The 122614-nt window shown below is 41.9% G+C and overlaps 2 protein-coding genes and 1 pseudogene across 11 annotated transcripts; 1 reads left to right on the top strand and 2 right to left on the bottom strand.

Moving 5' to 3' along the window:
• Positions 1-3668: 3668 nt before the first annotated feature.
• On the bottom strand, positions 3669-11729 carry LOC308255676 (b(0,+)-type amino acid transporter 1-like; the record flags this gene model as incomplete). The annotated part of the gene is made up of 6 exons (XM_080683452.1): positions 3669-3902; positions 4415-4502; positions 6212-6336; positions 7321-7450; positions 7825-7958; positions 10971-11729. The coding sequence occupies 6 exons, from the start codon at positions 11727-11729 to the stop codon at positions 3669-3671; spliced, it is 1470 nt and encodes a 489-aa protein (XP_080539578.1).
• Positions 11730-36445: 24716 nt separating this feature from the next.
• PUM2 (pumilio RNA binding family member 2) lies at positions 36446-116266 on the top strand. Of its 9 annotated transcripts, none has more exons than XM_080684373.1 (21): positions 36446-36701; positions 55172-55240; positions 61712-61820; positions 65251-65438; positions 66009-66178; positions 70974-71244; positions 71488-71581; positions 72863-72988; positions 75623-75765; positions 77351-77480; positions 84033-84176; positions 84294-84584; positions 88605-88841; positions 101454-101721; positions 104693-104822; positions 106686-106814; positions 108613-108750; positions 109416-109541; positions 109788-109909; positions 110467-110659; positions 113296-116266. In XM_080684373.1, exons 2-21 carry the CDS (start codon positions 55190-55192, stop codon positions 113425-113427), a joined length of 3192 nt encoding a protein of 1063 aa, XP_080540499.1. In that variant the 5' UTR covers positions 36446-36701; positions 55172-55189; the 3' UTR covers positions 113428-116266. The 9 variants fall into 9 exon arrangements, with proteins under 9 accessions (XP_080540499.1, XP_080540505.1, XP_080540503.1 ...); XM_080684379.1 differs by lacking the exon at positions 88605-88841 and adding an exon at positions 57142-57215 and having other exon boundaries at positions 36450-36701; XM_080684374.1 differs by having other exon boundaries at positions 36459-36490.
• Positions 78203-78820, bottom strand: LOC308256352 (charged multivesicular body protein 2b-like; annotated as a pseudogene). The gene has a single exon. The product of its transcript is annotated as a charged multivesicular body protein 2b-like (transcript).
• Positions 116267-122614: the final 6348 nt, after the last annotated feature.

Consider the following 122614-nt stretch of genomic DNA (forward strand, 5'->3'; position numbering starts at 1 on the left):
TCCCATAAGGAGCCTTAACAAGCAATCAGCAGGGACCTGAGGCTATGCCCTCCCCGGCCCCCCTGGGGCTTGACAGGGGACCTCAGGCCACGTCCCCCATCTGGCAGGGCTTGACAGGGGACCTCAGGCCGCACCCCCCACCCCAGTGTCAGGCCAGGGGACCTGAGGCTGTGCCCCCCTTCCTGGCTGGGCTTGACAGGGGACCTCTGGCCGTGCCCCCCACCCAGTGGGGCTTGATGGGGGACTTCAAGGTGCACCCCCAGTGCTGGGTCGGGGGAACTCAGGTCATACCCCCACCCAGCGGGGCTTGATGGGGACCTGAGGCTGCACCCCCCTCCCAGTGCTGAGCCAGGGGACCTGAGGCTGCACTCCCCCGCCTGGTGGGGCGTGATGGAGGACCTCAAGGCACGCCCCCCGCCCCATTCTGGGCTGGGGGACCTCAGGCCACACCCCCCGTCCTGGTGCCGGACCAGGGGACCTAAGGCTATGCCCCCTGACTGGCAGGGCTTGACAAGGGTGGGACTGGCTGGGTCTGGATCTAGCCCAATGGGGGAGGGGCGGCCGGGTCTGGGTCTCACGTGATTTTGAGGTGCATGTGGGTGGGCAGGGACTTGACTCTGGGTCCCGTGGTGTGCCCCAGACTCTGACAGGAGGAAGGTTTTCATATACATTTTACTAATTTTCTTTCATCTCTGACACTTCTATGATAGAGAAAGGGCAAATAGCAATATTAAATTATTTCCTCTAATTAATCCCCTTTTAATGTGCACGGATTTCGTGCACCGGGTCACTAGTATATTTGTAACGGTTGAAAGAGTTGATACACGTGGAATGTGAAGAATCCCACCTGGTACCAGCCTGGTGTTCAATAAATGCTAACGATGTTATCGTCAGAGAAAAACTGGCAGTGCTTGGCAACCCCTGTGGGAGAGAGAGCAGGGGCCAGAGCATCCTCCTCACTCACTCCCCAGCTTTCTTCCAGAGAGTGCGTTTCAGCAAAGACTTAGTGAGCTGTGTTGTGTGGTTAGCCCCGAGAATGTCACAAGTTGCTCTCACAGTTTCTCTCCTCCAGAAGCTCACAGCCACATGAGGGGGGGCAGACGTATAAAGAGAGGCTTCCCTGCAAGGTGGCTTGTGCTGGTTCGAAGCGGACACAGGGTTCTGTGGGAAAGGAAGGCAGGCCCTGGGCCCAGAGGCAGCTGCCTGGAGGAAATCACACCTGAGCTAAGCCCCAGAGGATGGCTAAGCATTGGCCAAGCCAGGAAAGGGCACTGTGCTAGCTAATCCTCAAGCTACTGTGTCTCCGCCCCAGACCCACACTTGGCTTCGCGCCGCTGGAGCTCAGCAAGTTCCACATCTCCCTCGTCAGCGGGTTCCTGGTAGGTCCTGTCAGCTTCTCCCCAGCAAGAGCCCATCAGCCTGAAAGCATCAGGTGACGATGCCAGCTCTCTCCAGCCTCAGAGGAGGGCAGCCACAAGAAGGCAACTGACCAAAAGCAGGGGCTGAACGGCTGGGGTGGGGACAGGGAGGGGAGGGAGAGAGAGGCAGGGAACCCAGTAAACCAGTGGGCAGGTAAGTAGCCTCAGAAAGGTTCCCAGGGGTCAACAGGCAAGGTCAAGTGTTTAGATGGCCTTCATGCCCATCACTTAGTACCAGAAATGGGCAGCTGGGGACAGGAGCCAGCCCCAGAGCCGTTCAAAAATAAGACCCCAGGCCCTGGGAAATGGGTCCCAGCAGGCAGGGCCTGGGCCCAGGGGAACTACGGTGCAAGACAGGGAAACAAAGCCCCCTACTAGCCCCCTCGGCCTACCAAGCACTGATGGTTTGTTGAGACACCACCCAGGCCAGACCCAAGGCCAAGACTCTGAGTGTGGTGGGTCAGGAGAGGAGGTGGCTCTGGGGACAGGAGGTGGTGAATGTGCCCCACACAGCAAAGGAGCTGGCTATCCTCTGACCAGGCCCCACCCCACGTTAAGAGGCCAGTTCTTTAAGAGCTCCTCTGTGTGGCTCTCTCTTGATGCTGCAGCCTGGGGCGTGAGTGTTGTGACCGGATGCAGCAGGAGGTGGGTGGGGATAGTGTGAAAGCAGGCCTGGTGGATCTCCATAAAGTTGGTCACTCCCTTGAACAGCTTAGTTCCAGCATGGAAAACTGTCTTCAACACTCGTATTCACTTCCAAGGCTCCTGTTACTCCTATGTATGCATCTCAGCCTTGATGGTGTTTAAGCTCCAGATAGGCAAACCCCCCTGATTATCGCCACAGGAAAGTCCCACACCATTTCCAACTGAACACAGTAAAATGCCTCCTTTCCTCTAGCGCCCCTCCTCCCCACTTCCCTATTTCCATGAACCACAGTATGAACACTAGATCAGCTGGCCTCGGACTCTGAGTCATGGCTGACTTCGCCTGCTCACCCGCAACCAGGAAGCAGGCCAGCCCTCCCTTGCTGTGACCTCAGACCCATCCACGCCCCTCAGACCTGCTGCTGCCCACCCCCCGGTTCCCTGGAGAGCCGCTCTCACCCTCGGCTCCCTCAGCACAAGGAGCCAGATTCACCTTCCGGAGCACCATCTCCTCTCCAAGGCTGCAGTGCACTCAACCCCCAGTGCTCAGGGCCCCCCATTCTCTGAGCCAAATGGCCTTCACTTGACCCTACCCCTCCTCCCTGAGCCTCCCAGTCAGCCCCATCATACTCCCAGAACAGGCCAGCCAGGGGGACGGCCCAGTGTTGGAGCATGAAGCTGGGTGATGCTGCCTTTAGAACGAACTGGTTGCCCATAGAGACGGGCTGGAATCTCCCCCAGTTTGAGGCTCACACTCAAGAGGCCACGCCCTGGGCTGTGATGATTAACAGTGGGGAGTGCACCAGGATCAATGAATCTCACCCAGAGATGGGCTCCTGCAGCAGGGTCCCCACACAAAGGCAGTAACTCGGGCTGGTCCCGCCTCCTCTGCCCCTCACTCAACCCCCAGGGCCTGTGGGACAGGCCTGTGCCAGTGAGAAGGGAGAGCGAGGCTGAGGCCGGGTGCCCTTCTCTGCCAAGTGGCTGTTTCCACCCCACTGGTGTCTCACCAGATGTTTCTCTGCCTTTTCATCTTTGACCAGATCAGCTGGCACAGGTGAAATGCTGATCTGATCGCCGCTAATGGGAAACTAGCTCTAAAGATGCTGTTTACTCTTATATTCAGTGCAGCTGTGAGGTCCTGGGCTGAAGGAGCAGTTCTCGGAGAAGGCGAAGGAGAGGGGAGGAGAGGGAGAGGGGGACGCTGTGCTGGGTGCTTAACCCAAAACTCCACAACACCGTGACCTGGCACTTGAGGAGCTTGTTAGAATTATGCGCACGCAATCCACCTACAGAGAGGCTGGCCAGGCCACTCGTGTGAGGACAGAGTCATCTGCAGTAAAGAGGGCAGAGCAGACCTGCCCAGCCCATCAGTCAATTATTGTTTAATTTAAATGCTTTATTGTTGAAAGTATTACATGTCTTCTTTTTCCACCATTGACCTCTCCCCAGCCACTCCCCCCGGCCCCCACCCCTGCACATGTGCTGCCCCCGACCCCCCCACCCCCTCCACCCGCACCCCCGCACATGTGCCGCCCCCCCCCCCCCCCACCGTCTGTATCCTTTGGTTATGCTTATATGCTTGCATACAAGTCCTTTGGTTGATTAGTCAACATTTTTAGCGGCTGGAGCAACTTCCAGGAGCAGTTGGAGATGCAGGGTGGCCGTCTGCAAACACTTGGGCTGGTGCTGGAAGTAGACAAACAGGAAGTAGACCAGGAAGCCGCTGAGCAGGAAGAGGAAGATGTAGAGGAACTCGATCTGCGGATGGTCGATGATGGGTGCCAGCACCAGGTAGAGAGAAGCAAGGAGCACGACGACGGGGACGACGGTGGGGACCTGCAATGGGCAGAGCGCTGGGTGATGAAGAGGAGCGTGGGAGGCGGTATGTGGTCCCTGGGCTCTGTGCCTCCTGCCTGCCTGCCAGTTGCTTCCGCCCGCCACCAGCTCCCCCGCTCCAGTCCCTGCCTGGATATGATACCTTGCCTGGCCAGGGAAGCCACCTGCTGGGCTACAGAGGGCCCTCCAGGGAGCAGAAGCTTTGGGACCAGCCCGGTCCTCTCTGTGCTCTGTGAGTCCAGCTGTGTGCGTGCCTCCTCCTGCACTTGTCTCCTACTGTTCTCCCGTGGGGTCCTCCACAGGAGAAGTGAATCCCCAGCGAGCAGAATCAATGCCGTGTGAGTCAGATGTCCCTCACCCCCCACCCAGGAACTAGAGAAAGTCTCTACCAGAGATGACAGTGGCCACCCCTTACCCTCTTCCTCTGGGTCCTGAAAGAGGCTGTGGTCCAACGACCAGCCTCACGCAACAGCCTAGGATTGAAAAAGCCCAATGTGTACCCCAACGTCTACCTTGTAAGGGCGGGGTAGGTTCTTCTTCTTCATCCGCAAGTACAGGAGACAGCTGATGGTAGTTCCGTAGGTGACCCAGGCAAGGAAGCTGAAAGGCAGACTTGAGTCACTCACTACCAGGCCCTGCCACAGGCTGGCCTACCAGGTACAAACCTGGGGCAGAAGTACAAGCTCATCCAGGGCCTTGCAGCCACCTCCAGCTCCCCTGATCCATGAAGACAAGGACAGAAGGCAAGACGGGGGCACTGAGGACAAGGATGCCCTGGAGGGTCAACATTAGCCCATTCCGCCTCCTTCACCTTCTGGCACAAAGGAGCACCACCTCACCACGTGATTCCTGATCAAGCCTCCGACTGCCCCTGCCTGAACAGAGGAGGACAACTTTCACAGGGAGGGAGGAGTGTCTGTGTTTTCCAAAAAAGAGAGTCTGATGGCATCTCAAGGGAAGGCTGTGCGCTTCTCAGGGACCCGCACCCTCGTAGCCAATCCCCCCACCCAGACAAATCCTAGCTTCTGCTTTCCCAGTGTCGGTCATTGAGTGGCTGGAGTAGGTCTGATGAAAACTCCATCTAGCCTTGGAGGCAGGGTCCAGACCAGGCCATCTCTAGAGGCGGTCAAGACCGGAGATGTTGGGTCCTAGCTGAGATGCAGTGAGTTCCTAGAGTTCTCACTCTGGGCTGGGACATTCTCAGTCACACTCCCCAATCTCAGTCTGAAGACCCGCTATGGTCACCATAGATTTGATTTTATTCTCACCATAGAATGATTTTATTTTCTTCTCGCAGGGAAAAAAAAAATAAGAAAAGCCATGTCTGTTACTTAATGTTCTGAAGAAAGTCACATCAGGCACTGCATATCCTGTTCCTAAAGATGCATTATACTTATGACAACAAAAGGAGGGACATGCGGTGCTTGAAAAATGACCCTGAGAACTCCTTCTGCATGCAGACCTGCCCATAAACCAGCTTCAAATGAAGCTACCAAATTACACCTGGACAGCACAACAGCCCGTCATTTCTGCCCCAGGGAAGGTGATAAAGGGGAGATCATCTCCCCACTTTGCTGCAATCATTGTGCTTGCCTGCGGGTCTGCCCTGAGTTCAATAGAGACATGTTGGGTCAGCGTCCAGGATGCAGACCAGACTCCAAAGGAAAAATCACAGCAGAACCAAGGGCTGCAATCATGTGAATAAAGCCTGAATAGTGACAGACTAGAGCAGGGGTCGGCAAACTCATTAGTCCACAGAGCCAAATATCAACAGTACAACGACTGAAACGTCTCTTGAGAGCCAAATTTTTTAAACTTAAACTTCTTCTAACGCCGCTTCTTCAAAATAGACTCGCCCAGGCCATGGTATTTTGTGGAAGAGCCACACTCAAGGGGCCAAAGAGCCGCTTGTGGCTCGCGAGCCGCAGTTTGCTGACCACGGGACTAGAGGAACAGCAATAAAAATAAAAGTGAGAAAGACAACACAAGCCTTTAACTTGCCTCTCTCTCGACCTCCTGGTTCATCTGTCTCCTTGAATTTTTGTAAAGAGAGCAAGAGAAGAGAGAGCCACATTTAATTTTGGAAACATAACTGGAGGAGAATGGCTGAAATGTGTGTGCCTGGGCTCCCAGAAGTGTGTAAGTGTGTGTGGATATATATAGTGGAGATCACACACACACACACACACACACACACACACACACACACACACACACACTCAGGACTTCCCACGGTGCATAGGTAAAAGTATGAGTGTGTATACATAGGGCCCACGAGACACTCAGCCTGGGAGGACCGTCTCACTTGCCTGAAGAAGTTCACGATGTTGCTGAAGTTCCCTGGGATGACCAGGACCAAAGTCACTGCCATGGTGAACACCAGAGCCGGAGTCGGTGTGAGGCGACGGGTGTGAACCATGGACAGAAGTCGGGGCTGGCGAGCAAAATCAGGTGTCAGGCACTCCCCAGGGGAGCCACAGTGGACGTCTGCCTGGGGAAGCTGCCAGTCCTCCTCCCTGCCAAACTCACTCTGGACACCAGTGTGCCCAACCTAACAGTCCCCAGTTCCCACGGCTTCCAGATGTGGGTCTGTGGCTCGCCTGGGGTGACCAGGCTCAGGGTGCAGGTTGGAGGGGCCTGTCCCCACAGACCAGCCAAGACCCAAATAGCTTAGTAGGTGGGGCTAGAGTGTGGAGGCTGAAGCAGATGCCTGGCCAGGTCTTTTGACTTTCTACTGCTCACCCCAGGACAGGAAGAGGGACAGACGTGGGTTTGGGGAGAGATGGAGGAGAGGGCAGGACAAGTGTGCCTGAAGCATGGAGAGGGAGGGTGGGTTATTGTTGGTAGACTGTTTTATTGTTCAGCAAACACTCGGGCTCCATCTCCCCACTTCTGGGGGAGAAATACAGTTTCCCACCCACTGATGTTGTGTTTGGCCAATGAAATGTGAGCAGGAATAGAGACTCTACATGTGCTCGTGTGATTGGGTTGGTGTCTGGAGCCCCTGCCAGCTGCTATGGCAAGACATGGCCCAGGACTCACATTTGGAATGAGAAGGCCCAAGCAAAAGTCCAGCCTGGATCCACCAACTCGAGGCAACCTGGACCGTTGGTGGCTGTAAGCCTTTGAGATGCGGGGGTTGTCTGTCATTCAGCATGATTGCAGCAAAGCTAACAGAGTGTCAGAGAGGGCCCCGGAGGAGTGGCCGGAGGGTACACAGTAGCTCCACTCCTGTGACCCAGCACGGTGACCCTCCAAAGCCGGAAGTAAAGGGACTGGAATTCCGATGCAGATGCATTGAGCCCCATTCTCAGAGGAAGGGGGCTGTGTCTAGAGGGCAGGTCCCGCTTCGGACTACCTGCTAGGCTCCTGGCAGGAGAAAGCTAGCTTGCTGTCCTTCCCAGGCCTCCTCTCTCACCATGTGGCCTTCTCTTGCAGCCACGTAGCACACACGGCTTCCGCTGAAGAACGTCCCATGGGCAGAGCCAAATGTCGAGAGTGCCACAGCCAAAGGCACCAGCCAGGCCCAGGCCCCCAGAACCTGGTTCCTAGGAGACAGAGGTGTCAGGGGAAGAACTCCAGCAGCAGCCTGGGAGACTGTCACAGGCCCCATCTGGAAACCGAGCAAGCGAGACATCAGAGTATATATATATATATATATTATTGATTATCAGAGAGAAAGGGAGAGGGAGAGAGAGATAGAAACATCAATGATGAGAGAGAATCATTGATCAGCTGCCTCCTGCATGCCCCCCACTGGGGATTGAGTCCTGACCGGAAATCAAACCATGACCTCCTGGTTCATAGGTTGACGCTCAACCACTGAGCCACGCCAGCCGGGCGGAAGAAGTTCTAACACCCATGGGGCACTATCCACCCTCATCCTGGTGTCTGCCCGGCGGCCTAGGAACACGTCACTCACCCCCAGCTCACGGCCATAGCGTCAGTGGAGAGGATTTCGTTGGGTGACAACACTAGCAGGTAACTGATGTTGACCAGGAGGTACAGGCCCGTGACCAGGGGGATGGCGATCATCAGCGCCCACACCAGGTTCTGCTGTGCAGTCGGAGAGAGGAGGCCGTATGTTAGCCCGTGAGGTCCTTCCCAGGCCCCTGAGCACAGCACTGAGCTCATCCCGGCTGCAGAGCAGGTGCCAGGGCCTGGGGCCACGCAGGCCATGTGCCCCTCCCCCATGAGCTCAGAGACCCACCACATGGACACACACATGGGCAGATGCACAGGGAGGTGGTGAGGGGCCCTAACCAGTCAGAGCAGTGGAGGCACAGAGCGTCCAGCAGGGGTGGGGAGGGGAGAGGAGCCATCACCAAAAGGTCTGGAATGGGCTCTCCTTGAAGAATGGGAGAGGTTCAGGCAGGTGGAGGGGGAGGGACTCCTACCAGGGCAACCACAGAGCAGAGGCACAGGGAAGAGACCACACAGGTAAAGGTCGCATAGTCAGCTGTTCACTGAGCACTTCCGCTAGAATATTCCAGGACCCCCAGGCCAACCCTGCCGAGGGCGGGGACCCCAGGACTCAGACCCAGGCTAAGGGCCATTACACTCAAGGGTTCTCCTCTGACCCTCAGTCTCCTCAACTGGAAATTGGGGATCATTGGGTATCTGTCAAATGGGACTTCCCGCTGTCTGCCTCTCTGCCAGGCGTGCGGGGCAGCAAAGAGGAGAGGAGAGGAGGGCCCTGGGCACGGGGGCTGTGGGCACTTGGACCAGTTTGCACTGCTGAAGCCTCGGTGCCCAGCGGACCCACGGTCACCCAATAGGTACTGAGCTTACCTTGGGTTATCTTGGCAGGCAAGCCCTGATGAGCCCAGACCTTCCCCTCGGTACCCAACAGCACCTAGGACATGTTACTGACACTTACAATGTAACATGAAACAAAACCAGAGGAGGTCATTCTTTGCCAAGATGCAGGGAGCTCTCATTCAGATTGGCACAGAGCTGTCACTATGGGGACAGGCAGACCTCCTCCCCCTCCCCTAGGTGGGACCCTCCCGCAATTCAGCATCTCCCCCTGCGTAGTGTATCTTCCATTCTTCAATATAATGTGAAGAGCAATTTCCAGAGCTTTCTGCCAGGGGTGAGATCTGCTCACAGAAAACTTTGGATCTGGGCGGGGGAGGAAGGACACAGGGCACTGAGGATGAAGTAGCATCTCAGAGCCGGTTCTCACCCCCGCCCCGGCCCCCCATTTTTCCCTCAGACACAAACGCCCTGTTCTTTCTGGTCTCTGGGTTCAGATTGCTACTGCTTCCATATGGCTGCTTAGCCACAAAATGCATCAGTCCTCCTCTTCCAGGAAGCCCGCTAGATTGCTCTGCCTCATAGCGGTCTCCTTTCCTGAACTCCAGCAGCAAGTGGTGGCAGAGCCCCAAGAAGCACACCTGCTTTATTGTATCCAAGCCTCTGCCCTGCCCTGTCCTGTCCTAAGGTCAGGGGCCAGATAGGGTGACCAACTCATCCCAGTTTGCCTGGGATGTTCCAGCTTTCAGCACTGAAAGACCAGCATCCCTGGGGATCCCTCAGTCCTGAGCAACCAGGATGGTAGGTCACCCAGCCTAGCAGGTCACATGGAAAACTTGTGACGGTGACACAAATAACAATAAATTCTCCTGTGAGATGGGTCCTCCCATCTCCTTTCTAGTTCTAAAACCTGAGAATCTGAGGGCAAAGAACTTGCCCCAGCCACAGAGTGCACAGAGCAACTCATTCTCATGATCCCAGTCCTGGAAATATGGCTCTGCCTGGGCCCTGTGAGGCAGAGTCCTGGGTGCCCCCTCTTATGGGCCTCATAGTAGGGTTGCCCTCAGCCGGTGAGCATCCACCATGCCTGACCCAGCCCCATGCTGAGTCAGAGGTTGTGCTTCTGAACTTGACTCATCTCGGACAGCCCACCCACCAGCTAACGAGCTGTGACAGCTACAGAGCCCTACAGTTGGGCCACGGACAGGTTTCTGGCGAAGACACAAGAACAGAGACATTTTCTGGTTTCATTCTCAAGAACCTTAATCTTCCACTCAAACCCCATGGACCAAAGCCACCCTGCTGCTTGCTTTTATAAATAAACTTGTCTTGGGATGCAGCCATTTATTTACTTACTAGAGGCCCGGTGCACGAAATTCGTGCACGGGGCGGGGGTGTCCCTCAGCCCAGCCTGCACCCTCTCCCCCACCCATTGCAGACCCACCCCCACCAGGCAATGACTAACCAGCCCAAGGTTCTCAGGTGGGTGAGCCAGGCAGGACTGGCCCGCTCTCCTGTCCCAAACCATGCCGCTGTGTCCTATCGTGGCTCCCATGGCAAGTATGGATTAAGTGTGTACTACTATGTTACAGAGAGAACAGCCCAAGAGATATCAAGCTGAGTCATCCAGCATGGCCTCCTGCTAGCGCTATGACCTCAACATCACGCCTCCGTTCTAAGCTTCCGTTTTCCCACATGAAAAATGGGATGCTAATGCCTATCTCGCAGGGCAGCAATATGAGACCATGGGGATGATACTGTGAAGTCCTCTGCTTACTTGAGAAGTGATTATTACCCTATATAATAAAACTCTAATATGGAAATCAGCCCAATGGCACAATAACCATTCGCTATGACACGCACTGACCACCAGGGGGCAGACACTCAATGCAGGAGCTGTCCTCTGGTGGTCAGTGCCCTTCCACAAGAGGAGCGCTGCTCAGCCAGAAGCTGGGCTCATGGCTGGCAAGTGCAGCGAGGGTGGTGGGAGCCTTTCCCGCCTCCGCGGCAGTGCTAAGGACCCCTCAGGGGTTCCAGACTACAAGAGGGTGCAGGTCAGGCTGAGGGACCCCCCCCCCGCCCCGCCCCACACCCCAGTGCATGAATGTCATGCACCAAGCCTCTAGTTTCTATATAATTCCATAAACTAATCAGAGTGGACAGTGGCTGGCATTCCATTCCTATGAGTCAAGGAAGGGCGCCCCTGTTTTCAACCAATTTTTCATGGTTTTAGCTCAAAGGACAATCACTAAAACTGCTGATACTCAGAGACTTCGCCCCTCTCCCCCCAAAGCAGTATCATAGACTCACTTGTGGGTTCTTAAGCTCCTCCAACACATAGTTGAGGGTATTCCAGCCATCAAAGCACCACAGGCCCTGGTAGAAGGCCATGCTGATGCGCCCGGTCTGCTGCGTCGTGTTGTGGAAGGCGAAGGCGGACAGGAGGGCTTCGGTGCGGCTTCGACCCTGGCCCAGCACCACCACGCCGCCCACCACGATGACCAGCAAGGAGAACACTTTGGCAACCGTGCACACGTCGTTCAGCTGGGTGGCCAGCTTCGAGCTCCAGCAGTTCACCAGCAGCAGCAGCAGGATGCAAGCGACAGCCATGCTCTTGAGCACCGCCTGGGGCAGGGAGGAGCAGCCAGGGTAAAAGGGGGCCACGGCATACTCGGCGAAGCTCAGAGAGATGGCAGCGATGGAGGCGGGGCGGCCCACCAGCACAAACGTGTAGATGACCAGGAAGGCTGGCAAGGAGCCAAAGGTGTGTAGGATGTAAGCATACTCCCCGCCAGATTCGGGAACCAGGGCCCCCAGCTCAGCGAAGCACAGGGCACTCAGAGTGGCCAGGAGGCCACAGACCGCCCAGACCACGAGACTAGCCCCGGGGCTGCCCATGTAGACCAAGATCCCCTGTGGTGACATGAAGATGCCAGAGCCGACCATGCTGCCGATGATCAGGGACACGCCACTCCACAGGCCAATCTCCCTCCTCAGCCTCAGCCCCCCAGCACCCCGCTCCTGCCCTGCCACCTGCTCGCCGCCATCTCTCTCCCGACTCCTCTCCATCTCAGGACCTCAGGAGTCGCTGTGTGCACTTGAGCAGAAGCAGATGCTCTGATACCTGTGTGCCTGTCCTATGGGATCCCTGCAGCAGTTAATGATTATAGCGCCTGAGGAGTCTTGGCCAGAGGCCAGACAGCCAGAGCATGGCGTTTAGAAGGTTCCGAGCCTTCAATGATCTACCAGCCCCCATCCAGCTCAGAGCCCAGGACAGGCATCTGCAGAAGCTGTTTGTCAATGAGGCCCAGGAAAGGTTAAGGAAAGGGGGGTTCTAGCAGAAATCCCTATTGGCCAATTCCTTAGCAACAACAGTTAGATGAGTGCTCTGTGCCAAAAACCCGATTGCTGAGCAATGGCACATACAAGCCTAGGAATCTCTACACCTCTTTCATCAGACAAGCACTAAAGTCCCCGTTTCCCCAAGTTTCCAATTAAAGCTGCACAAGCCCTACCCCGAAGAACTGAGATGGGGGGGAAAAGAGGGTCCGAATGGTGCAGGGCAAAGCTCGTTCCGCCAGCAGAAAGGGGCAGGTGCACGAGAGTACAGGGTCTGGAGTGGATGCCTGCATTCAAATCCCAGCTCTAGTCCTTCATAGTTGTGTGGCCTGGGACAAGGTCTCTGAAGGTCCCTCCACACGTGTGTCAATTACAATACCCACCAAGTAGGGTTGCTCTAAGGATTAAATAGCGGCCCACTCAAGAACGCTAAAATAGCTATGACATAATAAGCTTTCCTTAAATGTTAGCCATTATTATCTGGCTAAGAGTTCCATTAGTTCCCCAGATTCAGATATATGAATATACATATGTATCTGATGATTATATTTATATATTATATGTTTAACATAACAATTGCATTAACCTGTGGATAATGTTCATTTCAGAATATAGTGTATAAGTTTTTTATTGATCCTCCCTTAGACTTTAAAATGTTTGCATTATAAAACCTTTACTAGTTCCGTTTTATAGGAAAGGCAGTGGAACTCACCGGCATTTACGGTAAAAATGCTGGCACCCAAAGTGGGCAAAAAGGTACTTGCAGTCTCCCAAACAGACGGACCTAGCTCAAGCCAGCCATATGGGCCACTTGAGTCAAGAAAGCTCTTGACAGAGGCAGGGGCTTCACTGTCACTGGCTCCTGGGATGTCCATCCTGCCTCCTCCCCTTGCTGCACAAAAGCCTACTGGGCACAGGCTGGGAAAATGTAGAGCCGTCTTCTTCTGAACACTCCTGAGAGCGAGTCCTCCAAGATTCAGAAGGAGGTGCTTCCAGATTCGTACCCAATGGGGGGAGAGAAAAGAGGGCAGAGAAGTAGGTAGGACAAATAAGTAGACAGGAACATTAAAGGGGAAGAAGATAAGAAAGGAGAGTACCCTAGAGGTTCAGGAGGAAAAAGCAGCTGCCCCTTCCTGGCAGTAGCGAAGACCCTCAGCTGTCAAACCTCTTCTTCTCCAGGCACTGTGGCTGGTGGATGCTATGAAGGCTAGCCAGATACACGCTCTGAGAGTAGGTCACAAGCTCTTGCTGGGTAGCTCAGTTGGTTAGAATGTTGTCCCCATAAGCCAGGGTTGCAGGTTTGATTCCCCGGTAAGGGCACATACAAGAAGCAACTAATGAATGCATGAATAGGTGGAACAACAAATCAATGCCTCTCTCTCTCTCTCTCTCTCTCTCTCTCTCTCTCTCAAATCAATCAATTAAATAAATAAATAAATAAAACAGTTCACACGACCACCCTCATCTCTAAGACCAATGGCAAGTTTGGGGGTTCCCAAGACCATTATCCTATCTAATAAAAGAGTAATATGCAAATTAACCATCACTCTGCTACATCCACAAGCCACGCCCACAAGCCACGCCCACAAGCCAATCAGGAGCGGATATGCAAATAAACCCAACCAAGATGGCTACGGCCACAGAGAGCAGGAGGGAAGCTTGGGTTTCCCCAGCAATGGAGGAAGCCAAGCTTTCTGCCTGCCCTTGCTGGCCTAGGCCTCCACTCAAGGCTACAAAGTTTCAATGATAGAAGATACATAAATCCAAACAGAAATGGCGGCAGCCACAGAGCTGGAAAGAGCAGGAGGCTAGGGTTGCCCGTGGCGATGGAGGAAGCCAAGCTTCTGCAGCCCTGGCTGGCCCAGGCCTCCACTTAAGGCTACAACAGGGGTGGGCAAACTTTTTGACTCGAGGGCCACAATGGGTTCTTAAACTGGACCGGAGGGCCGGAACAAAAGCATGGATGGAGTGTTTGTGTGAACTAATATAAATTCAAAGTAAAGGAGCAGAGGGGAGAGCAAGAGAACCCTCCACTCTTTCGGCTCCTCAGGCCGGATAGAACAGCCGAACGGGCCGGATCCGGCCCGCGGGCCATAGTTTGCCCACAGCTGGGCTACAAAGTTTCAATTATAGAAGATACATAAATCCCAACAGAAATGACTGCTGCCACAGAGCAAGCAGAAGGCTTGTCTCCACTCCAGGCTACAAAGTTTCAATTGTAGAAGATAAATAAACCCCAGATACCAGGGCCTCCGCTTGGGTCGCCGGGGGGCGTGGCCGGCCTGCAAATCACCACAGGCCCCTCGCCCAGGCCGCCCCACACCCCAAGGGAACCCCCACCCTGATCCAGGACACCCTTCAGGGCAAACCAGCTGGCCCCCACCCGTGCACCAGGCCTCTATCCTATCTAATAAAAGAGTAATATGCAGATTGACCATCACTCCAACACACAAGATGCCTGCCCCCATGTGGACACAACATGGCCACCACAAGATGGCCAGCAAGGGAGGGCACTTGGGAGGGACCAGGCCTGCAAGGGAGGGCAGTTGGGGGTGATCAAGCCTGCAGGGGAGGGCAGTTAGGGGTGACAAAGCCGGCAGAGGAGGGAAGTTGGGGGGACCCAGGCCTGCAGGGAAGAGCTGTTGGGGGTGACCAGGCCTGCAGGGGAGGGCAGTTAGGGGTGACCAGGCCTGCAGGGGAGGGCAGTTAGGGGAAAACAAGCTGGCAGGGGAGCAGTTAGGCATCAATCAGGCTGGCAGGGGAGTGGTTAGGGGGTGATCAGGCTGGCAGGCAGAAGCGGTTAGGGGCAATCAGGAAGGCAGGCAGGCGAGCAGTTGGGAGCCAGCAGTCCTGGATTGGAGAGGGTGCAGGCTGGGCTGAGGGATACCTCCCACCCACCCCGTGCACGAATTTCGTGCACCGGGCCTCTAGTGTTCAATAATTTGCTAAAAGGATGCACAGAACTCACCAAAAACTGCTATTTCCTATCAAGGATACAGATTAAAATCAGCCAAGAAAGGAAGGACATAGGGCAGAATCCAAGAGAGTTCCAAACCCAAGGCTTCCAGTTCTCTCCCCAGGGAGTCAGGAGCCTTGAAGTCCCATCACATAGACATGGTTGACTGCTCATGTGGCTAACCTCAGTTTCCATCGGGAGGTCGAGCTGGTATTCCATGATCTACAGTTGCCATCCAAAATTACATTATTATTCTCAGGCAGGTCCAAGGCTCCCAGGCAAACACAGATGCTGTGATCAAGCATGACATTCCACGGGCGTAGAGATTCCTTCTCAGAAGCTGAGGGCAAGGGCCAGACCTCTCTGTGGGCAAGGTTTAATTCTTCACCACACAGATGTGGAGATACCTGTGACCCGAGGAACATTATGAGAACGTAAGGATTGTGGGGTTTTATAAATACTTTTTTAAAAATCTATTTGTTGATTTTAGAGAGAAAAGAAGGGGGAGAGAGAAGGAAACACTGATTTGTGGTTCCACTTATTTCTGCATTCATTGGCTGATTCTTATGTGCCCTGGCTGGGGATCGAATCAGCAACCTTGGCATATCTGGCCAGGGCATAAAGATTTTTTTTTAATGATTCATCTTGCCAAGCAGTGTGTCTAACGAGGAGGACCGTAAATGCCAGGTTGAGGAGCTGGGAGCAGCAGGAATTGGAAGGAAGAAGGGGACAAGTGAAAGTGGAGTGGGGAAGGGCTCACCGCAGGGTTTTCCTGGATGGGGAGACCTGGAGACTCTGAGGTTCAGTTAGCAACTCCGGAAGCCCTTCCAGAATCCGACACAGTGTAGCCTTCAGCTCTAGGATTCCACCTGCCTGTGAGGAAGGGGCCTTCCGAGGCAGAGCCACCTCATATGACATCCCTGTGCTGCCCCCACAGGCACAGGGGTAGCTGACGTGACCTGTCTGAGGGTTCTGAAATCCCAGCACTCCTAGGCCTGGCTCATCAGACCTCCCCTTGACCAGGGCTGCTCTCTGAGCACAAAGGAGCCGAGGCCGCCCCTTCAGTGATCGAAGCTCTGAAGCTGGTCTATGGCCTATGTTTGGGGAGAGGTGGGGAGAGAAGGCAGGGCTTTCAGCTGGGACCTGACTCCAGGCAAGCACTCCGGTCCCCAACCTGCTGTTGTAGGGGTTTCAACCCAGCATGCCCTCTCCCCAACCAGGTTATTTCGTTTTTTCCCCCTTCACTTGGGAAAACTTAGTCTTTCTTGGCCTGACCATGTGACTGACTTGTGGTCAGTTCCAAGGAGCCTTTCAGGAGTGCTTGGGGACTCACACCCAGGTGGCCAGGCCTAGCTGGGGCTTCCAGGCGAGGTACACTGGAACAACCTGGGGACCAGCACTGGGCCTTGGACACTCTGGCAACATGGAAACCTGTTATTTCCAGAAAAAAATCCTTTGAAGAAAACCCTGGGACACCAATGGTGGGAATAAGATCCAGCCCCAATTGCTTGTGGCTCTGTGGACCTACCACCCCATGAACAAGCAGAGGAAAGGAACTGTCCATTCAGAGATCTTGAGTAGGTCCTGGCCCATCTGTCCCCGTATTCAAGGCAGATACAGCTGGCCACTCTGTCTCTGTGCTTCACAGCAGGCAAAGAAGAAGCCGTCTCTGCCCTCTCTACTGAACATGCCTTTCCCACCACACAACAGCCCTGCAAGTCCTGGCCTGACTCTTGGGTGAGGAGCCCCAAGAGCCCGAGGTATTCTTGGTGTTTGTCCCCCTCAAACACCCCCCCCCCCCCGTCAGCACCACCATCACACACACACACACACACACACACACACACACACACACACACACACACACACACTAGAGGGCAGAGCACAGGCAAAGGCTCAGAGTGGATGCCGGAGCCTGGAGTGTGAGCTACTGCCCTCTAATGGGCAGAGGAAGGGAAGGAGAGAGAACTGGATGGAGAAGGGAAAGACGGAGAGAAGGGGAGGGGGGCTGAAAGACCTCAGAGCAAAGGACTGGGAGAGGAGGTGGGAGATGGAGGGAGACACCTCCCCTATGAGCATCCCCATCCCCTGGGCCAGTGGTTGGCAAACTCATTAGTCAACAGAGCCAAATACCAACAGTACAACGATTGAAATTTCTTTTGAAAGCCAAATTTTTTAAACTTAAATTTCTAAAGCCACTTCTTCAAAATAGACTCGCCCAGGCCCTGGTATTTTGTGGAAGAGCCACACTCAAGGGGCCAAAGAGCTGCATGTGGCTCGCGAGCCGCGGTTTGCCGACCACTGCCCTGGGCCGTGCTGATCCTCAGCATGCAGTCCATTTTCCACTGGATTTGCACATCAGCCACTCAGCGTTCCATCAGGTTGTGTGCGATCAGGGCTCTCTCTCACTCATCTCCGAGAGCTGCAATCGAGTTGGGAATTCCCCTGCTTTTTGCTGACCTTATCCAGATGCCTCCTCTTTCGAGGACCCTCTGAGGACCAGCTGCCAGTGAATCAGCTCAGATTCCATCTCTCTGACGCCAACTGCCCCATCGACTCCTCTGACTTCCACTCCACTTTAACGTTTTTGCTAATTCTGTATTTCTGACCTTGACCTTCCTCCAGAGCTGCAGACCTATACACCCACTGTCCAGTGGATACCCAGCTGCCTATCCCTTAGACACCTCAAACTCAGAGTGTCCAAACAGAACGCATCGCCTTCCCCGAACCCACTCCTCCTATGAGCCCTGCCGTGTTTCCTTGCTGTGGGTGGACACTGTGGCGGGCCTCCAAGGTCCCCTCAGAAATGATGGGTCTGTCCCCTCAGCTGCGGGGAGTGCTGCTGGCAGGAAGGCCCGGCTGTCAGCATGCCTCTGGGATTTCCTCAGCTACAGAGCCACCTCCTTTCCCAGGGAGGTTCCATGCAGAGACCGGTCGGTGTGGGAACGCAAAGGCCAGCCCGTTACCCAAGCTGGCACAGCTCTGCCGGGCCATCCCTGTGGGGTCGCTGAGCTTTCCCATGGGGCTGCCTTGTGGCTCAACGTCTCCGTATTCCCAATCCTGCCTCCTTCCCTTCCATCCCCCAGGGGTCCCAAGAGAACTGCCTAACTAACCTTTGGAATGTGACTGTCTCCGAGATCCCTTTCCAGGAAAGGCCATCTGCAAGCCCTGGTCACCTGGCCTCGGACTGTGAGTCATGGCTGACTTCGCCTGCTCACCCGCAACCAGGAAGCAGGTCAGCCCTCCCTTGCTGTGACCTCAGACCCATCCACGCCCCTCAGACCTGCTGCTGCCCACCCCCCAGGCCTCCTGGTGAGCCGCTCTCACCCTCGGCTCCCTCAGCACAAGGAGCCAGATTCACCTTCCGGAGCACCATCTCCTCTCCAAGGCACTCAACCCCCAGTGCTCAGGGCCCCCCATTCTCTGAGCCAAATGGCCTTCACTTGACCCTACCCCTCCTCCCTGAGCCTCCCCGTCAGCCCCCATCATACTCCCAGAACAGGCCAGCCAGGGGGACGGCCCAGTGTTGGAGCATGAAGCTGGGTGATGCTGCCTTTAGAACGAACTGGTTGCCCATAGAGACGGGCTGGAATCTCCCCCAGTTTGAGGCTCACACTCAAGAGGCCATGCCCTGGGCTGTGATGATTAACAGTGGGGAGTGCACCAGGATCAGTGAATCTCACCCAGAGATGGGCTCCTGCAGCAGGGTCCCCACACAAAGGCAGTAACTTGGGCTGGTCCCGCCTCCTCTGTCCCTCACTCAACCCCCAGGGCCTATGGGTCAGGCCTGTGCCAGTGAGAAGGGAGTGTGAGGCCGAGGCCGGGTGCCCTTCTCTGCCAAGTGGCTTCCACCGTTCTTTTCCCTCATCTTTGTCTCCCATCGCTGAACTCTACGGAGTCTGATTCAGTGGCACTGACTAGGGGATGCATTGATCTGATTACCCCTTATGTGCAATCAAGCCCATAAATGCTATTTACTCTGAGACTGAGAATTTTTTCTTTCTTTTTATACTTTTTATTTTTGTGGGTTTTTTTTTTTTAGTTTTGGGGATTTTTGTTGTCATTATTGTTTTGTGTGTGCTTGTTTTTCAGTCTTTAGCATTTAGAGGTGTTTTTTAAATTTGTTTTTATTTTTCCCTTTCGGCCATGTTTTTAAAAGGACAATGTATTTGCTCTTTGCTCTGTACATTTTGAGATAGAATTCAGACAAAACTATAAAATTCTGCCCTTTTAAAAATGAATGAATAGAGAGAAAGAAAAATTAATAAGTATGCATTTTCACCCTCACAAAGTATAAAGACTTTGGCTTTTAAGAGGAAAAGATGTATATATACAAATCTAAACTTTCCTCTCAAAAGAATACTTTATTTTAAAGTGATTTTCAAAGAGTTATGTGCCTCTTATTTAATTCTTAATGTTGTTCCTAAGTATTTTAGATTCATTCCCAAGGACTCGGATCCCATGTTAAAATTAGGGATCAAAGTGATATGTTTAAGAAACCCAGTCATTAATAAGAAAAGAAAAGAAAGAAAGAAAGAAAGGAACCTAGTCATATTCTTTCATTCTCATTTAGAAAAGGCATCCCCCATCCCCCTCCAAACAACAGAAAGAAAGAAAGGCCATCTAAATAGAGGTCCTTTAAATCAATGAGCAATCAGACCAACATTCCGTGTGCTTCTATTTGTTTTATACAAATACGTATGCCTACACACACAAGCATGTATGTTTGTGTATGCGCGGAAATTTTACAGATGAAGATGTTAACTGTTGTTGCCTGTAAGGAGGGAGACTGGGAAGTGAGACGTGCTTCTGGGGCGGCTGGTGTTTCTGCTAGCGAGCACGGTCAAGGGGGTATTTGTTTTTTGTTTTGTTTTTTTTCCTGTGGTTGCAGAAGCAGAAATCTCAATGGTGGGCCCTAGCTTTGTGGTTACAAAGAGACGGAGCACAATGGGAGAATGATTTCAGGGCAGGGGCGTCATTCCTGGAAGCTCAGCCTCCTGCCCTCCCAACAGCAGTGTCATCACCTAATTCCCTGCAGTCCGCCTCTTTCTGCTTCAGTTGTCTGGAGTCATTTCTATTATCTGTAGCCATACCTTGAACTGACATGGGGCGGGAGGAAGGGGGAGAATTACAAATCTCAGAGGAGCTCTACATATGATATTACCCAGGCCTTTGTTTAATGGGCCCCCCAGGGATGAACTCGATGCCCTGACCCAGATCCTGTCTTTGCACAGCAATGCTGATCTGTCCTTGTCCTAGTTTCTCCACCCCTGCAACAAGATATGTGTGTTTGTGTATTTGCCCAAACGCTTTGGGTGTACGTGGCAGGCATTAATTCACTCTACTTCAGACTGTGTATATGGCGTCAGACACGACCAAATAGCAAGAAGGGATGGAGCGGATTTGTCTTTTCCTCTCCGTCTCCTTCAACTCTCTCTGTTCCTGCCTCTCGTTCGTGCAAATCTGTTAGCTGTTCTCTCTTAGGCTGACTGTCCCCCACAAACGTGTAATTATTACCACTGGCAGCTCTTGGGTCATATGATCACAATTTGTAAGAGGGACTTTCTTCCCCCAACTTCAGTTGGGAAAAAACCCTGGGGAATAATTCTGACTGAATTAGCTTGGTTTGTGGGTTTGTCCTTCGGATAAATCACTGTGTCACTGAGAGTGGCTTCTCTGGGTTCAAGCAGGGTCTTACCGCAAGAGACGAAAGGATGCTTAACAAGACATAAATGACGGCTGCAGTGTGAACCCTTGACTGCTCCACACATACACAGCTATCTTTGTATACACACCACACCACTCCAGTAATGGTTATGCTTGAAAACTGTGACTCCCCAGTGTACAAAAAGACCACTTTCTCTAGGATAGTTTCAAAAACAGCGGCAATGATTCCTCTCTGTGTACCCATGTCCTCAGATAGTCCTAGGGACATCGTAGTAGTAAACTGGTTCTCTGGGAAAAAATAAGAGGGGGGAAAAAGCCTTTGTTTGTATTGTTTGCCATTTCTATGTGTAAATGTTTCACCGTGACTGATATCAAGCAAAATTCCTGGAAATTTATCATCTCTCAAGCTCTCAGGCCATTGACCTCTTTCGAACTAACCCAGAGTTAGGTTTCACGTCACTTTATGTGGTAATAGCAAACTTGAAGCAAGCAGAGAGACTTAAAAAGTAATTGCACACTGAAGCTTGCCCTCGCTTGCTCCACTTGGAACCCTGACATCAACATGGGAACGAGCCGGATAGTGAGAGACATATAACCAATGGCCCTGTTTGCCCCTGCCAACAGCCAGAAATCCGGAAATGTGAGTGTGTGTTGGGGCGGGGTGGCAGGGGGGGCGGAGGGGGTGAGGGGAGAAGAAAGCCTCCAAAACTAGAGAAGGCCACAGAAGCTTGACTGAGCCCAGCCAAGACCAGAGGAACGGACCCAGCCCCAAATGTTGACCCACAGAATCATTAACTAATACATGGTTACCATGTTAAGCCATGCATGTTAAGGTAATTTGTTACACAGTAAAAGCTACTTGATACGTTAGCATAGTCACCAAAGGGAAGCAACCAAGGATTCTATTTAGTCACTACATTCGGCTGAGTCCAGGATTTCTTCCTTTTTCTTTTTTAGAAAGAGAGAGAGAGAGAGAGAGAGAGAGAGAAAGGAGAAACATCCATTCATTGTTCCACTTGTTTATGCATTCATTGATTGATTCTTGTACGTGCTCTGACCGGGAATCGAACCTGCAACCTTGACGTATTGGGACGGCTCTGTAATGAACTGAGCTACCCCGCCAGGGCCCCAGGATTGAATATTACATGAGTTTCATATATGAAAAGAATTTCAAATGATGCTCCACAGTGATGCTTAACTGTTGTTACTACATTTTGTTTGTTTGCTTGCTTTGCTTTGCTTTTGTAAGGAACATTTCCAACTTCTATTCATAAATTTAATCAAAATAGCCACAGTAGGTTTACAGAATCAATAACAGAACAGGAACAAAACAAAATATTCCAGAGACATCTTGAAAAGTTTCAAAGGAATACACACCAGGCTAAAAATCTACAGCTAAACCGGAGTTGCATAACAGTTTATATTTATTTCTGCGTTTTCGCAGTAAGTTCTTCCTTATATTTGCCTGCCTCTTTTCCAACTTGTGGAGATGGGGCTTTGCGTTCAAGAATTTTTTTTTTCTGATCTTTGTCCAGCTTTAGCCTGGTGATAGCCACCTTGCTGGGGTGAATGCCCACATGCACAGGTGTGTCCTTAGCCTTCTCACACTGCACCGGTCCGTGTAGATGACACATGTCTTTCTGTACACCTGCTTTACCTGCCGCTTTGCTGACCTTTGGAGTGTCCTTGATCCGTCTGGACCTCATTGTCCTTGCGGAGGGGCACGGAGTGGACCTTGTACTTCTAATGCAGCTCCTTGCAATCCAAGGTCACGGATGGGGTTGAACCTCATGGTGACTTCCTACCTGGCACCAGAAATTGATGTTGTTATTAACACATATTAGTAAATTTCTTTTCTGCATAAATCAGTTCATTATTGTGCTTACTAAGAATGCTGCCAGATACAATTAGTGTCCTGCTAAACAGGAATTATAAGGTACATTAATTTTAAATGAATTATCGGTTCTTTGTTAAGACAAAAAGCATAGGAAAATATTTTTCTGACCTTAAGGTAGGAAAGTATTCCTTTTTAAAACAGGACCCAAAGAGCATTAACCATAAAAGAAAAGATTGATAGATATTATTATATTTTAAAATTAAACTTTTAAAAATCAAATGAGCCCTAACCGGTTTGGCTCAGTGGATAGAGCGTCGGCCTGCGGACTGAAGGGTCCCAGGTTCGATTCCGGTCAAGGGCATGTACCTTGGTTGCGGGCACATCCCCAGTGGGGAGTGTGCAAGAGGCAGCTGAATCGATGTTTCTCTCTCATCGATGTTTCTCACTCTCTATCCCTCTCCTTTCCTCTCTGTAAAAAATCAATAAAATACTTTAAAAAAAAAGATTATAAAAAATAAGTAAATAAAAATAAAAATAAAATGATCCTGACTGGTTTGGCTCAGTGGATAGAGCATCGGCCTGTGGACTGAAGGGTCCCAGGTTTGATTCCGGTCAAGGGCATGTACCTTGGTTGCGGGCACATCTCCAGTAGGGGGTGTGCAGGCAGCAGCTGATCGATGTTTCTCTCTCATCGATGTTTCTAACTCTTCCCTCTCCCTTCCTTTCAATAAAATATTTTTTTTAAAAAAATGAAAAATATTAAAAAAAAAATCAAACAATGCTAATGAAGAACAAGCCACAGACTGGAAGAAGATATTTCCAATTCATGTAACTGACAACAGTATCCGGATTATATACTATGTATAAATCAACATTTATAAATGAATTAAAAAATAGCCCAAGTAAAACATTGGCAATAAGTTATAAACAGGCTATTACCAAAGTAAGTGGAGGTGGAGGGGAATGAATGGCCAATTAAAACATAAAAAGATGCTCTACCTTAATAATAATTATAGGAATGCAAATTAAACTGTAATGAACAAGATTCGTTTTAAACGTTTTTAAACTTCTTGATGGAGACAGGAAAAGAACCCTAGAACAAATGGAAACTCAAACCATGATCTAGGTTAGAAGATTAATTAAATTTTAATTAATTTTTCATTAATTAGTTAGAGACACTGATTCTAAAGTTCTTATGGAAACAATCAAACAAATAAGAATGGCCAGCAAGCATGCTCTCCTTCTCACGCCTGCGCATTTCCCTCCCAGATTTCCCCCCTTTGCTTCACCGCCGCCCCCACAGATGCATTACCTTCGCCTTTCTCTCTCCTAAGCTCCAAAGGCCCTACTAATGAATGGCCAAGAAAATTCTAAAATAAAAGAATGTGAGGGAAGATTAGCCTTATGAAATATGAAAATATATTATAAAGCTAAAATAATTAGAAGTTCCCTGGCCAGGTGGGTAGCTCAGTTGTTTAGAGCATCCTGATGCACTACGATTGTACCGAGGTTGTGGGTTCAATCCTCAGTACCTACAAGAAGCAACCGATGAATACATAAGTAAGTTGCAACAACAAATAGATGTTTCTCTCTCTCTCCCTTCTTCTCTCTAAAATAAATAAATTAATATGTTTTAATAATTAAAAGTATAATACTGACACATGAATAGGCAATGGAACAAAATTAAAAATCTAGAAACAGACACACATGTAGATGGAAATATAGTTAAAAATAAAGGTGCCCTTTCAAATCAATGGAGGGAAGATGGAGTCTTCAATAAATGGTATTGAGACATCTAGGTAGCTATCTTGGAAAAAATATTAAGATATATCCATATTTCTTGCCTTTTACCAAGATGATTAACAAATGAATCAAGAATTTAAATGTAGCCGAAGCCGGTTTGGCTCAGTGGATAGAGCGTCGGCCTGCGGACTGGGGGGTCCCGGGTTCGATTCCGGTCAAGGGCATGTACCTTGGTTGCGGGCACATCTCCAGTAGGGGGTGTGCAGGCAGCAGCTGATCGATGTTTCTCTCTCATTGATGTTTTTAGCTCTCTATCCCTCTCCCTTCCTCTCTGTAAAATATCAATAAAATATATTTTTTTAAAAAAAGAATTTAAATGTAAAAAACAACATCCTACAAGAAAATATGCGGGGAAATGTGTTATATCACAAAACCCAGAAGCCATATGTATCCGTCAGACAAAAAATTGTCAACTACATAAGACTACTGAAAGTGTGAAAGAAGAATGGTAGATGTAAAATAATAAGAAACATGTATATTTGTCTCTGCCCGCAGTTTCTGCTACTATTTGATCTTTGACCCCAGCTCCTGACACAGAGCTCCTAAAACCCTTATAATCCCCTGAGTGATAGAGGTGCTAGGAGCACCTTTTATCCTGATATTTGGTCTTGGACACATTCGTGACACAGAGCTCCTGAAATGCTTGGAATTTCTTGAGGGATGGGGGTGATAAGAGCCTCTTATGCAGAACTAATTCCCTTGGAACTTCCTGGGGGATAAGAGTATCGCTTGTTTTAATGCTTGGAGGGCTCCTGGATGGGGCGGCGGTGGGGGGGGGGGGGGGCAATCACCAGAAAGACTAACATGATTAGAAGCTTAGAACTTTTAGCCCCAACCCTTCTCCTCAGGGAGGGAATAGGGAATAAAGACTGAATTAATAATCCATTATGCCTCTGTGATCAAGCCTCCATAAAAGTTCCTCAAGGACGGGCTTCAGGGAGCTTCTGGATTATCAGTGCAGGGTGTACATCTTCATCTGGCTGTTCATCTGTATCCTTTCCTGTATCCTTTATCCTAAACCGGTGACGATAAGTGTTTCCCTGCATTCTGTGAGCTCTTCTGGCAAATTATCAAACCTGAGAGTGGGGTCATGGAAACCCCCAATTGATAGCTGGTTGGTCAGAAGTACAGGTAACAGCCTGGGATGGTGATTAGCATCTGAAAAGTGGGCAGTTTTGTGGGACTACACTCTTAGCCTGTGGGGTCTGCACTAACTCCACACAGTTCGTTAAATGGCCGGACACCCCATTGGCGCCCACCAAAACCTGGAGGTTTGCTGTGTGGAAGCCCCTCACATTTGGTGTGCATAGTAGTAGAATGAACAGGCATTGAAAAGAGCTTGAGAGTAGAAATGAAACCAGTGTAGAGAATAAAACAGAATACAGCTTTTGGATGTCTCATAAAGACAGCAGTGTATGGAGAGGACAGACAGCAGAGAGGCAACAAGCACTTAAGTGGAATCTCCAAAGAAGAAAAACAAGACAAGGGAAACGAACAAACAGTGCAAGAAAGGTTCCCCAAATAAAAGGCAACTTGAAAAACTGTGCACAGGGAGAAAATGCCACCAAGTGGGGCACCGCCAAGACCGATGAGATGTTCAAGATAACCTCCCTTCCTCTATTTCCGCCCCCCCCCCTTTCCCTTCTAATCAATTCATTCCAAAAGCCAGTTGATGGCACCAAGCAAAATAGGCATGCATGTAGGGAATGAGGGACAGGGCCTGCCCTAGCCCCCCACATAGTTGTGTTGGAGCCTGAACAGAGTAAGGCGGACATCTGGGTAGAAGAGTGTAATGGATCGAATGTTTGTGCCCCCAACCCCCAAATTCTTATGTTGAAATCCTACCCGCCCCCCATGTGATGGATATAGGATATGGTGCTTTCAGGAAAGGTTATGTAATGAAAGTGAAGGCTTCAAGAATAGGATTCGTGTCCTTATAAAAGGGATCTCAGAGAGCTCCCTGGCTCTCTTTCCACCACGTGAGGACACGGCAAGGAGTCCACTGTCTAGGCCTGGGAGAGGGTTTTCACCAGAACCCATCATGCTTGCACCCCAATCTCAGCCTTTCCGGTCTTCTCAGCCCAAGTGGGTGAGGGGAGTGTCCGTGCTGGGGGGCAGCCTGGCATGGGTTAAAGCCTGATGGGTGAGGAGGGCTTCTGCCTGGTGGGGCAGCTCCAACAGGCAAATTCACCAAGTCAGACTTCCTGCTCTTGCTCCCACCTGCCTTCTCTAGGCTCCAGGGCCCTGCAAACGTCCCTCAGGTAGTAGGGGGCCTTCTCAGGAAGCGCCCTGGGTGTGCTCACAAACCAGATGGTTAGTGCCAGCCATCGTCACCCTGCCGGGTCCCCTGCTCACGGTCCTGCAGGAAGGCGCCTGACCGCCTCATCCCGTGCGCCCCTCGTGAGCCAACAGCACCCTCCCAAGGCTGGGACTGAGGTGCCGAGGTGCTGGCCTCCAGCAGACATGTCCCTCGTTTTGTGAAATACTTGGCCACCTGGAGCAACCCTGCTTGTCTCGCCACAATTCCCAGGCCTCATTTAAAAATGTTTAATCTAATATTTAATAAGAAGAAGATCCTCCTCTATGTCCCACCTCCCTCTTTCTGAGGTGGGAGCCCCATGGACACCACCTCCCTCCAGCTTTTTTGAGGCCCCCAGGAATGCTCATACCGTCTGACTCACTCTTCCTGTCACCCACCAGCTTCCCCTGCCTGAGGAACTGCTGTTCGGGGACATCCCTGGGGCCCGGACTCTGCAAGCGCTGACCTCTGGCCAGCCCTGTAACAGGCCTGGGTCCTCTCACAAGTTCCAGGTACAAATATGCTCTGATGGCCACGTGCTGCACTCAGAGCTCAGAGTTTTCTTAGAGAGAAACAGAGCCTGGCCAGTGTGGCTCAGTGGGTGAGCGTAGACACATGAACCAGGAGGTCCCAGTTCCATTCCTGGTCAGGGCACGTACCTGGGTTGCAGGCTCCATCCCCAGTAGGGGGCATGCAGGAGGCAGCTGATCCATGATCCTCTCTCATCATTGATGTCTCTCCCTTCCTCTCTGAAATCAATAAAAACATTTTTTTTTAGAAAAGAGGAAAAGAAACTGCAAAGTCTACAAACCCATAAGATATATCTCTCCTCCCTTGAGTCAGAGAACAGCAGCACTGGAAACTCCCCCGGAGAGGACCCAAAGTAACGCCACAGTTCCACCTGTGAGGCCAGCCCCAGCCCCCCTGGCTGGTCAGAACCAAAACTCAGGATATGTGGCATGGGCCAGGCCGGCAGCGCCAAATTATGGAAACCAGATCACATCAGCCTTTGGGTGTTCTTAGCCTCACCGAGCTGCTTCGGATATGCACCCAAGAGTTTACAGGCGATTTCACCCCCTCCAGCTGCCAGAGACAAGACAGTCCGCACAGAAGTCCTGCTAACTCCCACTGTCCTTTGGGAAGTCTGAGCTGAGCCTGTGGCCCCTGTGTCTCCGGGTGAATGAGTGAGGCGGACCTGTAAGACCTCCCGGTTGTCATGCCCCGCTGAAGATGCTGAAGATCTCCCCTTGCCAGTGTCAGCCTGGCCCTGGGCTCAGTGCCTGAGCTCCATTCTAAACTCTGGAGCCAGCCCTAACCGGTTTGGCTCAGTGGATAGAGCGTCGGCCTGCGGACTGAGGGGTCCCAGGTTCGATTCCGGTCAAGGGCATGTACCTGGGTTGCGGGCACATCCCCAGTAGGGGGCGTGCAGGAGGCAGCTGATCGATGTCTCTCTCTCATCGATGTTTCTAACTCTCTATCCCTCTACCTTCCTCTCTGTAAAAAATCAATAAAATATATATTTTTTAAAAAAATAAAAAATAATAATAATAATAAATAAATAAACTCCGGACCCAATTGGCTCATCATTTGTCCCCCTCCCGACTCTACGGGAGGTCGCCTGGCCCAAATACCCTGCCCTGAAGAAACATCTTCCATCTTCTGCTTCCCGGCTAGACACAGCCGTCTTCCTTGCCCCCAGCAATCCCCAGAGGCAGTGCCTGCCGCTGCTCCAGGTGGCAAAGGGAGCGAGTCCATCAGCAGGTGGAGCTCTGGTTGCAGAGCACTGGGCAGCGGTGGTGGAGACATCCCCTCCTCCCCTGGGGAGTTGGCAGCAGTTAGGAGGAGGGCCTGAGGGGTCCCCTGGTGAGGAGCGGTGATGGGAACCTCCAGAGGCTGCCCAGTGCCTCCCTGTAGCCTCGGGGATGCAGGTCGTGCTGATCTCTGCTGCAGGTGGAGGGGCAGGCTGGCCATCCTCAGCGGCCTCCCCCGTGGAGAAAAAAAGGAGGAGCTGAACTGGAGGGAGTCTGGGTACTCTCCTGAGCCAACCTGGGCCCCGCCCTGTGGCCCCATGGTCCATATCGCAGGAACCTCCAGCTCCGGGAACAATCCTCGAAGGCCTAAAACCATGCCTGGCTCATATCCGAAGTAAGAAAATACTTTCTGAGTCAATGGGTGACCCTGAAAGTAAGGCCTGCTTCCCCGTTGCAGGTTTCATGGCAAAGCAGGGTCCGGTACAGCTTCTATGTCCTTGGTGTACTGGGACAATTGCCCATTGCCCTCACTATCTCCGTCCCTGTCCTTCAGCCACACACCTGGCAGGTGTGGCTCGGTTGGTTAGAACTGCATCCTGTGCACCAAGATATTGATGGTTCGATTCCCAGTTAGGGCACATACCCTGGTTGTGGATTCGATCCTCAGTCAGGGTGCATGCAGGAGGCAACTGATCAATGCTTCTCTCTCTCTCTCTCTCTCTCTTCCTCTCTCTAAAACCAATAAAAACAGGATTTTAAAATAAATAAATCAGCATTATGTTTAAAAAAGAAGAAGAAGAAGAAGACTACCGCTCTCTGGGCTGCACCGTGGCCATTTTGCTAGTCTCACTTGGACAGCAAGGCTTGGGAGGCCCCCGTGATCCTCTCGTTTTTACGAGTCTGGGCAGAATCCGGCCCTCACTCTCGCTGGACTGGTTTGGATGACTCCTTTTCATGAGGCCTGCACTTCTAGAAACATAAACATCTCCCCCACAGCTCATCTTACTTCCCTGGGGGCAGCTGCCCACTCTGGTGAGGACAGAGCAGAGCCAGGTCCCCGTGTCTCCTCAGGGGGTCTGGAGGAAACCGAGCCTCATAAAGCTTTTCCCAGAAACACTTAGGCAAGTATGAGCAGCCACCCTCCCATGAGGAGCTCATTCACTCGTTCCACACGTATTTCTTACGTGCTTTCCCCCAGGTGTAGGGGCTGGGCTATAGCAGCAAACACAGCAAAATCCCTGCCCCCACGGAGCTTACGTTCTAGGCGGAAGACAAGACAATAAACCAGCAAAGAGCTCTCTGGGAGCGTGCCCCTGAGTATTGCTCTCCCTTTCTCCGCCCCCCACCCAAACCTCCTGGCTGTTATCTTTGCCTTTCTCTCTCCTAAGCTCCAAGGACTCTTTTGCCTCTGAGCCCATGCAGCCCAGCGGGCTCACTTCTACTACCCCTTAATTTTTTATTTTTTATTGATTCGTAAGAGAGGGAGGAATCCAGCCAGTGTGGTTCAGTGGTTGAGCGTCGACCTACGAACCAGGAGATCAAGGTTCGATTCCTAGTCAGGGCACATGCCCAGGTTGCAGGCTCCATCCCCAGCAGGGAATGGACAAGAGGCAGTGGATCAATGATTCTCTCTCATCATTGATGCTTTAACCTCTCTCTCCCTCTCCCTTCCTCTCTGAAATCAATAAAAATAAAAAATATATATTAAAAAGAGAGAATTATAGAATTTTAAAAGCGAACTAACCCACAGAATGAGATCCAACTTCCTTATTCATTGGGAAAGGCTATTGACATAATCTCAAATTTGGTTAACCCAACAGAGAGAGAGAGAGAGAGAGAGAGAGAGAGAGAGAGAGAGGAAAGCAAAGAGAGAAACATCGATTTGTTGTTCCACTTATTTTTGTATTCATTGGTTGATTCCTTTATGTGCCTTGATGGGGAATGGAGCCCACAACCTTGGTGTATCAGAACAATGCTCTAACCACCTGAGCTACTCAGCCAGGGCTCACCTATAATTTGAAAAAATTAAAATAAAATGAAAGGACACAACTCAGAATAGCCAGATGGAGGTGATGCTTAGGGCAAGGAATGGGGGGAGGGGTGTGGAGGAGTTTCCCTGATCTCTCCAGATGTGTCACTCTCCCAGCAGCCCCACCTTCACCAATCTAGAAGCTCTCAGAACTCTATTGTTTAGAGTTTTTATGGAGGCCTCATTATGTAGGCATGGTTGATTGAATCATTGGCAATTAGTGATTAATTCAACCTCCAACTCCTCTCCAGAGGTGGGAGATGGGGCTGAAAGTTCCAACTCTCTCAGTACCTGGTTGGCTCCTCAGGCAACCAGCCCCTATCCTTAGGGGCTTCCCCAAAGTCACCATATTAACATAAACTCAGTGTGATTAAAAAAAGGATTTGTTATGAACAAAAGATACCTTCACTTCTCTTCCACTAAGGAAATTCCAAGGGTTTGGGGATCTCTCTTCCAGAAATGGCAATAAACACCAAACATATATTTCTTATTATTGTCAACGTAAGAAACCTCCAGACCTGTAGAGAATTTTTATAAGAATTTATCTGAGCCGAATTGATGACAATACTGGGACGCAAAATCTTAAATGCTGGAAGATGACAATTCTGCAGTTCATGTTATACCTTTGGAATTAAGGAGTGAGCAACTGTATGAAAGATTACATGGAGGTGGGCATTTCAAAGGTGTGTTAACCAAGATGCACAAGAACAATGGACATATGCCTGGGGCATGACTACCTACCATGACCTGCCCAGGTAGGCATTTATGACCAGATCACCCTGTGAGGTTACTTTTGGTTAGATTTATTAAAGCACCCCTTTTTCATCCACATTATAAATCACCATAACACAGTGAGCCTGCTGCACTACTGGGAAATTTTCTCCAATATTTTGTATTCCTGTGGGAATGTATCTCTAGTTTAATGACAAAATTAGAAAGCATAATATACTTTCCTGGCAGTCTATAAAGTACAGGATTCCAGTCGATTTTCCTTGACACCATGGACTAATGGTGATTTATTTTTGAATTTATGAGCATAATTTGACTCTGTGACTCACCTTCTCACAGCCTCAGAGTCACCCCAATGGTATGCAAGTCATCCTCTGGGAATTATTGAAGTGTGGCATGTCTGAGATAGATCAGCCTCCTGGTCCAGAGTTGCCCTTGCCTTAGAGACATTGGACAGTCATAGATCTCCCTGTGCCTAGGACCTAAACTTTCTTATGGTAAGCCTAGAGAAGCCCTACTCTCCAGCAGGCCCAAATTGGAGGAATACCCAGGATCTTCCCCCTGAGAAACCATAACAAGCCGGGAGAACCCCACCTAATCTAGGTATGTTCATATACAGGGAAATGCCTCTGGCTCGCCCTCTAATATTCATTTAGCCTCTCCTTCAGGGGTCAATGAAACGTTTAAGATGACCACAGCACTGGCCTCACACACAAGCATTCAGAGAATACAAGCAAACAAACCCCCAGCCACCATAGCCTATCCAAGCTAGAACAACTCTTCCCAGAACCCAAAACATGCCACAGTCCAGGTCCCCACTGCTTTATTGTCACAGGAGAACAATAGCTAGGCAAGGTGTTTATTTTGCAAAGGCTGGAGGGAGTGGAATTCAAGCCTGCACATGCCATGCTGCTCTTCAGAACACTCCCATCAGAACGACAGAAGGAAATCGTGGACAGGAGTTTTGAGATTGGTAGGAAGAGCTTTGGAGAAATTCTCTCCGTGAGACTGGACATTTCACTCGGAGAGCAGGGGATTATTCTGTGTTACGCAAAGTCACCAGAGTAAGAACATATACGAAAAATTTCCTCATAATTTCGACAATGGGAAACGGATAGAAACCAAGCCTCCCACACACACATACACTTCCTGAAGAAACTGGGCTCAGTCCTGGAGGGGGCAGGGGGCTTCTGCACAAGTAGGTCGGGGCTCTTGCTTTGCTTTAGCACTGAGACAGGGTTCTGACAGACCAGGCTGCCACGTCAGGACAAGCCAGGAAGCGGTACAGATGTCACCAAGAATTTGCCATCTTTCAGGACACTCAGTTGACAGAATAAGATAAAGTCCATGGGAACAGAATAGCCAGTATAGCTATTGACTGCACGGCTTGGGTGTTGGCAAAGAATGTTCAAGAGAATGTCTACTGAGTGAAGAGAATCTAGGCCCTCCGGTAAGAATTGAACTTAATGCTAAAGTCTTTGCCTCCCCTACCATGTTTTTCTCAGGCTACAGAAAAGTGGCTTAAAAGTATATGCAAGCCCTAGCTGGTTTGGCTCACTGGGTAGAGCATTAGACTGAAGACTGGAAGGTCCTGGGTTCGATTCCAGTCAAGGGCACATGCTCGGGTTGCAGCTCAATCCCCAGTAGGAGACGTGCAGGAGGCAGCCAATCAATGATTCTCTCTCATCATTGATTTTTCTCTCTCTCTCTCTCTCTCTCTCTCTCTCTCTCTCTCCTTTCCTCGCTGAAATCAATAAAAAAAATATATTTTAAAAAGACAACTATATGCAATACTCAAACTATAGCACTGAAGGAAAGACACACTGGTCCCCGATGAGTGAGAAAGCTGTCAAAAAGATTTAAAATATATATATTTTTTTATTTCAGAGAAGGGAGTGAGAGAAATTGAAACATCAATGATGAGAGAGAATCATTGGTTGGCTCCCTTCTGCACGCCCCCTACTGGGGATCAAGCCCACAACTCAGCATGTGTCCTGACAGGGAATCAACCCGTGACCTCCTGGTTCATAGGTTGATGCTCAACCACTGAGCCACACTGGCCGGGCAGAAAGCTTTGACTCATATTAGCTCAAAGCAAAAAGAAGTGTGCCAGGTTTGTTGGTGTTCACCTTGAGTAGCCGGAAGAAAAAGTGGCCTTCCCGTTAAACAAACAGACTGGGGGGAGCGGGGAGGGGACAGGGAAAAGGGGCACATCACACAAAAGACAGAATACTGAAATTATGAAAAAAATCAGTAGGTAAGTGATGGCTCAAAACAGAATGTAAATGTTATAAAACCTGACAAAGTATAAAGTAATATAAGCAAAAGTAGGAAGTACGGGGAAGAGGCAGAAGAAAGTAAAAGTGTGCTAATCTCTCATACTTTTTAGGCTGTTCCATAAGAAAAAAGAAACTCAAAACCTAACTATATTGAAGCATATCGTCTGATAAAATTACTCTGTCCTATTAATGATTTCTATGGTTTTGTTTAACCTTGAGGAATCTTTTATTAATCAATCTCTCTTGCAATGAAGACACATGCATCTGAGCATTTGCTTCAGTTATTTTATTAAAGGCCAAACTCAACACTGTATTTTTAAAACAGCACAGACAGATTGAGCCTATTCCTGTTCCCATCACTCTTGTCTATGTAGCTCTCTATCTATCTTCTACCTGTATTTGTGCAGGAAATAATGGTGTTCACCAAATGTGGACATTAGTATTTCAGTGCTATCAAAATTGGAATGATTTGAACTTACAAAACTTATAAAAAGTTTGCCCAGCCAGTGTGAGACTCAGTGGCTGAGCATCAACCCATGAACCAGGAGGTTATGGTTCGATTCCCGGTCATGCCTGGGTTTCGGGCTCAATCCCCAGTACAGAGTGTGTAGGAGATAGCCCATCAATGATTCTTTCTCATCATTGATGTTTCTCTCTCTCTCTCTCTCTCTCTCTCTCTCTCTCTCTCTCCCCACTTCCTTTCTGAAATCAATAAAAACAGATTTTTTTAAAAAAGAAAGTAAGTTTATAAGAAGTCTCATAAGCAGTCCCAGTGGAAAAGGGGCAATTGCACAGGGAATATTAAAATGACATTCTGCTCTAAGATGCAATCTGCCTAAACTGGTGTTCTCAAGGGCTACATATTACAAACAACTGAGGAGCTTCCTGAAAATATCAATATCCAGGCCTCAGCTTACACCCATCTCTGGGGTGGGCCCTGGGAGTTGATCTAGTTTAAGTGTACAACAGGTGATTCTGATATGCAACTCTGGTTGAAAACCACTTGTCTCAACAGGCCATGTAGACACATTCCTAACACATTGTGGACGGATCATGAGAACTCTCGTGTTTTCTGTTCTAAGACTTGTGGCCAATCATGAGAATTCTTTAAATAGATATTAGCTTGTAAGAACATGTAATAAACAACTTCAAAAATGCGATGGGTATTTCATTTTAAAGCATGCCTTTAACATTTATGTAAAACGTTTTTTGTACTCGTTCAATAAAAACTTATCTGGCCACTGGGTAAAGCTAGCAATAAAACTCCTGGTCCGCAATGTGCTGAGATGCAATGCATGACGCGGGAAAGTCAGGACACTCATTCCAACCTATGCCTCTTCCAGCCCACAGGACCTGTTTCTAAAGAAGAAGGAGAGAATGGTCACAAGAGGCCTATCAGCAGGAATTGGGGCAACATGCTTTCTTGTTTACATCCAGGAGAGACTGGCTTTTTATCCCAGACTAGAGGCCCAGTGCATGAAATTCGTGCACGGGTAGGGTCCCTAGGCCTGGCTGGCAATAAGGGCTGATTGGGGCCTTCTGGCTGCCAGCCTCGGTCTTCCTTCCCCAGCTGCCGACCGGGGCCTTCCTTCATTCCACGCCGCCCCCTGGTGGTCAGTGCATGCCATAGTGAGTGATTGAACTCCTGGTCGAACTCCTGAGGGGACACTTTGCATATTAGCCTTTTATATATATATATATAGATGCTCTGAGTTGGCACCTCTTTGTGTCTCAAAGCAGATGATACACCCATTACAAAGCCACTTCCTATCAAGCCAAATAAAACGACTGTGGTTGGTTTACCCATGCTCCTTAAACTTTTTATCATGTAGAGGAATGACCCAGGAATCTTGTTAAAATGCAAATTCTGAATCAGTAAGTCTGTAGTTGGGCCAAGATTCTCCATGTCTCACAAGCTCCCAAGTGATTAGGATGGCTGTGAGGCATCAATTACAATGTTCACCTTAAGGATCTAATATTTATGGTAGCAGAGGAGTGCATCCTTAACTTGTAGGTAAATCTACAAGAGAAGCCAATTATAATGAGAAGGTGCTTAATGAGACAGGCCAGATTGCAAAGCATATGTGAAGGCTCAGAGGCAAGAACGTGCTCACCGTGCTTAGGGAATCAGGAGCTACAGATAGGTGGAGTCAGATCACTAAAGGGTTGGGCTTTCGTCTGTGTTCTGCAGAGCACAAAACCTCTGAGAGATTTTCCACGAAGAAATGTTTCCAGAGTCAAATTTGTTTGGGAAATGTTGCATACCCTGTCCCTCATTTGGATATTTATAATGCATGTTTTGATTTTAAAGGTGCTAAGAATGACGGTAGTAAAAAGTCTTTTCTCAAATAGAGATAATACTTCATAAATAAAACGAGCTGTATGATTTGTAAAATAAAAATGAGGGCCCTCTTTCCCAAGAAGCATTAAGACTTCCTAGATGCCTAGCCAGTGTGGCTTGGTGGTTGAGCATGGACTTATGCACCAGCAGGTCAGGGCACATGCCTGGGTTGCAAGCTCAATCCCCAACAGGGGTTGTGCAGGAGGCAGCCGATCAATGATTCTCTCTCATCATTTGTATTTCTCTCTCCCTCTCCTTTCTCTCTGAAAAAAAAAAAAAAAAAAATGCGCCTCCATAATCTTGACGCGGGGAAAGGAGATACGGGTGAAAACCTAAAGGCCTGGATGACTGTCCGGCTCCTGTGGGTGCCAGCACCCCGGAAGAGGCGTGCGAGCAGTAAGTACATCGCAGTTGGGGGAGAACGAGCTACCGGGGAGGAAGCGGAGGGTAAGCGAATTCGGAAGTCGAGGCCCCACGCGGGAAGACAGCCGAACGCAGCGTTCGGAAACACCGCGTCCGCGCCGCCCACTCCCGGCACACAATACAGCCTGGCGCCGCCGCTGAGCCCAGATCCAGCTGCGAGCCCGCAAGGTGAGGGCGGGGAGCGCACGCCGGAGGGACGGCCGAAGTGTGCGAGCGCAGAGAGCGTGCGCACGCGCAGAGCTCCCGGCGGGAGCGCGGGAGAAGCGTCGGACGCCGCTGAGAGGCGAGCGCCCTCCTCCTCTTTCTCCCGGAGTGCCTTGCGCGCGCCCGGTGGGCGGGGGGAGGGGAGGGGAGGCGGCGGCGGCAGCCATGTTGTTGTGAGTCTCTGTGTCTCACCCTCGGTACCTCGGTGGTTCGGAGGAGGAGGGGGAGGAGAAGGAGGAGGTGGGGTGGGGGGGAGGGAGGTAGGTGGAGAAAGAAGATATTGCCGCCACCGAAGGCGGAGGAGGGGAGGACGTCTAAGAGCGACGCCGCCGTGTGCCCAACGGTCGGTGTCCCCGGCTGAGGCAGCGCGGCCGCAGCAGCCCCGTAAGTCAGTCGCGCTTGCTCCCTCTCTCCGTGCTCTGGCGCCGCTGGGGCTGCGCCTCGGGCTTTGTGTGGCGGCCTCGACGGGAGCAGCCCGCCGGGGGGCGGATGGACGGGGCCTGCGGGTGCCCGGGACGGCTGCGGCCTGGGCCCGCTCGCACAATGCAGTGGCGGAGGAGGGGGGGGGGTTCCGGAAGGGGGTGTGCGCTGGGGGCCTCTCCACTTTCCCGCTCGCTTCCCTCCCCCACGCCGAAGCCTCGCGGCGCTGGGGGCCCACCCTGCTCTCAGGTTAGAGACGGAGCTGTCTGTCGGTCCTCCCGCCCGCCCAGCCGTTGGGTTCGGGAAGGGGGAAGAGGCCGGGTGGATCCAGAGAAGCGTGTGTGTTGGGAGTGGGCGAAGAGGAAGGAGTGGGTCTACGAACAAGTGTGGGCATTCGCGAGGCCCCGAGTGTGTCCCCGAAAAAAGCTTAGGGCAGACAGGTGTGGGTATGAAAGAGACAGCGCTTTGGGTTCGACTTGTTAGGGGCCATTGAGTAAGAATGTTGGGTTTTTGTTATTGGAACAGATTTTTGATACTCACGGATGTGCAAATTAAAGCCCAAGAAAAGATTAGAGGCTTCATACATTGTAGCGGTAGTTTCCCATCTGCATAGGGTTACATTTAGGGAAAACAAATGGTTTAAGGTTTTTATGCCCAAACACGTTGGTAAAAGTTAGTGCTACTTCTGAGAACCTAGATAGGGGAAAACGCACTTTTCTTAACTTCCATAACACATATTTAAACATTTTTTGGTATGGGGGGGCAGTATTGCGGACATAATGGGTGTAATAAGACAATCATGCCAATTAAAATCCGGACTTAGTATTTTGTGAGATTTTTTTTTTTAACTTAAAACTGGTAAAGGTTTTTAGGGAAAGCTTTATTAGAAAAATGCTTTTAAACGCTTAAGAGAAATGTAATACCTGCAAAGGTATTGTATATCAGGAGTTTTAATGAAGGGAGTTACCTAAGGATTTTAAAAGCTTGTTTACTGTTTAAAAAGCCTGTTTACTGCTGAGGTTCATGTTTAATAGATGACCACACCATGTGACCCCGGCGTATTTGAGGACGATTTAGGGAATTCTGCGTAGGGATCCTGTTAAGATAAAAGATACATGTTTTTAATTGGCTAAGCTTCTGTTTTTGGTCGTTTAATATCCTGCTTTTAAAAAAATTACTTGTTTCATCTGTTCAGTCATAAATAGTTGTTGGCATTTTCCTTATTGCAAGAATGTCTTTAAAATTCCAATTTTTGGTAAGATTAAGTTATTTACAATCTTTTGGTGTCCTTGAGGGCAGTTTTTGTACCAGAATAGGTTTTCTCTAATTTAAAAAATTAAAGTTATATATCAGAATCCTGGTTCTTAAGCTGTTTAGTTTTTGCTTTTAAAGGTCCATTTTCTTTCACAAGTCTAGCTATTTCGAGTTAGATTTGCTGTTAGCATACTTCAACATCTTCAAACAAAGTAAACTTTAATTTTAATACATAGTTTTTTAAACTTAATTTGTCTGAGTCCAAAGTTCTCTTAGATGTCCCAATATTTAGTAAGATTCAACTTTTTAAAAAGTCTAAATTACTGCCATATTTAAATTGGACTTTCAAGGTTGTCACTTTAATAGGTCAATTATTCTTAGGCATTAAAAGTACATAAACCAAATAATGCAGTCTTAACACATTAGTGTTTAAACCCTTCGAACTTGTTTATAAATCTTTCAGTTGGTGAGAGATAATTTGTCTTCCTGTGTAGGTACTTATCGTAGCTGGCAGACGTAATTATAATTATGAACAGAGACTTGGGCCAAGTATGAATCCAAAGCCAATCTTCTCAGTGACCAGACTGTCTCCTTTTTATAGACACTGACAGGATCTTCATAATTTTAAGTGGAGGTTGCTTCCTGTCTCCTGAACTCAAGTTCTACATGCTTCCTTGTTCAGTGACCTTTAAACTTGCTGGGTTTCTAAGATAGGAAAGTTGTCTGTGTTTTTTTCATTTTCTTAAGACTTACGGATATTTTAAGTGTCTCAATGTTTGTATCTCATGGCTTTGGCATTCATTCACAGTTTGAGGCCATTATATTGACAGATGTGATGGAAATAAAAATTGTATTTATAACTGGGTAAATTTGTTTCTGACATTAGATTTTTATGTTTAGCAATATAGATAGACATTTTTTCATTTAAAAAGATATTGCTTTTGTAATGGAAAAGGTGAATTTATGAAAATATAAGCTTTTCCAATGAAACACTGTATAGCATTATTACATAGGTTGATGCAAGATAAATGTTTTTTCTTCTCAGAGTTTCAGGTAGCAGTATGTTTAGAGAATAAGGTTAATATTGTATTTTTCCTTGGTGATTTTTTCTGTAACTAAAAATGAAAAATTGGGACACTTGCCTAAAACATGTGTCACCTTTCTTAATATCATCTAATACCCATTCTGTGTTCAGATTTCCCTGATTTTCTCCAAAAAAAAGTATTTTATAGTTGATTTGTTAGAATCAGGATTCAAACTAGGTTTACACAGTATATTTGATATTTAAGCCTCTTTGTATTTATAATATAAATTTAAAATTTCTTTCATGTCATAGATATGTTAGTGAAACCAGGTGATCCTCTCCCCTCCCCCCCCCCACGCCCCTCTTTTTTATTCTGGACTGGGAAATTTCTTGTATCATATATTGATTTTGTTCTATCTCTGTCCTATTTCTGATAAACCAGTATTATTTAGATCTGGCAGCTTCATTATATGGTTGAAGTTTAGTGTGGTTTTTTAAAATACGTTTTTATTGATTTTTAGAGAGAGTGGAAGGGAGAGAGCTAGAAACATCAGCTGCCTCCTGCATACCCCCTACTGGGGATCAATCCCACAACTGGGCATGTGCCCTGACCAGGAATCAAACCAGTGACCTCTTGGTTCTTTGGTCGATGCTCAACTGCTGAGCCACACTGACTGGGCTAGTGGGGTGTTTGTTTTTTTGTTTATTTGTTTTTGAGACAATAATTCTTTATAGGTGGTGGTTCTGTTTCACATTAAATTACATCATTAAACATATAATGTCTGCTTCCACTTTTAGGATAATGGATTAGTAAATAACAAAATAATGCTAATTTAGAAATACTGTTTTGGGGAGGCTCATTTTAAAATATATCTTTGTCATTCCACGTGTATCTTTGACTCATTAGAGCCACTTTGTAATATCTAACAATTTTATAAAGCGTGTCATCTTTATTACCATCTAACTATTTGACCTGCTTCTTTCAGATATCTAAAAATCATCAAAAACTGGCATTGATTGAGGTTGTTTAGTGTGTAGATCTTCTCAAAGCAGTATTTTGTTTTTTAAAATAAAGGAACTTCCCTAAACAATATTTTCTTAAATTGAGACAATGACTTGTAATCCAAGATACATTATAAGGACTCAAATATATGGTGATTCTCCTTTGAAAGAGATTTAAGGAAAAAAATCTCTTGGCCTTATATTTTGCATATATGTAAGTATATGTATACTTATCCTATTTTGCTTCCTTGAGACTATAAGATTATCCTCAAATAGCTAAAGCATTCTTGCACAGAAGTGTTTGGTAAATTTTTATTTGATGTCTCAATGCTGGTGCTGGAATAATATAATTTCTAATCTTAGAAGATTTGAACTAGAGTCTGAAGATTTCTGGTTTCTGGGAGTATGTATATTGATAATACTTTTTGTTGTTGTTGTTGAGGACATTCAAGGCCTGGGCAAAGTAGAGAGTGCCCAGGAATTGGGAGGAGGCAAGGTGGCTGGGTTGCAGGCCCATACCTGACCCCCAGAGGGAAGTTGGATGGGGATGGGGTTGGGGTTGGCCCAGACATACAGAGGGGAGTACCTGAAGAGTGGATCAAGTAGGCAGAGCCACCAGGGGACCTGTAGGCCAACCCTTGAAAGGGTATCTTAAGTCAGATGGTGAGTGCCCAGGCTAGAGTCTGGCCCAGGGAATCAGGGTTGGGGCCTGGTTGGGGGCTCCTGGAGTATAGGGGTTGGCATCGCTGATGGCCTCCCCTAGCTGGGGCTGGAGCTCCTGGAGGCGGGTGTGGAGGTGGTCGTCTTCTACCAAGTGGTCCAGACAGGCATTGAGTTGATGGCAGCATATTCTGCTTGATGGCAATCTGAGTTGATGGCAGCATATTCTGCTTCCCCAAAGCCGTCATCTTTGCCTTCTTCACCCGCCTTCCCCGGCATTCCAAGGTCCCCATTGAGGCCCAGTATTGCAGGCCTGGGTGCCGTAGAGGACACGAGATGCTTGATAACACATTCTTGCCAAATTTGTCATAAAACTTAGCTTGTCTTCAATATAGTTGAGTCAGTAATACTGTTCTTTATGCAAGTAAAACAAGCATACATAATTCCTCCATGAAGTACATGGACAAACAAGTAGCAGATATCAAAACGTGTTGGTATGGATCTTGACTCACCACTAGCTGAGTGACTTGTCCAATATCACTAGAAAAGTGTTTGATTCAACTCAATTACTTGGTAATGGTGATTAGTAGAAATTGCTAATGTTAAATCTTTGAAGGCTAATGATCTATAAATACTTAAATCTGGATTTAAGTTTACATTTCTCATGGATAAGAAAAAAGGACTGCTAAACATTAATTTTCTTGGCAAATTTGTAAAAGTGATTTAATACACTGAAGAGACAAGGTACTTCTTAAGGATGTCAGCACCTGTTTGTTTGCTCGATGATCTGATGTTCATTAAAAACACTCCTTGTAGTGGTGTGTTGTTGTTTTTTGAATATATTTTTATTGATTTAAGAGAGGAAGGGAGAGAGATGGAAACATCAATGATGCGAGAGAATAATTGATTGGCTGCCTCCTGCACGCCCCCCACTGGGGATCGAGCCTGCAACCCAGGCATGTGCCCTTGACTGGAATCAAACCCGGGACCCTTCAGTCCGTAGGCCAACGTTCTATCCACTGAGCCAAACCAGCTAGGGCCTCCTTGTAGTGTTTTTAATAAATATCCAAGAATAGTAACATTTTATAAGTAGTATAAGTTACTCAGTGCATACTGACTTACATTTATTTGAATTAATTTTTTTGTGTTATTTAGTAATTTATGGACAAGGTAGCAACAACCTTTAGGTATTAGAGGACTCATTTGGAGAACTAGTGCCAATGGGAAGTTGCTTTCAGTCATTTTATGTTGGTGTCTTCAGCATTACAAAAAGTCTGAGGAATAACCTTATTCATTGTCTCTTTATTAAAATGAGCATTGTTTATTTAATATATATGAAGACATTTATGGTCACTCCCCAGATATTAGTTGATTTCATGATCTGAATTTTCATTTTATAAAATACCTTAAAATTTTTCATTCAGCATTGAGCATTTAGGTGGCTGTGACGCAGTTCCTACCCTACCTCCTCTGACCAAAGTTTAATTTCTACTATGGCTTTAAAATAAAACTATAATTTGAAAATGTGATTAGTGTTAATATGATGGTAGAAAGTGTTTTAATACCATTTATTGTAGCTCCAAATGGTTTTTTCTCCTAACTTATTTATTATAGGTATATGATGAGGAATTGGATCAGATGCTGACTGAGAAAAATTAGTACTCTTAATGATATAAATGTACAGTACTTATGCATATTCTTGGTTCTTCACACTATTTGTAAACCCTTTGGAACATACATTAGTACATCTAAAAACTGACAGAACTTAACCAAGTTATTTGATGTGCTTTATCTATTTTTTTCTCACATAATTAGTAATAATGCTGCTTACAGAAAAATTAGCTTCAGGCATACCTTGGAGATATTTTGGGTTTGGTTCCAGACCACCACAATAAAGCATGGATCATAATTAAGCAAGTAGTAATCTTTTTGTTGATAAAGGGTCTTGCCTTTAAATTGTAAAAACACATCTGAGAAGTGCAATAAAGGGAATTGTAATAAAATGATATATGCCCGTAATGTTGGATTTTAGAATTTAGTAGAACACTATTCTTTTGCTAGGAAGGAGAATCATAACCTCAAAAACCTTGGTTCAAATTTATCTCAAGATTACACAGGTTCTTAGCCCTAGAAAAGTTTCTATTACGTATCTTCTATATTAGCGATGCTAATTGTTTAGTTATTAAAGGAAGTAATATTGGGAAGTTTCTTTTACACCCTAAGCAGTACTGTGTACTATATATAAATACTCCTGGATACATTTTCTGTAAGTAAACATAGTCAGTTCAATATTATGTAACTGATTGTTAGATATTCTGTTGCTCATTAGAAGAAAAGATTGTTCTTTTTCCTCCCTAAGATCTAAAGTTGTCAAATTTATGTCCAAATTCTTATTCTCCACCCCCACCTCCGTCAAGATGATACCGACATTTGTAGCCATATGGGACATAGCTGATTGGCATTTTGAGTACCATTTGATGGTATATGTGTTACCATGCCCCTTCAACTTTATTACGGGAATATGGAGGTTATTGCAGGAGAGTTGAAAGTGTTTATTTTCTTTTTGTCCCATTGTTTTGCCCTCTTTGTTCTCCCATTCTCTTTCTTTTGCTTGAAATAAATGGTAGCACTCTAAACCTGTTATTTTCAACCCTTTTCATCTCATGGCACACATAAGCTAATTACTAAACTTCTGTGGCACATCAGAAAATATATTTGTTGCCAATCTGACAAAAAATCAGTGTAATTTTGATTCATTCACACTAGATGGCTATTGATTGTTGTGTTGGCTGTTGTCTTTTTTTTTTTCTTTCTTTCTTTTTATTGACAGTCTTAGAAAAAAGAAAAGGGGTCAGTGCCAGTAACTAATAGTCAGGGGGCATGTTTTAAAATTTTTTGCAGCACACTGATAGAAAGTCACGGCCCTAAAGTGTTTTAAAGTTTTTCCCCTGTAACCTACTTGATCACTTAAAGAAAATAATAAAATCACCTTTGGTTAAATGTGAATCTGAAATCTTCATTATTTTTTAAAATGCATATAGATAGAATAATTGAAAAAGTTGAAAACAAAGCCCTGATGCTTAACTTTTGGTTTCTTCATATTTGAGAGTGGATTGTCTACTTTTTTGTGTGAAGCAGTCAAGAGAGTAAATGCATTTAAGGAGAGGTCAGCAAACTATGACCTACAGGCCAGATCTGGCCTGCTACCCATTTTTGTTTGGCCCGCTACCTGTGACTGGTTTTTAAATGTTGGCGGGGGGGAGGGAGGGGGGAGGTGATCAAAAGAAGAATAATTTTGTGACACATTCAATATATATGAAATTCAGATTTCACTGTTGCCAAATAATATTTCATTAGGACACAGACATGCTCTTTTACTTCTATATTGTTTATGGCTGTTTTTGTGCTAAAAATGCAAAGTTCAGAAGCTGCAGTAGAGACCCACAAAGCCTAAAATGTTTGCTATCTAGCTCTTTAGAGAAAATGTTTGTTGATCCCTGCATTGGGCAAACGAAAGAATTGATCCCTAGTGGTAAGAGACCTATCACATTTATCCAGAGGCTCTTTACCTTATGACCTCATGTATTTGAACCACAGATGAAAACCTGAAAGTAAACAGAAAAGAGCTTCAGTAAAGTTTCAGTGCTTTTACTCTTGGGGAAAAATTTTTTGTTATGCTTCTTTATTTATTGATTAATTTGAGAAGGAGGGAGACAGAGAGGCAGAGACATTGATTTTTGTTGCTCCATTTATTTATGTATTTGTTGGTTGATTTTTGTATGTGCCCTCACCGGGGATTGAACCTGCTATCTTGGTGTATTGGGATGACACTCTAACCAGGTGAGCTACCTAGCCAGTGCGAGAAAATTTCTTAAGTCTACTACTAAGTGTTTTGTTTTTTATTCTTAATAAAAATCTTCCTTCTCTCATCAGTTACACAGATTTATTGTAGAAAGGCAATAAAATTCAGATAAATAGATGAAAGACTTGGTGTACTCTGATCACATAAGAACTATGGATTTTATTTCCTTTCAGTATTTTTTAACATTACTATACGAGCATTTTCTAAATTATAAACTCAAATTCTATCTAATAAAAGAATAATATGCAGCCCTAAGTGGTTTGGCTCAGTGGATAGAGCGTCGGCCTGCGGACTGAAGGGTCCCAGGTTCAATTCCGGTCAAGGGCATGTACCTTGGTTGTGGGCACAACCCCAGTAGGGGGTATGCAAGAGGCAGCTGATCTATGTTTCTCTCTCATCGATGTTTCTAACTCTCTATCCCTCTCCCTTCCTCTCTGTAAAAAATCAATAAAATATATTTAAAAAAAAGAAATACTATTGAGTTTTTAAAAAAAGAGAGAGAGAATAATATGCAAATTGACCGTCACTCCAACACACAAGATGGCTGCCCCCATGTGGACACAAGATGGCCGTCACAAGATGGCCAGCAGGGGAGAGCAGTTGGGAGGGACCAGGCCTGCAAGGGAGGGCAGTTGGGGGCGATCAAGCCTGCAGGGGAGGGCAGTTAGGGGTGACCAGGCCGGCAGAGGAGTGAAGTTGGGGGCGACTGGGCCTGCAGGGAAAGGCAGTTGGGAGGGACCCAGGCCTGCAGGGGAGAGCAGTTGCGGGGGACAAGGCCTGCAGGGGAGGGCAGTAAGGGAAAAATAGGCTGGCAGGGGAGCAGTTAGGCATCAATCAGGCTGTCAGGGGAGTGGTTAGGGGGTGATCAGGCTGGCAGGCAGAAGTGGTTAGGGGCAATCAGGAAGGCAGGCAGGCGAGCAGTTGGGAGCCAGCAGTCCTGGATTGGAGAGGGTGCAGGCTGGGCTGAGGGACACCCCTCCCCTGTGCACAAATTTCGTGCACCAGGCCTCTAGTATTTTTATAAGCTGCATGATACTCCATTTTATAGTAGTGCTGTATTACCTATTGTGGGACAGTTATGCAGTTAATAATTTCAGGATTGCAAGCAACACAACTACAAATATCTTTGTACATAAAGGTTTTTTTTATTTAGGTTTTATTCTTAGGATTGATCCCCAAAGTTGGGGAGATTGGTTCAAGAGATAGATGCACTGATACAGATATGATGCCATCTTGCTTTCCTAAAGAATTGTAATTTTAGAATGTGTTTTTGTGTTTGTTAGAGGCAGTTTCCTTCTTAGAGCCTGTTTACTCTTAAAAATCTACCATACTTGGATATCTGAGGTTACTGCAAATTAAAAGTAACGTAATTAGAAATGTTAGAAGTGGTACTGTTACTTTCAAGTCAAGTGGTACTTAACCTGACAGCGAGGCAGGAAGCTGGAATACTAACAAGACAAACACTGAGCACCCGAAGAGCCTCAGAAAGTTATCAATTCTTTCTTTTGTTTTTAAGATTTTAAAAATTGATTTTGAGAGAGAGAGGAAAACATCCATGTGAAAGCGAAACATCAATTGGTTCCCTCCCGCATAGCCCTAATGGGGATCCAGCCCATAACCCAGACTTGTGCCCTGACCCAAAATCGATCCAGCAACCTTCCAGTGCATGGGTTGACTCCTAACCAAGCAAGCCACACTGGCCAAGGGAGTGTCAGTTCTTCCTAGAGTAGTCTGTAATGATGCTCTTGATGATTATTCGTATTTTTTTCAAATACAATATTAGAGAAAGAGAAGGGAGAGAGGGAGAGAGAGATAGAAATATCAATGAGAGAGATTGGCTCCTGCACGGCCCTTAGTGGGGATTGGGCCCCTAACTCAGGCATGTGCCCTGACTGGGGAATCGAGCCAGTGACCTCTTGGTTCATTGGTCGCGATGCTCAACCACTGAGCCACACCAGTGGGGCAACACAAAGAACTTTTGAATACATTGCCTCTTTGATTTTCACAACAGATAAGTAAGTTAAGATTTAGGGATTAGACACTTGCAAAAGTCAAACTGTGAACTCTTATATTCTGAATCTAAATCAAATACTATTTCTGCTCTACCACATTGGGGGTTAATATCATCTATATATATAAAAGGCTAAAATGCTAAGTGTCCGTCTGACCGGTCACTATGACCTGCACTGACCACCAGGGGCCAGATGCTCAACACAGGAGCTGTCATGATGCGCACTGGCCATCTATATATATAAAAGCCTAAGCGACTGTTAGACCAGTTGCTAGAACGCGCACTGATCACCAGGAGGCAGACCCTCGACCAGTAGGTTAGCTTGCTGCTGGGGTCCGGCCGATCGGGACTGGGCGAGATGGGCTGGACACTCTCTGGAGCCCTCCCGCAGTCCCTCCCTGGCCCCAGTTGTGCACCAATGAGGTCCCTTGGCCTGGCCTGCGCCCTCTCGCAATCCGAGACCCCTCAAATCCATGGACCAGGCCTCTAGTTTACAAATAAATGGCACCACGGACCTGGCGCCGACAAAGGAACACTCAGCTTCCCCCAAGTGAGACACAGGCCCCGCCACCACCCTGGAGTGACAGCCCACCAAATCGCAGCCAATGCTGCCAAGACCCCATAAGCGCAAAATGCAGCCCACAGCCCAGCCCAGCCCGAAACAGTCGCTGTGGGCCCCAGGTAATGGCGTCACATAGCAATGCCCAGCTTCCTCTCCCTGGCAACTAGCCTCCTTGGAGTTTGTTCAGCCCAGGAACTCGACTTGCTTTATAGCCAGGTGGAAACATTTTACACTTTAACCAAATGTCTATGAAACGTTTTCCCGTGCCTCATCTCATTTGATCCTCACAGAAGTCCCAGAGTAGGTAGATAGGAAACTTGGTAGAATCCTATTTTCTTTTCATTAGCCGGAAAACAGAGATTTAGAAAGTTTAAAAACTTGACCCGACTGAAAAGAAGTAAGAAATGGTGGAACTTGAAAATGACTTCAGGTTTTCTCACTGCACAGAATATAGTCAAACACTACTGCAGTTAAATATTTTACCCTTTGTTCTCCCTGTGTGCTCTACAATAATAACGTGTTTCATGTTGATATTTATTGCTGTGTGGCTGACAATTACCTGAAAGAGAAGTTGGGGTGCTTCACTGGGCTGGAAAAAGTTTAGCTAAACCAGAAAGCAGGTCTAATTATGCAAGTTTATTCTATATATATATATAAAAGGCTAAGTTGACTTGCGCATGTGTGATACATAATAAAGCTCTCGCTGGCGCCAATCGCACACGTGTGTTTTGATCTGTCATTGTCGATCGTGAATTTGGTTGACACTTCTATTATAGAGAAAGGGCGGATAGCAATATTAAAATATTCCTTCCAATTAATTTCCTTTCAATGTGCATGAATCCGTGCACCAGGCCTCTAGTTTAATATATTTTATAAATTGAATGATGAAGTCAGAATTGTGTGGATGCATTATCAAGCTGATAGGATTTAAATTTGCAGCATTTTTAAAAAATACGTTTTTATTGATTTTAGAGAGGAAGGGAGAGGGAGAGACAGAGAGAAGCATTGATCGGCTGAAACCCTGACATTTTGGTGCATGGGATGACATTCAACCAGCTGAGCCACACTGGTTTGGCCAGGACTAAATTTGTAGCATTCTGAAATTAGAAAGTTGCCCTGACCGGTTTGGCTCAGTGGATAGAGCGTCACCCTGCGGACTCAAGGGTCCCAGGTTCAATTCCGGTCAAGGGCATGTACCTTGGTTGCAGGCACATCCCCAGTAGGGGGTGTGCAGGAGGCAGCTGATCAATGTTTCTCTCTCATCTATGTTTCTCTCTCTCCCTCTCCCTTCCTCTCTGTAAAAAATCAATAAAATGTATTTTAAAAAAAGAAATTAGAAAGTTGTGTAAATATTAGGTGATTCCTGATAACATGTTAGTATTATCATGAAGCTTTCATATGATTCGCCATTAGGCGATCTAGAAAATATAAGGGCTAAAGATAGAAGAATTAAGAGAAAATGAGATCATAATTGTAAATCTTAGAAAAAGAATATAAAGAGCATAGAATCAAGAGCAATATGAAATCCTATGAAGAACTTACAGAATGAGTGTACTTTGTCCAAATTTAGGGAAATTTAAAGAAACTTAGAAATCAAAGATGTTTAAAGTAGACTATACTAAGTCATTAGTGTGTCATTAAGATAAAGAATTTAGATTGTATGTTACAAAATGATAGGACACATTCAGACTAAGATTTCTTACCTTGATAATTGGGGTTATATATAAATATCCAAAGTATATATGTATATAAAATTTTATATGTGCATGTATGTGTGTGATAAAAAATATTTTGATCTCAAACTGGGTTTTGCTTTAAAACTCAGTGTCATGACGGTATGGCTAGAAATATTTATTATAATGGATATGGAATGTACATGTAAAGTAGTAGTTCTACAAATGTTATAAAATTCATAATACAGTATTGAAATTTTTGCTTTAAATGGGCTTATGTTTTTTAAAGAAATTAAGAGGAAAAAATAGTCTTCTGTACTTAGGCACATTCTTCCATTTTTGGTGCTCTTTATTCCTTCCTGATCATCTGAATTTCCATCTGGTATGTTTCCCTTCAGCCTGAAGAATTTCTTTTAAAGCATTTCTTGAGGTAGAAGTCTGTTGTAATGAATTTTCTTTTTATTTAAAGGTCTTTGTTTTGGCCTTTATTCTTGAAAGTTCTTTCCAACAGATAAAATTGTAGTTTGGCATTTTTTTTTTTTCTTTCAGCACTTCAAAGTCTGGTCCTTTATATTCTGGTCCCGATTGTTCCTAGTGCATAGTCAGTGGTCATTTATATCATTTTCCCCTTTCTGTAATGTTGTTTTTTCCTCTAGCTGTTTTCAGGATTTTATTTTTATCTTTGGTTTTCAGCATTTTTATTACGATGTACATGGGTATGGGTTTTTCCTATTTATCTTGCCTAGGGTTCACTGTTGTCTTGAATCTGTAAATTTTGCTTTCATGAAATGGGGGGAATTTGTGGCTATTGTTTCTTCAAATAATTTTTCCACCTCATTCTCTCCTCTTTTTCTCTTTCTTCAGATTGGAAATCTCTATTGATCTGACTTCAAATTCATCAGCTCTTTATTTCCAATCTGCTGTTAAGTGCATCCAGTGACATTTAAAAATTTATTTATTTATTTTCAGTTTTAGGGTTTCCTTTTGGTTCTATAGTTTTGCTTTGCTGAAATTTTGTATTTTTTCTTTCATTAGTAGCATGTGTTTTTCTTTTATCTCTGAACAAAGTTATAGTAGTTGCTTTAAGATCTTTGCTAATTCTAACCCCTGGGTCATCTTGGGGTTAGTATTTATTAATGGAGTTTTTCGGTATCTACAAATGTCTAATAATTTTGGGGTTTTTTGTTCTTTTTTTCATGTCTAATTTTGGTTTGTGTTCTAGACATGTTTACATTGAAAATGCTCTAAATTCTATGGAGAATATTGGTTTCTGATTGTTTTTGTTTTCATGGGATTCAAACTCTGTGACTTCTGTGGTGGTCAGCAGCAGGTATTTTGTTTAGTTATTTTCACCTTAATGGGGCTGCTTGGAATGTATTCCACACATGGAGTACAGAGATGGTCTAAAAATCTGAGCAGAATTTGGTTGCCTCCTTTTTAAGACTTCCCTTCTTAGTTGCCAGCTGCTCTCTTTGTTCCAAACTCCGTTCCTTGGATCTTCAAGTCTTTAAGACTGGGTTGTTAATAGGAATTTCAGTTGTTTTATTTATTTATTTTAAATTATAGCTTTATTTTTGTTTTGTCCAGAGTTTATTGTTATCTTTAGGAGGGTTTGGTTTGATAGGAGCTACTCCTCCAATTACCAGAAAACATATCAGACTACTTTAAACTCTTTGAGAACAGAAGTCATATTTTAACTCAGTGTTTTCTTTACAAAATCTTACACATTGCCCTGGCTGGTTGGGTGTAGTCCTGTGCACTGAAGAGTTGCTGGTTCAATTTTCCCAGTAGAGGGCATACAGGAGGCAGCCAATGGATGTTTCCCTCTCACATCTATGTTTCTCCCTTCTCCCTTCCTCTCTCTCTCTCTCTAAAAAAAGAAAAATCTTTACACATTGAAAATGCCCAGTAAAAGCTTACTGAACTGCCGAAACCGGTTTGGCTCAGTGGATAATTGCGTCAGCCTGCGGACTGAAAGGTCCCGGGTTCGATTCCGGTCAAGGGCATGTACCTTGGTTGCAGGCACATCCTCAGTGGGGGGTGTGCAGGAGGCAGCTGATCGATGTTTCTCTCTCATCGATGTTTCTGGCTCTCTGTCCCTCTCCCTTCCTCTCTGTAAAATATCAATAAAATATATTAAAAAAAAAAAAAAAAGCTTACTGAACTAATGGATGAATGAAATGTTGGTGTGTGAGAACTGTTAGTGAACCAGCTTTCCTAACAAGTTAAGAGAAAAGAATAGTTATTTGCTGCCACATATCTTTTTCTTTTTTTCCAGAAGACACCAAAAACATTTTTTTAAATTTAATAAATCTTTATTGTTCAGATTATTAACAATTGTTCCACTTTTTTCCCCCATAGGTCCCCTCCACCCAGTTCCCACCCCACCCTCTGCCCTTCCCCCCAACCCCCACTGTCCTCATCCATAGGTGTACGATTTTTGTCCAGTCTCTTCCTGCACCCCCTACACCCCTTTCCCCTCGAGAATTGTCAGTCCACTCCCTTTCTATGCCTCTGATTCTGTTATATTCACCAGTTTATTCTGTTCAGATTTTTTTATTCACTTGATTTTTAGATTCACTTGTTGATAGATATGTATTTGTTGTTCATAATTTTTATCTTTACCTTTTTCTTCTTCTTCCTCTTCTTAAAGAATACCTTTCAGCATTTCATATAATACTGGTTTGGTGGTGATGAACTCCTTTAGCTTTTTCTTATCTGTGAAGCTCTTTATCTGAACTTCAACTCTGAATGATAGCTTTGCTAGGTAGAGTAATCTTGGTTGTAGGTTCTTGCTATTCATCACTTTGAATATTTCTTGCCACTCCCTTCTGGCCTGCATAGTTTCTGTTGAGAAATCAGCTGACAGTCGTATGGGTGCTCCCTAGTAGGTAACTAACTGTTTTTCTCTTGCTGCTTTTAATATTCTCTCTTTGTCTTTTGCTCTTGGCATTTTAATTATGATGTGTCTTGGTGTGGTCCTCTTTGGATTCCTTTTGTTTGGGGTTCTGTGAGCTTCCTGGACTTGTAAGTCTATTTCTTTCACCAGGTGGGGGAAGTTTTCGGTCATTATTTCTTCAAATAGGTTTTCAGTATCTTGCTCTCTCTCTTCTTCTGGCACCCCCATAATTCGGATGTTGGTACGCTTGAAGTTGTCCCAGAGGCTCCTTACACTATCTTCATATTTTTGGATTCTTTTTTCTTTTTGCTTTTCTGGTTGGGTGTTTTTTGCTTCTTTGTATTTCAACTCTTTGACTTGATTCTTGCAGTCCTCTAGTCTGCTGTTAGGTCTCTGTATAATATTTTTTATTTCAGTCAGTGTATGCTTAATTTCTAGTTGGTCCTTCTTCATATCCTCGACGGTCTCACTAAATTTATTGGCCTTTTCTAGGAAATTCTTGAAAAACCTTATAACCGTGGTTTTGAACTCTATATCCAGTCGTTTGCTTTCCTCCATTTCTTTCATTTGTGATCTGTTTCTTTGTCTCAGCATTTTGGCTGCTTCCCTGAGTTGATAGAGTGGCTTTGTGTACTAGGTGTCCTATAGGACCCAGTGGCTCAGCCTGCCCAGTTACCTGAGGTGGACCCTCTTGGTGCATCCCTTTGTGAGCTGTGTACACAGTCTTGTTGTAGTTAAGCCTTGATTATTGTTGGTATCACTGGGAGGAATTGACCTCCAGGCCAATTGGCTGTGAGGATCAGCTGTGTCTATGCTGGGAGAATTTCTGTGCTGGAGACACCCTTATGAGACAGGACTTGCAAAAGCCTCTGTGCTCAGCTTGGTTGGGGCGGAGTCTCAGGGCGGAGCAGACAGCATTGGTTTCCTGTCAGCCTTGCCCTAATAGGCCCCTGTGTCTCAGTGTCCCATGGTAATCGCTGCAAGCACCTCTGAGAGAAAGCTGCCCTCGAGTTTCACCCACTGCCAGACAGTCCAGTTTCTCCCCGAATGAGTCTGGGTCCCCAGAGTCTCGCCCGGAACAGGAGTTCATTGCAGCTGGGAGCTTTTGTCTCCCTCCTGCTTGAGAAAGCCAGCCACGTACTCAGTTGCCCACCCTCTCTGCATGCGCGCCTCGGTACCTCTGCCTTCTGCAGTTCCTCTGAGTCTCAGTGTGCCATTCTCTTTCCTGACAGTCCAGTTTCACCCCGTATGAGTCTGGGTCCCCAGAGTCTCGCCCGGAACTGGAGTTCAGCACAGTCTGGAGCTTTTGTCTCCCTCCCGCTTGAGAAAACTAGCTGCACACTCAGTTGCCAGTTTTCTCCGCGCACACTTCTCAGTACCTCTGCCTCCTACAGCTCCTCTGAGTCTCAGTGTGCTTTTCTCTTTCTTTCTAGTTGTAAAATTTCCACTCAGCCAGCCTTCCTGTGGTTCCGGATATTGTCCATTTTGTCTTTTAGTTGTAGTTTTGAAATTGTTGTGCTAGGCAGCAGTTTAGGTGTTGACCTATGCCGCCATCTTGGTTTCTTTCATCAAAAACATTTTTAATGCCCTTCGGGTACCACGAAGATCCTGAGGATCTTTATTTCAGTGATATCAAGTAGTACAGTATAGAGATTAACAAACATTACAGTCAGTGCATTTCATGGTCCTTTGTGTGCCATCATTTTAACCCTGAACCTTTTTTTAATCTTTATTTTATTTTTCATTTAATAATTCTTTATTGTTGAAAGTATTACATATGTCCCCTTTTCCCCCCATTGACCTCTTCTAGGCCCCCCCCCCCCCCCAGACCTTCACTGCCCTATTGTCTGTGTCCATAGGTTATGCATACAAGTTCTTTGGTTGACCTCTTGCCACCCACCCACCCTTCCCTACATTCTCTTTGAGGTTTGACAGTCTTTTCCATGCTTCTATGTCTCTAGGTCTGTTTTGTTCATCAGTTTATTTTGTTCATTAGATTCCACATATGAGTGAGATCATGCAATACCACATATCTTTGGATACAGTATCTGTTCAGATCTTTTGCCCATTTTTAAATTGGGTTATTCTTATTTTTAAAAAAGTTTTTCATATATTCTGGATACAGATCCTGTATTGGATATGTGATTTTTGGATATCTTTCTTGTCTATGATTTTTTTCTCTTTTGTGTAGAGTGTGTTTTTACTGAAGTCAAAGATAGTTGGAAATTTTGAAGAGGAGAGAGATTTGGTTTAGAAATATGAATATGGAGGTGAGGGTCCTAAGAATATACATATATTTCTCAAAGCAATTAGAGTGGAAGAGATTGCTCAGAACATGCTCAGAACAAAGGACAGAAAAGAGAGTACTTTGGATAGAATACTAAGGGAACACTAGCATTTATGAGTTGAGGTGACAATTAGTCTGTGAAGAAGCAACTGGATACTTATAAGAAAGTGAAAATGAAGAATTATAAGGGACAAAGTAGCAACAGAGAGCAGGATTACAGGAAAGAAGGAGTGCTTTGTAACGTAAAAATGCTATGGAATCTTAGAGAGATATAACTGACAGGAAAAAATAACAGGATTATGTTGCAAGGCCCAAAATTTTGAGGGCTATGAATTTGTTTTAGGCTTAAGTGCTTTTCTCCAGCAATATTTAACACTATGAGGCAAGGGCCTTTGACTCAAGAACATATTCATTGTCATATGAAAGATAAAAAGCAATTTCAGCTATTTGTTGGAAGTGGAAAAGATAGAAATACATGTTTTAGTTTTGCATTTGAGGGGAATGGAAAGGAATTATTAAGAAAACGTGAGCATTATAATTACAGCTGATTAATTTTTGTGTTGCTTTGAATTATATCATCACTAAAGTAATTTTAGTGAAATTTTTTTATTGCAATGAGATCTACAAATAATGAAATGCTGAGGAATTTTGGAAAATCCTTAACTGAAAGATGTAATGCAAAATAATTTTATAATAGGAACTGCAATACAAAAAAAAGATAACTACACTTTAGTACTTGAGCTCGCTTCTTCTCTACTCTTTATTTTCCTTCTATTCTTTTGCTCAAGAAACTAGTAGGTTTTCTTTTCCCACACAATTTTTTAAAATATGTTTTTATTGATTTTCGGGGGAGAGAGAAACATCAACATTGATCGGCTGCCTCCTGCACCCCCCACACTGGGGACCAAGCCTACAACCCGGGCATTGAAACAGCCACCAGGAATTGAAACAGCCACCTCTTGGTGCATGGGTTGACACTCAACCACTGAACCACACTGGCCTGCCTGGCACACAGTTTTTAATGTAGATTGTTGTTATGTGCTCTGTTTAGGAAAACCTGTCTCTTCATAGAGAAATCTGTTCTTGCCCATCTCAACTCACGCTAACATCAGTAGTAACTTTAATATAATATAAAAAGAGTTGATGCAGTCCATTATTTAAATTTTTCTTTCTACTAATTCTGTTTTTGTTATTCAACAGGTTTGATTTGTGGATGAAATGAATCATGATTTTCAAGCTCTTGCGTTAGACTCTCGGGGAATGGGAGAGGTAAATATTTATGAATGCTAAGAATGTATATTTCACTTTGATTATTTGAGCCACTGAGCCTTTTTTAACTGTAAATCTTGAAATTAGTGGTTAATGGTGCAGGTTTTTAAAATATACAGTTATGTAGTTGTGATTTTTCAGCTTTTCTTTAGTGAGATTTGTGTCCAGTTGATTGGTTAAATAATGTATTATATTTTGTAATGAATCATAAATACTTTGCTTAGAAAAGAGCCTTCTTGATTCTTGTCCTTCTGTTTTATATATGTATGCTGTTTGCTTTAGCCATACTAAATTGTTCACTATTCTCTCTTCCAAAAATCTCTCCTTGTTCACTGTTTGCTTAAAAAAACTTCTAATCCTCTACAAGACTCTGTTGGAAAAGATGCTTATCTATTATTGTCCTGTTGCTGTCTGCAGTGGAATTATACTTCCTCATCTGACTTCTTATAGATCTTTATATATACTTTATTATATTACTGGTTAGTTTATTGTTTTATATTAGTGTCCTTAGTAGATTGATAGCTTCGAATGATTAGCACACAGTGGGTATTCTAAATTTTTTAATGCTTTTTATCAGTCCTGTTAATCTATGACTTGGGGGATCCCATTTAATCTCATCATTATATTATATAAGGCATCAAAAATACTTAGTTTTCCATATACCTAATGAGTATTTAGAAAAATCTTAATTGTTGATGAAAACCCTGTGGTCACATCTTTATTTTGTCATGTTCTATAGTACTAACATAGCATGAACTTTGATAAGACAAAATAATCGTGAACAGACCTAAGATGTGTAATTAATTGCTTGCTCCTGGAGATTATTTTACTTTGGTAGATTAGAGACCTTCCTGAGACTCACTCCATCCAATGCTGTGCTCTTCAGATGCAGAAAAAGAGTCCAGTCACTCCTCTGGACCACAAGAGGGCACTCTGCAGCTAGCTAACCCTCCCCTTCTCCAGAACAGCGTTTTCCAAAGAGTTTTGTCATTTTCAGAGGACTGATTTAAGGGTGAGTTAAGGTGCTTAAGCATGAGTATTGCCAAAGTAAACTTGTTAGTTCAGTGTATAACGTAAAATTCTGGACCCTAAAAAAAATTTGAAAAAGGGAATAATTTTTTAGTTAGAACTACAGTTTCACTACAGTGCAGTGGAGTCTGCTTAGGCATTATTTACCCTGTGGGTGAATTAAAAGAAGCAGTTGAAAGGGGCTTTTGTTTTTTTCCCTGCTGCTTGTTTTCTTTGGTCTTTAGAAAGAAACATATCTTAAAAGCAGGGTTGAATAATATTTCAGTCTAGTCTGTGACAAACTTGAACTTAAATGATTTTTAAGAGCAAGTAAAGTCACACCTTACCTTAATTCTATTTAGACATACCACCCTCCCAGCACTTTACTCCCCAAGTCTACATTGTGTATATATTTACAGATTGGCTCTTTTTTTCCCCTTCATTTCTAAATAATATTTGTAAATCCAAAGATATCATTGCAGTCTGTAAAAAAAAGTCATAACCAGAACTAGTAGTTGAAAGAGTTTAGTTATTTGGGGATGGAGGAGGGATATTTGAGGTTTTTGGAAAGAGAGAAGCTGGGATGGATAGTATGTTAAATGATCTAACCTTAAATCTAGGTTTTCTTAACGGAAATGTCAGAAATGCAGAGTAAAAGTGGCTAGGTTTAGACTTCCTGCTTTTTTTGGTGGATAGCAGCAGGTCAGTGCTTCTATGACCTTCATCTAGTAAAAATGTATTTTTAAATAAGCTGTTACTCACTAATTAAGTGTTTTTCTTAACAGTTTACCAACTAATTCTGTTACCTCCAAGAGATAGCTAAGAAACCTACCCAGGTTTCTGTCTCTGGGTTCTCTCTCCCACAAGTCTTTCTATCTTTCCTCATCTCACAGGCAGCAGGGAACCTTCTGGGATTTCCTTCTTTGCCTGTCTCTCTCTCACCAGTCTTCTCCTCCTTTCCTGACAGGTGAGGTTTTTTGTTTTTGTTTTATCCCAGAATTCATTCATTTTAATAAATAAAAGCAGCCTTAAATTTCTGGTTCTTGAGTTTTCTAAAATTGCTTGTTATTTTTTTAACGTGACATCCTTTTTTAATGGATTGGCCTATTCTTGACTTTTTCTTTAAAAAATAAAGTTGTCCTTATTATGTCTTAAGTTGTAAACCTCTAATGTACAAAGCACTGTATTACATATAGACCTATTTGCATATGTATTGGTTTTTGTAGATCATGCCCATCATCAGAAGGGCAGTCTCTTCTAGTTGTTCATTCACAAATAGAAACAGGTTTGTATTCATTCATTCATAAACTCATTCCATTTTTTTTCATAGCACATTTTCATCAAAAGACCTACCTATTTGTGTTATGTCATATGACTTAAAAAGAGCAAAGTAGTCTTTTCAAACTATGTTGCAGAGGCATATACCTATTTTATATATGTATATATAATGGAAACCAGCTATTTCAAATAGTTTTTAAATACCTGAGCATAATTTTGTCTGCATAAATTCCTATCTTAATTCTATCTTAAACTTTATCCACTATAATAAATACCCACATATGGCCAAATATCATGATAATATCTTAAACTGTTTTATTCATTATATCTAGTGGTGGCCTATTGGAAATTTTCAGAAACATTGATGGATTACACTATGCTTAAAAAGAACCATCTTCTGTGGTAGTTGAATGTAAAAACAGTACCTTAGAATTAAACAGATGGGTTTAAATTTTAATGCTGCTATCTACTGTGTATATACAGGGTAGGGCAAAAGTAGGTTTACAGTTACTCATATGGAAAATAATATAATAATAATACACGAATATACTGTTTCTCTTACTAGCAACTGTAAACCTCCTTTTGCCTCACCCTGTATTAAAAGATTCATATTTTCAGTAATGTGTCTACTGTGTGCTAGATGCTGTTGTAAGCAGCTATGTTATTTCATTCTAGCCTCATAAAAACTCTTTGACAGTAGCTTTATTATTATTCTTACTTTATCAATGAGGAAACTGAAGCTCAAAATGGTTAATTCTATGGCCCAAGACTATTAATAGTGCTTAAATGGCAATTTGAACTTATGAGAGCCTTGACTATTTACAATACTGCTTCATATTGGAAGTAACAACATATAATAATGTTTACTGGTGACATTAAGGGATATTAGAAATGGAGAAAATTTGGGGAAATAGTATGATTTGAAAAAATTAAAAAGCATTGATATCTTTTACTAACAGAAAAGTCCTAGAAGGGAATTACTTTGTGTCTTTCTTGTTCTCTGCACACTTAGTTATTAACATCCTAGTTATGCCTACCTTGTATGAACTTCTCTTATAGTCACCTTACATTCTGATTTGCCAAGACAGTCCAGATACATATCTGTTTTCATGGCATAATTATTAATAACACAATCACCTCCTTTCTCAAAACTGTTCCAAATTGGATGTTATGTGAACACCTTAATTTAAAACACCATAATGTAGACACATGGCCTTTAAATCCTTAGGATTATGTTAATTTTGTTAGTTTGGTGACCTTTAAGTGCCCCTCATACTATAGACTAGCAGGAGTGTATTTATTCTGAGACAGTACGTAGGGTGTTGACTGATTTCTTTGGGGATGGAGAGGGCAAGCTATAAATGCTTCTTGAAGAAAATAACTGATAAAATGGAGGACCATGGAGGGATGAATTTGTATGTCCACTCAATCATTTCTGAGTTGGAAGGACAGATGAGCAGGTTGACAAGAAATACTGAGTTGTCTGACCTTGGTTTAGAGTTTTTGTGAATTATGGAAATACAAAGTGGTATGGGATAATCTATCTTACAGATCTTCAAGATCTCTTAGCCCTTGTTTTCTGTAACGTATTACTACAGTAAAAGAGTCTCCAGGGGCAAATCTCTATTTTTATTGCAGTTTCAACCAATGTACCAATGTAATCCTTTCTTTTTTAACTGTTCTATCCTGAATTGTTGCCTTTCTGTATAGTTAGTCCTTTTAACTGACCTTTGGTCACAAGCTAGTAGTTTCTCTAAAAGTATGACAATGTCTAAACTGTCACAGAAAGCTGTTTCTGGAATGTTGGTAACAGCCTTTGCTAGAAATATTAATATTATTAACTACTAAATTCTTTACTTGTGCATGATAACTTAGAAATGTTTGCAAAATGAAAAGATACGTAGCACAGTGCTTGACAAAAAGTAGGCACACTAGATTAGTGCTTGACATAGATGCTCCCCCCATTTGTGCCGTTTGCGTTTTAAAGCAGTGATCTGTGACTAAAGCACTATACTGAACCTTACCCAGAAATAGTCTTCTAAAGAGATTCTGTTATTTTTTAATATCTCAGGAGATTAGTTTGTTTTAACCACTTCTATGTCTGGGATAAATGTTTCTATTAAGGTGTTATAACTTTATTTTCAATTTTTCATTTGGTTTCTGCTTTTGATATTGAAACATTTTTCTTCATGAAGTATGGGATAAGAGCATTTCTTTATTCTCTGACCATTTGCCATTTTTCTTTGTGAAGTGGCCTATTTATACAGTATTTTTAAGGGATTAACTTGGGTTTTTACTATGAGTAAGTGTTCAATTTAAATATATTAAGTACACTGTTTTAGTATTATATTACTAGCTTTGTTTTTTGTTTTCCATATTTACATGAAACTTATATAATGAGATTTTTAAAAATTGAAGGAACAGAGATTGTATTTTATTGGGATCCTTTTTAGAGCAGATTATTGTCTAAATTTTAAATACATATTATTTGCAATCCAGGAATATGCGAACATGCAAAAACTTAATTTTTTAATAGCAGAAGTTAGTTTCCTTTAAAATTAAAAATTAAAAAATATGTATCTGTAGATTAGGAACATGCCCAAGTTGAATTTTTCCCATTCTCTTCAAAGCAGCGTCTGTGGCTTTTTTTTGTTGTTGTTTTTCTGTTTTGGTCAATAGTACAACCATTTTCCTTGTTAACCAAATTTTAAAGTTTTATCTTTTTTATCAACCCATCCTCATTTGCATTTATATTTTATTGATTCTCCTAAATACTTCTCATATCTATTCTATTTTCTCACTTTCTGACATACTATTTCAGTTCTTGTCATCTTCACCCTGTTGTGATTCTCCTAAACTGATTTCCTTGCCTATAATCCTAGAATATCCCTATTCTTACAATGTGCAACTTGAGTTGTTTTCTAAACACAGTGTCACTCTTGCCAACCTCTCTTGATTCTCTTTGGCTTTAATGTAATACTATGCAGTTTCTTTAGTATGTCTTTAAGGTTTCTCATAATCTGACCTAGATATCTTTATCAGCATCAACTTTGACCTTCCTGCATCTGTTCCTCTATCTCACACCCTATTCCACACTCTATGCATCTTCTCAAGTTGTTCCTTTGTTTATTATTTACTTTGTCTTCCTCACCTTCCACGTACACTTTGAACCCCCAACACACATAATTTTATCTCTCAGACCCAATTCAAGTTTTACTACTTACTTTATTATAGTTAATTTTATGTTTCTGAACTCTCTGAAGATAATGTCTCCATGCCTTTAACGAGGCAAACATGAAGAAATATGTACAAGTTTAATTCTGAGCATTGAAAGATTGGGCTGAGACAGATGATAGTCTTTCACATGCTTTAAAATGCTAAATGCATGTCTCAGAAAACCAGTCTGTTCTTTTAAAATAAACATATTTCCAGTCCACCTCCTGACTGTCAGGGAAGGTGAAGAGGAAAGACCTGAGATGAATATTGAAGTATGGTTAGGAATTGGCCAAATGTACATTTTGAGTAATCAGTTAATGATTGTACAATATAACTTCTATGTGCTGTGTATGTTGCAATATAGGATAGATAGAGCACAGGACTCTGAAATTGTTATCTCCGAAGTATTTGATGATATTTTCTGTTTATCTCTTCCATTATCTATAGCTTCCTCATTTGGAATGGATAGGTTACTAGTATTAAGGACCTAGGAAGAGTTGTGAAGTTCGCTTCCATTGATTAAGTTGAAGTAGGAATGAAAATAATGTTTTCCATCAAGGAAGCTGTAGGATAGGAGGTGAACCAAGGGCAGTATTCGGAAGTAAAGCAAATTTTTTATCACTGTGCAAATATTTTATTGTATTACCTATATCTTAGAAATTTAGTAAGTTTTTTGATAAATTTATAAAGAAAATCACATGACATTTAACTAATATGTGTTTTGAAAAACGTTGAAAAATCAGGAGAAATCAGATGTTGACTTTGATTTAATGTTTAGGTCTAGAATTATTAGAGCTCAAATATAAGTTGGAAGTTATTTTTTTATTGAGACAAATTAGGTAATAGGTCACTCTGAATTTTCATTGAAACTAACTTGTACATATTAGTGGTAAGTTTGCTTTCCTCTACATATTAGTTATTGGTAATTAGAATAAAATTTAAATGTAATATTTTTCTCCCCCCAAATAGCTTTTGCCTACCAAAAAGTTTTGGGAACCTGATGATTCAACAAAAGATGGACAAAAAGGAATTTTTCTTGGGGATGATGAATGGAGAGAGACTGCATGGGGAACTTCTCGTAAGTTTTTGGTATATGTGTGAGAATTATTAATTTATTTGAATTTTTTTAAAACCCTGCCTACTCCCATGCAATAGTTGGAGAAAATTTGTGATGTGTTGGTTGAAGATTTCATTAATCATTGTAATGCACATTATCAGGTGTAAATTGATCCTTATCTAATGATCCACTTCATTGACTAGAAGTGCTTGTCACAATAAGATTTTACTAAGTTTTTCTTTGAAGTGAAAACTGATTATTAAAATTCTGAATTTTCATTAAAATAGAGGATGCATTAACCATAGAAATTTTAAATTGTATTAGAGGACAGTGACAGATTTACCTAATTGCACCTTAATCTAGCTTTATAAGACAGTAGCCACACCCAAAAAGAAAGTAAACTTCTTAGTAAGATAGAATTCCCAGAAAGGGAGCAGAATGAATTTTTTAAAATATATTTTTATTGATTTTAGAGAGGAAGGGAGAGGGAGAGAGCGATAGAAACATCAATGATGAGAGAGAATCATTGATCGGCTGCCTCCTGCATGCCCCCTATTTGGGATTGAGCCCGCAACGTGGGCATGTGCCCTGATCAGAAATTAAACTGTGACCTCTTGGTTCATAGGTTGACACTCAAAACCACAGCCACGCTGGCTGTGCCTTTTTTGTTGTTGTTAATTTTAGTTTTATGTGTACACCATAGTGGCTAGACAGTCATACTTTACAAGTACCCAACTGATATTTCAGGTACCCAGCTGACACCGTACATAATTATTACCTTAATGACTATATTCTCTCTGCTGTACTATACATTCTCAGGACCAGTTTGTGGTTCCCCATCCCTTAACCATTTTCACCCAGCTCCCCAATTTCTCACTCTATTCTCTGGCAGTTAATACTTTACATTAAAAATGGAAAGAGGAATGAAAACCTTGGCCAGTTTGGCTCAATTGGTTGAGCGTCTTTCCAATCACTAAAAGATTGCCAGTTCTATTTCTGGTCACACGCATGCCCTGGTTCAGTGGGCTTGATCCCTAGTAGGGGTCGTGCAGGAGGTAGCCAATGAATATTTCTCTCCCTTCATCTCTCTGAAATCAATTAAAAAACATATTTAAGAAAAAGATTGAAAGCTTTGGTAACTACTAATTTAGACTAAATTTTCCTTAAAATAATGAGAATTTTCTTTGAGTTTAACCAGTAAGCATTACCAGTTTATGGTAGTGCTTGATCTGTACCTTTTCCACCCATTTCCCCAGCCAGTGGTAATGTATTCTCAAACCAATAAATGAGATATGATCTTTTGCCTCAAGAAATCCACCCCCCCCCCCCCCCGTGGATTTTAACATATATTAGATTGGACTCTTAATTTAAATTATTCATTTATTTGGACTGGGATACATTTTTTCCCCAAAAGGCACTTACTTTGCTAGAAATCACATGTACTTGAAAACTTGGTAGATGGACATGCTTTGATTTTTGTTTTGGGAGTTGAATGGTTAATAACTTTATTTACCAGAACCAGATGTTTTTTAAAGCATTCCAAAGCAAAGCATGTTGAGCACAACATTTGTTCCTGATATTTCTAATTTATAATTTTAGGTAATTCCTTATACCACTCTCCAGATTATTTTAGTTGTATGGATAAAATTTTGAAGAGGAATATTAATTTTTAGTAGGAGACATGAGAAATGGAGTTATTGTATTTACTGAACAAACTTTATTGAATTCCAAGCATGTACAAATATAAATAACACATTCCTGTTCTAAAGGAATTGTTGTGCTAAGAAAGATTATTTCCATGACTGCAGGAGACTGTCATATTTCCTTCTCATCTGAACTGAACTACTTGTGATTGTTAATTTCATTTTGTTCTGGCACGTCCAGATCTTTGAACATGCTGGTTTCTCTTAACTGAAATGCTCTTTCCACCCCCAACTTCACTTTTTTTTTTTTTTTTGCCCACTTTAATTCTTGTCCTTCCTATTGGGGTTTACTCTAAGACTAGAAAAGATTGATACCCTTTTGTTCCCTTCTTATAATATTCTGGATTGTTTTTATTGAAGCACTTTTACTCTGTTATGGTTGCCTTCTATTAAGCCTATAATATCTTTGAGGGTAGGGACTATCTTGTTTGTTCTTTCATACAACAGACAGTAAATCAGTATTCGAATGGGTAAATGAATGGGTGAATGATCAAATAAAAAATATGGCTAAATCTCTCATGGATAAAGGTATTAAAATAGAAATGTTTTCATATGGTTTAACAAAAGTAGCAATCATTTAAACATTATTACAGCTAATGAAATGAAGACTACCTCTGTGATAGTTCAGCCCTTTAAGGACTAGACCTCATATTGAGTATTGAACATGTTCACAAAAAAGCCAGAGGTAGCTGACAGCCTATTGGTTCCTTTAAAAATCCTTTTTTTTTTTTTTTTGCAAATCTGTATGAATATTGCCTCAAATGTTTTATTATATTTGTATTCATTTGCTCTCAGAGCTTAAATACTGCCTTTTCTTTTGTCACAGAAATATTTAGAAAGGGTATTTGTACCTGATGGATAATTTTTTGTTAAACAAAAACAAATGGAAAACTTTTAAACTAGAAGGGACTTTTAAAAATACCCTTTAAGCGATACTTAGGTTTCTTGTGGGTTTTTTTATTTTTTTTTTTCTTCGATACATAGTTTTTACACCAAGAATAGAAAATTCTGTGTTACTACTAGTTTGTGTTTATAGCAGTGTTGCCATGTGTTCTGCATCTGTCCAGTACATAACAGTGAGCTTGAGAAGTGCCTCTGCCAATTTAGGATTTATCCCTAAAGGTTTTTGTTTTTGAATTGTTATGAATCACCAAAGTAACTTCTTTTTCCATTACAGTTGGCATACAGTATTAGTTTTAGGGGTACAACATAGTTAGACATTTATATAACTTATGATCTTTCCAATAAGCCTAGTACCCATCTGATACCATATGTACTTACTATATTATTATTCACTATATTCCCTATGCTGTACTTTATATTCTCTATGACTTTTTATAACTGGTAATTTGTACATCTTAATCTCTGTACCTTTTCCACCCATTTCCCCAGCCCCCCTCCCATCTGGCAACCATCAATTTGAAGAAGCTTCATTTTTTAAGTTTATAGGCAACTGAGCCTATAGATTGTTTCTCCATTGACCTTTTTTGGTTGACGTATTTAAAAAAAACAAAACATAAAACTTCACATAGGCTTTTACCTGTTTTTTAACAAATGGCTCTTTTTATCTGGATTAAGACATGTGCCCAGTAAGTCTCAGCAGAATGAAGAGCTTTTCATAAAGATTGTAATAACATTAAAAATAAAACAGTATACCGATTTTTCTTATTTTAGTATATTAATGTGTGTAAGTTTATTCAGTTAATTTAAAAGTACAAATATGAAATTTTGTTCTTTCTTCCGAACAGACCATTCACTGTCCCAGCCTATTATGGTACAGAGAAGATCTGGACAGGGTTTTCATGGAAACAGTGAAGTAAATGCAATACTGTCTCCGCGATCAGAAAGTGGAGGCCTTGGTGTGAGCATGGTAGAATATGTGCTAAGTTCTTCTCCTGCTGATAAATTGGATTCTCGATTTAGGAAGGGAACTTTTGTAAGTATTTTGAATAAAGAAATATTTAATAATTGCTCAGTGGTTATTTGGTTATCTTTAAATCAGTTTATTTTTCTGGCCCTTCCTAGAGCTAACGGAAATTGTGTAGCTAGCTCTTAGTGCTCATCTTCTTCTCTTGGCCACTTCTTGAAACACATGAAACAGTAGAACCCCTGGGAATATTTATGTTCTTAACCATGTAATAAAAATCAAACCATATTAATTACAATACATAATTTGCAAGATTAAAGTTGCTTATTTGTGGTAGTACTTGATCTGAAAGTAAGTAAACAAAATCATCTCTGCATTAAGTAGAATTTTAATCTCATTTGTGGTGTTACCGCTTATCCAGCACCGCTATAGTTAAGGCTGCCTTAGCTCTTCTGTTATAAATCACTGGTTTGTACTCAATTTTCTGGCCTTTGATAAATTAGTTGACTACAAAATTAAAGTAAGATTTAATGTTTTTATTGTTGACATTCACCATAGTGTAGTTTTAGGTCACCTTATGGTGCCCTTTTTTGTGTGTTCTATTAAATATTCAGAATCAAACAGATTCTTTTTCCTCAGGGCACTAGAGATGCTGAAACAGATGGACCTGAGAAAGGAGATCAAAAAGGCAAGGCTTCTCCATTTGAGGAGGACCAAAACAGAGATCTTAAACAAGGAGATGATGATGATTCTAAAATAAATGGCAGAGGTTTGCCAAATGGAATGGATGCCGATTGCAAAGATTTTCAGTAAGATTTTAACTTTCTCAAGAAGAAAAGCGTATCTCTTTAGGGATTATTACTACTAGTTGATATAACTGATGTAGACATTTTTCCAGTTTTGGTTTATTTTATTTCCCTTTGTACCTTGTGTTACTCTGGAGGAAGATTTAATTTTTTAAATAAGAAATATTAGTTAATGATTATGAGCCATTTTTTAAAAACATTTCTTAAAAATATTCTCTCAACTAGTGCATTCCATTGAAGGCGTTAATGTTAGAAGCTACTGTTACCTTTCTAAATTGTAACTTTTTCCTCCCTGCTAAAGTTTAGTGGATTTCAAATTTAATCTGTGATTTTTCCTGGCAGACTTCTTGAAGTTGCTCTTTTTTTTCCCCCAATATATGTCATTGATTTTTTTACAGAGAGAAAGGGAGAGGGATAGAGAGTTAAAAACATCGATGAGAGAGAAACATCGATCAGCTGCCTCCTGCACAGCCCCTACTGGGGATGTGCCCGCAACCAAGGTACATGCCCTTGACCAGAATCAAACCTGGGACCCTTCAGTCCGCAGGCCGACACTCTATCCACTGAGCCAAACCAGTTATGGCTTGGGGTGGCTCTTAAACACTTTTCTGTGGAGTTTCCTATTTTTATCCCTGTTTTGTGTTTCCTACCTCCAATTTAATTCTTAATCTTGAAAATAAGGAAACATAATTAGTTCTTAGGATTTGTGACCTTTATATATGTTTGTGCTAATACTTAATATTCCTGAAATTGGGAAGTGGGGAGCATATTAGAGGCTTCAAAAAGTTAGCTTTCAGCTCAGAATTCTATAAGTTGTAGCTTTTTAGTTATCTCTTCATGGCAATTAAACAAATATTTCTTCTAACCTTTGGTCTTCGATTAGGCAGTGCACCTTTGTCTAAATATTAGGAAGTTGTTTCTTCGTAATGATTTCCTATACTTTATACTTCAATAATCAGATGCTTTGGGGCCTGTCCCTGAAAATGAGCCATTTCTTTGAGATTTTCTGAACCGTGGAATCTCAGTTAACTGAGTGTAGGTACATGTGGGTAGTATACTTTTACATTCATTGCCTTAGTTATCAAAAGCAGAGAAACAAGGGCTCTTTAAAAGTGTTATTTTATTTGTCCTAAGTGCAAAAAAGCATCCAAAACCAGGAAACCTCTTTTGATAAGAAATAAATTTAATGCTAGTCAGTTTGTTTTAGAACCTTATCCTGATTTTGCTCTTCTGTTGTTACCTAATCTAAATTTTGGTCAAGGGCATGCATTTAAAACTGAATTGATTATAAACCCCTCAGAGTATACATTTATAATTGAAGTGTTAATACACCATTAACTATAGCAAGAAAAGAGCACCACTGATAGCACATAACTTTTTTTTCTATTGTATCCTGCACTTTTTGCTAAATTAGAGTTGTTTTGTATAAGAGGTTATACTTTTCCATATTAACGTTTGGAGTATGTATTTAAATTGTTTAGAAATTATTTTTTGACACAGTATTGTACTTGACAGTGTAAAAGCATTTTAAACTAATAGCTGTGGCCATATGGTCACTGTGCTGCATATCCTATCTAATAAAAGAGTAATATGCAAATTGACTGTACCTCTGCTACACCCACCAGCCACGCCCACCAGCCAATCAGGAGGGAATATGCAAATAAACGCAACCAAGATGGCTGCAGCCACAGAGCAGGAGGGAGGCTTGGGTTTCCCTGGCAGTGGAGGAAGCCAAGCTTTCTGCCTGCCCTTGCTGGCCCAGGCCTCCACTTAATGCTACAAAGTTTCAATTATAGAAGATAAATAAAGCCCAACAGAAATGGCGGCAGCCACAGAGCTGGAGAGAGCAGGAGGCTAGGGTTGCCCGCGGCGATGGAGGAAGCCAAGCTTCTGCAGCCCTGGCCTGCTTTGGCCTCCGCTTAAGGCTACAAAGTTTCAATTATAGAAGATAAATAAATCCCAACAGAAATGGCTGCAGCCACGGAGCGAGCAGAAGGGTTGGCTCCACTCTAGGCTACAAAGTTTCAATTGTAGAAGATAAATCCCAGACCCCAGGGCCTCTACTTGGGTTGCCAGGGAGCATGGCCGGCCCCTCGCCCAGGCCGCCCCATTCCCCAAGGGAACCTCCACCCTAATCCAGGACACCCTTCAGGGCAAACCAGCTGGCCCCCACCCGTGCACCAGGCCTCTATCTTATCTAATAAAAGAGTAATATGCAGATTGACCATCACTCCAACACACAAGATGGCTGCCCCGTGTGGTCAAAGATCCTGCCCCCATGTGGACACAAGATGGCCACCACAAGATGGCCAGCAAGGGAGTGTAGTTGGGAGGGACCAGGCCTGCAAGGGAGGACAGTTGTGGGCGATCAGGCCAGCAGGGGAGGGCAGTTGGGAGGGACCAGGCCTGCAAGGGAGGGCAGTTGAGGGCGATCAAGCCTGCTGGGGAGGGCAGTTAGGGGTCACCCGGCCGGCAGAGGAGGGAAGTTGGGGGTGACTGGGTCTGTAGGGAAGGGCAGTTGGGGAGGACCCAGGCCTGCAAGGGAGAGCAGTTGGGGGGTACCAGGCCTGCAGGGGAGGGCAGTTAGGGGTGACCAGGCCTGCAGGGGAAGGCAGTTAGTGGCAAACAGGCTGGCAGGGGAGCAGTTAGGCATCCATCAGGCTGGCAGGGGAGTGGTTGGGGGGGTGATCAGGCTGGCAGGCAGAAGCGGTTAGGGGCAATCATGAAGGCAAGCAGGCGAGCAGTTGGGAGCCAGCAGTCCTGGATTGTGAGAGGGATGTCCAGCTGCCTGTTTAGGCTCGATCCCCTCGAGGGGTCCCAGATTGGAGAGGGTACAGGCTGGGCTGAGGGACACCCCCCTCCCTCGTGCACAAATTTCGTGCACCGGGCTTCTAGTCATTAATATGTACATTAACTGATAAATCATCAATATATACATTATCGGAATAGAACTGAAACGAGTGAAAAAACTATAGCTGACTGTCTTTTTATTTTTTTAATTGGCTGATTTTAAAGAACATCCTTTCAGTCTCACTCCCCTCCATATATTCTGAATGATAAATAAATCTTTGGAATAGTCACATGAAAAGTTAGGTATGCTTAAAGGGAAAAGGAGTTTGAAATTTCTTCTAATATTATATGGACAATGGTTGATCTTTAAATAAAATGTAAGTTCACCTAAATATCTGGGAAATCATTCTTATAATTCAGTAATTGCTTTGTAAAATGTTCTGTATGTGTTAGCAAATTTATCCCAATGTAAAGTACCTGATAGTTGGGGGCAGTTACATAGGTGTAACAACTGGCATTGAAAGCTAGGTAAAATAATTATTGCCATTTAAGCACTTAATATATGAACATACTATGAACTCATTGTTCCTCAAAACAAACTTATTTCTTGTACGGGGAAAGGTTCTTATTTAAAGTATTTCAGAGGGAAGGTGGGGGTTAGGGATTAACCGAAGAACTTATATGCATAACCCATGGACACATACAATAGTGTGGTGAGGGGCCAGGAAGGAACTGCTGGCGGGTAGAGGGGGTCAGTGGGGAAAGAAAGGGGAAATCTGTAATACTTTCAACAATAAAGATAAATTAAAAAATATATATATTACTGTAGAAAAAAACAGATGAGGATTCATTATGTCTAGAAGTAAAAAGGAAGTTTAGACGATGAGAGATGTTGATTTTATAAAAAGAGTCATTGTGCCCTAACTGGTTTGGCTCAGTGGATAGAGCGTCGGCCTGCGGACTGAATGGTCCCAGGTTCAATTCCAGTCAAGGGCATGTACCTTGATTGTGGGCACATCCTCAGTAGGAGGTGTGCAGGAGGCAGCTGATCGATGTTTCTAACTCTCTATCCCTCTCACTACATCCCTGTAAAAAAAATCAATAAAATATCTATTTTAAAAAAGGGAATCTTAAAATTCAGTCCAATGTTAATTTCTTGGGGAAAGTTAAGGAGGCTCGTCAGTAGAAAAACAGTTTTGATTAGTGTTATACATTTTCATTTCTTTCTGATGACTTAATTAAACTGGAGCAATTTGGTGTTATAAAGATTATGCCAAATTGGGGAGTTGTCATGGGGTGGAGGGGGAGAGGTTTACAAATAGTTTTTGGTTTGTTTCTCTTACTTGGAACCGCAGGTCATCTTTAGTTTCTTCAGTAATGAAACTGAGGCCTGGAAGATTAAATGATTTGCTTAAAATCATATTCAGAGTCAGGAGTCCGCCGTTGGTCTTAGTTCAGCTGCCTTTTTCTGCTGTATTCTACATTTACACCCTTAAGTCTTGAAGGCGATAGTGATCCCTTTAGCCAGTTTTTTTCTGAAATATTTAGCAGAATATTACAACAAAATTCTGTGCTGCTGGTAGACAGACAGGAGTATAGTAGGTGTTTTGGTTTTGAGCTTTCCCATATTTGCCATTTACAGTTGGCTCTTTATACCTACTATTCATTTTGTCTATGATTTGAGAAAAATATTTTAGGTAATCTAAGCCTAAGTTGTGGTATTGGCCAGGTTTTCTTATCTATAGAATTGAGTTATATCTTTATGCTATTTAAATTGGAAAGAACATTCATTAATAATTTTTAAAGATAAAACCATGTCAGTTCTAAAGAAGAATTTAGTTAGACAGACAAATAATATTTTAAAGTGAAATGGTTAGTGACCTGGGATGCCTAATTTGCCCTCTCTACTTTATAACCGTGTGTTTTTTATGATTTTCCTGCTTTCCCATTTCAATTTTTGAGTTACTTGTTACTTTTACTCATAATGCCTTTCCGTTTTCTTGAATAGTCGTACTCCTGGAAGTCGTCAAGCCTCTCCAACTGAAGTAGTTGAGCGCCTGGGCCCCAATACTAATTCCCCAGAAGGATTGGGCCCTCTTCCTAATTCTACAACTAATAAACCACTTGTTGAAGAATTTTCAAATCCTGAAACTCAGAATCTGGATGCCATGGAACAAGTTGGTCTGGATTCTTTACAGTTTGACTATCCTGGTAATCAGGTACCAATGGACTCTTCAGGAGCTACTGTAGGCCTTTTTGACTACAATTCCCAGCAGCAGGTAAGCATGCCCCTCCTTTAAAGAGGCTCCTCTTAACTATGTACTGGTGTGTAGCCTGAAGTGCTATGAGGCATTAACATGAATAATAGGGGTGCTATTGAACACTTCATGTTTTATTGAATAAATGTTTTTGTAGTTGAGAAAGTTTTTTAACTAAGTGTGCAGAATATTCTATTCACAGTTTTCTAAATAGAAATGTAATGCTTTGAGACTAATTTTTGTATTAACTATTTCCCCTAATAGCTCTTTCAAAGGACTAATGCATTAACAGTTCAGCAGTTAACTGCAGCTCAACAGCAGCAATATGCATTAGCCGCAGCTCAGCAGCCACATATAGGTGAGTTTTTATAAGTTACCATTTTGATTAGACTCAATCCTGTGTTAAAGCATTTGAATGTTTTTCCTTTTACTGAGTGTTATTTCATTACTCTTTTAAACATCTCATTGAGATCATCAAAGATTAATAGATTACATGGCGGGAGTAAAAATTTACTAGGGAAGAACTGTTTCTAATTATTGTGTGTATCCTTGGTTATATAAAAATCTAATTCAGTGAAAGATGTCAGCAAATAATTTTATTTCACAATGTGCAGTTGAGAGAGTCAAACACTTGGAAATTCCAGTGAAATTATTTGTATCCATTATCAAGTCAGAATTTTTATTTTTTGTAAAAATATTTTTATTGATTTCAGAGAGGAAAGAAGAAGGTGAGAGAGAAACATCAATGATGAGAGAGAATCATTGATTGGCTGCTTCCTGCACACCCCACACTGGGGATCGAGTCTACAACCTGGGGATATGCCCTTGACTGGAGTCGAACCCTGGACCCTTCAGTTCGCAGGCCAACGCTCTATCCACTGAACCAAACTGGCTAGGACAGAATGTTTCTTTTTAAAGCAGTCTAAAAATAGAAATCCTAAGAAAAAGTTTAAAAATATTTTATTCCTTCATTAAGGTTTTGGACCATTAGTCTTTTTTTTTCCCAGAGAGGAAAGGAGAGGGGCGGGGGGGGGAGAGAGAAACAGAGAAACATCAGTGATGAGAGAATTATTGATTGGCTACCTCCTGCACGCCCCACACTGGGGACTGAGCTCACAACCTGGGCAGATGCCCTGACCTTCATGTTAGGAACTATGACCTCCTGGTTCATAGGTCAACACTCAACCACTGAGCCACGCCAACCTTTAGTGTTTAATGTGAATTATTAAAATGACACATTTGTTACTACTAGAGTTCAAGTATGTGTTGTCTGTGTTGGGTTTTTTAAAGGTTCCCCAGCTACACTTTACATAATTATAGTATAGTACCAAAACCAGGAATATGACCTAATAAATGTGCATGTATAGTTTTATGTCATTTTATCAGATGTAACCATTTTTATGCCTATATGATTTTGGCTAACTTTGATTTATTTCCTGGTTGGAAAAATGAAAACTCTGACCATCAGAATCTCTATTTCAGAAATGAAGAACCTTTTAATATATTGTTAAATGCCCAAGAATTTAAACTGTTAAGTACATTCTCCTCCATCCAAAATTCAGAGTAGAAATGTTTTTACCTAATGACGAAAATCATACTTTACAATTTCATTCATTATTTCTCCCTCTTTTAAATGCAGCTGGTGTATTCTCAGCAGGCCTTGCTCCAGCTGCATTTGTGCCAAATCCATATATTATTAGTGCTGCTCCTGCAGGGACTGATCCATATACCGCAGCAGGATTGGCTGCAGCAGCAACATTAGCAGGTAACTTATTGTTCATCCTTGTTGCTTATTATGGATTTAGTTTTAATCTTGGTATAAGCTTTATTTTGGTCTATTTGGGCAATTTGAAGTTCCTAGGAACAACTGAAACATTTATACAGAATGAGCTGAAGTTTCCAGAATTTTTTATTTTATTTTATTTTTTAATATATTTCTATTGATTTCAGAGAGGAAGGAAGAGGGAGATAGAAATATCAATGATGAGTTTGATCGGCTGCCTCCTGCACACACCCCACTGGGGATTGAGCCCACAACCCAAGCATGTGCCTTTGACCGGAATTGAACCCACAACCCTTCAGTCCGCAGGTCAACGCTCTATCCATTGAACCAAGCCGGCTAGGGCCAGAATTTATTTTTTAACTGTAATGCTACAGAAGAAACATAAGCCTCATAACTTTCCTCCTCTGCATAATTGGTTTACCTTTTAGTTTTTTAGTTTCAGAAATCTTACATTGCCAAACAAATCTTCATTCTTGCGACCAATCCCATTCATCACCCATAGAGACAGTGTAAAATAAAGTTACTTTTCGAAAAATAAAATGGGTTAGTGTTGTAAATACCCAGGTCAGGGAAAGTATATGTTAAAGTGCTTCTGCATTCTTGAGTTATGACTATGTGAAAGTAAAGTTTATTTAGTAATATTGAAATTTGCAAGTAAGCTGAGGGACAAAAGATGGGCTGGAGTTAGAAAGAACTTCTTAAAAACTGTCAAACCTTGAAACCACCACTCAACTGAAATAGACACCAAAACTATATAGTGTTACATGTCAATTATATCACAGTGAAGCTGGGGAGGATTTCTTTAGAAACTGAAGCTGTATTTGTTGCCCATTTAAGTAAGGAAGAGTTGAGAGCTTGTCAGGCACTCTCTCAGCAAAGTAATTTGCCAATACATAGGAATTTTTGGCATGGGGGAGAGGGGGCGTGTTTTAGGTTGACTTGATTGCAAAGACAGAAATGAGTTTGTCTTGGGCATGGTTTATGTTGGTGACCAAGGAAGGCACAGGGTGATGTCAGCCACAGAAGTGTGTTCACTGGAATGAGAACAGTCGTTGCTGAGGAGTTTGGGGATTTTTTTTATTTTTTATTCAGGAGTTTAAGAAGTGAAAAACATGTTAATTTCATATTGTTTAATATCTTAGTTTGCTGACTGGAACTAATCTATCACATTCAGTAGTTTTTGGTCTGTAGCTGCATGTGATTCCATAAGCATGTGAGTTTTTTTGGTGCCATTTAACTGGATGTTAGTAAAGTGCTGGTATATCATTCACACAGCAATCAATCTATGGAACTGAAAGAAGCAACTTTAAGAGGTCATTAGTTTTGAGATGTGCATGCTAGGCATTCTGGACTTCGGCTTTCTAAGACCAGTGCTATCCAGCAGAAATATAATGTGAGCCAGATAATGTAATTAAAATTTTTCTTGTAGCCACTTTATAGAAGTAAAAACAAAGATGAAATTAATTTCAATGATATGTTTGATTTAGTCCAACATATCTAAAATAATTTCAATATATAATCAATATTTTTTTAATTATTAATAGATATTTTTCCCTTTTTTTCATGCTAGCTCTTCAGAATCCGTGTATATTTATACTTAACACATTTCAATTTAGGCTATCCAACTTTTAATTATTAAATAGCTACAAGCTATTAATAGCTGTTAATGGTTTCTGAGCACTGTTTTGAACAGAGGTTCTTGGTAGTTGTCTGACTCTTAAAAATCTGCAAATTAGATATACTAAATTCCATTTCAGTGGAATATTAGGACATGTTTCTTAGGAATCATGACACCTTATTTATTGGTTTAATGATGGGCTTATTGTACATGATGCTGTTTACTTTCTAGGGATCAAACATTGTCTTGACTTAAGTAAAAGAGTAAGAATTCTATTTTTCTTAGTTTGCTTTCTTATGTTTGTGTTCCTCTGTGCTCATATTAACTAGTTTTTTCTTGCCTTGACTCACTAGTCCCATTTTCCTAACCACATAAACACTGATGTTTTTGTGTGATTTTCAGTTGCCTTGTGAGAATTGTGACTAAGTCTGCTTTAAATATGAAAAATATTTTAAAATTCAAGGTTTGCTATTCAAGTATAGTTGTGGCAAGCTTGGTACCAGAATGTTCCTTAGTTTTGTATTATAGATTGCAAATCAGAAGATGAGTGTCTAGTTTCTTTTCAATAGTCAGAAAATATTTTTAAGAGAAGTAATGAATTGATGATAGAGGACCTTATAATTCTTTGGTGAATAATGTTTTCTAATTAACTTGTCGGTATCAAACCCATAAACTGGCATTCAGTAAATGTTGGATAGTTAACTGTCCTGTTAATTCATTGGTCCTCTTAAGTTTAGCTTCACATTTTTCTCCATTAAGGCCACTGCTGTTGCTCTTGAATATTCACTCTCTTAATAATTAATGTTTCAATGAGACTTTCTCCCTAATAGAATAAGCAAAAGTAAAAGGGTATAGTAGGTGTAAGTGGATACAGGATTATATACTGTCCCCTTTTATGATCTAGTGGTGACTGACCTCATTTATCTATAAAATGTAGTGACTTTCCCCCCCCCCCCCTGTTTTTCTTTTTGTGTGTGTGTTGGGGATGTGGGGTTTAGGTCCGGCAGTGGTTCCACCTCAGTATTATGGTGTTCCATGGGGGGTGTATCCAGCCAATTTATTTCAGCAACAAGCTGCAGCTGCGGCAAACAACACAGCAAATCAGCAAGCCGCATCTCAAGCTCAGCCTGGACAGCAACAGGTATAGGCCTGCCTTCATTCTGTTAATATCTGAAACGGCTCTGAAATTGTATGAGCTCTTTGTGTTCAAGATGTGTGTCTTTTCTCTTTATTTTCTTCAATATGTGAGATGCATATATCTGGTTGCCAGAAGTAGATTTACTGCGCCACTGTGACATTCTTTTTAGTTAATAAAGCTATTTTAATAATCATAACCTGCATGTCTTTTTCCATACAAACAACTGTAAACCTACTTTTGTCCATACCTGTGTAGTTAGTGCACAAGTCTTGATTACATGATTTTTTTCTAATTCGTAGTCTATGAATTTAAAGATTTGCTTGTATTTCAGTTTTACATTTCTGTTGAAACCTTTAGCAATATTAAATTTTCTTTTCAGTTCCTAAAGTGTGCTAATAATGTTCCTATCAAAGTAATTGTCACTTCAATTTTTTTCAGTTTTCTTCTGGATATTTAAATTACTATTTTAAGTATTAACTTAATATAGTTCTGACCAGAAAAAGAAGATTACTGGGTACTTCATATTTTTAAGCACGAAAAGATGAAATATTTTCACTAAAGGTTAGATTTACCTTCTTCAAACAAAATGTTTATCACAAAGATTTTTTTTTTTTTTTAATTTCAAGCACTTTCCTAGAACTATTTTGGTAAATGTAAAACTGTTGATAAATTCCAGATATCTGGTTGTCAAATTCAACATATAGCAGCGAAACAGTTTAATGACAAGTATAGTGTTGTTTACTTGCCAGTTAAATTTTATTCTAAATTTTCTTTAATATAGTTTAATACTATATATTGATGTTCTATCGAAGCTGTCTTTTGACTCAGTCCTTATAGATACAAAAACTTCATATAAAAATTATTTTTTAATCTAAATTTTTTTCTTCTTTAGGCAAACTACCTGAATAATGCACCCAGGTGTGATGCTTACTTATAGGATGGTCTTACAATGAATGAATCCCCCTTATCCTGAATTACTTAAATATTTATCTTTATGAAATTAATGTGTATTGTGCTTGTGTTTAATCACTAAAACAACTACATATTGCAAAGTAGTAAAATTTGACCAGCCCTAAGAGGTTTCGCTTTGTTTCGATGTAATCTTGTATTCTTTTGTTCACCCCAAGGTTTTACCCTAAAAAGCAGCTTCTGAATTCTAAAAACTTGGTTCAATTAGAAGTTTTCACTCAACTACAATCTCATAACAGACTAAATGAATAATGATGCTTTATTTTCTTAAGCTTCCTATGTTTCAGTGTTCAGCTTTAAAGACTAATAAAACATAAATTAAACTTCTTGTCTTCATCTAAGATTTTGTCAGAACATAAATACTAGAAATAATTTTTCTGAAAGACCTAGAACCTCCATGTTGCTTAATAAATAGATTGTTCTAATTGTCAAGAGTCAGTGATTGTGTTTTTGATGTTAAGTATTTTGTATTTCATGCTAAATTGACATTTCATTGCATATAAATATGTTCAAAGAATATTCAAAGGCTATTTGTGATATATACAGAATTGTCCAAGATAAATTTATGTATCTGTTACTTTATAATTTTGTTTTTAAGGAAATCATTTGTCCTTTGTAGGTTCTCCGTGCTGGAACAGGTCAGCGCCCTCTTACTCCCAATCAGGGCCAGCAAGGGCAACAAGCAGAATCACTTGCAGCAACAAATCCAACTTTGGCTTTTGGTCAGGGTCTTGCTACTGGCATGCCAGGTATATAGTTGGTTAATGTAGAAATTTTAATAGATATTATTTTGTAATTGATTTTTAGAGAGAAAAATATCTATTGGCTGCCTCCTCTATACCCCCCAGCAGAGATCGAACCTGCAACCGGCTATTTGAATAGATTTAAAATATTAAATGTAGACTGTCACACTGAAGAATGAAAAATCAAGAAAAACCTTGCCTACCTTGCAATAAATTATTTACAATTCAGATGCCAAGAGTTGAAATTAATATTATTTATGAGACTTAATGAAAGGGATGGAAAATATGTATTAGAATTCTCAACATAGGTTTCCCCCCACACACACACACACACACACACTTGATTATAGAGAAAGAGGGGCGGTGAGAGAGAAACATTGATTTGTTGTTCCACTTATTTATACATCCATTGATTGATTCTTGTATGTACCCTGACCAGGGATTGAACCCAGAACCTTGGTGTATCAGGATAACTCTCTATCCAGCTGAGCTATGCAGCCAGGGCCATTTTTTCTCTATGGTATAAACTGTAGCATCTTTCCAGCTGAAAGTAGCCCAGAATTCTCAGGGCAGTCCTTCGAGAAATAAAACCAGTTGGTTAGGAAACACCTGTTCACTCATGGTCTTCGTTTTTGCAAAATAAATGTGTTTTATAAAAGAAATCGGCAGTATGCCTGGTTTATAATTATAACTAAATAATTATAAATAAAATGTTACGGCTTTTTAAACTAATCCATTCCTAAAGCTTTGAGTTGTTTAATTTTTTCATTGGAGATTGTAGCCTTTAAAGTAGAGTAAGATGGTCAGCTTCAGGCAACTGACAGCTTTGGCCATATTTCCAGAAATTTCAATTCCAATTTCATCAAGAACTTGATTCATAGTATCTTGGCTTTCTTCTTCATCATCAGAGCCATCAAAGATGTCCTCAGGTGTGTCATCAATCATTTCTTCAGTCATTTCCATATTTTCCTACTGGAAATTCTGCATTGTTTGTAATGTCTTTTGTGGATTCATCTTGTGAACTGCCTACGTTGTCTTTGCTATAGCAGACATTACGCAGCCATCTTTATCTGGGAATTTTATTACTTTTGTTTGTGTGGATGTAGAAATGACTTTTGTACTTAATGGCAAAAGTTTGTATTTTCTGTTTCCATAGTTGTGCAGGCTTTTTAGCTAAAACTGAAAGCTTCTTTATTACCAATTTTGGCCATTTTCTTAATTTCTGATTTCACCTGTTTTTCTTGTTTCTCTAATGCTGCTTCATCTCTGTTTATAGCCCTCTCATAACTCTCAATTCTTTTCCTTTATTACATCATCTACAATTTCTACCTGAAGAGGGCTGCCATGGTCAGAGTCTGTGCCAAGTCTGGCACATGACTGGGAAAGGACAGGCCCTTGGAGAGTTCAGGGTGGTGAAGGCCATGGATAAGAGAAGAGGGCAGGGTCTCTAGGTAGAACCCACAGAGGGTGGTATCTGTGAAGCCTGTCGCAGCCGAGTCACCCAGATTGGCCACATTTAAAAAGCCTGACAGCGTGAAGTATTATTAAAGTCATGGAGTAGTGGGAACAGTGTAAAATACCAAGGTGGTAACAGTGTAAAATTGCACAACCACTTTGGAAGTGGCTTGGCATTATTTACCAAAGTTGAAAATAACATACATACTCTATGACTCAGGGTGTCAAGTACTATATGTTAGAGAAATATGTACACATATGCTTCAGGATACATGTACAGAAATGTTTATGGCAGCACTGTTATAGTAGCCCCAGACTGGGAACAGTATAAATGATGACTGAATAAATGGATTTTGGTGTCCATCCAGTGAGGGGCTATATAATAATGGAAATGGAAACTAGGAAGATCTGTATACAACCACTTGGATGAATTATACATAAAAACTTTTAAATAATCTAAGCCAAGAGATTGTTATAAATAGTAAAGACAGTGTGTAACACTTTTTTTAAAATACGTTTTTATTTTTATTTTTTAATTTAATAAATCTTTATTGTTCAGATTATTACAATTGTTCCTCTTTTTTTCTCCCATAGCTCCGCTCCACCCGGTTCCCACCCCACCCTCTGCCCTTACCTCCCCCCCACTGTCCTCATCCATAGGTGTACGATTTTTGTCCATTCTCTTCCCGCATCTCCCACATCCCTTTCCCCCCGAGAATTGTCAGTCCACTCCCTTTCTATGCCCCTGATTCTATTATATTCAACAGTTTATTCTGTTCATCAGATTTTTAATTCACTTGATTTTTAGATTAACTTGTTGATAGACATGTATTTGTTGTTCATAATTTTTATCTTTACCTTTTTCTTCTTCTTCCTCTTCTTAAAGAATACCTTTCAGCATTTCATATAATACTGGTTTGGTGGTGATGAACTCCTTTAGCTTTTTCTTATCTGTGAAGCTCTTTATCTGAACTTCAACTCTGAATGATAGCTTTGCTAGGTAGAGTAATCTTGGTTGTAGGTTCTTGCTATTCATCACTTTGAATATTTCTTGCCACTCCCGTCTGGCCTGCATAGTTTCTGTTGAGAAGTCAGCTGACAGTCGTATGGGTGCTCCCTTGTAGGTAACTAACTGTTTTTCTCTTGCTGCTTTTAATATTCTCTCTTTGTCTTTTGCTCTTGGCATTTTAATTATGATGTGTCTTGGTGTGGTCCTCTTTGGATTCCTTTTGTTTGGGGTTCTGTGAGCTTCTTGGACTTATAAGTCTTTTTCTTTCACCAGGTGGGGGAAGTTTTTGGTCATTATTTCATCAAATAGGTTTTCAGTATCTTGTTCTCTCTTCTTCTGGCACCCCCATAATTCGGATGTTGGTACGCTTCAAGTTGTCCCAGAGGCTCCTTACACTATCTTCAAATTTTTGGATTCTTTTTTCTTTTTGCTTTTCCGGCTGAGTGTTTTTTGCTTCTTTGTATTTCAACTCTTTGACTTGATTCTTGCAATCCTCAAGTCTGCTGTTAGATCTCTGTATAATATTTTTTATTTCAGTCAGTGTATGTTTAATTTCTAGTTGGTCCTTTTTCATATCCTCAAGGGTCTCGTTAAATTTATTGGCCTTTTCTAGGAAATTCTTGAAAAACCTTATAACCGTGGTTTTGAACTCTATATCCAGTCGTTTGTTTTCCTCCATTTCTTTCATTTGTGATCTGTTTCTTTGTCTCAGCATTTTGGCTGCTTCCCTGAGTTGGTAGAGTAGCTTTGTGTGGTAGGTGTCCTCTAGGGCAGGGGTCCTCAAACTTTTTAAACGGAGGGGTCAGTTCACTGTCCCTCAGACCATTGGAGGGCCAGACTATAGTTTTAAAAAAAAAACTATGGCCCTGACCGGTTTGGCTCAGTGGATAGAGCGTCGGCCTACGGACTGAAGGGTCCCAGGTTCGATTCCGGTCAAGGGCATGTACCTGAGTTGCGGGCATATCCCCAGTAGGGGGCGTGCAGGAGGCAGCTGATCGATGTCTCTCTCATCGATGTTTCTAACTTTCTATCCCTTTCCCTCTCTGTAAAAAATCAATAAAATACATTTTTAAAAAAAAAAACAAAACAAAAAACTATGCATGAATTCCTATGCGCACTGCGGGCCTGGGACGAGTCGGCTGCTAAGCAGGACAGGCAGCTGCTCCCGGCGGGCCGGATAAATGTCCTCGGCGGGCCGCATGTGGCCCGTGGGCTGTAGTTTGAGGACCCCTGCTCTAGGGCACAGTGGCTCAGCCTCCCCAGTTACCTGAGGTGGACACTCTTGGTGCACCCCTTTGTGGGCTGTGTGCTCAGCCTTGTTGTAGTTAAGTCTTGATTGTTGTTGGTATCACTGGGAGAAATTGACCTCCAGGCCAATTGGCTGTGAGGATCAGCTGTGTCTATGCTGGGAGAACTTCCATGCTGAAGACACTCTTATGAGACAAGACCTGCAAAATTGCAAAAGCCTCTGTACTTAGCTTGGATGGGGCGCAGTTTCAGGGCGGAGCAGACAGCCTTGGTTTCCCGTCAGTCCTGCCCTATGAGGCCCCTGGGTCTCAGTGTGCCTTGGTAATCGCTGCAAGGACCTCTGAGAGAAAGCTGCCCTCGAGTTTCACCCGCTGCCAGACAGTCCGTTTCTCCCCGAATGAGTCGGGGTTCCCAGAAACTTGCCCAGAACTGGAGTTCAACGCAGTCAGGAGCTTCTGTCTCCCTCCTGCTTTAGAAAGCCAGTCGCGCACTCAGCCTCCCATGCATTCAGCAGTCAGTCCTCTCTGTGTGCGCGTGCATGCCTCCAGACCTCTGCCTTCCGCAGCTCCCGAGTCTCAGTGTGCTTGCTTTTTCCTGATAGTCCAGATTCCCCCCGAATGAGTCTGGTTTCCCAGCGTCTTGCCCAGGACTGGAGTTCAGTGCAGTTGGGAGTTTCCTTCTCCCTCCCGCTTTAGAAAGCCAGCCGAGCCCTCAGCCACCCATGCACACAGCCGCCGTCCCCTCGTGCGAGCCTCCGTACCTCAGCCTTTTGTAGCTCCTCTGAGTCTCAATGTGCTTTCCTCTTTTCTTCTAGTTGTAGAATTTCCACTCAGCCAGCTTTCCTGTGGTTCTGGATGGTGTCCGTTTTGTCTTTTAGTTGTAGTTTTGATATTGTTGTGCGAGGCAGTAGTTTAGTTGTTTGCCTATGCCGCCATCTTGGTTTCTCTCCTTAAAATATATCAGTGTGTAACTCTTTTAAGGGAAAGAGAAGACTGTGGTTGAGCCAGGGACATAGGAGAGGTGGGTTCCTGGGCAGTTTTATTTCCTGACTTGGATAGTGGTTGTACTTTTTTGTGTTACAATCATTAACACTGTAGTTTTTTGACTTTTTGTGTTTTATTTCACAATAAGTTATCATGTTCTGCTAGTCAAGTACATTTTCTGGTTAAGAAAAAAGTTACTCTCAATACCCCCTTTTTTACAGCAAAATTCCTCAAAAGCATTGTCTGTACTTGTTTGTGGGTCTTCAGTTTCGTTCTTTACTGAACTTGCCAGTTAGGCTTTTGTCCCTTACCAGGTGACTTCCAGGTTGCTAACTCCATTGCTCAGTTCTCAACTCATGGCTTTTAGCAGCATTTGACATTGTTGATCACTCAATCTTCGTTGAAGTTCTTTTTTATTTGGCCTTCAAGAAGCCACATTGTTTAAATTTTTTTTCTTCCTTACTGGCTATTCCTTCTCAGTTTCTTTCCTGGTTTCTCCTCTCTCCAACCTCTTAATGTGAAATACCCTCAATCCATAGACCCCTTTTTTATTTTCTTGATTTCATCTTGTCTTATAGCTTTAAATATTATCTTTATGTTGACAACACCCAGATTTGTAACTTCCCTAAACTTAGAGTTGTATATCCTATTGGAACTCTCCTGTTGGATAGCTAATAATTTTCCCAAATTTATCATTTCATGAGGAAAGTGCTTGGAAGCTCTGCGTTCCCTCCTAGATTTTGCCCTTTGCATCTCTTCCTTTGACTAGTCCTAATTTATATTTATTATAATAAAACTGTAATTGTAGAACAGTCAAAATTACTTTATTTAATTAAAAACAACCTTTACACATGAAAGTGGTTGTCTTAGTGTTTAAACTTAAAAGTATTGGAAGTTGGCAGTACCTTTTTTCAAGTGGTTGTCACTATTGAGCTTGAGTCCCTCCCTATTACTGTATAAGGCAGCCTTTCTCTTGAATTCTGGGAGTAAACTAAGCCCTATTGACTTAAAGTATCCACTATTTGTAGTTAACTTCTCTCCTGTGCATCTACAGTGATACTTGTTATGTATCATCCTTGGGAGAATTGGCAAAATAGTTATTTTCTGTTCTGTGGTTCAGATGAGGAATCCCCACTGAGAAAGACTGCTATGAGGTAAACTTCACTCTCCTATAGTTTGGAATAATGCAAATTGTCACCTGCCTTGTGTTCAGGGCTATAAAAAAAACTAATGCCTGCATGATTTTTATTCAAATTTTAGCTTGAGAACCTTTACAAATAGATTGTTACCTTATGATTTTAAGGTATCTGTTTATATCATGATTTAAGTTTTTAAAGAGATGCTTACAAATGAAAATCTAAGGGAATGCTATTATTGAGGCACTTGGTTTAGAACTTAACTGATGTGTAATAAACATTTCTATATTGTGTTATACCTCATTTTCTTAGTCTTTTTATCCATCCTCCTCTCAGAAATGACTAAATAGGAATATTTTTTTATTATCAGCACTTGATAATTTTTTATAAAGGAAAATACTTTATCATTTTGTGATCCACAAGTGAAAGACATCTTTGTTAACCAGTTAACTGCAATGATATTTTGAATTTAATTTAAAAAGGTCCGCCGCTTGCGTCTATAGACGGTTATGGCGTACAAATGTTTAAAACTTAACCTATGCTCTCCTACATTTTCACACATTTAGTAATACCTTCTCAAATATGTTTTTCATATAGTAACTAAGGGTTTTATATAAATAAGTATACAATCGCTATGTTTTTTGCTTGATAAAAACATTCGGGGGGAAATAAATCATGTTTTCTACAATAAATGTTTTCATTAAACATTTATTTTAATATTGTTTAGGCTATCAAGTACTAGCTCCAACTGCCTATTATGATCAGACTGGTGCCTTAGTCGTTGGCCCTGGAGCAAGAACTGGCCTTGGAGCTCCAGTTAGATTAATGGCTCCAACACCTGTTTTAATTAGTTCAGCAGCAGCACAAGCTGGTAAGTGCAACTGGCGTTTTCAGGAATAATATTTTTTCTGATGTTGTTTGAGATATTTTTAAAAATAGAAACATTTTTTCTGAGTATTTTAAGAAGTATCTGCAATTTACTTCGCAGCAGCGGCAGCAGCAGCTGGAGGAACTGCAAATAGTCTTACAGGCAGCACAAATGGTCTATTTCGGCCAATTGGCACTCAGCCACCACAGCAGCAGCAGCAGCAACAGCAGCCAAGCACTAATCTACAGTCTAATTCATTTTACGGGAGCACGTCTTTGACTAATAGCTCCCAGAGCAGTTCTTTATTTTCTCACGGACCTGGCCAACCTGGAAGTACATCTCTTGGCTTTGGAAGCAGTAGTTCTTTGGGTGCTGCTATAGGCTCTGCCCTGAGTGGATTTGGTTCATCAGGTAAGTGTCTTTTAAGATGATATGCAGTATGTGTATGTTTTTAATGTTAAAATAAGCAATAATAAATAGCTTGTAGTGTAGAAAGGACAGAATTTAAATACTGGTTTATTGGTTTTTGTAGAAGACAAACTACTTCCTGCAAATCTGTAAACATCTATGAATGTTTAATTCATTTCAAGCAGTCCATCCTTTTCTCAGATATAACACATTTTCCCCTGGCTTTAAGAATTGTAATTTTTGTTTTAGTAGGTTTGTTTGGAGCTGTATTTTATGCTAGTTGCTAGCTCTTCCTTATTCTGTACATAATGCTTGTGGAAGTAAATACTTTGGCCATCTTAAATTTCTGGTGTCTTTGTGTACGTATCAGATTATTTATTCTTATTAAATGCTACTGATTCTTATGGTTTTCTTTATTTCATATAATATATAAAAATAAAATATAATGAAGTGTTCTAAACATAAGTCCCTAAGAAACTACCAGTGTGCTTACCTTTATTTTAGATTAAATAATTAGCCTTTTTATCACTAAAAGTTGGTTTGAAAGGGTGTTTTTTCCAGGGCCTAATTTTATATATAATACTTGAGAGATTCAAATGTTAAATAACTTCACAAAATAAATAATTTATCCATACAAACTGATTTTGTAACTGAGTGAAATGAGAAGAGGCCCACTGTTGACAACACCTTGTATTAATCTCTAACGTTTCCAGTGTATTCAGGAAGCATTAGGGGGAAAGCTGCTTACCCTCATTTCTCTCACATCTTAGAATCATTAAAACTGCTTCTCGTCTATTTTCCCACCCATTAAGTTATATCCTTTTCTGGTGTGAAAAATGGCAAAACTAACATGTGTCAGCCATTATTAATATGCTTTTCAGGTTTCTAGGGAAAGGTCTTCTAAATTTTTTTAATATTTATAGGGGGATTGGTCTTGAATAGCAGCTATAAACTTTTAGATGCAAAATGCTTTTTTGTTATAATGAAATACAATAGGGACTTACCCTTGCCTAACAAAATTGCTAAAGAATGGGCACGATAACTTCTGAGGGAAATCCTAGTGAACATGGAGACCGTTCAATCTTTTAATTTAATTTTTCTACTTTTTCTTTTTTTTTCATCCCTTTTGGAGTTTAGTGTTCTTATCTCCAGCCCAAGTACTCCGTTAGGACTAATTTTTTGCTTCTAACACAATTGACAAGCATTTTCCCCAAATAATCCTAAATGTGCCAAAGAAAATCAAAGAGAATATAACTTTTAAAAAACACACAAAATTTGTTGAAATAACTAGTTCCTAAACTATAAATTATAAACCCTAAGTAACCCAAGGAAAACAGAGAAGAGCTTTGATAAACCTTGTATACCCTTTTCTAATAAAATATGTCACTGGTAGTCTGGTATAGATTTGTAGGGCCCCTTACGTAACGCTTCCAAATTCCCATTTGTCTCTTAGTTTTGAGGAGCTTTCCCCTGCATTCAGGAAATGGTTGGCCTGAACATTTTGTTTCCCACAAATGTCCCCTACAGATGCCTCTTTCCCCAAAACTTACCTTCTTCATGCCTCCTTTATAAGCATTGCTTACTCAATTCTGATTTTCAGTCTGGGGTACCTCTGTTTCATCTTGCTTCAGAGGGCATTAACAGTTGCCACCCCAAGTACTAGTAAATAGTCTTATACCATTTCCCTCTTCTTAGACATTTTGTGAAAATTCATTCAAGTGCTACGATATATATGCTTACAAACCTGTCATTGCCATTTCACATTATGGCAGTTCCATGCCTATATAAAATCTAAAATATATTGTGGTATGTGCACATTTATGCACACAATAACATACACAGTCATTCTCTTATATGATGAAATTATTAATGTGTAACAGTGTTAAATACCCTAATTTATAAAACAGTTGGCCAAGAAGCTTAACCATTGTAATACAGTGATTAAATTATCCTTTTGATACCCATTATTTAGAAAGTGCTGTTACAATTGAAAGTTTGTAATTTAACATTTTATATACACAGTTGATTAATGATTAGTGACTCCATTGTCTACCTTCTTAGACATTTTAGATAGACTTTGTTTCATATTACACTTGCAGATAATTTAAGCATATAGTAAAAAGGAGCTAGTTTGTATATGTTTAAAGTTATTTCTGAATTTTTAAATGTTTGGTTTGGCTTTTCCTTTTTGGAGGAAAATATTGCATGTGTCAAAATTATGGTTCATTTAATTATTTGCCAGGAGAAAGATAGTGCTACTGTTCTCATTAGAGAGCTATTGTCTTTGTCAGTTAAATTGTTACTGAAATAAATAGGACTTTAAAACGTAGCCATGTCTTACAAAAACCACTTTGACAGTGTCCTTTTAAATTAGCATAGTTAATGTAGCATACATTGACAGTTTTGACAAAACCAACTCAAAAAAGCTATTTACTACATTAGCATTTACATTTCGTGTTTTTTTTTATATTATTAAAATGCATATAGTTACCTGATATTTCCCTGTTATAATGATATCTTAAGATGTAAATTTTTCAATAAAACACATCAGTTTTTCAGAAACTGCACTGGCAGGTATAAAAGGTTGAATGAATATTGTTATAATATTTTGCCTAATACAGCCGTGGGAGCCGGGTTTTTTTCTTTATAGGATTTTGAATTTGACAAGAACCAATGTAATTAAAGTTTCTTTATGTCTGAATTATAAGCTTAACTTGGTGTACCCATCATGTACTCTGCTTAATTTTTCTCTTTATACCCTTATGACCTACTTATAATTGACTTGAGGTTAGAAAACCAACTCCAAATATAAACTTGAACATTCTCTTGAAGCAAATTACCATATTGGTCCGAATATAGAGCATGTTCTTAAAAAACGTGACAGGTTAAGAAAAGTAATGTGAAATTTCCTTAGATGAAAAGGGCATTTGGTTTAAAAGGACAGTGCTTAGAAATAAGTGGCAGTATACTTGAAAATATTTACACCAAGTGAGACAAGAATTGGCGTTTTGAACAACCCTTTCAAACACTTGGTAAAGAATTTGATTATCCAGATAAATGTTAACTGTCAAATCTTGCTTTCTGTTCATTGCATGCACAGCTATATGATGATGTGATTCTACTATTTTATGATTTTTGTGGAGCACAAAAGGAAAAATGAAGTAGAGGTTAATAGTTGAATTTGGAATTAAGTAAAAAGAATTCAGTATGTAGGACAATAAGGGATGTAATATAAAATAATTAAATATTATCTAAGAAAAAAATAGGCTGATCAGTCTTCACTTGAGTAAGGGGCTAACAGGGCCAGTAATAAAATCTTAGGAATGGAAGATCCTGAGGGGTAAGTGAAAGCATGTTTTTGGTGTGATAACAGTAGTGAGAGCTATTTTCTAAAAGTTTAGTTTTTTCATATGTATTTTGTAATTTAGTTGTTGAAGGATAAGGAAAATGTGTAGTGGGGAATAAGCTGCCATCTATATTTCACAGCTGACTAATATTCGGGCCAATATGGACTTAAAGTACTATGGTTTGAACACAAGGTAGAAGCCAAATTAAATGTGAATGGTGAGGGAAATATGTTAATATTCTGTTTATTAGTATAGTCTTTTCTTGGCATTGAGTTGAAGTCTGAGAACTGGCTTCAGAGATTAGGACACTAACAAAATTTAACCTTATTGGAATTGACTCTCTAGCATATCATAAAGCAGACTACTTACAATTCCAGGGTTTATAAATCATACCAGGGTATTAAAGCACAGTAATCATATGTGTCAGTGGTAAATATGTGTGAAATAATGAACATATGACTGCTATGTTAAATATTTGGTTACTTTATTGGGGTGCATTTATACCCTTTTATGATTAATAAGTTAGTATATATAGTTATCACAGTAATTATCTTCTCCATAATGTTTCTAAAAATAATTATTGTGATCACTTCTGTTATTTCCCAGCAAGAGTTGGGGATAGGTTTTATTCAGTTAACACTGTATGTAATTAGGGTTTTTTTTATTTCTTCTTCAGTTGGCAGTTCTGCAAGTAGTAGTGCCACAAGGAGAGAGTCTCTATCTACTAGCTCTGACTTGTACAAAAGATCTAGTAGCAGCCTAGCACCCATAGGGCAACCATTTTACAATAGTCTGGGATTTTCCTCCTCTCCAAGTCCAATAGGCATGCCTCTGCCAAGCCAAACTCCAGGACATTCACTTACGCCACCGCCATCACTTTCATCACATGGATCCTCATCCAGTTTGCATTTAGGTAAAAAAAAACAACCAAAACCCTTTTTATTTGTATGTATACATGTGTGTTTGTGTGTGTGTGTTTATAATATATGTACAATATTTAATGTTGGATAAAACATGCCAAATTGCTTTTGCTTTCAGATATTAGCCTTTTGAAAAAATTCTATTATCATGAAAATTTAAAGTGAGGGTCTAATGTACAGTAAGGTAAAGACCCCTATTGTATCTTGTTTCTTTTATGAAATACAGTGGTGTGTTTTTTCTTGTCTGTGCTTTTGATTTGTATGTGTTTTAGATCATTTGAAAAGTCAACTATTTGTACATGATAGTGAAAGAGAATTTTCACTATCATTTTTGTACACCAGAAGAAAAGCAATTAGTCACATAGTTATTTAACTTTAAATAATTTAGTTTAGTACAGTGGTTTTTGCTTTGGCCTTTGAATGCCTGGCCATTTACCCAAAGGGTATATGAATTTTTGAGGTAAAGAAACTTAAAGGTTTGGTCCATATATTTCTCTTTCAAATATGTTGTTTAAGAAAAAAAAAATGGTTTAAGCTTATTGTACCCTTGAAGTTGGAGCATTTAGAACTTTGTTTATATCTGTGTATTAAAATTGCCCCTACCCTAAGATTATTGAATTAGTGGTTACCTTTTTCCCTTTCTGGGAAGTATTTGTCCAAATAGTTAACAGTATATTTGGAAGGGTTTTTGGATATCTGAGGCTTTATATGAATCCCTGTCTCCCCTAAAAAGTATTTCATTAAAATTAGAGTTTGGATTTTTGTAATCCTAATTACCTCAACTGAAAGTGAGAGGTTCTATTGCCGATTTTTATGTACTTGGCAAGATTTAAATCTGCTTCCAATTTAAAAAGTAATGTTGTCCTTATAAGCAGACATGTTTGACCTCTCCCCCTCATCATAGGAGTATAGATATTTTTTTCCTAAAGCTCATTAGTACAGTAAGTGTCCATGTAACGAAGATATCTTTTGTAGTAATCATCATTTAGAATTATGTCATTGCAAAATCTTTTTAAAATAAAAAAAAATGTTTTTATTGATTTCAAAAAAAGGGGAAGGGAGAGGGATAGAGATAAAATATTCATTAGAGAGAAACATTGATCAACTGCCTCCTGCACGCCCCCTACCAGGGATTGAGCCCACAACCTGAGTATTTGCCCTGACCGGCAGTCAGACCAGTGACCTCTTAATTCATGAATCAATGCTCAACCACTGAGCCACCCTGGTTGGGCCAGATTCCTTTTTAAAGACTGGTCCTCTACCCCAAATTCTTGACCTTTGCTCTATGGTGGATATTGAATATATGTACACAAATAATGAATTTATTCAGGTGGGGTCCTATGATCTGCTTTGCAGCACTATTTGTGTAAGTGTATCAGTTTTTATTTTAACACATTCCTTCATTTATCATTTCTTAGTCACAGGAGCTGCTCAGTTCCTGATTTCTATTATTTCTGTTCAGACCTACTTCCTCCACCTTTCTATAAAACATGCCTTTGAAACTTTGAAATGGACACACAAATTTGGAACATAACTAAGACTAGATCTTTCATAGTAGTTTTATGTTTTATTTGTTAAAATTATGTCATGTCCTGTCATTTTTTTCATAGGTAAGTTTCAGGTCAGATTCCTGTCAACTGTTACTGCTTATGTTGTGCTTTAGAGCCTGTATAAATAGCATTAATTGTTCTACACAGGTTGCTTAGAAATTGGGTTATAAATTACTTTTCAGATGTCTCTATGATTAAGTAGCAATCTAGGTGTGTTTATTTTAGAATGTAAAAATCTAGCCATATAGATGCTTAAGGAAGGAATTCTAGTCAAGTATGAGAAATCATAACTTGGGCCAACAGTTCTACATTATCCTGATACTTTGTACCCTTAGTTAAACTCCTTCACCTTGAAATCTGATACTTCAGTATACCTCTGATTGGAATTACCTGTAGATTACTTTCTTTTATACTTTCCAGCTTCCTCTGGCTTTAATTGTAGTATGACAGACAATATTGTTAACAAGGAATAGACTCTGCTGGATTGAAAATAATTTCATTAATTTGCTCTTGGTTTAGTGCTCATGGAAATAGTTGATCCTTTGCTTTCCTGTGATTCAATCACGATGCAAGACTCACATGCTCTCTGGTCTAAAAACTATTTTAAATTGTATGTCCTTTAAGTGGATTTCTTTATAAATTAAGTTATGAGGGCTGTGATTATTTATAAAATTCCTGTGGAAATGAATTGGCAAATTTGTTTGAAAAATAATTTTACTGAGCTCACACATTAGGAGTATAATATCATGAGATAAAGTTCTCAGTTTCATTAGAATTGTTTGGAATTAGTTCCAAGTTATTGAGATTTTAAGACACACAATCATTATACTTAATGACAGACCTTGATAGCTACATTTTTAAATTATTGGATAAAACGTGTTAACTTTTTTTTTTTTTCTTACCAGCTCTCTCTTTGCTGGTGCTAGTTACTTAATTCACAGAAAAAGCCTAATGGCAACATTTAGTGCTTCTGGCTTCCCAAGAAAGATGTTTCATTTTAATATATATTTTTATTTATTTCCGAGAAGAAGGGAGAGGGAGAGACAGAAACATCAATGATAAGAGATAATCATTGATTGGCTGCCTCCTGCAAGCCCCCAGTGGGGATCGAGCCCACAACCAGGGCATGTGCTCCAACTGGGAATAGAACTCCAACCTCCTGGTTCATAGGTCAACGCTCAACCACTGAGCCATGCCAGCCAGGCTCCTCCATTTTCTTGTATGAAATTTCAAAGAGCGACTCCTTTTTTAAAAACAATTATAACCACAATGTCATTATCATCATACCTTTTAAATTAGTAATTTCTCATTACTCTTAATTTCTTAAATGTCATTACTTAAATGTCTTTTCCCAATTGTATTGTTTGAATCAGGATCCAAATAAGGTCCATACATTAAATTTGTTTGATATGTCTTTTTATAGGAACCATTCCCCTTTGTCTTTTTCTTTCCATGTATTTGTTGAAGAAACTTTGTTCCTGTTGACTTTCCCATATTCTTGACTTGGCTTATCTCAATAAGCAATGATAGTGTTTAACATATTCCTCTATATTAACACTTTCTCTGTATTTCCTGTAAAATGGAATTAAGCCTAGGGGTTTGGTGTGATTATTGGTTTGTTGGCTTATCATCTTGTGCAGGATATGGTTCTGTACTCTTATCAAGAGACACATGTCTGGTGTCTTTATTGTGAGGTTGTCCATTTGATCATTACCTAAATATTTCTGCAGCAGTTGTAAAATGGTGATGCTCTTAATTCTGTGGCTCCTTCTGCATTTATTAGCTGGAACTTTTCTATAAGAAGAACCTTTCCTCATCAATTGTGAGGTTACTGTGAAATATATAGTTCATAAATGAGTTAGGACAATGCTTGATTTATTTCCCCTCGATTTTCTAACTTTGAGAATGAGTTGATGTCATTGTTGTACCTGTAAATTGATGGATTTTTATGCTAGTTGATATGTTTCTGTCCATTGCAGTCTGAGACATCAATTTTATGTCCTTTTTTTTTAATCCCAAAATTTTACCATTTTGGGGCCATTTGGAATCTCCTTCAGATTGGCTCTCCTGTTGACTTCAGCTCTACAAGCAGCATTTAAATTACTGGTGGATCAGAGAAACATGTGAAAAGAACAAGGAAAGAGAACTTTAATGATTTTTATTTTGAAATGCAAAGAGCAGTCAGTGTCAGATTCTGGGCATCAGGTTCAGTGTTGAGTAATACATGAATTATTTTCTCATGTATTGATCTGTAGTGATAGGGAAAAGTTTCCTACCTGCAGTTGTTACTTACAGTCATTCTCTCTGATAGAAGTCAGCATCTTATTTCAAGGCTAGAGGCCTGGTGCATGAAATTTGTGCAGGGCGGGGGGTGTCCCTCAGCCCAGCCTGCACGCTCTCACAGTCCAGGACTGCTGGCTCCCAACTGCTCGCCTGCCTGCCTTCCTGATTGCCCCTAACTACTTCTGCCTGCCAGCCTGATCACCCCCTAACCACTCCCCTGCCAGCCTAATTGGTGCCTAACTGCTCCCCTGCCAACCTGTTTGCCCCTAACTGCCCTCCCCTGCAGGCCTGGTCACCCCTAACTGCCCTCCCCTGCAGGCCTGGCCCCCCTCCCAACTGCTCTCCCCTACAGGCCTGGGTCCCCCCCAACTGCCCTTCCCTGCAGGCCCAGTTGCCCCCAACTTTGCTCCTCTGCCAGCCTGGTCACTCCTAACTGCCCTCCCCTGCAGGCCTGGGTCCCTCCCAACTGCCTTTCCCTGCAGGCCTGGTCGCCCTAACTTCCCTCTTCTGCCAGCTTGGTCACCCCTAACTGCCCTCTCTTGGAGACCTGGTCCCTCCCAACTGCCCTCCCTGCTGGCCATCTTGTGGTGGCCATCTTGTGTCCACATAGGGGCAGTCATCTTTGACCACATGGGGGCAGCCATCTTGTGTGTTGGAGTGGTGGTCATTTTGCATATTACTCTTTTATTAGATAGGATAGAGGCCTGGTGTATGGGTGGGGACCAGCTGGTTTGCCCTGAAGGGTGTCCCGGATCAGGGTGGGGGTTCCCTTGGGGCATGGGCGGCCTGGGCGAGGGGCCTGTGGTCGTTTTCAGGCCGGCCACACCCCCTAGTGACCCAAGTGGAGGCCCTGGTATCTGGGATCTATTTATCTTCTATAATTGAAACTTTGTAGCCTTGAGTGGAGGCCTGGGCCTGCCAGGGTGTGCGGAAAGCTTGGCTTCCTTCATTACCAGGGAAACCCAAACCTCCTGCTTACTACATGGCTGCAGCCATCTTGGTTGGATTAATTTGCATACTCCTGATTGGCTGGTGGGCGTGGCTTGTGGGTGTAGTGGAGTGCTGGTTAATTTGCATATTATTCTTTTATTAGATAGGATACTTCACTACCTGTGATAGAACATTAAAGATTTCCACTATTATTTTATTCTTCTACCTAGAGCTAGTTGACTAGTTTACTCCTTTCTTATGTTTCCTCTCTTTCCTTCTTTCAGTAAACTTTTAAAATAAGTTAGTGGTTTCTTTCTTACTCCGATCTTTTTATGCTCATAGTAACTAGACTGATACAGAAATTCTTGGGTAAAAGCGGTATTCTGTATATGTATTTAATTTAGGGCATGACAAACTAATGGATATTTTCCCTTGTGCCTTTTCATTTTTGAACTGGCTTGATTTTGTTTGTTTGTTTTTTTAAAAATATATTTTTATTGATTTCAGAGAGGAAGGGAGAGGGAGAGTTAGAAACATCAATGATGAGAGAATCATTGATCGGCTGCCTCCTGCATGTCCCCTACTGGGGATCGAGCCCGAAACCCAGGCATGTGCCCTTGGCTAGAATCGAACCCGGGACCTTTCAGTCCGCAGGCCTACGCTCTATCCACTGAGCCAAACCGGCTAGGGCTTGTGTGTTTTTTTAATAAGAAAAGTACACTAAAACATGTAACCCAAGCTTTGTATTTAGTGAAATTTGTTATTGAAAGGTGGCTATTTGTTCTGAAGATTCATTAGCGTCATGTATTTAGTAATCACATAGTACTTTAGCTTGCTAAGGATTAGAAAATTTTATAACCTATCTTCTCTCTTAATCACAGCAAAATTTTTATTAAGTGTGTACGCAGGATAATAATAACTTTTAAGATCATTTTTCCTGTTAATAGTAGTTACATGTGTTAAAACTGCTGACATTTGGCAGGATAGTCAACTTCTCTAGAATGAAATATCTAAGAATTAAAACAAGTATGTTCAAATTGATTGCAAAGCTGTGTGCGATTTTTCTGAGTTTCATATATAGTCCTTAAAGCAGAAAACTGATTTTTTTAAAGCTTTCATTAGAAGTTCTATTATCATTAAGTAGTAAGTTCTCTATGACTGAATAGCACTTGATAGTTTTCTAAAGTACCTTCATGCTCATTATTTCATTTCATCCTCATTATTAACTTAGACTGGCTGAGTGATATGCCCAGTAAAGATGATAAAATTATAGGTCACATGAGCCCAAGAGACAGTAAATGACAGAACTGAAGCTAGAACACAATTCTGATTCCTGTTACTTTCCTTGCTTTTTCTGTTATCCTATAATGAACTGAACAACTTTGCAAAGTGTATAAATAACAATATTCTAATCAGCCTCTCAGACTGTTTATCTCAAAGTGGCATGGTTATGTTTTTAAGTTGTGTTTAAGATTACTAGACTTCTAGATACCTTTCTCACTTTCGTTCACTCTTGAGATTTATAGTAAAGTTCTTGTCTAGACATTTAAAGTCCAAACATATTACCTACTTTATGAAGTAAGAATGTTTAATCAGGCAGGTGACTCAAGGACAGGCCACAGAACAGCATATCCAGCCTCAGCAGAATATTACTTACAGGTTCCCGTGGTGGTGTAAATGTAAGCACTGCTTCCATCTTGTGGTGTGTCTAAAAGTCATTTACTTGTTGATGAGTATGAAACATGTTGAGAAGAAATTCTAAAAGTATTATTTATATGGAGGAACTACTTTATTTCATTTCTGAACACAAAGTTACTGATCTTAGTTCTAATTTGGGTTCACAATGATTAATTTTACTCATTGTCCTTTAATACATTAAATGTGATTTTGTGCTTCAATGCCAGAATGTTTTCACCAGTTAATTCAGTTAAGATAATCACAGAGGTTAGGACTAGAAAATACTTGATCAGATTCAGTGGTTCAGCATCAGAATCACTTGGAGTGCTTGTTTAAAATACCTAGTATGGTTACCAAGGTGTGACAACAGTTTTTGCCTGTCACAAAGGTTGTGGGGATTCTATTGATAATAAAGGTTCTATTAACATTTAGCAGCCAGATGCTAAACTTTTCATAACAAAAAAAGGATTATCCCACTGAAATTTCCAGTAGCACCCACATGGAGAAACACACTTTGGAAAGGAATAATTCATAATTTACATACGACTTTACACTTCCCTTTTAACTCATAATTAACTCATAACCTTTGCATGTTCATATGAGCCTTTGATCATGTCCCCCATCATTTCCCTAATGCATTTTTTTTCTTCCTACCTACTTGCTTTCTATTGACCTGAACTCTGCTTGTCATTGCAGGCATAATAGAAAAAAGAAAAAACTCTCGGTCTGATTATTAGTAGCAACCTACTCTTTGTACCAAAATCTGTATTAGTTCCCTAGGGCTGCTATGGCAAATTACCTCAGTCAAGTGGCTTAAAACAAAAGACAGACTTTCAGGAGAACACAGTTCAGCACAGTATAGCGTTTTGTGCAGTTTGCTATCTCAGTGTCCAACAAAGAGTGCTCAATAAATAGTAGCTGCCTTTTAAAAAACAGTTATTGTGTATAAGAGGAAAACAAGATCATCTTAATAGCTAGATATTTAGGTTGAATTAGGCTCACAGATGAGATAGTTGCTTTTTAGTTTCTCAGCAAAACTACATGCCATGGACTCTCGGGGTCTAACAAATAGTATCAATTTTGAATATTAATTAAGTGGGCTTTGGAAAGAAACTGATTATGTTGAACACATAAAACCTATTTAAAATGAGATGCCAGGACTCAAGACAAAGGTCTGACCAGTTTTGTCCTTTTAGAAATGTGTAATCAATATCCCGAAGTGATTTATGTGCATATTGAAAAGCACTGCTGTGAAGTCTTTTTTCCTTCATTAAAGTCTAGCAGCATGCAGATAAATGTACTAATAAGTCAGATTATGGCTGAATGTTTCATAAACTTATTTTGAAAACTGATCATAGAAAAAATATTAAACTAAAAATACTAAGTGGATCTGTTAATGAGCTAGAGGTAACTAAAATTAATGCCATAAAATTGTCTTTTTTCTACTTTTTTCAGCTACCCATTCCACTCTATACCATTGATTCTTTGCCTACTCCAAGTAACTAGTCATCTTCCATTATCATGTTAACATTTCTTGACCTTTCCAGAAGTTTGCCTTCTGAAACGGACTCTGCCTAGTACCGTGTATATAGTTGTACTCTTCAGAACCCAGAATTGACTTGGGTTATGATTTTTTGTTTAAGTAGTTGACAACCTGCTATAAATAAATTACCTTGATTTTAGTTCTTTATCTGCCAAGCTCTTCTATCAAAATAACCTTCTATCAGAATAACCTTCAGATACATTGTTGTTGTTTCTTTAATAAATATTATTCACTGAGGGTAATTCAGTAGGTCTTGAATAAGACTGAGGAAACTGTATTTTTAAAAGAACTCACAGGTCTGATAGGTTGAGGAGCTATCATTCCACATCCTGAGGAGGTGGAAAATAATGAAAAGTAGTAAGCGTGGTTTTAGTTGTTGTACTGTTTTTCTCCCCTGTGATTTTCTCAGTATTGAAATCTTTTTGAATCCTGATATTTACTAGGGAAGGGTTCTAAAACAATAGACTTTTCAAGGGAATTAAATGAAAATGTATAAAATGATATAATTTGTACCAGAGTAATTATAAGGTGTTTTCCTTCCTTCAGTTTCATGAATGAACTTGAAAGATAACTATGTAAATAGCATATAAGGAGCAGCACACTTGTGTGATAAGCTCTGGTCTAAGAGTCCTGGCTGACTAGCTGTAAGTCACATCATTTGAACCATATTGACTTCATCTGTGAAATTATAATACAGATCTTCATGTCCTCTACACTCTTATTTAGATAGTGATTAAAAAGTGGTAAATGATAGGGGGATGTCAGTGATGAATTGAATGGACTATTATGCCTTTACACTATCAGTAGCAGTGATTTGAATATAGATGACCTGTTTGTCTGATTGTTTTCAACAAATTTTGGAATAATTTCAGGCTTATGGGAAAGTTGTAACACTTAATACAAAAAAAATTCCAGCATATTCTTCACCTAGATACTCTAAATGTTATTTTCCCACATTTACTTTATCTTTTTTAAAAATATTTTTTATTGATTTCAGAGAGGAAGGGAGAGAGAGAAACATCAGTGATGAGAGAGAATCATTGATTAGCTGCCTCCTGCATGCCCCCCTACTGGGGATTGAGCCCACAATCCGGGCATGTGCTCTTGACTGAAATTAAACCTGGGACCCTACAGTCCGCAGGCCGACCCTCTATCCACTGAGCCAAACCAGCTAGGACTACTTTATCATTGTTTTTTCTTTCTCCCTCTCTCTGCATCTCCCTTTCCCCTCACACCCAATTTTTTTCCTTGCATTTGTGAAAGAAAGTTGCAGACCTAATGTCGCTTACTCACAAACACATCAGTGTATGTTTCTTGAAAATAAGTACATTTTTTAAAATATAGCCACAATTATCAAAGGGGGTTGAGGAAATTAATAATAATGTAGTAATACTATCAAATGACCTCAACATTTTTGAAGATTATAGACCAGTAGTTTTGTAGAATATCCCTCAATCCCCAAATAGATTTTGGATGACGTGTTTTCAATGTTTTGAAAACCAAATTTAAAATGTTTAATGTATGTTATAAATTGGGTTTTAAATAGTTTTTATTGATGTGAGAGAGAGAGAAACATTGATCAATTGCCTCCCGCACACACACTGACCAGGGATCAAACCCACAGCCTGGTTATGTGCCTTGACCAGGAATCGATCTGGTGACCTTTCAGTGCATGAGAATGCTCAACCAACTGAGCCACAGTGGCCAGGGCTCTAAATTAGGTTTTAAATGCTTCTTAATTTGTAAGGGAAAAAAGGTATCCTGCCCTGAGTGAATTTTTTTTAGTTTTGTAAGTGAAAATACTAATGAGTCTTCTAGAAGTAAAATTTCAAGATTTAAAAATTTTTTTAATATATTTGTATTGATTTCAGAGAGGAAGGGAGAGAGAAATCTCAATGATGAGAATCATCCATCAGCTTCCTCCTGCACACCCCCTACTGGGAATCGAGCCCACAACCCGGGCATATGCCCTCATCAGGAATCAAACTGTGAGCTCCTAGTTCAGTGGTCGGCAAACTGCGGCACGCGAGCCACATGCAGCTCTTTGGCCCCTTGAGTATGGCTCTTCCACAAAATACCACGGCCTGGGCGAGTCTATTTTGAAGAAGTGGCATTAGAAGAAGTTTAAGTTTAAAAAATTTGTCTCTCAAAAGAAATTTCAATCGTTGTACTATTGATATTTGGCTCTGTTGACTAATGAGTTTGCCGACCACTGTCCTAGTACATCTGTCGGCACTCAACCACTGAGTCACACCAGCCAGGCAAAATTCCGAGATTTTTTAAACTCAAGGCAGTTTAACAGTATTAGACATTTTAAGTTGTCAGAGAGCATGCGGAGTGTGGTGTTAGTTGCTGATAGAATGTAATTAAAGAATATCTAGACATGGGAGAAATTTCTGTTGCATGTTCCTAGGACTACTTGGAAGATACCAAATAAAACTGACATGGTCATTTCTGGAGTAAGTATGTATATTGAACTGGTGTTGAAAATTTTTAGTGTATTAAGGATAAGAGAAAAAAAATTAGTCTTTATGTTTGAGGTAATAATAAGCAACAATACAGAGATAGTCAGTCATAAGAGGGGAGGCAGTGAACAATTAGGGCAGTACTAGGAAATTTGTGTAAGAAATAGGTTTGGAATAATGATGTGAAAACTAGACTAAAGAATAGAGGATGGCCCTAGTCGGTTTGGCTCAGTGGATAGAGCATCGGCCTGTGGACTGAAGGATCCCGGGTTCAATTCCGGTCAAGAGCACATGCCCGGTTGCAGCTCATTCCCCAGTAGGGGTTGTGCAGAAGGCAGCCAATCAGTGATTCTCTCTCATCATTGATGTTTCTATCTCTCCTTCCTTCCTCTCTGAAATCAATAAAAATATTTTAAAAAAAAATACAGAGGATGTACTCTAGAAGGATGCTGTAGGTTTTAGTGTAATTGACACCATCAAAGAGGCCCTTTGAGTGGGAAAATATAATTGTAAAAACAGATTGGAATGCTAATCATAGCACCCCTATCCTGCAGAAAGGTTAAAGAATTGTTAAGAGACTTGAATGGGCTAGTGATCAGTTATTGTTGTGAACAGTTAATGGAACTATATAAATAGAAATAATAATGTGGACCAGAAGAGTTAATAGGAAATTGAGACAAGTATTAAGACACTGAATTCTTTCACTTTCACTAAATATCATCATTTAGATATAACTGGAATGAACATGGGAATTTGATGTTAGTGGTTTTGGTATATAAAATGACTTGTTAACTTACACACTTTTAAAGAAAGAAATAGAACTGGCCCTTAGGCAGTTGATATTACATAAAACACTCATGAATATTTATTGTATACTTAACAGACATGTGTTAGACACCAGGTTTCCAGCATGGGAGTGGATGTAATTTTATGGCACTTAACGTTGGAGAGGGGGCTGAGGGCTTGAGTAAATACGGATGAAGGGAAATTCAGTGAAGAAGAATAAAGCTGGGGACTGAAAGTAAAGCAGTTCACTCCAGGATTATAACATTTTTACTGCTCCTTGTCCTTTTAACTTTTTTGGCCTAGGCCTCTGTATAACTTTGCACCGACAGTGTGTCCTTGGCATCATCTTTACCCTGTGGCCTGATTGTATTTACAGCACTGTTCTACATATAGTTGGTATACAATAGCATAAAGCTGATGGTGGATTTTTGTTAATCTGAACTACTGAATCTGCATTTAGCAATTTTCTATACATTTTCTTTTTTAAAAGGACACTGTCAAGTACTTTTAAATGGTTATATGTATTAAGGACAATTTCCTGCTTATTTTTGTTTCTATTGACTGCCATTTATTGTTCTTATTTAGAATGGTATGTAAGTTAAAGAGGATTTTTATTCATTGTCTTAAAGATCAGTATTAGAGCTCTAGGAATAATAAATGTTATGTATTACTGTGATTTCTTATCTATAAAATAGTACTTATGGAGAGTATTTTTAAACAGAATATAGTGTGTCATTTGAATTTATTGTCTAATATTGTGGTGGTTTTTTTAACTTACAAAAACTAATCAGTGTGTTAACTAAGAAATGGGTTTTTTTACACAGAAGTATATACTTCTTAATGCACTTTAAAATATATTCCAAAAATACAGATTAGCCTTCAGTGTTCCTTTAATACTCCAAATAAATTTTAGTCAAACTTGTTTTCAGTGGCTTCAAACCTGAGTTGGCTAATTATTTGTAACTTGCTTGTTAATGTAACTGGAAGTTTTATTGGTAGTTTCAGTATTCTGTTATTAATATTAGTATGTATGACATTAGTTGTTATAATTATGTTTTAAACCATGCTTCCAAGAACAAATGCAGGTTTTGTGTATGATATTAGATGTTATAATTATTCTGTAAACTAAACTGCCAAGAACAAATACAGTTTTTCCTCGTGTTTTCTAGTCTCTTTTTCCCCCATATCTCATAGCCACACACATTAAGTAAATGTGTGAGATTTTCCTCCCATTTTTATTTCTTTGTTAAAACATATAGGAATTAGTGGGGTGAAAAATTTCTCTACTGACTGAATTTTTAGTTTAAGTAACTTTTATTTGAGGAATGACTTTGTCAAAACTATTTGCTAACCACAACTGCTTTATTGTAGGAGGACTGACAAATGGTAGTGGTCGCTATATCTCTGCAGCCCCCGGAGCAGAAGCAAAGTATCGAAGTGCTTCCAGCACTTCCAGTCTGTTCAGCTCCAGCAGCCAGCTCTTTCCTCCTCCGAGGCTTCGGTATAATAGGTCTGATATTATGCCTTCAGGCCGAAGTAGATTATTGGAAGATTTCAGAAATAACCGCTTCCCAAACCTTCAACTTAGAGACTTGATTGGACACATAGTTGAGTTTTCTCAAGACCAGCATGGTTCTAGGTACGTGATTATGATTTTTGATACTTTCCACTACATTTAAAAAAATTGTTTAATCCTCTTGTTGGATATAAATTTATTTATTTTAGAATGAGAGGGAAGGAGGTAGAGAGAGAGCTATCAGTTGCCCCTGCACACTCCCTGACTGGCATTCGAACCTACAACCCAAGTATGTGGTGTGACTGGGAATTGAACCTACAACCTTCTGGTATATGGATCAACGCTCCAACCAACTGAGCCACACCAGCCAGAGCCACAGCATTTTTGTCTTGGAAATTGCTACCTTGTAAAAGCCTAAATTTTTCTTGACTAGAAACATTTGATCTGCATAAAAGTTGAAAGCTTTTAAAAAAATAAATGCCTATTATGGATTATATTTTGTCTTTTATATTAGGAATAGTGGCCCGGTGCACGAAATTTGTGCACATTAAAAGGGGATTAATTAGAGGAAATAATTTAATATTGCTATTTGCCCTTTCTCTATAATAGAAGTGTCAGAGAGGAAAGAAAATTAGTAAAATGTATATGAAAACCTTCCTCCTGTCAGAGTCTGGGGTGCACCACGGGACCCAGAGTCAAGTCCCCGCCCACCCACATGCACCTCAAAATCGTGTGAGACCCACACCCGGCCAGCCCCCCTCCATTGGGCTAGATCCAGACCCAGCCAGTCCCACCCTTGTCAAGCCCCACCGGGCAGGGGACGCTACATAGCTTCAGGTCCCCTGGCCCGGTGCCAGGACGGAGGCCGTGGCCTGAGGTCCCCAGCCCAGACCGGGGCAGGGGCAGGGGCATGCCTTGAGGTCCCCTGTCAAGCCCCTCTGGGTGGGAGACATAGCCTGAGGTCCCCCGTCAAGCCCCGCCAGGCAGGGGGGCACAGCCTCAGGTCCCCTTGCCCGGTGCTGGGGTGGGGGGTGCGGCCTAGGTCCGCTGGCCTGGTGCTGGGGCGGGGGGAGCAGCCTGAGGTCCCCTAGCCCAGCACCAGGACGGGAAGCGCACCTTGAGGTCCCCTGTCAAGCCCTGCCGGGTGGGGTCGTGGCCTGAGGTTTCCTGTCAAGCTCCATGGGGCCAAGGGAGGGCGTAGCCTCAGGTCCCTGCTGATTGCTCGTTAAGGCTCCTTATGGGAACTTGGCCTCAGTATGGGTGCAGCCATCTTTGTGATGGAGTGATGGTCAATTAGCATATTCCCTCTTTGTTAAATAGGATAAATAATAAAAATACAGGTTTAGATTTTTCTTAAGTTCCCAATTTTCTTTTATGAGAATTATTAATACTTAAATTTAGTAGTGCCTTTTTATTGGGTTATTTTTATTACATTGACTAAATCATTTAACATTTTTAAATTTTTCTTAAAATATTTTTAATTCTGCCCAGCCAGCATGGCTCAATATTTAAGCTTTGACCTATGAATTAGGAGGTCACAGTTTGATTCCAGGTTGGGGCATGTGCCTAGATTGCAGGCTTGATCCCCAGTGTGGGGTGTGCAGGGGGCAGCTGATCATTGATTCTCCCTCTCCCTTTCTCTCTGAAATCATTAAAATATATTAAAAAAATTTTTTAATTTCACTTGTGGACTTGAAGCATCCCAAATGTATATATTACCTTTTTTTAAAAAAAAGTTAAAAACCAGTTAAATGTTTTTGTGTTCCTTTATAGATTTACCAAAGGCCCGATGCACGAAATTCGTGCAAGAGTAGGCCTTCCTTCCCCCGGCTGCAGGCACCGGCTTCCCTCTGGCACCCGGGACCCGGGCTTCCCTCGCAGCCCCGGCTTCGTCTGGAAGGACGTCCGGTCTAATTAGCATATTATTACAGATATTCAATGTTACTTAGCTTAAATTGAAACATTCACTTTTGTTATAGAAATATTTGGTGCCTTTGTACATTTTATTTTTTAATCCTCTACCAAATACATGCTTTTTTAAAATTGATTTTAGAGATAGAGGAAGGCAGGGGGTTGTGGGGGGACATCAATGTGAGAGAGTGGAACATTGATCAGTTGTCCCCCCTCACACTCCCCAACTGAGGATTGAACCTGCAACATGGGTGTGTGCCCTGACTCGGAATCAAACCCTAACCTTTTAGTGTACAGGACAGTGCTCCAACCAACTAAGCCACAATTGCCAGGGCAGTGCCTTTGTACATTAAACATTTGCTCCTGGTAATGCTTGAGGTAGTTGTGACCAGGGCCCGGCCGGGGAGGAGCCTGCAACTCTGGTACATGCCCTTGACCAGAACCGAACCCAGGACCCTTCAGTCCGCAGGCTGGCGCTCTATCCACTGAGCCAAACCAGCTAGGCTTGAGGTCGTGTTCTCCAGATACAGCACAGAAAGGAGAACGGTAATAGAATTCTAATACGTTTATCAAATTTGAGATGTTTACTTTTTTTATAGTTTTAAGGTAAAACTGAAATTTTTAGTATATGTGTTGCTGAAGTGAGCACTAAAACTGAAATTTAAAAAATATAGTTATTGATTAGATAGCTGTATATAAATTTTATCTCCCTCTCTAGTTGCAAGTTCCTTAAGAGTAGCAAATGAACCTTGTATCATTCACAAGGGCTAGCTTATAAGGAATTCAGTTGCGTTTGATGAGCTTTATTTCTAAAGGTTCTTTTGTTCTTTTCTAAAAAGATACTTAGTACTATTTTATGTATATCTGAAAATACATGAATAACCAGTAAAATGTTGGTGATTTTCTTTTTTATTATAATGCAACTGGAACTAATTTAAATATCTTTACATTCTTATTTTTGGCCTAACTAGTAATTTTAAATTAAAGGTGTTGTAAAAGAAATGCTTCATAACTTTTTTCTTTTTGTCTTACCTTGGCTGTCCACTGTAGAAAATGTGTTAGTACTGTTTCTGAAAATAATTGTGTTTGTGTGGATTAGGGATGTAAGTACCCAAGTCATATGAATTTTGCAGGATCTTGTTTTCAGTGTACTGTCAAGCATTTAAAATTTTTTTCCTTGTAGGTTCATACAGCAAAAACTAGAGAGAGCTACTCCAGCTGAGCGACAGATGGTTTTTAATGAAATTTTACAAGCAGCATATCAATTAATGACAGATGTTTTTGGCAACTATGTTATACAAAAGTTTTTTGAGGTAAGCACCCATACATGTTTGTATAACTGAGTATATGCTCAATACTTAGAAAAGCTCAGGAAGTTGGGTAAAAGTCATTTTTACATAAAAATATATGAGCTTGGCTGGAAATATTTGCAAATCATATAAAATAAATATTTTATATCCACACTATTTAAAGAACAACTAAAGTTCAAAAAAGACAACTCAATTAAAAAGTGAACAAAGGACTTGAATAGACATTTTTTCATAGATGATATACAAATGCCAATAAGTATAAAGCTCAGCATCCTTAGTTATTAGGGAAACATTTCAAAACCACAATGAGATTTCACTTTACATTTATTAGGATGACTGTAATTTAAAAAATGGAAAACAAATGTTGGTGGAGCTGTGAAGAAGTTGTAATCCTTATACATTCATTGTTGGTGGAAATGTAAAATGGTTCAGCTGCTGTGGAAAAGTTTGGCATTTCCTCAAAAACTAAACCTAACATTGCTATACAACCCAGCAGTTTTGCTCCTAGATATATACAGGATGGGGCAAAGTACATTGATAGTTGTGAGTAGGCAAAATAGTTTTTCTTGTATTATTAATAATTGTATTTTCCATATGAACAACTATAAGCCTACTTTTGCCCCACATTGTATATACCCAAAGAAGTGTTCATTACAGTATTATAGTTCAACCCGGAGTTCGAATGGAGGCAGGGCCGGCTGGCCAACCACCTGAGGCCCTTTTCCCCGGCCAGCCCTGACCCTGATCAGCCCCCATCCTGATTGGGGACAGGGCCAGCCCGCCAACCACCCATGGCCCCTCCTTCCAGCGGGCCCGGCCCAATCCGATCTATTGGGGCAGGCCAGCCAGACCCCACCCACGCACAAATTCGTACACCAGGCCTCTAGTTTATAATTTACCTGATTATTAGTTTATAAATATCTGTGTTGTAGTTTATGTCAGAATATAGTTGAGAATTAACTAGTCTGAATGTATGGCTCAGATTCATTATTAAAGACTAGAGGCCCAGTGCATGAAATTCATGCACGGGGCGGGGGGGGACAGGGGGTCTGTCCCTCAACCCAGCCTGCACCCTCTACAATCTGGGACCCTTGAGGGATGTCCGACTGCCCACTTAGGCCCAATCCAGGACTGCTGGCTCCCAACCACTCGCCTGCCTGCCTGCCTGATTGCCCCTTACTGTTTCTGCCTGCCAGCCTGATCACCCCCTAACCACTCCCCTGCCAGCGTGATCTACACCTTACTGCTCCTTTGCCGGCCTGGTCGCCCCCAACTGCCCTCCTCTACTAGCCTGGTCGCCCCCAACTGCTCTCCCCTGCAGGCCTGGTCCCCCCCAACTGCCCTCCCCTGCAGGCCTGAGTTCCTCCCAACTGTCCTCCCCTGCAGGCCTGGGTCCTCCCCCCCCCCCCCACACACACACACACACACACTGTTCTCCCTTGCAGGCCTGGTCCCTCCCAACTTCCCTCCCCTGCTGGCCTGGTCTCCCCCAATTGCCCTCCTCTGCCGGCCCAGTCACCCCTAACTGCCCTCCCCTGCAGGCCATCTTGTGGTGGCTATCTTGTGTGTTGGAGTGATGGTCAATTTGCATATTACTCTTTTATTACATAGGATGAGGGCTGTTGGTTTGAAATGAAAAGTGAAGGTGTATGTTAACAGAAATTTTTGACCCCAAATAAAGTAATATACTTATCATTTCAAGCATCTCTGGGTCTGTAAGGTTAATTTGACCTAAATGCCTCCTCCCTTCATAATACCCAAATGTGATATTTTGAAAGTCGAATCAATAGGCTACAAACAGTGGGTTAAATTTAGCAAAGTAGCATTATGGTCACTTTTTAATAATACTGTTTTCCTCTCTGTCAGTTTGGGAGTTTGGATCAAAAATTAGCCCTGGCTACTCGTATTCGTGGTCATGTTCTACCCTTGGCCTTGCAGATGTATGGCTGCCGTGTTATTCAGAAAGCATTAGAGTCTATTTCATCTGACCAGCAGGTAATTGTAAGTTAAGACAAAATTTTTGTATTTTTTCAGTTTTTAAATTACTTTTTTTATCTTATAATAATCTTGGAGTGAAATATTACATGTTTTCAGTTAAACTAAAAGATTTTTAAACTGTATTAAACAGTAAGTTATTAATGAAAAGTTATATAGCAGCCCTAGCTTGGTTTGGCTCAGTGGATCAAGTGTTGGCCTGCGGACTGAAGGGTCCCAGGTTCAATTCTGGTCAAGGGCACATGCCTGGGTTACGGGCTTGATCCCCAGTGAGGGGCATGCAGGAGGTGGCCAGTCAATGATTCTCATCATTGATGTTTCTATCTCTCTCTCCCTCTCCTTTTCTCTCTGAAATCAATAAAAATATATTTTTAAAAAAAGTTATACAACAGATTTTTGCTCTGCCTTCTATTTATTTTCTTCATCATTTCATCTCCTTCATGAAGATATTTTATTACCTACTGTGTGATAAGCAGAGTGCTAGGCAGTGGGTATTTTTGCTATCACTTGCTTATTTGATTTTCTGTCATATTGGGAATACATTTTACTATTTCCAATGTTTATTTGGATTATATTTATATTTATAAGAATGAAGTTTTTATAAATCTCACTCAACAGGAAAAGTAACCTAAGAATTAACAAGATTTGTAATTAACAAGATTTATAATTCTTTAAAAGAAAATACATATGAATTAAGTGGTAAATATACCATGTTCTTGGATGGAAAAGTTAAAGGATTAATGCAATTTGAAAATGGCATTCTCAGAATTTTTTTTATAACTGATGAAAATAATTTTTTAATTGAATATATGTCACAATGGGGAAATAGCAACAAATTTGATGATGTAGTACCTTAGACCTTCTCTGCAGTCTCAAACTGGTATAGATACTTTAAAGTTATTTTAAGTTTCTTTAATATTTAAAAATATAAAGCTCTTGGGAGTAAGCTTTACATGAACCAGTTAATGAATAATGGTAGTGTTTTTGGATTCTTTTTTTTAATATATTTTTATTGCCCTAACTGGTTTGGCTCAGTAGATAGAGTGTTGGCCAGTGGACTGAAGGGTCCCGGGTTTGATTCCGGTCAAGGGCATGTACCTTGGTTGCGGGCACATCCCCAGTAGGGGCTGTGCAGGAGGCAGATGATCAATGTTTCTCTCTCATCGATGTTTCTAAATCTCTATCCCTCTCCCTTCCTCTCTGTAAAAATCAATAAAAAATATATATATATATATATATATATATATATATATATATATATATTTAATTGATTTCAGAGAGAAAAGGAGAGGGAGAGAGAGATCAAAACATCAATGATGAGAATCATTTGCACATCCCCTACTGGGGATTGAGCCTGCAACCTGGGCATGTACCCTAACCAGGAATTGAGCCATGACAGTCACTGAGCCATGCTGCTGGACTCGAGCAGTCATTTAAAATAATTACTTTGGGGAAGAGTAGTGCGAAGTAGAGAAAAAGTTCTGAATGAGTTATATTAGTTATCAGCTGAGAAAGATGAATAGAAGATGTACACAGTGAAGATAGTAGTTTAAATATGGCCAGTTCATCACTAGGTTATATTTCAGCTGGTATAATTCAAATTATAATCTTGCAAAATTTTTTAGTAATTTTCACCTTATTGGCTTCTACAAATTATACTTTTTTGGGAGGGTTGAACTTTGATATGAAAAAAAAATTGCAAACAAAATTTTGATTATACTTTTGTTCTCATTTCAATATTTGCAATCCTGTTATGTTTGATGAGGCAGTTATTTAAACGTCATCTTCTCTTCTGCAGAGTGAAATGGTAAAGGAGCTAGATGGTCATGTACTCAAATGTGTGAAAGATCAGAACGGGAACCATGTTGTACAAAAATGTATTGAATGTGTTCAGCCACAGTCACTACAATTCATCATTGATGCTTTCAAAGGACAAGTAAGATTTTTTTTTTTGGCTTCTACCTAGTTAGCCTAGTTAGTGGGGCATTATTTTAGATTTTGAGTGTTAATACATTTTTCATAAGTCACAAGATAATACCCACTACTTTCATGCAAAAAATAGGAGACAAAATGGTGAATGTACACTAATTTCTGCCTCTGTTACAGAGTGAGTCAATACCTTCATTTTTTTGAAGCTGAGAAATAGAAATATGAGTTTAATTACATTACTTTAAGAAGTTAAGATAACCTCTGTTAGGATTGTACACCAATTTTTTTCCAAATTTTTTGGGAGAAGAGTGAGGAAAACTTTAAACTATATAATAAAAGACAAATATTAATTAGTAATAAATACATTGTAATTAATAGTTTCTAATTACAGTGTGCACTGCCCTCACCCCACAATACATTTCTTCTCATTATTACATGGTTTTCATTTCTGTTTAGGTTCCTTTTAATGAAAATATCTGTTAACACTTAAATTGAGCACCCCATGGATTAATGCAATTTGAAAATCACATAATTGTTAAATTGAATATGTGTTACAATGGGGAAATATCAACAAATTTGATGATGTATTAAATGTGAATTCCCCACCATTTTATTTAAATTAAATTAGCTTGTCAGAGAATGGAAATTTTCATTCTCCCCATTTTTTTTAAGGTGTTTGTACTTTCAACTCATCCTTATGGGTGCAGAGTAATCCAGCGCATCCTAGAACACTGCACTGCAGAACAGACCTTGCCTATCTTAGAAGAACTCCACCAACACACGGAGCAGTTGGTCCAGGTAAGCTCCCTCATAATATGAAATGTTTATATATATATATTTAAATGGTTATTAATTTTCTTAAAGATGTAATAATTTTCTTAAATTAATACACCGTAGACACACAGTGAGACAAAAGCTAATGTATTCTGACTACATACTACTGTTTGTTTGTTTTTTAGAAAAATGGTTAATATCTTTTTTAAGAATAATCATTATTCTTAAGGAATGACTTAAAGAAAATAATTTTTAAATATCTTTACTTAGGATCAGTATGGCAATTATGTTATTCAGCATGTACTGGAACATGGTCGACCTGAAGACAAGAGCAAAATTGTTTCTGAAATCAGAGGAAAGGTCTTAGCCCTCAGTCAACACAAATTTGCCAGGTATTGCATTATTTTCTAATTCTAAGGATCTGTTCTTTCACCTCTTTGGCTTTTATTAGTAAGCACAGAAATGCATATAGAACGTAACATTGAAATATAAGCTTTTCTTTAGTAGAGTCAAAAAGCACATGCAGAACATTGCTTTTATTCTTAAAGAATCTACATGACAAATTAGTTTGCCCACATATCCTATTTTTGAAATCTGTAGTTAGAAAATTATGTCCCCAAAACCTCTGAGTAAATGCAAATTTATTTAGTGCATGTTTGTGGAAGTCTCAAACTTTATTAATAACCTAGTTCCCCATTTTAAAATTTTAATATTAATTACAATTTAATTATGATTTTAAGAGGCCCATAATTAAACTTGTGGAAGTCCAATATGTGTCATTCTATGATATTAATTTGTTTTAAAAGTAATTGTAAGAGAATTATAAAAGATTCCCATCTTGATTCTTCTGTCTTCCAGTGTATTGAGCAAATTCTTCAAAAGTCAAGGAAATTTTGCTAAAAGAAAAGAGTAACAATATAGTTTTTTGTGTATGTGCTTTAATTTTCAGCAATGTAGTAGAAAAGTGTGTTACTCATGCCTCCCGTGCTGAGAGAGCTTTACTGATTGATGAAGTTTGCTGCCAGAATGACGGTCCTCACAGTGCCTTATACACCATGATGAAGGACCAGTATGCCAATTATGTGATTCAGAAGATGATTGATATGGCTGAACCTGCTCAGAGAAAGATAATCATGCACAAGGTAATGCATTTAATAGCATTGAAAACAGTTGATTCAATTTGTGTGGCTTTAGGCTATGCATCTAATTTCCCCAGGTTTTAAATTTCCTTATCCTAATATATAAAAACCCAGGGTTCATAACTACCGAAGGCTCGACAGACCAGAAGTCAGTCCTACAGTCAGTGCTGGGTTGCCGTGGTGACCCAGCACTGACTGCCGAGGGGGCTGCGGATCAGGCCCGGAGAGAGGCCTGGAGAGAGAAGCAGGGTCTGATCCATAGCCTCCGTGGCAGCTGTTGATCAGCCCTTGCCTCTCTCTTTCTCTCCGGGCCTGGCCAGCAGCTGTGCCTCTCTTTCTCTCTGGGCCTCTGTGGGGGCTGCAGATCAGCCCTGCCTCTCTTATCAGTCCTGAAGATAGGCCCGGAGACACTGACTGCCATAGAAACTGACAGATCAGAACCAAATCTGGGTGAACTGCAAAGGCGGAATCTAAGGTGGGAGCTGAGAAGGGGTTTTAAGGACAACAGCTGTTTGGTGTAAGAAAGCGGTTCAGTTTTTTAATGACTGGTTTGGCAGTATAGTGCATATGGCTGGCTGTCAGTCCAGATATAGGGATTATGTATTTTTGTCTGCCAAGAACATCTACTTCTGCTGAAAAAGGCCTTTCCCCCCCCACCCCATTAAGCAATCCTATCCTATATAATCTATACTAATAAAAGGGTAATATGCTACTTAGACCGGGTCGACCAGCCATCTTCCAGACATCGGAATTCTTTACTGACAAAGCCATGGTAGTGGGGGCTGAGGCAGGGCACTTGGGGGGCGAGATCAGACAGGCAGGGGAGAGCAGTTGGGGGTGAGATCAGGCAGGCAGGGGAGAGCAGTTGGGGGTGAGATCAGGCCGGCAGGGGAGGGCAGTTAGGGGCGATCAGGCAGGCAGGCAGAGGCAGTTAGGGGCAATCAGGCAGGTGAGCAGTTAGGAACCAGTGGTCCCAGATTGCAAGAGGGATGTCCGATTGGAGAGGGTGCAGGCTGGGCTGAGGGAAACCCCTCCACCCCCACCCCTGTGCACGAAATTGGTGCACAGGGCCACTAGTATATGTTATAACTAGGGGTGTGGTGGAATGTAATGATACCCTGATTTTAGGTTAGTATGGTGTACCCTTTATTAAAGTCTTAAGGTGATGTGCTCAATAAAATCAAATTCATTTCTTTTTTTTTTTAAATATATTTCTTTATTGATTTCAGAGAGGAAGGGAGAGGGATAGAGAGAGAGAAACATCAATGATGAGAGAGAATCATTGATCGGCTGCCTCCTGCACGCCCCCTATTGGGGATCGAGCCCACAACCTGGGCATGTGCCCTTGGCCGGAATCGAACCTGGGACCCTTCAGTCCGCAGGCCGATGCTCTATCCACTGAGCCAAACCAGCTAGGGCTCAAATTCATTTCTTATCTATTTATCTACCTTTAGCATTGTTCTTCCCTTCCCTGTCTTATTTTGGCATACTTAATTTGCCATTTTACATGGGTCGAGCATCAATTTTTAAAATCTAATTAGATTTTCTCAATAACATAATAAATTTTCCAGAGACAGAGTTTATGTTTGTTTAATTGTTTTAAATCAGGTTGTTTTTTCTCTCTGTCTTCTTCCTAGAATCTAATAATTTTATAAAGACATCATTAAGTTCCATAGAAAAATCTATTAAAAAGAACACTGGAGGAAATAATATTTAAAAACCCTTGGTATTTTTCTAAATTTAGTCATTTAAAAAAATGGAACAGCATACATAACCTCTTCGGATTCCTCCTTATATTAAAGAGAAAATGATCATGTATGATCATAAAAGTATTTTTGACCTTCTGATTTTATTTTCAGCTGATGTATTAATTTTCTGCCTTTTTATAAACATATCTTTATTGGTTTCAGAGAGAGAGAGAGATAGATAGAAATATCAATGATGAAAGAAAATCATTGATCGGCTGCCTCCTTCATGCCCCCCATTGGTACGAGCCCACAACCTGGGCATGTGCCCTGACTGGGAAATGAACAATGACCTGGTTTATAGGTCAAAGCTATCCGGGCAATTTCTAATATTTTAACTGTAATCAGCAGTGCTTTATATGAATGTCTTTGCATAATGTTTTTGTAAGGAAAATATTTAGAGTGGAATTGCAGGTAAAGCTATGTAAACATTTTACATTTTAATAGGTACTGCCAAGTTGCTCTCAGTTTGCACATCTATTTAGTCAGTATATGAAAAAGGTACCTGTTTTACATTATTTCATAACTACCAATTATTTATAAAGTTCTTGGCAATCTAAATGGGAAGATAATGTTATGATTTCTTTCATTTATATTTTCAAACCTATTAGTAAGATATTGGACATCTTAAATGTATTAGCCATCACACATCTGATCACTTGTTTATGTTTTCTGCTTTATTTTGTATTGAATTTTTGTCCAGCTGTCTCAAGTTATAAGATTCTGCCTTCATAGACTGGTAGCTCACTAGAGATACTCTCCTGCTGTGCTTGGAGCCCCTCTGCTATTCTTTGAAAATCCCAATTCTTCTTCTAAATTACTCAGATATGGGGCACTTTTTTAAGAAATCAGAAACTAAAAGAACATATCCTAAGCAGAGTATTTGTTTTTCAGATTCGACCTCACATTACTACTTTGCGCAAATACACATACGGGAAGCATATACTGGCCAAGTTGGAAAAATACTATTTGAAAAATAGCCCAGATCTAGGGCCTATTGGAGGACCACCAAATGGAATGCTATAAACGAAAAAGAGAAAGAAGATAATGTAACCATAACCACGAGAAAAGAACGTTTCTTTTGTGAATTATCAAAACACAACTCAACTATGAATCTTCAAAATTTTTTTTAAAGCAAAACTATTTATTGACTTTATTCATCCATTTGTAAATTTTTTAAGGTTCTTGTGTATATTTGGGGGGTGGGAGTGGTGAATTATAAATGATATTTCGCCCTGAGTGGAGACCTATCAGATTGGATTGCTGGCAAAGCACAGAATGCCTGTATATGATGTAACTGTATCAAAAAAAGCTGTCACATATTTTGTAAATTTTTACCTTGTAAAGCCACAAAAATAGTTTTTAAGGGAAAAAGTACAGTATTCTTTTAATAAACTGGCTTGCAGTCTGGTAGGTCTATGGACCCCATAGCACAACAGGTTTATAGAGATGTATATAGAAATATAGTCTTTTTTTTTTTGTCCTTTGTGTGAAGCCTTTTATAACAGATTAACAATCAACTACATAAATATTATTCATATTTTTAAAAAGTTAAGTTGTATTTTGGTAATTCACAATCAATCATGCAAATAAAATTCAGCAAGTAAGATAAGAATTAAATGATTTGAGATGAAAAGAACTTAACATTATTTACAGTGGATGTGGTTTTAATCAAATACTGCCCTAAAATGTCTCTGGCAATGTACAGAAGTATTGTATATACTTAACATATGTAATTGTTGTAAGAGATAGAAAAAAAAACAAAATCATGGTGACACTTCCATCCAGTTAAGTGCACTAAACGGAAAGTTAAGTCCCATTTTAACTTTTCGGTTTGGTTTGCAATGAAAAAGAGTGGAAATTTGTATATTGTTTTGCTTATAGAATTACAAGGACATGTTGAGGAAGTGTTGAGCTTTATTTTGCTTTTTCATAGTAGATTTCAGAAAGTAGGAACCAGATAGAGGTGAAAAGGGGGCCACTGAAAAGTGAATTTGATAGCTCAACATTTAAGCATGATTACATATTCAGATAGCCTTTTTTGCTTCCTATAAATATATGCATTGTGTGTGTAGTAATAGATGGTAAGTTACAATTTGGAAAAGCAAATCTTGTTTCAGTGTTTATTATAAAAGCCTTGCTAATTTAGTAGTAATGCTTTCCTTGGTTGTACAGGTGTACATTTGTAAACCATCATGCTGTAAATGGAATTTGTTTTATCTCTTTGGGAAACATTTGCATTTTAGTGTACATTTATGTCCCTGCCCTCTTTGACCTGGCATATAGTGTATAATGTAAATTTATTTCTCCAAATCAAGAATGATTTTTTAAAAATTTTTTATCTTTATATGATTTCAGAAGTATGAACCAACTTTCTTTTTATTATTATGAGAAACATTTTGTTTTATAACATAGTTAATATGGACATGCTAGGATTTGGATCCCTTTCAAGAAGTCAGGGTATTGTGCATAATAGAAAGTATTGGACTGAGATTTTGGTTAACATGGAGGCCAATGCTTTTTCCATCTTATTAAATGTGATGTGACTTTTTTCTTTGTACAGAAGAGTACTGTATTTTTGGATAGCCTACTCCCAAGTAAGAGCAAATCTGTATGATAACATTTTTTTTCTCTGGACATAAGACATAACAGTAACATGATGTACATTTACAAGCGGCCTTATGTACATTTCCCAACAATCTTTTTAAGGCAAAATTGTGACCATATGTGTATAATTAAAATCGTTTTTAATCCTTTGCCTATGAAAATATTTTGGAAAAAACTTGCTTTGTATATTCAGTTTCTGAAAGATAAAGAAAGTGCTTTGTATTTTGTTGAAGTCAGTATTTTGTATAAAACATTTATGTTGACCCACTTATGTTTAGTGCTGAAAACTAATGAACCATGCTATCTCTTTAGATTGAACATGTAAGGGATTTTTACTAGGAAGTCTGCAGAAGAAAAGCAATCTTCTGAGCACAATATTGAATACAAAGGTTTTTATCACTTAGCTGCTCATATCATGAACCTAAAAATAATGGCATGAAGTTTGGGGTGCCAGGCATACTTTTTCATATTTTATTTGAGTTGCTCTGGTTTTTTTAACCCAACATTCCATGTTGAGGCCATTAAATCCAACCACTTGTCACTGTCACTTCTCAGAGTCGCACTGGTTCATCATGTCCCAGTCACAGTGGCAGTGCTTCCTCTGCGAAGCTGCTCTCTACCTTCCCGCCTTGGTTTTACCAGCCTTAGTGTCTTGGCCCCGCGTCCAATTTTTGTTCCCAGTATCAATCAGCTCATGATTTTAGGATCCAAGTTGTCCTTGTTGAAGATTGGTAGTGACTTTCTTGGATTTGCACAGTTGAATTCCTGATTTCCCTTTATCCATAGCCTCTTGGCACAGGCAGTTACCTCTGCAAATTAGGAAAGTCCTAAAGAACAGCACACTGGGAAGCAACGGGTCCTGACGGTCCCCTGTGTCTTGACAACCTAATCGTCCCAGTACTTCGGGGCCTATTCTAGAAAAAGGTATGTCATTGTAGACATGTTACGGTCTGCCATTTTGGGTGCCCACCTGTGATTTCACTTTTAATACAAGTTGGCATGGAGTTTTGATAAAATCTGAAAACGGCATTTCACAATAAAGGAACTTAACTGGGCAGAGCCACTTAGACTTTACTCTTGAGTGTCTCCTTTCAACATGGATTGTTTCTGGACCAGTTTGTCTTAAGTCCTGGCTCTTAATGGTTCATATGAAATAATGTTATCTTCACTTCTTTGTATATTATGTATAAATTAGAAAATGAAAAATGTGTGAATAACATTGTATGAAATAAATCTGGTCTTGTGTTTTTCTCTAGATAAATACCCCTTTGTACCTCAGTTTAATTCAGATTGCCCGTTCAAGTTTACTCTGATGTAAGGAAAACAAAAAATATTTTTATTGCATGGCCACCAGTCTAGAGCCACTGATTCTCTGATGGCATCAGTCCTCTCTTTTGATCAATTTCAGGATTTCTGTCTAATTACATAGAGTGTTTATACACTTTGGGTTTGTGAACTCATCAAAGTTCAGTGCTTTACCCTGGGGTAGTACTAGTTGTAAGTCCTCATTGATCTTAAGAATTGAGAATATTGCCGAAACCGGTTTGGCTCAGTGGATAGAGCGTCGGCCTGTGGACTGAGAGGTCCCGGGTTCGATTCCGGTCAAGGGCATGTACCTGGGTTGTGGGCACATCCTCAGTGGGAGGTGTGCAGGAGGCAGCTGATCGATGTTTCTCTCTCATCGATGTTTCTAGCTCTCTATCCCTCTCCCTTCCTCTCTGTGAAATATCAATAAAATATATTTAAAAAAAAAAAAAAAAAAGAATTGAGAATATGTAAAGATACCTAGAACCTAATTCACAACTAATGCTAATACTATTTCCCATTTCCTGTCCCTGCTACAGCTATTAAAATAAAACCACACATAATTTGATAGCATCCAAAATGGAGATTACATAAAACTAAAAGGGAAAAGGAATTTTCATTGTACACATTGTTTATCCTCAGTTTTCATGTGACCTTGATTTGGCTCTGAAATCAACCCTTCTGAAATGGTTGACCCACCCACTTTGTAGTGATGAAATTAAGATTCTCTAAAGCAGTGGTTCTCAACCTTTCTAATACCGCGACCCTTTAATACAGTTCCTCATGTTGTGGTGACCCCCAACCATAAAATTATTTTCGTTGCTACTTCATAACTAATTTTGCTACTGTTATGAATCATAATGTAAATATCTGTGTTTTCCGATGGTCTTGGGTCGCGACCCACAAGTTGAGAACCACTGCTGTAGAGCCTAAGACCATCGGAAAACATTTACATTACGATTCATAACAGTAGCAAAATCACAGTTATGAAGTAGCAATGAAAATAATCTTATGGTTGGGGGTCACCACAACATGAGGAACTGTATTAAAGGGTCGCAGCATTAGAAAGGTTGAGAACCACTGCTCTAAAGGAAGTCAATAATACATCCTGCTCTCGCTTAGTATCCTAAGCATGGTATTCTTGCCCTCGTGACTGGTTTCTCAGAAAGGTTTAGGGGGAGGGCAGAGAGACCCTTAAGGAGCAGTATTCACTATCTACCGTACTTACCTAACTTAGAAGGACCCGACTAACATCTCTGAGGGGGAGCTGGTGCCCTGACTTTCAGGAAATTCATCTATGAAAACAGGTGAGAAGGAATGGAGTTCTGTGGCATCCGGTGCTCCCAAGGAGGGAGGCAGGCAGGCCTAGGTTGGGCCCTGAGGGATGTGGGCAAACAACCCTGTAGGCCTTGAAGTTACCTGTAAAGGAGGGATAATATCCTGACTGCCCACAGAACATTGGATCTGAGGGGATACTTGATGCTAAGAACCTAACGGGTACAGTATAATAAAAGCATAATATGCTAATTAGACTGGATGACCTTCTAGACAAAGCCAGGGCTGCAAGGGAAGCCCAGGTCCTGGGTGCCAGAGGGAAACCAGTGCCTGCAGCCAGGGGAAGTAAGGCTACTCTTGTACGAATTTCGTGCATCAGGCCTCTAATCCTATATAATAAAAGGCTAATATGCAAATTGACATCGCTATGACGCGCACTGATCACTGGGGGACAGACGCTCAATGCAGGAGCTGCCCCTGGTGGTCAGTGCGCTCCCACAGGGGGAGCGCTGCTCAGCCAGAAGCCAAGCTCACAGCTGGCAAGCACAGCGGGTGCAGGAGCCTCTCCCACCTCTGCAGCATCGCTAAGGATGTCTGACTGCTGGCTTAGGCCTGCTTTCCGGACATCCCCCGAGGGCTCCCGGACTGTGAGAGGGCACAGGCCGGGCTAGGACATCTCCCTCCCCCCGCCCCCGAGTGCATGAATTTCGTGCACCGGGCCTCTAGTAGATCATACAAGCGTAAAATTTTTGTTGAACTTTACTACCTCCAAATTCTGTAGACAATTTCTCACTTTTACATTCCAGTAATAGAAAATTTTCTCCTAGTTATTTACCAGTATCTTAAGCCAAATGAAGTTGCCCTGTATTCTGCTTGGTAACTGAGGAATTTGCTAGACTAACATTAGATGAAATTTTGTTGGACATCAGGGTGTAATGCATCAGTTTGGACTCTGGAATTAGAATGCCCAGGTTCCAAACCCTTTGCTTTTACATCATTAGGCAAACAGTTTATCTTTTAAGCCTTAGTTTCCTGGTGGTGTAGGAAAGGGAAATGATACCCACCTCCTAAAATTGTGAGGGTTAATGAGAATGCGTGACACACAGGGCCAGTGAGGACTCCGACGCCTGCTGTAGTGCGTTAACAAAAAAAGGTGTGTGTTTTTTTTTAATTTGCCTACATAACCGCCTCAAAACATTTGGTTTGGAGTGCTTTTATGTTTCTGCAAACAAGCTCTTGACTAAAGTTGCAGAAAAATCACGAACTCAGTAGGAAAACTATTGAAGATATGATTAAGTAATTTTACAGCATTTTAATGTGGTTTTTTTGTTGTTCTAATATAAGTATTAGTAGCTCTGCTCAGAGGTATACGGCTGCTAGAATGGAGATGACAATGAAATCAAAAGCAGCGTGGTGGAGATACACACGCGCGCGCGCGCACACACACACACACACACACACCTGCACCACTGGAAAAGCATATGAGACCCAGAAGCTCCTGCAGTGTTGTGGAACTCAGACTGGTTCAGGACATGGCTTGGTTTCTGCCATTCCTCACGGCCAGCCCTTGCGTTATTTTCGCTGAGCAGTGTGAGAGCCCTTTGCTGTGTGGTTATGCTTTAGTAAAAGAGAGGTCTGCCAACAAATCAATGTTTGTGGATCACTGGTAGGTGTCTGCCTTGAGAGTTGAGCCATAGTGATAAACAAGTGGGGAAATTTAGAAAGCTGGATTATGTGCAATTCCCTTATGGAAATCTCCTTTAAAAAAAAAAAAAAGTTCTTGGTTTGAGAGAGAGAGGAAGGGAGAGGGAGAGAGAGAAGCATCGATGCATCAACACAGTTGGCTGCCTCCTGCATGCTCTCTGCTGGGGATCAAGCCCAGAAACGCAGCCTCTGCCTGATACAGTCTCTGTGATGGAATGAATGCAGGGATGGAATCGAGCTGAGGAGTGAATTTGCATAGGTATCCTGAGGCTGGAGGTAAAGCTCACCTGTGTGTGTGTGTGTGTGTGTGTGTGTGTGTGTGTGTCCCACACACAGGTACCTGCTCCTACATAGCATCATGCCTGTAAAGCCTGGCTACTGTAAGCTCAGCAATCTCTTCGGAACCCACTCAAAGTCTCCCCTGGGGGCTTGAGATTGCCTAACTTCTCTAAGAATTGTTTCTATTTCCCCGGTCTGATGCCAGGTAAAGCGCATTATTTCACTTAATCTGCATTCAGAATGTTTCAGGGACTTTCCCCAGGTTGTGTGGGGAGAGGATTGTAAAACTAAGGTTCAAACCCAAGTGTGTCTGCCTCTCCCAGTCCCACGGTCACGTCTTCAACGTCACTAATGTTCAGGCAGCACCTACCTGTGTGCCAGGAACCGTACTAGCCCTTCACGGTGCTTATTTAATCCTCACAACTGTCTGAGGCAGGCACTAGCGTTTCTCCAAGTCACAGAGGAACAAACTAAAGCACAGAGGGGTTACTTGCTCAAGGTCACACAGCTAAAATAAGAATTTGCAAGAGGAAAGTGCGTACAATTGCTAGCTGAGAGGGTAAGTGGGTGAGTAAGAACTGGCCTGCAGCTTTCCTGCCCTAAGAGCAAGGAATCAGCACTTCTTCCCAGCAGGGGGCTGAGTCACAGCCAGCCCGAAGCTTCTCAAACACCAGGTCATGGGCAGGAGGACCAGGAAAGGGGGGAATGGGGGTTTGTGGCAAGCCACCCCACCCTAGGAAGTGGCTCAGGGTGAATCAGCCAGATTACACCTGGGAGGGTGTGGCTGGCACTGGCACACCTACCTTCAGGAGAGCTTCCGGTCCAGGCCTCCAACAAAGGTTGCTCTGGAGATGACCCAGAACTGAGTCAAGAGCCACAGGGGGGAGCTATCGAAAGATTTCAGTGCCCAGCGCTGCCCCAGTCCCCGCAGCCACTGCACCCTCGATTTGGCCTCTCTGTTAACATAAAGAGATGGAAAAACACTACCACTGGTTTTCAAAATCTCACACTTCCCCTTCCTCATCCATCCCCGAGCCTTATCGCATTCTGCCTCTTCCATTGTTTTCATTCCTGCCCCTTCTCCATCTTCACTGCCACCCCTCAAGGCAGGCTTGGTCCTTTCTCTCTGCTGCCTGCCTTATGTGCCCACCTGCAGTCTTCAGCCCTGCCATGGCAGAGGACCTGTCTAACACGTGCAACTTGTCCTCGAGTCCCTCTGCTCTGAAAGGTCAGTGACTCCTCTGGCCTAGGCCCGCCCACCGGTGGCACGCAAAGCGACACAGGCTGTCTCCATGTGACCCAGCTCTAGCCAAAGGGCCTGTGCTCTGGCCTGTCCAGGCCACTTGGATTCCCTCCAGTTCCTGAACATTCTGAACCTCTCTCTTGCTTCCTTGCCTGTTCCTCGCTGGGTTTCCCACCTGGCATGACCTCGCCCTACTCTATCTGCTGGTGGTTGGCTGAATAATGGTTCCCAAAATAGCCATGTCCCAATGTCTGGGACTTGTGTATGTTACCTTCCATGGCAAAATAAATAAACAAATAAACAAATAAATAAAAATGGAGGGAGAGGGGTCTTTGCAGATTTGCAGATGTGATTCAGTTAAGCATCTTCAGATGGGGAGGTTATCCTGGATTATCCACGTGGGTTCTAAATGCAATCATCTCCCCCTAAGAGGGAGTTTTTATCACAGAGAAGAGGAGGCAATGTGAAGATGAAGCAGAAAGAGATGGAAGATGTTGGCGCTTAAGGTACGTGTGATGCCACCACAAGCCAAGGAATGCTGGCAGCCACCAGAAGTTGGGAGAGGTAAGGAGCAGATTCTCCTTTAGAGCCTCTGGAGGGAGTGCAGGCCGGCTGATCCCTTGGTTTCGGTCCAGTAAAACTGACTTGGGATTTCCGGCTTCCAGGCAGTAAGGGAATAAAACTGTGTTATTTTGGTTGCTGTAAGAAATGCCCAAACCTGTGGAGAATTTTCATGAGTTAATTTGAGCCAAGCTGAAAACTGCCAGGATTGAGAAAATGCTCCTGGAAATGGCAGTTTTGCAGCTTATTTTATACTAGTGGCCTGGTGCATAAAATTCATGCACATTAAAAGGGGATTAGAGGAAATAATTTAATATTGCTATTTGAACTTTATAATAGAAGTGTCAGAGATGAAAGAAAATTAGTAAAATGTATATGAAAACCTTCCTCCTATCAGAGTCTGGGGCTCACCACAGGACCCAGAGTCAAATTCCTGCCCACCCACATGCACCTCAAAATCGCGTGAGACCCAGACCCGGCTGGCCCCCACCCCCATTGGGGTAGATCCAGACCTGGCCAGTCCCACCCTTGTCAAGCCCCACCAGGCAGGGGACGTAGCTTCAGGTCCCCTGGCCTGGCGCCAGGACATGGGTGTGGCCTGAGGTCCCCCAGCTCAGCCCAGACCGGGGCGGGGGGCATGCCTTGAGGTCCCCCGTCAAGCCCCGCTGGGTTGGGAGCACAGCCTGAGGTCCCCCGTCAAGCCCCGCTGGGTTGGGAGCACAGCCTGAGGTCCCCCGTCAAGCCCCGCCAGGCAGGGGGCACAGCCTCAGGTCCCCTGGCCCGGTGCTGGGGTGGGGGGTACAGCCTGAGGTCCCCCAGCCTGGTGCTGGGGTGGAGGGGTGCGGCCTGAAGTCCCCTGTCAAGCCCCACCTGGTGGGGGGCACAACCTGAGGTCCCCCGGCCTGGCGCTGGGGCAGGGGGAGCAGCCTGAGGTCTCCTAGCCCAGCACCAGGACGGGAAGCGCACCTTGAGGTCCCCTGTCAAGCCCCGCTGGGCGGGGGTCATGGCCTCAGGTCCCCTGGCTTGGCGCTGGGGTGGGGGGTCATGGCCTGAAGTCCCCTGTCAAGCCCAGCCAGGCAGGGGGGCACAGCCTCAGGTCCCCTGTCCCGGTGCTGGGGTGGGGGGCGCAGCCTGAGGTCCCCGACCCAGCACTGGGGGTGCACCTTGAGGTCCTCTGTCAAGCCCTGATGGGTGGGGGGTACGTCCTGAGGTCCCCTATCAAGCTCAGCCAGGCAGGGG

This window comes from Plecotus auritus, assembly GCF_963455305.1.
Source record: "Plecotus auritus genome assembly, chromosome: 8".
Lineage (NCBI taxonomy): Eukaryota > Metazoa > Chordata > Mammalia > Chiroptera > Vespertilionidae > Plecotus > Plecotus auritus.

Bases quoted from the DNA above. Each gene is read 5' to 3' on its own strand.
- PUM2 (XM_080684372.1), top strand. From the start codon at position 55,190: ATGAATCATGATTTTCAAGCTCTTGCGTTAGACTCTCGGGGAATGGGA. The intron at 55,241-61,711 runs GTAAATATTTAT...CCCCCCAAATAG, and splicing joins ACTCTCGGGGAATGGGAGAG to CTTTTGCCTACCAAAAAGTT. The intron at 65,439-66,008 runs GTAAGTATTTTG...CTTTTTCCTCAG, and splicing joins GATTTAGGAAGGGAACTTTT to GGCACTAGAGATGCTGAAAC.